Source organism: Nicotiana sylvestris, chromosome 6 (genome assembly GCF_000393655.2).
Source record: "Nicotiana sylvestris chromosome 6, ASM39365v2, whole genome shotgun sequence".
NCBI lineage: Eukaryota > Viridiplantae > Streptophyta > Magnoliopsida > Solanales > Solanaceae > Nicotiana > Nicotiana sylvestris.
In genome coordinates, this window is record NC_091062.1 from 172,132,158 (window position 1) to 172,276,336 (window position 144,179).

Sequence of the window (144,179 nt, forward strand, 5' to 3'; positions counted from 1 at the left end):
TCAGCAGGAGGTACAAGAACAAGTAACCAACTAAAGCTAGAATGTGAGAAAGAAGTTCAAAGCATTTAGCGAAGCAACAACAACTTAGGAGCTCAACAACGAAATTACTACATATGAAAATACCTATTATGAATGTCCTTGAAAGTCCCCTTATACAAATAGACCAATTCAAACCCCCTGAAATCCAAGTAACTAAGCCATAACTTGTTCTATGTTTCAAACCAAAGCTAATTCTAAAATAAAGAACTTAGCAGATGCACCCAACAATAAGATGATTGCAAACCTAGTCATACTCTATTCAAGCATAAATATACCTCGCCCAAGCTATCTCCGAACTAAATAATACACATTATGCATGAAATGGAAAGAGACAGAAGTGAGAATTCAATAGCAACCATCATCCAATTTGTTCACATTTCAGAATCAAGCTTCAAACTACCCTTAAGTGGTGTCCATGGAATTGATAAATACCTGGAAGTAAAGATGAAACAAAAGGGTGAGGATTTCAGCAGTAACAGTAGCAGAATTGAGTTCAGATCCAAGGAAATAGTGCCACAGATCAGTTCAAAATCGTTAAATGCAACCAAGGATCCAATTTCGGGTTCACAGTAAAACCAACAAACTCGACATCCAAGATAAATGACTGAAACTCAAACTATTTCTAAGTCCAAACAGTTAAGAAATTGATTCAAGGAGAGAAAAATTTCAGATTAGCAAATTCAAACTCAATGGAACAGTGCTAAAATTTTCAACTGTTTTTAGATTTTTTCTTCTTTTTTTTTTCCAGATTTTTCTCTTAGTCTCTCTCTTTTAGGTCTATGTGTTCTACCTATTTCTCTCTGTATTCAAAAAAATTACCCCCTTTTAAACTTCAAGCCTCTTTTCCTTTATCTATTAGTTAATCCTCCTTTCCAACCTGTGTATCCCTTTACACTTGTCTTCTTTTTCCTTTTCATCCTCCCCCTTGTTATCTGACTCCCAACTTTATAAAAAAAATATTAAATAGAGTGTCATTTCCACTACCAACCCCTTTTCAATTCTCAATTAAGCCCCACTAACTTAATGCTTTCTTAATTTAAACAACTATTGAAATTCTAACCCCACCACTACCAAAAGCTTCCTAAGTAGGTGAAATTTCTTTAATCTAAACAATTCCTAGACTACCCCCTAAAGGATTTCTCTTAGACACTAAACCTTTACTGGAATTCTTACTAGCAGCAACCGAGGAAGCAATAGCCGTGGCAGTAGCAATGTGACTCGCAGTTCCAAATTTGCGAACCAGGCGCAGAGCGAGCATGTTCTGATGCTCTCTCCCTCAGTTTCAAACATATACACCAACCAAGAACTAATCTTTCATTCAATATTAACAATATCTTGAGTACCCTATAATATTTAGTTCAATACACAAGCGATATCTCAAAATACCACTAATCTTCACTTCACTATATACAAGCAATATCTCAAATACCCGAGGAGTAAATGACAAACAATATCATGATATAATCTAATTGAAACTATGACCTCAATGGAAGCTCAAATTTTACAAAATGAAATCATATAATATCCTTCTAGTAATTCCAACATAGCTTAAACCAAGAAAAATTGAAAAGAAACAATAGATAGGTATCATGCTATTCGTATCGCATTCAAAATTGACATCAAAATTAGAAGTGAGCGTGGGGAAAATTGAACTTGAGATGGCTTCTTTTAAATGAGTAAAATCAGTGACTACAAAGATAGGTTCAGACTGAACTGTGCGCAAGACCCGGTGACGAAAACAAAACACGAGCAGCAACTGAATCGGACCTCGAACCGTACCTTGAATAAGCGGCTAGGACTTCGACTAGAAAACCAAATGCCTTGCCGGAAAACTCAGACGATTAACGAAGGTTTCAGCCACATCCATGGCCTTTCGTCACTGCTGATTGCCATTTCCGGCGAGACTTGGTGAACAAAGGAGCTGGTGAGGCTGGTCTCGTCGAAGAAGACGAACTTCAGGGGTCGTCGAGTTTGAGTGTAGAGGGAGCGGTTGGCGACGGGGTCTGGGTTAGTTTGGTCGCCGATCTGATGAGAGGCGGAATCAAAGAGCAGTCTGGTTCGTCAGTTGTTGAAGAGATCAGGCGTCGATGGTGGGACAGTCGTTTGGGGATGGGGTGGTTCGAAGAAGATGATCTGAGGGGGTGGGGTGATGGGTCTATTGCGGCTGATTACTGAAGGGTGTAGGTCTAGGTTATTTTTAAGAGGGATCCTGGTTAGGGACGGGTTTGGGTCGGGTCGTGGGCGGGTTTTGGGCCAGATTGGATTGGATCTGGGGTGGGTTTTTGTTTTGGGCCTGAGATTCTGACCAAATTGGCCGAAACCAGATTTTCCTCTTCTTAATTTCTTTTTCTTTTCAATTTTCTTTATAATTAAAATAAAATACAAGCCTAAATTTAACCTTGGCCAAATTATCCTAAAAATATTAATTAACTCTAAGTAGTTATTATCACAAATAACTAAATACCAAATTAAAAGAAAATCACACAATTTTGACATTAAACACTAAAATGCAAAGTACGTTATTTTGTGATTTTTTTTCATTTTTTGTAAAACAACTACTTACTTAACTAATCCTAATTGTAAAATTAAATCCTAGATGCAAATGCAACATATTTTTGTATTTTCATTAATTTAACAAATAAACATGCACAGACAAAAATGCAAATAATAACAGAAAATATTACAAAAATCCACAAAATTGCAAACAACGGAAAAATTATTTTATTTTGAATTTTTTTGGGAGTAATTCTCATAGGGCAAAAATCACGTGCTCATAGGATCCATCTTCTTGTACTGAATGGCTTTAATGGCATGGGGGCATGGAATTCCAGTGAGATCCCATCCCCTACATGTGCATCTCTTCATAGCCATATTGATAGTGTGCGTATCTCCCTCTTCTCTAACTTCATATCCAAATTTACCATTGGAGTTAACAAAACATCTATTAGCTATCTTCATGTACTCATTCTATAACTTCATGCTATGTGGACTAAAAGATATAGCCCATAATCTAGCAGATTCTTCTCTCTCCCTCAAATGGTTCATAAGCTTAATCCTTATATCCTCAAGCATGTTAATGATTGGCTTTTGCCTAGCTTCTAAAATTCACGCATTTACGGATTCTGTGAAGTTATTGTCAACTCTTTGGTTCTTACACACTGTGTCAAAATAGGCTCTACACCATGCTTGAGGAGGATATTTGAGTAAAGCTTCAGCAGCTTCCTTATCCATTTTGCCAATGCTCTTCAACTGGTCCTTGAAGTCTTCCTTATATGAGCACCATGAACACCACCATAACAACTTCTTGAACTCATCTGTTTTCCATTTTTTGCACCAGTTTGCTTCAATGTGTACAATATCTATGATTTAACTCTGGAAGCACAGTATGGACTGCCTTAATCAATCCCTACATAAAATATATACAAATAAAAATAGTTAAAGGACACAAATAAGATACACTTAACAGTAAGATAAATAACTAGAATGGAAAGACTACCTTCTGCATGTCTGACATGAAGGTAATTCCTTCACCCTCTTTGAGATCCAATGACCTTTGAAGCAATTCCAAGAGCCAATTCCATGTTCTCTTAGTTTCCTTGTCAACAATTGCCCAAGCTAGAGGATAGGTTTGGTTATTACAGTCCAAACCAACAACAATTAACAATTGATCTTTGGCTTTCCCTTTAAGAAAGGTCTCATCCAAACCAATGAAAGGTCTCAAACCTTCCTTAAAACGCATCTTAAGAGCATGGAAGCAAATATACATTTTCAAGAATCTTCTAACACCTTGAGCAAGTGCATCATTTGACAAGTTAATGATCACATCACTCCCTGGATTACTTTCTCTAAGTTCATTGGCATATGCCTCAAGTTTATTGTAGCCATCTATAAAACTACCTTATAGTTTCTCTAAAATATCTCTTTTAGCCCTCTTACACTTTCCATAACTGACATTTGTATTAAACATATTTTTGATATCTGCTCTCATCTCTTTAATCTTATACATAGGATTATCTTGCAGTTTTTTCTTGAAATAAAGTGCAATTGTATGATAATCAACCCTACTATTATCAAATGCTTCATCACAAGCATGCTCTGGGTTTAGTGTCTTTATCCTAACACCTGGAAGGTTTCCATCCCCATAAATGAGAACAACAAAAGGGCAACCAGGAACACATTTGTACCTTAATCTTTCTTTATCACTTTTTTCTTGTTTTAAATCCTTTTTGTTTGCTAGGGAGTATAAGTTAATACATTTTCTTACTTCAGGTATGTCCTTGAAGCTCATACCCTTATACAATTCCATGTAATTTTGTAGTCCAACATCAATTTCTCTATTTTTTTGACATGCTATTGTTTGTAATTCCTCAGAATCATACCCTACCTCATCACCCTCACTGTCATTGTCACTTTCACTCTCACACTCAACCTCAATACAATCTGTACCAACTTCAGTTAGTGATGGATGTGAATCAAAATAATGGACAATATTAGGAACATTCACAGATAATTCACATTCATCTACTGCATAGAATTTAAGACGCTTAAACTCATCAGATATTAAAGACAATAACTTTCTTATCCCAGAATCATCAACTACTTCATAAAAGTCACCAGAAGGTCTATTTACAATTAGTTGTTGAACACCTAAATACATCAATTCCCCAGTGTACTCATTTACTAGATCAATAAAGGAAATAAGGTCAGAGTCATAACCTTCCCAAGAGTGAACAAGCTTCTTTGAATATAACACATGGGCTTTTCTGATCCAATCCCCACCATGATGGAAGATTATGTCCACCAAAGTCATATTTAATATACTGAAAAGTTAAGAAAATAAATGACTGTTATGATTGAACAATAATGTGCAATGAATCTGACAACAAAATTGAAATACAAGTTAAACAATAAATATGACTGTTAAACAAAAAAAATTAAGACTTTTAAACAGAAGGTTAAACTAAAATTAAGACAAAAAAACTGAAGGTTAAACTGAAACTAAAGACTATTAAACTGTTAACAAATGAGGACTATTACATTGTTATCAAATGAAGACTATTACACTGTTAAACAATTAATGGACCACAAGGAAAGACTTTTAAACTGAATGATAAACAGAATTAAGGCAAAAAAACTGAAGAAACTAAAAATCTATTAAACTGTTAACAAATGAAGACTATTACACTATTAAACAATAAAGAAAATCTATAAACTGAAAAATCAATGACTATTAAACAATATAGAAAATATTATCAAACAATAAATTAACGGACCACAAAGAAAGACAAACATGGGGACCAGAAATAGAAAAAATATGCAACAACAGGACGACATAAAATAAGAAAGTGAAAACCCACTATCTTTAAAATATTCAGTTGGGGTCAACAACCATACACCGACAAAAAAATACCTTAAACTCCAAACTTAAGACCCCACAATCTCAGTTCTGCCATCATTTTTTTCATTAAACAAACAAAAGGCTTCAGCAGACCACAAACTACACAAAAATCCAAAAACAAATCTATCTCGAATAAACACAAACGGAAAACCCACCTAGGCAATCCTTATAAACAAAATCCACTCATAAAAAACACAACCAACGGTCAATTATAAATATTTAAGCTCATACTCAAAATCATAACACGAAATCCCTGCAGGTGACTAATTCGCGGAAAATTTAAGCAAGAAAATACATATAACAACTTAAACAAATATTTACTTGAAGAAAGCACTTACCTTTAACCCCAATTGTAGGAGAAAGCATGTGGAACGAATCGATTTTAATGGGGTGTGATGAACCCTAGGTTTCTTTCTGAGGGAGATGAAAAGAATGATTGGGAAATGAAAATGGAAAATGGGGCGGGTTTTAAGAAAACGGATTAAAAATAACGATGGGTCTAAGATAAGTTATTGGGTCGGGCGGGTTTTAATTAAAGGAATGGGGCGGATCGTCTGGTCCAATCAAAGGATGCCACGTGCTCCTTAAAAATCTGGGAGGGTGTTTTTAACGGGTAAGGGACAAACGTGTAACTAATGTATAATGGTGGGGATGTTTTTAATAAGAAACTCAAACGATGATAAATAAGGCCTATTTATGATAGTAGAAGGGCAAATCAGACCCTTAACCGATCCAAATATTGAAATGTGAAACTATATTTCTTCTCTCATAACCCAATGCAGTTCATCGATATTCCACTAATCTAATATTGATAAAAAATTTACTGGTATCCGATATTTACATCAAATCATTTTTGCCTCTTATATTTCCTATGCAATAAGCACTAGGTGTTCAACCTGCATGTTTGCAATTTGTTAAATTTTTCTTCCCGCTAAATTTTACCTATTTACTTTTTATTTTTGCACACACCTCAAAAAATATAAATTAAAAAGAGAATTTGAATAATTAACCTTATTTTCTTTCATTTCAAAGTAATACTACAAAGTGATTTTACCACATTGATCTCTCTCCACATTTAATTCTCTTGTTTTTCTAAAATGGAAAATACTTTCTTATTTACTTGTTACTTTCGTTAAAATTAGTTATTCCAAGCTTCTTGTCATTTTAAAATATCAAAAATAATTAACTATTTCATTCAATTTACCCTTATTACTCTAATAAACGTTCTAGAAAGAAGTAAAATGATTGGAATGTCAACGAATAAATAAGGTCAATTTAGTCGAAACAACTCATATTATTAACATTTTTATTAAAGGGTGTGCAGAAAGGCTAAATTGGCAAGTAAATAGGATTAAAGTGAGTAGTAAAAATTTATTCTATCCGCGTATTTTATAGGACGTTCTTTTTTTGTCCGTCCTAAAGAGGTTGATGCATTGTCGAAAACTTTTTATGTTAGCATTTTCGTTAATCTTCAATAAAACATGCTTTTATAGGTTTATCTTAGCATTTTTACGTCTTACACCATTTAACGAGTTAAGCGAAAGAGTTACTTCTATTGACACCCGACTTTCTCTCTCTAGCGATTAAGTTTACTCTGAAGGCGCAGGTTAAGGAGAGGTTTGCTAACGTGCTCTATCAGCAAGGCCGCGCCGGAAAAGGCAGACAGGCAAAGCTCCGACCACTATGATGAAGGTAGATGGTGATATGAGGGTTATTACTCCACAGTCATGGGTCCCTCAAGCTGTGGAACCACTGCAATTGAGTATTGGGTAGCGACGGGAGAAGGATCAAGTTGCATGCAACAGGAAACAACGATGCCGGTAATGTTACAGAAGGAGGAATCAACTAATTCTGCTGTTCAAAGACTGAATTTCCCTAAGGAACAAGCTATACCAAGTTCGATCAAAGTAAACTCTGAAGCTGAAGGTCCTACTATGGCAGATGTGGTGAAAAACAATCGAGCTCAACATCTAGGTATGCAATTGAAGTTTTTCCCTCCAGTCATAAAAAATGGAGTTAAAGTAGTGCAATTAAATGAGATCGAGACAGAGAAACAGGGTAGGCAATGGAGAAATGCTTTTATTGGCTATGTATTAAGAGGTATGCCTAGTTTCAAAGAGATTATAAAATTTGTGTATGAAGTTTGGCAATTTGTATCAACTCCCAGAGTATTCCTTCATGATGATGGATACTTCCTATTCAAATTTGAATCGGAGGATGATAAGAACTTATTGCTTCAGAATGGACCATATACTTTCAATAGTAGGCGATGATCTTAAAGGAATGGATACCAGATTTCAAAATGAACAAAGAGCCTCTGCGACTTGTTCCACTATGGGTATCATTCCCTAAGCTACCTCTTCAATGCTGGACTGAGGAGAATTTGGGCAGGTTGGCTAGCTATCTAGCTTAGCTAATATGTACTGATAAATTGACAGCAACAGGAGATAGGATATCATATGCTAGAGTCCTCATTGAGATGGTCATAACTCAATAACTTCCAGAGGTGATAACTATTGAAAAATCTGATGGAACCATATGGGAGCAAGACATAGACTATAAGTGGAAGCCTAGATTCTGTCAAAGCTGTGCACATTTTGGTCATTTCACTGAAAGTTGTCGAAAAGAGGATCAGTAGGAACAAAATATCCAGTAGAAAGGTCAGAAAAAGGGAAGCAGAAGCCATCACAGGAGAAGAAAGAATGGAAGGTTAAGCAGGACAAACCAAATATCAAGCCACAAGATCCTATTGCAGTTGAGGAAGATCATAGTGCTCCTACCAAAGTGCAAGTTCAAAGAAGTGGGAAGCAGGTAGTAGTGTTTCAAGGACAAAGGCAGGGAAATCAGCATGAGGTACATAGTCACTAGGAGGAAGATTTGGATAGTGATTCAGAGGAAACTCTGGGGATAAACCAATACTCAGCCTTGAGATGTTATGAAGAAGCAGTTGAAAAGAGAGTAAGCAGAGACTTGCTAAGAAACAACCTCCATAATCTTTTGTTCCTGGAATATTAGAGGGCTTAATAAAGCCCACAAGCAAAAAGAATTCAAGGATTTTTTGCTTAGAAAAAAGATAGATATGATTGGTTGCCTTGAGACTAGAGTTAAACAACATAAAGCTGTAAAAGTTATCAAAAAGTTTGGAAATGATTAGGAGTTCTATACAGACTATACTCATGCCCCTAATAGAAGAATATGGGTTGGATGGAGGAGAGCTTCAGTTGCTGTGAATATTAGATATAGTACTGCACAATTGATTTACTGTTTTATTGAGGATAAATGTAACAACCCGACCGGTCGTTTTGAGCTCTAGCACATTATTCAGCAGTCTGAGGCTATGAGTAGCTTCCTTTCAGGTATTATGACTCGTACGCGTGGTCGGAATTGAATTTCGGGAAGTTCAGAGTTGATTTGGAAATAGAATCCTCATTTTGGAAGCCTTAAGTTGGAAGAATTAACTAAGATTGGATTTCAGATTAAACGACCTCGGAATCGGGATATGAAGGTTCCAGCAAGTTCGTATGATGATTTCGGACTTGGGCGTATGCTCGGATCAGGTTTTGGATGACCCGGGAATATTTCGGCGCCTATTGTGGAAATTAGCATTTTGGAAGAAATTTCATAAGTTTGGCTTGAAGAGCATTTCAGTGTTATCGATGTCTGTTTGGGATTTTGAGCCTGGGAGTAGCTCTGTATGGTGATTCTGGTGTTGGGAGCGCGATCGGAAGTGAATTCGGAGGTCCGTGGGTTTTTTGGGGTCATTTGGCTAAAGATAGACATTTGAAGGTTTTTGAGCCGTTTGACCGGAAGTTGACTTTTTGATATCAGGGTCAGAATCTGATTCTGAAAGTTGGAGTATGTCCGTAATGTCGAATATGACTTGTGTGCAAAATTTGAGGTCAATCGGAGGTGATTTGATAGGTTTAGACATCGAAAGTAGAAGTTTGAAATTCTAAAGTTCATAAAGCTTGGATTGGAGGTCGATTCATGATTTTGGTGTTGTTTGATATGATTTGAGGCCTCGATCAAGTCCGCAATGTATTTTGGGACTAGTTGGTATGATTGGTTGGGGTCCCGAGGGCCTCGAGTGGATTCCGGGTGGTTATCGGATCTAAAATGGAATTGTGGAAAGGCTGAAGTTGCTGGTATCTGGTGTAACCGCACCTGCAAGGGTTTGGCCGCAGGTGTGGAGCCGCAGAAGCAGCTAGGAGGGCGCAGATGGGGGTTTAGGTCAGGAGCGAAGAGACCGCAGATGCGGTTAGGGTGCCGCAAAAGCGGGACCTCACCTGCGGTAGACGAGGCACAGAAGCGGAAATAAGGGGGCATGAGAAGGACTGCAGATGCGGTAATGTGGCCGCACCTGTGGTACCGCAGAAGCGGTCGAATGACCGCAGGTGTGGAAAGTGCTGGGGCAGTGTTTTGTTTTAAAGTCGGGATTTGGCCATTTCCCTCTCATTTTTCTCTTGGTATGTACGATTTTGGAGAGCTTCAAGTGGGGTTTTTCATCATCAACGACAAGGTAAGCTAATCCCACCTATCTTGAGTTAAAGAATCGATTATGTATGGATTTTAGCATGTAAATGGGTAGAAACTTGGGGTTTGAGGGAAAACCTAGAATTTCGTGTTCTTGGATTTTGACCATGATTTTGGGTATGAAATTAAGAGAAAATCATATATTTGAGTTTGTGAGTTCATGGGTAAACTTTATCTTCAAAAAATTTAGGAATTCGGGCATGTGAACCTAAGGGCAATTTTGTCAATTTTTCGTTCGGGGTTAGGAGTTGCTATAAATTGGATTGTAGTGAGTAATTGAGAATATATTAATGGATTTGCATAATTATTGGCTAATAATGGAGCGTTGTGCATCAATTTGAGTCTTCGGAAGGGCGTGGAATGCCGGTTATGGATTTTTGGAGCGAGGTGAGTCTCCTTTCTAACTTTGTAAGAGGGAATTGTCCCCATAGGTGAGTTAATTGTTTATGTGCTCCTATTTGTGGGGGCTGCGTACGCACGAAGTGATGAGAGTCCGTGAATAGCTACTATTATGTTTATGTTCGGGTAGTTTAGGACCCAAAAGCATGCTATATTTGGAATATCTGTAATTTTATTGACAGATTGATTTGCTTAAATCACATCGAATTTGTAAATGAATTTCTAAAAAGATTAAACTTCATTTTCTTGAATTGTTAAAAGAGAATTGGCTTTTCCTTGGATAATTGTTCCTTGATGAATTCTTGATTGACTGATTGTTGTGTTTAACTATATTTTACCGCGTCACATGTATGATTCGTGAGCGGGGTAATAGATGCATTTATGGTTCGTGTCGTTCGACCCTCGGCAGTGCACAATTTAAATATTATTGGATCGGGCCGTACGACCTCGGCATGATTTGCGCATGTTTGTATTGCTTGACTTGAGATTTATTGATATTGATATTTGCTCTCCCCGACTTTAGATAATTGAAAACTAATGGATTATGAATCCGGAGACTTTTAATATAAAAAGAAACTTTTACCTGTTCGTGACTTATTTGAAATTACTGTCATTCTTAATAAATTCATGATTATTCGCATTAATAATATATCATTATTCGACCACTAGTAAGTGTCAAAGTCGACCTTTCATCTCTACTTCTTCGAGATTAGACGGGATACTCATTGGGTATAGGTTGTTTTCGTACTCATACGACACTTTTGTGCATTTTTTTTGCACAAGCACATGCATCTCTAGTGGCCTAGTGAGCGTAGCAGCATGGTTGATACAGAGACTTAGGTAAGATGCATTTCCGAGACGACCCGCAGCCAGCAAGTCTCTTTCAGATTACTGTATTTATATTCTGTCCAATATTGTATTCCGGATGGTTGTTGTACTACATTATTTCTTAGAAATTGCTCATACACTTGTGACACTGGGTTCTGGGATGTGTTTAGATTTATTCAGGAATTTTAAAAGTTGTTAAATGTTTCATTATTTATCCAGAGGAAATTTGCTATGTATTGTTTTAAACGTATAAAAGAAGTGTTTTCAAAAATATTTAAACGAGAATTTTGGTTGGCTTTCCTGATAGCGGTGTACGGCGCCATCACGACCCTTAGTGAATTTTAGGTCGTGACAACAGACATTCTCAATTCAATTGTGAATTGACTATGTGTATGGTTACAATACTATTGCAGGGAGAAAACCATTGTGGGATAAACTAAGGAACATTAAAGGTTCTATAAATGGACCTTGTATCCTATTGAGAGACTTTAATACCATGCTGTTTAGTGATGATAGAGTTAATGGAGTACCAATTCATCCTGCTGAGATTGTGGATTACCAGAATTGTATCACAAATTTGGGAGTGGGATAGGTGACTAGAAAAGGGTGCCAGTTTTCCTAGTGCAACAAAAGAGATGAGAATGAAAGGATATATAGTCATATTGATTGGGTGTTTGGTAATGTTAAATGGTTACAAACTTATGGTAGTATTGAAGCCAATTATCTGAATCCTGAGTGTTCAGATCACTCTCCCATTGTAATTAATACTGTGATAGCTAAACAATACCTTAAGAAGCCATTCAGACTGCTCAATGTCCTATTACAACATCATGCTTTCAAAGTAATTGTTTAGAATATGTGGCAACAGACTATTGAGGGGCATTGAATGTATGGAGTGTGGAAGAAGTTAAAGCTGGTGGAAGCAGAGACTAAACAGTTGAATAAAGAATACTGTGACGACCCGAAGGATTATCACCGTAGTTCTTCCTTGTTCCGCGCTTTCGAGGCCTTGAAAACCTCGCTTTTAGTTACCTCGATTGGCGTGCGCAGTTCGGGCGCATAGAAGGAAAGTTTTTATGTTAGAATATGTGAATTATGTGAAAAATTTGATGAATTTCGATAATAATATGCATAATATTGACTTCGGTCAACATTTTGGGTAAACGGACCCGGACCTGTGATTCGACGGTCCTGGAGGGTGTGTAGAAAAATATGGGACTTGGGCGTGTGCCCGGAATCAAATTCTGAGGTCCCAAGCCCGAGAAATGAATTTTTGAAAGAAATTGTTTTTCTGAAATTTGATATGAAAATTTGAAATGAAAAGGAGTTAGAAAATATAGGTATCGGGCTCGTATTTTGGTTCCGACGCCCGGTACAAGTCTTAAATATGTGTTAAGCACTATCTGTAAAGTTTGGCTAAAAACGGACGTCATATGACGTGTTTCGGACTAAAAATGGAGAATTTGAGTTATGAAAGTTGAAGAAAGAAAATCATGTGTTTGAGGCTTGATCCTATGTATATGATGTTATTTTGGCGATTTGATCGCACGAGTAAGTCCGTAAGATGTTTTTAAGGTTGTGTGCATGTTTGGTTTGGAGCCCCGAGGCTCGGGTGAGTTTTGAATGGGGCCCGGGAGGTCTTGGACTTAAGAAAATGCAGGTTCAGGTGTTGCAGACACCAGCGCGGCCGCGGTCATTTCCGCGCGGTCCGAGCTGGAGCCACGCGGGCGCGATGCATTTTTGTGCGGTCCGCGTGGCTGAGTCTGAGGGCTAGGGTTTCAGGTTAACCAGCGCGGCCGCGCACCAAAACAGTACGGTCCGCGCTGGAAGGGTTTAGAGAAGCCCCAATTTTTCTCCCACTCGGCGCGGCCGCAACACATTTTTGTGCGGTCCGCGCCAGGTCCTCAGAAAGGTATACAAGTGATTTTCCAAACAACTTTTCTTCTCCAAAACGATTGGTAAGTGATTTCTAACTTAATTTCTTTATTCCTTAACATCTTTTAACATAATTTCAACTTCAAATCTAAGAATTTCAGGGGTGAAATTGGGTGTTTTGGGTAGAACCTAGGTTTTCTACAAATTGAGAAGTTGGACCTCAATTTGGGGTCCGATTTAAAAACAAATCATATATTTGGATTCATGGGGGAATGGGTAACCGGGTTTTGGTCCGAACCTCGAGTTTCGACCACGTGGGTCCGGGGGTATTTTTGACCTTTTTGGGAAAAACCTTGAAAAATCTATTTTCATGCATTGGGGATGATTCATTTAGTAATTATTAATGTGATTAAGTAACTTATGACTAGATTCGAGCGGATTGGTGGTGGAATCAAGAGGTAAAGCTATACTAGAAGCGTGAGTTGAGTTTGGAGCATTCGAGGTAAGTGTTTGTTCTAACTTTGGCTTGAGGGAATAGGATTAGGATGATATTTGCTACTTGCTAATGTGGAGTACGGTGTATAGGCATGGTGACGGTTATCTATGCACCGGAGTCTAGCATGACCGTGAGTCTTGATTGCTTTTAATTCGAATAATGTGACACAAGCTCCTTGTTTATTTGATAAGTTTCATATAATGTGAACGGTTGAGGAAGAATGATTTAAAAGGAGAATGTGTTGTGAATACTCCCTTGCCGGGATGTGTAGACTGATATATATATTCTCCCTCATCGGGATATTTTGGGCTGTTAGCTGTACCCTTGCCGGGTTAAAGGTATTGAGTTATTATTCTCCCCTGAAGGGGTCTACTATATGAAGTCAGATATTATGAACTATATTATGGGATCGTGTGGCACGCCGTCCACTTATATATGATATATGGGATCGTGTGGCACACCGTCCACTTATATATGATATGAATTGGGATCATGGGCATGCCGTCCACTTGGTTATTGGCCTCTGTTGCCGGTGACATATTGTGCACTGTGATAAAGATGAAATGGGAACGGGTGGTACGCCTACCACGTGGTATATGGAAATAGGTATCATGTGGCACGCCGTCCACTTATATACTGTATTATGGGATCGTGTGGCACGCCGTCCACTTATATACTATATTATGGGATCGTGTGGCACGCCGTCCACTTATATACTATATTATGGGATCGTGTGGCACGCCGTCCACTTATATACTATATTATGGGATCGTGTGGCACGCCGTCCACTTATATATGATATTATGGGATCGTGTGGCACGCCGTCTACTTACATATGATATTATGGGATCGTGTGGCACACTGTCCACTTATATATGATATTATGGGATCGTGTGGCACGCCGTCCACTATATATATATATATATATCATAGAAACCGGAGTTTCTTCTGTTTATTTCCGATATTTCATTTTTATCTGTTACTCCCCGATAACATGTCCCCTCCCAGTTTTATTTTTGTATTATCTTGTTATTGTTTTCTTGCACTTGTTGTATATATATCTATACAGGTTAATTGTGGTAGATACTGTCTAGCCTCGTCACTACTTCGCCGGGGTTAGGCCAGACACTTACCAGCACATGGGGTCGGTTGTGCTGATGCTACACTCTGTGCATTTTTGTGCATAGATCAGGGAGCAGCTTACGGACCGCAACAGTAGGACTTCTGGGAGCTATCTTCAGTCCAGGGACTCTCGAGGTAGCCTAGCTGGCGTTCGCAGGCCGAAGTCCCTTTCCATGTTTTTCGTTTGTTTATCTTGTATAAGACAAACATGATGTATTTTTCCTTTCATACATTGATTGTAGTATTCTGTAGTAGTCCGTGAGCTAGTGACACCAGACTCTGGGTAGCATTTTGGTTCAAACTTCCGCACTTTTGGTTCTTAGTTGCTTTAGATTTAAAGTCTTCCGCTTAAATTTTGTCTCGTTTATTATATTGTTTGGAAGGAAGCAGGAAAAATGTTTTATATATTTGGCTTGCCTAGCTCCGATAGTAGGCGCCATCACGACACCCGATGGTGGGAAATCCGGGTCGTGACAAGTTGGTATCAGAGCACTAGGTTACTTAGGTCTCACAACTCACGGACAACTCGGTAGAGTATGAGGGATCGGTACGGAGAATTTTGTATTTATCCCGCGAGGCTATTGAGTTAGGAAAACTTCACTTTGTTCATTCGTGTCGTGCGATTATGATTCTCAAGTATTGATCGTCCTCCTACTCTGTTCTTTCGCAGATGGTGAGAACACATGCTTCCTCTTCTACCGCGCAGCAGCCCGAGCCCCCAACTCCTATCAGGGGCAGAAGGCGAGGCCGTGCCAGAGGCCGAGGCCGAGGCAGAGCTCAGCCCCGAGTAGCAGTCCCAGAGGTGGAGCCTCGTACTGACTATGACGAGGAGGTTCCAGCTCCAGCAGCTCCAGTGGGCCCAGCTCAGGTCCCAGAGGGTTTCATAGCCACTCTAGTGCTTCAGGACGCTTTGGTCCGACTGGTAGGCTTTATGGAGGGCATTTTTAGAACGGGTTTGCTTCCCATAGCTCCAGCCACATCTCAGGTTGGGGAAGGAGTTCAGACTCCCGATACTCGTACTCCAGAGCTGGTAGCTCCTCAGGCTCAGGTTCCAGCAGTTCAGCCAGCTGTGGCAGCCCAGCCAGGTATTGCGGCTCAGTCCAGCGATGGTGCGGCTATGTCCGCGGATACTTTGTGGAGGCTTTATCGTTTCACCAAGCTCTTCACAACCACATATAGTGGCACCCCCTCAGAGGATGCTCAGGATTTCATATTCAGCTGTCATGAGGTTCTACAGACTATGGGCATTGTAGAGACCAATGGGGTCGACTTCGCCACTTTTCGCCTGGCAGGATCCGCCAAGACTTGGTGGAGGGATTTCTGTTTATCCAAGCCAGCAGGGTCGCCATCATTGACCTGGGATCAGTTTTCAGAGTTATTTCTGGGGAAGTTTCTTCCAGTTACTCAGCGAGATGCTCTTCGCAGGCAGTTTGAGCGTCTCCAGCAGGGTCCTATGACGGTCACCCAGTATGAGACCCGGTTCATTGATCTTGCTCGTCATGCCATTGTGATACTCCCCACCGAAAGAGAGAGGGTGCAGAGGTTTATTGATGGGTTGGCCCAGTCGATCCGTGTTCAGATGGCCATGAGTGCCGGTAGCGAGATTTCATTTCAGGAGGCGGCAGATGGTGCCCGCCAGATAGAGATGGCACTTGCTCAGGGAGGTGGTCCTAGGTCTGATAAGAGGCCCCGTCATTCTGGTAGATTCAGTGGTACCTCTTCTAGAGCTAGGGATTCTTATGGTAGAGGCCATCCTTCGAGGCCCTTTCAGTCAGCTCTCCAGGCTTCTCATGGTACACCAGGTGGTCGTGGTTCTCAGCTGCAATATTCTGACCAGCAGCTCTTTAGTTCACCATCAGTACGTATCAGTGCACCACCACTTCGTTATTCTCAGCAGCTGAGGGCTTGTTATACTTGCGACGATGTGAGTCACATTGCTAGATATTGCCCTCGAGCTTCCAGCAGCTTGTATCAGCAGGGTCCTCTCCCGATGGTCTAGGCACCAGTTGCCCCACAGCCTGCCCAGCCAGCTAGAGGCGGGGGTAGAGGACATAGAGGTGGAGGTAGAGGTCTTAGAGGTGGAGCTCAGACCGCTAGAGGTAGGGGTCGGCCAGCAGCAGATCGTCCCAGGGATATGATTCAGGGAGGTGGGGCCTAGCCCTGTTGTTATGCTTTGCCAGCCAGGCCAGAGGCTGAGTCATCAGATGCTGTGATTACAGGTACTATTCTGGTCTTTGATAGGGATGCTTCTGTGCTATTAGATCCTGGATCTACATATTCATATGTGTCATCCTATTTTGCACCCTATTTGGTTATGCCTAGTGACTCATTGAGTATTCCTGTTTATGTGTCAACACCGGTGGGTGATTCTATTGTGGTCGACCAAGTTCATCGTTCTTGTATCGTAGTGTTTGGGGGTCTTGAGACCTGTGTTGATTTGTTGCTTTTGGACATGGTTAACTTCGATGTTATATTGGGGATGGATTGGTTATCCCCGTACCATGCTATCTTGGATTGCCATGCCAAAACCGTGACCTTAGCCTTACCGAATTTACCCCGTTTAGAGTGGAGAGGGACTTCTGGTCATTGTACCCGTAGTGTTATCTCGTATGTGAAAGCTCGACGTATGGTCGAGAAGGGATGTTTGGCCTACTTGGCGTATGTTTGCGATTCTAGCGCGGAGGCCCCTTCTATTGATTCTGTGCCCATTGTTCGGGAGTTTTCTGAGGTTTTCCCTTCAGACTTGCTGGGTATGCCACCCGACAGGGATATCGACTTTTGTATTAATTTGGCCCCGGGCACTCAACCCATTTCTATCCCGCCATATCGTATGGCCCCGCCGGAGTTAAAAGAGTTAAAGGAACAACTGCATGATTTGCTTGAGAAAGGTTTCATTAGACCCAGTGTTTCGCCTTGGGGCACACCAGTGTTATTTGTGAAGAAAAAGGATGGTTCGATGAGAATGTGCATTGATTACCGACAATTGAACAAGGTTACAATTAAGAATAAGTATCCACTGCCGAGGATTGATGATTTATTCGACCAGCTTCAGGGTGCGAGGGTGTTCTCGAAGATAGATTTGAGATATGGTTATCATCAGCTGAGGATTAGGGCATCGGATGTCCCTAAGACATTATTTCGTACTCGGTATGGGCATTATGAGTTTTTGGTCATGTCATTTGGGTTGACCAATGCCCCATCAACATTTATGGAATTGATGAACCGAGTGTTCAGGCCCTATCTGGATTGGTTTGTGATTGTTTTCATTGACGATATTCTGATATACTCCCGCAGTCAGGAGGAGCATGCAGCACCTCAGAGTGGTTCTTCTGACCCTGAAGGGTAGTCAGTTGTATACTAAGTTCTCAAAGTGTGAGTTTTGGTTGAGTTCGGTCGCATTCCTGGGTCATGTCGTATCAGCAGCAGGTATTCAGGTAGACCCGAAGAAGATAGAGGCAGTCAAGAACTGGCCTCGACCAGCTTCAGCTGCGGAGATTCAGAGTTTCCTGGGGTTAACAGGTTACTATCGTCGGTTCATGGAGGGGTTTTCATCCATTGTAGCCCCTATGACCAGATTGACCCAGAAGGGTGTCCAGTTCAGGTGGTCGGACGAGTGTGAGGCGAGCTTTCAGAAGCTCAAGACGGCTCTGACTACGGCACCAGTATTGGTTTTGCCCACAGGTTCAGGGCCATATACGGTCTATTGTGATGCGTCTCGTATTGGGCTTGGTGCAGTGTTGATGCTGGAAGGAAAAGTCATTGCTTATGCTTCGAGGCAGTTGAAGATCCATGAGAAGAATTATCCGGTTCATGATCTCGAGTTGGCAGCCATTGTTCATGCCTTGAAGATCTGGAGGCATTACTTATATGGCGTGACGTGTGAGGTTTACACTGATCACAAGAGTCTTCAGTATCTGTTCAAGCAGAAAGAGTTGAATTTGAGGCAGAGGAGGTGGTTAGAGTTGCTAAAGGATTATGATGTTACTATCTTATACCACCCGGGGAAGGCCAATGTGGTGGCCGATGCATTGAGCAGGAAGTCCGCCAGCATGGGTAGTCTTGCTTATATTCCAGTCAGCCAGAGATCGCTTGCTTTGGATGTTCAGGCCTTGGCCAATCGTCTTGTGAGGTTGGATATTTCTGAGCCTAGCAGAGTCTTAGCTTGCACGGTTGCTCGTTCCTCACTATTAGAGCGTATCCACGAGCGGCAGTTTGAGGATCCCCATTTATGTGTCTTGAAAGACACGGTGCAGCGTGGAGGTGCAAAGAAAGTAATCTTAGATGATGATGTTGTATTGAGATTGCAGGGACGAGTTTGTGTGCCCAATGTTGATGGGATTCGAGAGTTGATCTTAGCGGAGGCCCACAGTTCTCGGTATTCTATTCACCCGGGAGCCACGAAGATGTATCAGGATCTGAGGCAGCACTATTTGTGGCGTAAGATGAAGAAAGACATCGTTGTGCATGTGGCTCGGTGTTTGAATTGTCAGCAGGTTATGTACGAGCATCAAAGACCTGGTGGTCTATTTCAGAGGATTGCACTTCCCGAGTGGAAGTGGGAGAGGATTACGATGGATTTCGTTACTGGACTTCCGATGACTCGGAAAAAGTTTGATGCAGTTTGGGTCATTGTTGATAGGCTGACCAAGTCAGCGCATTTTGTTCCTGTTGCAGCCACCTATTCGTCCGAAAGGTTAGCCGAGATTTATATCAGGGAGATTGTTCGCCTTCATGGGGTGCCGCTATCTATCATTTCGGATCGGGGTACGTAGTTTACCTCGCATTTTTTGAGAGCGGTTCAGCGAGAGTTGGGCACCCAGGTTGAGTTGAGTACAACATTTCATCCCCAGACGGACGGTCAGTCCGAGAGGACTATTCAGATTCTTGAGGACATGCTCCGAGCCTGTGTCATTGATTTTGGAGGCTCGTGGGACCAGTTTTTGCCTTTAGCAGAGTTCGCCTACAACAACAGCTACCAGTCCAGCATTCAGATGGCTCCGTATGAGGCGTTGTATGGTAGGCGATGTCGGTCTCCAGTTGGATGGTTTGAGCCGGGAGAGGCTCGATTATTGGGTACGGATCTGGTTCAGGAGGCCTTGGACAAGGTCAGGATTATTCAGGATAGACTTCGTACAGCTCAGTCCAGACAAAAGAGTTATGCAGACCGCAAGGTCAGAGATGTTGCTTTCATGGTTGGGGAGCGGGTATTGCTCCGTGTATCGCCTATGAAGGGCGTGATGAGATTTGGGAAGAAGGGCAAGCTCAGCCCTAGGTTCATCGGTCCATTTGAGATTCTTGATCGTGTGGGAGAGGTGGCTTATAGACTTGCCTTGCCACCTAGCTTGTCAGCTGTGCATCCCGTGTTTCATGTATCTATGCTCCGGAAGTATCGCGGAGATCCTTCGCACGTGTTAGATTTCAGCACTGTCCAATTGGAAAAGGATCTGTCATATGAGGAGGAGCCGGTGGCTATTCTAGACCGGCAGGTTCGACAATTGAGGTCGAAGAGTTTTCCTTCGGTGTGTGTTCAGTGGAGAGGTCAGCCTCCTGCGGCATCAACCTGGGAGTCCGAGTCTGATATGCGGAGTCGTTATCCTCATTTATTTCCCGACTCAGGTACTTCTTTCTTTTGTCCGTTCGAGGACGAACAGTTGTTTTAGAGGAGGAAAATGTGACGACCCGAAGGGTCATCACCGTAGTTCTTCCTTGTTCCACGCTTTCGAGGCCTTGAAAACCTCGCTTTTAGTTGCCTCGATTGGCGTGCGCAGTTCGGGCGCGTAGCCGGAAAGTTTTTATGTTAGAATATGTGAATTATGTGAAAAATTTGATGAATTTCGATATTAATATGCATAATATTGACTTCGGTCAACATTTTGGGTAAACAGACCCGGACCTGTGATTCGACGGTCCCGGAGGGTCCGTAGAAAAATATGGGACTTGGGCATGTGCCCGGAATCAAATTATGAGGTCCCAAGCCCGAGAAATGAATTTTTGAAAGAAATTGTTTTTCTGAAATTTGATATGAAAAATTTGAAATGAATAGGAGTTAGAAAATATAGGTATCGGGCTCGTATTTTAGTTCCGATGCCCGGTACAAGTCTTAAATATGTGTTAAGCACTATCTGTAAAGTTTTGCTAAAAATGGACGTCATATGACATGTTTCGGACTAAAAATGGAGAATTTGAGTTATGAAAGTTAAAGAAAGAAAATCATGTGTTTGAGGCTTGATCCTATGTATATGATGTTATTTTGGCGATTTGATCGCACGAGTAAGTCCGTAAGATATTTTTAAGGTTGTGTGCATGTTTGGTTTGGAGCCCCGAGGGCTCGGGTGAGTTTTGAATGGGGCCCGGGAGGTCTTGGACTTAAGAAAATGCAGGTTCAGGTGTTGCAGACACCAGCGCGGTCGCAGTCATTTCCGCGCGGTCCACGCTAGAATCGCGCGGCCGCGATGGAACCGCGCGGCCGCGATGTAGTTTTGTGCGGTCCGCGTGGCTGAGTCTGAGGGCTAGGGTTTCAGGTTAACCAGCGGGGCCGCGCACCAAAACAGTACGGTCCGCGCTGGAAGGGTTCAGAGAAGCCCCAATTTTTCTCCCACTCGGCGTGGCCGCAACACATTTTTGTGTGGTCCGCGCCAGGTCCTCAGAAAGGTATACAAGTTCGGAAATCTCAGTCATTTTTCACTTTTCAAAAACACAAAACCTAAGAGCCGATTTTCCAAACAACTTTTCTTCTCTAAAATGATTGGTAAGTGATTTCTAACTTAATTTCATTATTCCTTAACATCTTTTAACATAATTTCAACTTCAAATCAAAGATTTTCAGGGGTGAAATTGAGTGTTTTGGGTAGAACCTAGGTTTTCTACAAATTGAGAAGTTGGACGTCAATTTGGGGTCCGATTTAAAAACAAATCATATATTTGGATTCATGGGGGAATGGGTAACCGGGTTTTGGTCCGAACCTCGAGTTTCGACCACGTGGGTCCGGGGGTGTTTTGACCATTTTGGGAAAAACCTTGTAAAATTTATTTTTCATGCATGGAGAGTGATTCATTTAGTAATTATTAATGTGATTAAGTAACTTATGACTAGATTCGAGCGGATTGGTGCTGGAATCAAGAGGTAAAGCTATACTAGAAGCGTGAGTTGAGTTTGGAGAATTCGAGGTAAGTGTTTGTTCTAACTTTGGCTTGAGGGAATAGGATTAGGATGATATTTGCTACTTGCTAATGTGGAGTACGATGTATAGGCATGGTGACGGTTATCTATGCACCGGAGTCTAGCATGACCGTGAGTCTTGATTGCTTTTAATTCGAATAATGTGACACAAGCTCCTTGTTTATTTGATAAGTTTTATATAATGTGAACGGTTGAGGAAGAATGATTTAAAAGGAGAATGTGTTGTGAATACTCCCTTGCCGGGATGTGTAGACTGATATATATATTCTCCCTTGTCGGGATATTTTGGGCTGTTAGCTGTACCCTTGCCGGGTTAAAGGTATTGAGTTGTTATTCTCCCCTGAAGGGGTCTACTATATGAAGTCAGATATTATGAACTATATTATGGGATCGTGTGGCACGCCGTCCACTTATATATGATATTATGGGATCGTGTGGCACGCCGTCCACTTATATATGATATGAATTGGGATCGTGTGGCACGCCGTCCACTTGGTTATTGGCCTCCGTTGCTGGTGACATATTGTGCACTGTGATAAAGATGAAATGGGAACGGGTGGTACGCCTACCACGTGGTATATGGAAATAGGGATCGTGTGGCACGCCGTCCACCTATATATTGTTAAAAGGGATCGTGTGGAACGCCGTTCACTTATATACTATATTATGGGATCGTGCGGCACGCCGTCCACTTATATTCTATATTATGGGATCGTGTGGCACGCCGTCCACTTATATACTATATTATGGCATCGTGTGGTACGCCGTCCACTTATATACTATATTATGGGATCGTGTGGCACGCCGTCCACTTATATACTATATTATGGGATCGTGTGGCACGCCGTCCACTTATATACTATATTATGGGATCGTGTGGCACGCCGTCCACTTATATACTATATTATGGGATCGTGTGGCACGCCGTCCACTTATATATGATATTATGGGATCGTGTGGCACGCCGTCCACTTATATATGATATTATGGGATCGTGTGGCATGCCGTCCACTATATATATATATATATATATATATATATATATATATATATATATATCATGGAAACCGGAGTTTCTTCTGTTTATTTCCGATATTTCATTTTTATCTGTTACTCCCCGATAGCATGTCCCCTCCCAGTTTTACTTTGTATTATCTTGTTATTGTTTTCTTGCACTTGTTGTATATATATCTGTACAGGTTAATTGTGGTAGGTACTGTCTAGCCTCGTCACTACTTCGCCGGGGTTAGGCCAGGCACTTACCAGCACATGGGGTCGGTTGTGCTGATGCTACACTCTGTGCATTTTTGGTGCACAGATCAGGGAGCAGCTTACGGACCGCAGCAGTAGGACTTCTGGGAGCTATCTTCAGTCCAGGGACTCTCGAGGTAGCCTAGCTGGCGTTCGCAGGCCGAAGTCCCTTTCCATGTTTTTCGTTTATTTATCTTGTATCAGACAAACATGATGTATTTTTCCTTTCAGACATTGATTGTAGTATTCTGTAGTAGTCCGTGATCTAGTGACACCAGACTCTGGGTAGCATTTTGGTTCAAACTTCCGCACTTTTGGTTCTCAGTTGCTTTAGATTTAAAGTCTTCCGCTTAAATTTTGTCTCGTTTATTATATTGTTTGGAAGGAAGCAGGAAAAATGTTTTATATATTTGGCTTGCTTAGCTCCGATAGTAGGCGCCATCATGACACCCGATGGTGGAAAATCCGGGTCGTGACAAATACTCATCATTAGAAGGCAGGATAATGAATTTGAAGCACAAATTGGGGGAAATTCAAGACAAGTTAGCAGGAGACTTGTTTAACAGTAGCCTGATCAATGAAGAGAAAGAGATACTGATAGAGATGAAAAAATGGGGCACTATTCATGAAAGAGTCCTTCGACAGAAATCCAGAGCTATATGGATTTCCTCAGGGGACTCTAATACTAGATTCTTTCATGCTCATATGAAAGCTAGACAAGCAAGGAACAGGATCTCTTATATACAGAATGAACAAGGAGTACTAATCACTAATCCAAAACTAATTCAGCAAGAATTTCTTCAGTTCTTCAAGAAGCTATTGGGTACTGCTGCTGAGTAGTTGCCTTGTATTTATACAACTGTTGCAAGGAATGGTCCATGCCTAACTATTGACCAACAGAAATATTTGATTAAGCCTATTACTAGAGAGTAGGTAAGTTAAATTATTCAAAACCTTCCCAATGATAAAGCTCCAGGAATTGATGGCTTCCTAGATGAGTTCTTTAAAGCAAACTGGAATATTATTGGGGAAGACATAATAACAACAGTTATGCAATTCTTTGAGAATGGCTAGCTTCTGAAAGAAATTAACTGTACTACTATAACCCTGGTTCCTAAAGTTTCAACTCCCACTTTGGTTAAAAATTTTAGACCAATAGCTTGTTGTTCAACTATATACAAGACTATTCCTAAAATATTAACTGAAAGGTTGAATACAGTAGTGGATATGATAGTAGGTCTATCTTAGTCAGCTTTTATTAAAGGGAGGAGCATACTAGACAATGTCATAGTAGCTCATGAATTGGTGAAAGGATACTCTAGAAAAGGGGTGTCACCTAGATGTATGGTAAAGATTGACATTAGGAAAGCCTATGATTCAGTGGAGTAGAATTTTTTTACAGATGGTGTTGCTTGAATTTGGTTTTTTGTGAAGATGGTAAATTGGATAATGACTTGTGTTTCAACTGTCAGTTATGCCTTATTGATCAATGGAGGATTGACTACCAGATTCCAAGCAAAAAAAGGACTTAGGCAGGGGGACCCAATGTCACCCTACCTGTTTGTATTGGCAATGGGGTACTTGAACAGAACCTTGAAGCAGTTGAATGCTAATCATGACTTTAGCTGTCACCCCAGATGTTCAAAACTCAATCTAATTCATATATGTTTTGTAGATGATCTGCTATTATATTGCAGGGTAGAAAAAAATTCAATCCAGTTGATGCTGCAGGCTTTTAATTATTTTTCTGAAGTGTTTGGACCTAAAGACAATATGGAAAAGAGTTCATTGTATATAGCAGGGGTGTCTAATGAATTCAAATACCAAATTATACAAGAGATGTGATTTGCTACTGGAGAAATTCCATTAAGATACCTAGGTGTCCCTCTATCTTCAAGGAAGCGTACAGTTCATCACTGTTTACCCCTAGTAGAGAAGATGATTATAAGAGTTAGATGCTGGTCAACCAAACTATTATCATACAGTGGAAGGTTGCAACTAATAAAAAGTATCTTGTTCGAGATGCAGACTTACTGGGCTCAGATCTTCTTGCTGCCTAAGAAGATCATTGATATAGTGACTAGTATATGTAGAACATTTCTATGGACAGGTACAAATGAGGTGTCTAGAAAAGCTCTAGTTGCTTGGGAGAAACTGTGCATGCCTAGAACAGCTGGAGGCCTGAACATACTAGACTTCTACAGATGGAATAAGTCAGCAATTTGCAAACTGTTGTGGGTTGTCAACCAGAAGTAAGACAGTCTGTGGGTAAAATGGATTCACTATTTTTACATAAAGTAGAAGACTATATCAGATTGTCCTATTCCTAAACAAGCTTGCTGGCTAGTTAGGAAAATTGGAGGCAAGAAACTGGTTAGAGAATTATGGGAATCCTGCAACAATCCTAAGAAGCTTTGAATCACAAGGAAAGTTCAGCATCAAGAAAGCATACAAATTCTTTACACCATAGTTTTAGAAAGCAGAATGGAAGCAAGCTATATTGATCCAAAACATTATTCCCAAGTATCAATTTATTCTATGTCTAGCAATATAGAACAGATTGGCTAATGTGGACAGACTAGAGAGATGGGAAATCCAAGTTGACAAAGGGTGTGTACTGTGCTCAGCTGGAAGAGATAAAACATTGGAGCATATGTTATTTGAATGTTCTTACTCACAACATATGTGGAGCTCTATATTGGGCTAGCTAGGCATACAGAGAAGGATAGGGAACTGGCAGGAAGAAGTGAAATGGGTGGCAAGTAGAGTTAGCACCAGACCATGGACACATATATTGTGATTCCTCTTTGTAGCTACAGTCTATCATATATGGGGTGAAAGAAATGCTAGAAGGTTTCAATTGAAGAAGTAAGAAGTCAGACAGAGAATAAGAGATATAGCTATACAGTTACATATTAAATGTCAAAATAAATGTAAATGGAAAAGTGTTTAGATAGGTTGAATTGGTACTCAGTCTAGGCAAGTATAGAAATGTTTGTAAATATCTGAGAAATTGAATCAATAGTCCAAATGAGTTAGATGCATGTAAAGTCATTACTTGGAGAAATAAAATTTTTATTTTAAACAAAAAAATGAGTTAAGCGCTATCATGTAAAATGAAATGAAAATCATATAAAATTACAAAAGAATGGCTGGAATTTAATTATCCACAAAGGTCAACAGAATTAATATATAGAGATATTAAAAAAGTGAGCTTGCGATAAAGTGATATTCTTTCTAATATTCCTAAAGCATAATTGAACATATGAGAATACCCGGAAAAGTTACCATCTTATCTACGCGAATATCCTCGAGCTCAAGTAATTCACATGAACCTTGGCAAGCTGTTTTGTCCACATATTTCACAAAGAAAAATTTATTTCTTGAAACAATACCAGGGGTAATAATGCCAGATTGATCAGCAAGCTCTTTTGGGATTGGACCTGTTAGTGAACTGCAACTCAGATCCAGCCAAATCAGGATCCTACATTTCCCATGTTGACTAGAGTTAATTAACTAAGCTGATAAGTTAATTGTATAACTATAGCTAGGAGTTAGTTAGTACAGTAAGTAGCAGGTAGTTATACTGTAGCAGTATAAATACACTGTAGACCCTGTAAAAACACATGCTTGTATCATTTCCATTCTTCTTCTTCTAATACAGAGATCCGTTTCTCTTGAGTGTGGCCTTCATCTGTGTGTCTTCTTCCTCAAGCTCGATCTCCAGCTCTATGGCTGCTAACATGGTATCAGAGCCACAGGAGCGAATCGAAGACATCTCTCAAGCTAGTTCTTCCTCTCGCTACCTCAATTTCATAATTCTGTGGGAAATTGTCTAATTGTAGCGTGTAGCTGAAAGCCTAGGGTTTACTCTTGGAAGAAGCAGCTGAAAATGACGATTGGAGAAGAAACAACTACTAATAGTGTCAATAATGCAGCTGGCACAACTGTGTTTCCGTCAATTAACCACAATCATCCACTCTTCCTTCAACCAACAGACACTCCAGGTAGTAAACTAATCTCTCTTCAACTTACTGGTTCAGATAATTATGCGATATGGAGTAGGTCTATGAGGATTGGCCTGTTAGGGAAGAGTAAGTTAGGCTTTGTAGATGGTCGATTTCCTAAGTCTAAATTTGAACCTGAACTTCATGATCAGTGGGAGAAAGTGAATGTTGTAGTTCTCTCATGAATAATGAATGCAGTAAAGCCAGGTTTACTTAGTAGTGTAGTAAAATGCCTCTAATTCTCATAAGGTTTAGGAAGACTTAAAGGAGAATTTTTTGACAAGGTAAATGGATATAGGGTTTTGTATCTCAATAGAGAAATTCATAACCTCACTCAAAGTACTATATCTGTTACTGACTACTTCTCCAAGCTGAGAGACCTTTCGGATAAGTTTAATGCAGTAATGCCTTGTCCTGGTTGTCCATGTCTTGAATCAAAGAAATATGCCCAACATTTTGAGTATAACAGGCTACTCCAATTTCTGATGGGATCGAATGAGTCTTACTCACAGTCAAGGAGTTAGATTATGATGATGTATCCAATTCCTAGCATTAAGAAAGCTTACTCACTATTGATTGATCAAGAAAGCCAAAAGAGTCTGGCTAATTTCACTCAGAATAATCACACTACTGAAGGCATAGAAGGAGCTGTGTTCTATAGTAATAAAAACTCAACAAGTGCAGGCGGAAATTTCAAGTTCAGAAAAAATCAAGTGTAGTGTGACTACTGTCATTACAAGGGGCACACAAAGGAGAATTGCTACAAACTTCATGGCTATCCATCAGACTTCAAGGGAAAGAAGAAATGGCAAAACTCTGGAGTGTATGCAAATAATATGAGTGTTTTAGTGTTTCCAAATGCTACTGAAAATGGCAATCCACAAGGTACTTATGGAACTCAATCAGGAATACAGCAGGTTCAGCATGCCTACATGCCTCAGTTTGCCCAGACCACTCCTAACAATGGTCCTACTACTCCTTTCATCACCAAAGAGTAGTATCAAAAAATACTTCAAATGCTAGCCAAATGGAATGAAGAGGGTCCAGAATCATTTAGCAAGTTAGCTGCTACAAGTACTCTAATTACTCTAATGTCCAATTTTCTCAAGAAAAATTGGATTATAGACACAGGAGCCTCAAATCATATGACTTCTCAACTTGATGCTCTTACATCTTGTCAGTCCATTCCCAGCTCAGAGAAGTGCAAAGTTCAATTACCTACTGGAAATGTAGTTTCTGTATCACATAAAGGAACCTCCTCAGTACATAGAAATAACACCATTTCCAATGTGTTGTACATTCCTGATTTTAAATGCAACCTGCTCTCAGTATCTCAACTCACCAAAGAACTTCAATGCATGATTGCACTCTTCCCTGACTTTTGTATTTTTCAGGATCTCTACAGTGGTCAGGTGAAGGGGATTGGTAAGGAGGAGCATGGCTTGTACATACTTCAAGGAGGACTATCACAGGATTCTACAACAACATCAATCAATAAGTATGCTCACACAACTAGCTTAACTGATTCTGAAGAAGTATGGCATAAGAGACTAGGACATGATCCTATTGATGTAATAAGGAAGTTAGATGCTCTTAGTACCCTAAAGAAAGGACTCAATACTGTCCTGTATCTCTAGTTTCTAAACAATCCAAACTACCTTTTCCTTTAAGTATCTCAGTGTCTAATACTACATTTGACTTAGTGCATTGTGATATCTAGGGGCCATATAGAGTTCCCTCACATAGTGGTAAGAGGTACTCTATTACAGTAGTTGATGACTATACCAGATTGGTGATGTCCAAATCCACTACTAAAAGGTAAATGGACACAGTCGCATGCACTATGATTTACCCAACTATGAGTCGGGGTCAAATCGCACAGAGAACAATATGTAGGCGATTAGGAATGTAAGAGAATTATCACTTATCGCGCAATACCAAACACTAAGAATTTGGTTTTGGAAATGTTTTATACCTAAATGTAAACTAACCTAGAAAGCAAGTAAAATGATCGATGGCTACAAGTATGGATACATCAGGAATTACACTCAAGTAACGGTCCAATGTATTTCACGATTTTACAAATATGAGCGAGTTTATGTTAATTAGCCACAGATAATAATTCTATATTAGCTTCTTCCAAAGACTAACAAGACTTCCTAATTGAATTATTCCTAACCCAATTAAGCGATTAAGCACACCTGAAATGGCTACAAGTAGTTCAATCCTATTCCTAGGTAGAATCTATAAAATGAGGGTTAAAGTCTCAAGTTCTTGTTAATTAATCTTTACCAACCCCAAATTATCTTTTCCAAATTAATTCGGAGTTAATGGGCGAGTCCTAGGGTTAGCTAATCCCTTTGGAAACATTAAAGAACAAGAATAATTAAAGAAACAATAACTCACCTCATAAAAGGATAAAAATCAATCAATACATAAGCACAACAAGGTATTTGATCCACACTTTAAACATGAATATTTCCATAAATAAGATTCAAGTGTTGGAAATAAATACTACACACTTAGATATACAATACAAAGGAAGGAAATGAAGAAATAAACATAAATGGGTAAGAAAATCTTAACCAAAAGCTTTAAATCTTCAAGACCAAAGTGTGTGTGCAAAGCCCTAGCTTCCAAAAATTGTTCTCTCTAGCCCTAAGAACTGAAAATAAGCCAAAGATGTCCAAAATATCTGCTTGGACGAGTATAAAAATGGTTTGGGGTTGAGAAAATTTGAAATCCCTAATTTGCCTAGATCTGATGCTCGTTTTCTGTACCTGCGGAAGAATCATCGCAAGTGCGGCTCCGCAGATGCGGAGATCCCATCGCAAAAGCGATTTGCCAGCTGAAACTCTATTACCGTAGATGCGGTTCACCAGGCGCAGATACGCCACCGCAGAAACGGTAATCCAACCGCAGATGCGGTTCCTTGCAATCTAAGACAGCTTCGCAGATGCGAAACTATTCACGTAGAAGCAGGGTATTGAGATATGCTTGACACCACAGATGCGGACTCCAAAAGCATAGATGCGCTACCGCAGAAGTGGAAAACCACTCGCACATGCAATTCCTGAAAAAATGCCCAGATCCACAGATGCGTGTTTACTTCCGCAGATGCGAGGTCGCTTCTGCGACCACTCTTCCGCAGATGCGGAATCATTGGAGAATTTTGCATTGTTTTCACCCTCTTTTGCTCAATTCTACTTCAATTCAATTCAAATCACTTTGTAGCGTCATTTACCTAAAAATATAACAATACACACCATAAACGACCTCATATTATAGTTAAAGGACATAAAAGATAAGGAAAAGAGACTAGATTGAGTGGCAAAATCACCACTCATCACAGATACACTTGGATCTTTTTGCTCAACTTCAAGTCAGAATTTATAATTGTACTAAGAGACTTTCTAACTCAAATAACAATATGTTTTCAGCTTCCATAAAAGTCTTAAGGACTGATAATGGCAGTGAGTTCTTTAGTAATGAGTTTAAACAATTGCTTTCCAATCTTGGTATATTTCATCAGAATTCATGTGTCTACACACCTCAACAAAATAGAATTGTTGAGAGAAAACATAGAACAATTCTAGACATGGTCAGGTCTCTTAGATTTCAAGCAGCTATACCTCTCAAATTTTGGGGTGAGTGTGTTACCACAACAGTCTACCTCATCAACAGACTACCCTCTAGAACACTTGGGTACAAATCACCATTTGAGTTTCTCTACTTACATCCTCCTTCTCTGCAACACTTAAAGGGTTTTTGGTTGTCTATGCTATGCAGCATGCCCCGACATTGTTGACAAGTTCTCACCAAGAGTTATTTCTGATGTATTCCTTGGTTACTCCTCCTCTCAAAAGGGCTATGTCTTGTATGACATGAATGTTAAGTCTTTCTTTGTTAACCGAAACGTTATTTTTCAAGAAGGCATTTTTCCTTTCAAGCACGTATCATCTTGAGGTACCACTACTTTTTCTATCGTGGATCTACCGTCTTCAACTAGTACAGATCCTAGGCTCTATGCTGCAGATTCCTCACTTGAAGTTAGTCCTCCTTCACCTGAATCTAGTACTACATCTGAGGTTGAGTCTTCTCCTATGGCCACTACTCTCCAAATCCTGAAGGTAATATCACAGATATTGCAGCATCAAATGATCCTCCACCTGATACTCCTCTTGAGGCTGATCCTGATACTGCAGTACCTAGTACAGTGACTACCTCACCTGTTGTTGTTCCTATTCAGGTCATAAAATCCTCCAGGACCAGCAAACCTGCCATTTAGATGCAAGACTATGTGGTGCAATCACATGCTGCTTAGTGTCCCTATCCTATCTCTGCTTATGTCAACTATTCTTACATCACTCCCTCATATAGTAGAGTATTGGCAGCCTATTCAGATGGCTCTAAACCTCAATCCTTTACTGAGGCAGTCACAGATCCTCAATGGGTAGAGGCTTTGAGGTTAGAGATTGCGGCATTAGAGGAAAACAAAACCTGGAGCATAGTTGATTTACCTCTTGGCAAAACTCCTATTGGTTGAAGATGGATATTCAAAATCAAGTATAAGGCCTCAGGAGAGATTGAAAGATACAAGGCTAGACTGATTGCCAAGGCTACAGTCAAAAAGAAGGTTTAGACTATAGTGAAACCTTCTCTCCTATGGCTAAAATGGTCACAATTAGATCAATTCTAGCTCTTGCTGCATCTCAGTATTGGATGATTTATCATATGGATGTTCATAATGCATTTCTAAATGGTGTGTTGGTTGAAGAAGTGTATATGCACATTCCACAAGGGTTTGCAAGCCAAGGGGAGACTAAGAAGCTTTGCAAACTTCACAAGTCATTATATGGGCTTAAAAAAGCACCAAGACAGTGGAATATGAAGGTGACAGAGGTGCTTCTGCAGATAAGGTTCAAGCATAGTCATTATGACTATTCATTGTTCATCAAAGAAGCCAATAGTGACACAATTATTATTCTTGTGTATGTGGATGACTTGCTGATCACAGGGAACAATGATAAGTCATTGTGTGACACCAGAACAGAGTTGCAAAAGAAGTTCAAGATGAAGGACTTAGGGGAGTTAAAATTTTTCCTTGGAATTGAGTTTGCCAGATCAAAAGAAGGATTTCTTATGTGTCAAAGAAAGTATGCACTTGAGTTAATTTCTGAAACAGGTTTAGGTGTAGCAAAGACTTCTGGTACACCATTGGAGTTTAATCAAAAGCTCACATCTATATAGTATGACAAGTGCATTCATAGTACAAATCAAGAAGGTAGTTAGGAGCTAGATCCTAGCTATTATCAGAGACTTGTTGGAAGTTTGTTATATCTCACCATGACCAGGCCAGACATTGCTTTTGCAGTGCAGGTTCTAAGTCAGTATATATATTATTCCAAGGTGTCACACATTGAAGCTGCTCTCAGAGTAGTCAGATACATCAAACAAGCACCAGGCCTGGGGCTATTTATGCCTGCAAAAAGTGCAGAAAAGCTGATTGCCTATTATGACTCTGATTGGGGATCTTGTATAAAGTCGAGGAGACCAGTAACTGGATACTTGGTTAAATATGGAAATGCACTGGTGTCCTGGAAATAAAAGAAGCAAATGACCGTGTCCAAAGATTCAACTGAAGTAGAGTTCAGGAGTATGACTTTTTGTGCAGCAGAGGTCACCTGGGTGATAGGGCTATTCAAGGAACTTGGAGTGAAGATTCAATAGCTTATAAGTTTGATATGTGACAGCAAGGTTGTTATACAAATAGCAGCCAACCCTATCTTCTATGAAAGAACTAAACATATTGACATTGATTGTTATTTTGTTAGACAAAAAATATGTGAAGGATTGCTGAAGATACAGTATGTTGGTAGTAGCCTATATTATATGATGTAGATGCTATTTATGCTCGAAGTGAACCATACTTTATTGATGTTGTAAGTGCTAAATGATAATAAAATGCTCTAATTAAGATTTTTATGCTTTGCAGGAACTACTCCGAGCTAAAAGGAGGATATGAGTGTTTTGGAGTCAATTATGTAGATACAAGGCCAATTGAGAAGAGCCCGGATGAAAACGAGCAAGAAAAGGCGAAGAAAAACTGGGCAACAGCCCACTACGACTGCGGTTGGGCCGCGGTGAAAGAAGGCAAATAACAGAATACTTGTAAATCACCGCGGTCATGCCGCGATCGTGCCACGACCGCGGCCTATCTGGAGGAAGCCAAGAAATTTAAGGGCTAAAGTGTAAATCATGGGATACTTATCCTAACCCTATATAAACTCAATAAACTCTCCCAAGTTAAGGTTAAGCTTGTTTTTAGACTCAACTGGAGGCAAGAACAAGTGTGAGAAGATCAAGATACTATTAGAGTTTTTCAATCTTCTTCTTGTTATCATTATTTGTGAATTATGAATGATTTTATGGTTTTATCTTGTTTTACTATGAGTAGCTAAACATTTAATCTAAGGTTGATGGAACCAATTGTTAGATGAAGTTTTGACTCAGTTTTGTTATAATAGAGCTGGGTTTATTATACAATTGTTCAACTATATTTTGTATGGTGATTAATTGAATGGGCCCTTGATTAATCGTGTCTAATGGCCTTGTGTTGCTTGAGAAAGAATACTAGGTTAGATTGTTGTTGAGCAACACCACTTTTGGGTAATTGAAGAGATTCATTACATGAATTTAAAAGTGGGGTTAGAGATAACGAAACTTCGGTGGGATAATTCAGAGCTGCATAAATTATCATCTAGAGTAGTTTGAGAGAATGCTCTAGTAAATTATCGTAGTTAATCGAGAGATAATTGCGATAACCCATAGCTCATAATCCTCATAGAGTATTACACGCGAGATTATAGCAAAAGAGTTAAGAATTAAACTAGCAACTGGAGAAATTAATACCTTAGATCTTTTTACCATTGAATTATCTTGAATTTAGATTGTTAGTTTTAATATCATTTTACTTTAGTTAAACAAATCCCAATATTTATTGATAAGAATCTTGCATCCAGAAATTGTTTGAGATTGTACTAGCATCACTAAGAGTTGTAATAGATAGTTTAGTTCCTTGAGAATTCGACTCCGGACTTGAAAACCGGATTATATTTGCAACGATCGCTTTGTCTTTTATAAGGCATAGTTGGGCGTGATCATATGTGCATACTAAAGGCCAGCTAGCAGATATACTTGCAAAGAGTTTAGGGAAGTTTCAACATGATCAGTTGCTGAATCAATTAGGAGTGAAGAATGTGTATAAACCATCAACTTGAGGGAGAGTGTTGACTAGAGTTAATTAACCAAGATGATAAGTTAATTGTATAACTATAGCTAGGAGTTAGTTAGTACAGTAAGTAGCAGGTAGTTATACTATAGCAGTATAAATACTGTCGCGCCCCCTTTTTCCTCGCGGAATCGGGTTTAATGACATTTTGGTTGGGACAACTCGTTCCTTTTGGAAAAGGGGTTTTGCATTTTTTTGTAGAGTCACCACCTAACAATTTTAAGGTGCGTTAGGGCACCTATGAGGTTCATTTATAACTACGTTTGGTAACCAGAGATAGGGTAACAACTTGAAATTATCCTAAGGGGAAGGTGTTAGGCACCCCTCAGGATCCACTAGTGTGGTTCCCGACCAAACAGTTTTTGTGAATTTATACAAGTAGCAAATAAACAAGTATGGCTCAAATAGTAGGGGATTTAAGTTTAAATACACGAGTGTTCGAAAAATAATCAGTGAAAAGTGAGATATTGAAAAGAGTTACAATCTAAGCATATTCGTGAATGAAAGAGGGGTGTCCTAGGTTTGTTTATAATATGGATCACATCAATGCAATACCTGGTATGACACTCCTCAAAGATGGGCTACACATGGTATTAATGCACCGGTCATCATATCCATATCTACCCTTTCCTGCCCCGTGAAGGTAGTTAAAACGAAGGTTGGTCTCGACCCCTATTGTATGTTGTTACCCATCCCTTCCTATCAGTCCTGAAGGAATTTAGGAATCCTATCATATAAAGGGGGTTCTAGGCAGGCCCTCAAGTTTAAAGGTAAAATACTAAGCAACATACAATAAACAAGTAAGACTTCAATAAAGGGGAGCATGGAAGACAAATGAAAGGCTTAGATATACATCCACACATAGTACATATAAACAACATGACTCATACACAATTAAGGTCTAAATTCATATCCTAACAAGATATCTAAGTGATAATAGCAGAACAAGATTTATTACATGACTTAGAAAAAAAGTCTGAATCAGGCTTGCCTACTGGTTTTAACACGTTGATAGTTAAACACTAATCACAAAGACGGTTCTGGTTTTATTTAATTTATTACATAAGGCTTGCCTAGGCGTAAAATAACATGTAGTAGTTATTCATATTTGTTAATAATTTCAGGTTGTTATAACTAATAGCATGCAATTCTAAATGTTGCAAACATCCAGAGACTAATTACCAGTTTGTTTAGAATAGGAGGCCGTTTATACCTCTGTATTTAGACTAGGTGTGATTGAATAAGTGCGATCCTATAACATGATTTCTAATGCAGCATGATGCATAATAACTCAAACAGGATTTCTAAATGCATATCAAGTGCAGGAGTGACAATATTTTTTTATGTTGTTTACCTAAAGCAGGATTTCTAAGTGCGAAGCATGGTTGAAATATGGTGAGTGCATGAATAACAAATTGTGTTAACACGTTTACCCTAAGGCAAGATTTCTAAATGAAATTTCAGAACATGTTTATGTGGGCAGAATCACATAATAGCAGCTTATTTTATTATTATTATCTACCATATAGACAGGATTTCTAAGTATGGATGAGATGTTGAAAATAGTACATATAAGTCCTAAATAGCATGATATCTAATGCATGGCATGCTTGGAATGTTGTACCTAAACATGGCTGCTATTGTGCATAGAGAAAGTAAACCTAGGAACATGATTTCTACCCTGGATTATACTACAGCATGCATATTACCCACCCCTTTTCACTGTCCAACCCCAGAGTTGTTTACAAATTATTACAGACCACTACTAAAATGTGTTACATAAGAAAAGTAAAAATTACACTATAGAGAGCCTGAAACAGGCCCAGACTTTTAGCACCTGATTAGGACTTCCACCCTGAGTTATGTAATAAATCACCTCAAGTGCCATGATTGTTCCATAGTCTCTCATATCTGGGTGTGTCAAAGTTCCCTAAAGAACTCAAGGGATCCCGGGCAGTGCTCACACCCAGATTTCATAGCCAAGATAGAGTAAGTGCAATGTGGAGAGGCCAGCTTTTATGTGTCCAAGTTCAGAGGGAGCTCAAGGGTCCCAAGGCAAGGCTCACACAAAAGGGGCATAACCTAGTCATCTAAGAGTATATGTGAGAGTGGTTGACATAGATTTAAAAGAGTTGAGTTGGAAACAGTTTTGACAATGATTAGTTTGAAATAAGTTTCGGTAAGCAATAGAAGAGTTTGCCTTGGTGAAAACCAGTTTGAAGAAGAAAAGAAACAGGACAATCAGCAACTCAAAACTAAATCAACATACATAGTTCAAACATAGATAGGGAAATGAGAAATTGGGGACAAGTAGTTCATATGTGAAAGCATATTTGCACACAGGTTAACACCATAGAAGTACTACAGAACTTAAATAGTTAGAGCAATAGTCTATCACAAAAGGTTCATGCCAGGAGCTTAACAATATTAGATTAAGAGGTGCTAAATAGAGTTACTCATTAGGTTTAGGGGGAAGGGTTCAAGATCACATGGTGACTAGGTGTCACAAACACATGCTTATAATGTATTGGGGGTTCGGGGGTAGGGCAGAATAGTAGTAGAAAATGTAAGAAAGCAATAGACATGCTGAATTACAGGGAAGGGGGTAATCATATGGCAAAATTGGCATGCTAATTGCAAGGGAGAAAATAGAACCACAAGTAGAAGCATAAGAGAAACAAAAGGAAGTGCAATACAAATAGAGACATATTGTTTTGGGTTCTATAACTTAAACTGAAAACATAGTAGTAAAAATGAGAGAATAAGTGCAGATTGAGGAGTGAAAAAGCAGTATAATGAAAGGAAGTAGAGTAGTAGTGTATAGAGCATTAGAGCGGTAGAACAATATCACTCAGTTTTGGCTTGCAACCGACTGAGTATCAAGTCAACTGCAAGAGAAACAATAGAGTATGTATGCGTGTAAGAGAGAGTTCAGAACAGTGTAATTGTTTGTCTTATGCTAAAGAGAGGGAGAACATTTATAGTCTGAGAACAGGCAGGCAAAAAAGGTAATAAGTACTCACTTAGCACAATTATAGAAATAATACAAATCAGAATCAATTAAAGACATGGACTCCCTTCAATTAGGTAGTCATAGTTCAAACGGGTACAAGTTGTATCAAATAGGGAAAATAATTGTTTATAAGACTGATTTTACCAAAGTAGGAGTAGTAAAAACATGTAGCATGTAATAAGGACTAAGTACAGAATATTTTCAAGTAAGGAAAGTACACGTTAAATAACTAACAGCATATTTGTGCACTTAAATAAGGTAGAGTACAATTTTAATTCTGAAAGTTAGTTCAAAGAATCATGAATGAGATTGAAAATCACAGGGAATCAACACTAACTAAGGAATGTATCACAAAAGTAAGGAATCAATTCGAAAAATCAGTACAAAATTACAAGGAAAATACACAAAATCACAGATTCAGGGAAGATATCGCAGGCCTAAAGAGATTACACAAAATCAATATAAATTATGTGAACAATCAATAAAACAAATAATCGGACCTATTAAACGATAAATAACACGTGTTGAACAAAATCAGAGAAACCCTGAGAACAAATTAGAGCAGGAAGCACAAGATCTTATAGAACATACATGAAACCTAGAATGTTCATGAGAGACACGCAAACACATCGCAAACAGAGTCAAACTTCAAATCGAGCCCAGAAGTATTAGGGTTTCTTAACAAAATGAATCAAGAAAAAGGAAAGACTCAAGTGATGTTTAAACATGCTAAAAATCACAAAGTAATTTCTAAAAATCAGAAAGAAATCGTTTTTTGCAAAAGGGTTTTGAAACCCTAGTCTGAAAAATGAGAAAATCATTTGAAATCAGAGAACTCTTTTGAGGAAAACATGTGAGAACCTTAGAAGACACATATATCCATCACAGATCTAAAAAGATAGTTGGATTTAAAGCTAGGGTTTCCAGAAAAGTAGTAGAGATGATAGAATAGGTCAAGAACCCATAGATCCGTAATAAAACAAGAAGAAGTTCTTACTCACAAATGTAAAATGGCCTGAGACAGGCTGATAAACAAAGTTCCAAACCGGAACCAGTTGGAGTTCCCTTGAGAAAATATCAAGGATTCATGAAATCGAAGAGCCATGACGTGAGGAAGACCAGGTCCGGTCAGAGAAGACATAGAAACATCGTAGGAGGGGTTCACGCCGGTGACAACATTTAGGGTTAGGGTTAGGTCTCAGAGAGAATTAGGAGAGGAAGTGATTCAAGGGCGGTGCAAATGAGAGAATGGGGTAGGGTTTGGGGGGTCGTTGGATTAAAGAAAGGTAGGTGGGTTTCGGGTTTGGGTATGGGTTAATAGGGTGTGAGTCGGGTTTTTTTAATTGTAAAATTGGGCTAGAAATTGGGGTCCGATTTGGTTATAATTGAAAACTAATTTGGCTATAATTTAAATAGCCAGTTGTTTCTCTATTTAATTTATAAAAAATAGTAGATAATTTCTGAAAAATAATTTAAAATGTTAAAATTATTTATAATACATAATTAGCAGTTTAAAAATACAGGATCCAATTCTATGTATATAAAACATAATTAAATCTTAAAAAGGCTAATATTGCAATTATGTGCAATTTAGCTTTAAAAATACTAAATATAATTATAAAAATATATAAAAATTACCTTAGCCATCTTTGGCATAAACATAGAAATCCAATAGATGAATTATCACAACAATAATTTTGGAAATAATTATTGGGGATTTTATGGATAAAAAGAGAAAAAATAAATCAATTTTAAACCTTAAAATTATGAAAAAAATAATAAAAACCTTGGGCATGCTTATATATATATACACACACACACACACACACACACACATATATATATATATATATATATATATATATATATATGCTATTTTGAAGGTATTTTGCATATTGAAAATATATAACAAAAAATGGGGTATCAAATACACTGTACACTCTGTAAAAACACACGCTTGTATCATTTCCATTCTTTTTCTAATACAAAGATCTGTTTCTCTTGAGTGTGGCCTTCATCTGCATGTTTTCTTCCTCAAGCTTGATCTCCAGATTTATGGCAGCTAACATCCCTAACTTTTGTGGCGGTGATCCAGTAATTGAATTGTTAGCCAATTGAAGGACAACCAGGTTAACCATATTATCAATATCAGGGGGAATTTTCCCAATAAGCAGATTGTTGGATAGGGAGACCCAAGCCAGACTAGTGCAATAATTTTTGAGAATTATTGCTTGAAGACTTCCTCCATTCATGCAAAACTTCCTGTGAGACTATTACTCCAAGCAACTAAGTCCGAAATCTCCTGAGGGATTAAACCACTTATGTTATTAAAACTGAGAATAATTACCTTCAGTTTTGTGCAGAGTCCTAGCTGAGATGGTATATATGATGTCGGTGAGATGATTATTAGGCAATAATTGTTTTCAAGAGTAGAAGCTGATTTCCTCATGCAGAACTCAAAAGGTACATCCCCGGTAAAGGCATCTGAGCTGAGGTCCAGTACTTCAAGTTGATCAAAATTTGCCACTAGTTATCGAGGATAGGACCAATAACTCTATTAAATGGTACATGTAAATATGTGATTGTTTGTATGTGCCTAACTATAGAAGCAAGAAAATCACCAAAAAGTTCAATTTCACCAAGGTTCAGACTGAAGAGTGAAGAGCATGAAACAAAGGCTGAAGGAAGCCCACCTGTTAATCGATTAGTTTAATGATCTAGCTCCTCAAGAGTCCAGATGGTTTTGTCTCTTTTTCTTAGTTATGAGCCTCCCAGTTTGGTTCGCAATTCAGGTCACTTTCTTGGCTTCTATTTTGTTTCTAAAAAAAAAAACTTGTGTTACTTCTTATTAGCTTATTTTGCTGCAGCATCTTGTTACTGTTTGGTTAACTATGGTATAAAAAGTTCTTGTCTTGTATTTAGTCAAATCTTTACCTGTTTTAACAATAGGAAGGAACTCTACTCTACTATTACAATAGGAAGGATCTCTAGTCTATTACCTTAGGAGGTTATTAATTAAAATTTGTATTGGTAACGGTCTTTCAATTGATTGTTTCCATTGCTGCTTATCTTAGACCTGGTGAAGCTGGTTCATAGGATATCATAGTTTGATGTAAGGTTGGGGATGTGTGTGCTGTGAGGGTCACTAGCAAATGGTTTGAATAAAGGGCGATCTGTGGATGCTAACTATTTCACCTTCTTTAACTGATTTATGGACTATATTTAAGGTCACAAACACGTTATAGATATACTGCCTAAGAGCAGCTACCCGGAAACCTGATGTGATCTAATTAAGTTTGTAGCAGTAGCTTGGAAAATTTAATAAATTGCACCATTCATGTTCACCAAGTAACACTGCAGTTTACATTGAGCGAAGAAACTTCTTAGAAATTGTTTAAGGTTTTTTCTTGGGTCTTTCGATATGGTAAGTAGTTGAATGCTTACCTTTTATGTCATTCTATGAGCATCGTCTAAAACTTATTTCCATGCCTTTTGGTTGCAAAGTAGCTACAAAAGCAGGCAATCTGAAAAATACGATAGAAAACCTACTACATCAAGTTAAACAACATTCATAATGTAAAAATTATTTACACTACCAACGTATATAAGTTAAATCCTATAAAAGATGTTAAGGTACATACAAATTTAGTAAGGGATCCAACACAAGGTAGTGAATTATATCTGAAAAAAATGTAATTCTCCAGCATGGCGCCAACCATTGTCATCTTTCTATGGCTTCGTTGCATCTAGACCACCTACCTGTATGTTTAGTGCATAAAATTCATCAACTTTGATAGCAGCAATAAAGGACAGAGTTACGGTACAAATCAGGGCTTGTTTCTTCCAACTATATGTAACATATTCATTATTATCTAAAGTATAAGTTCCTGTATAATAACTTTTCTTTTCTAATTCTACCGTTTCCCTGATGTTTTCAGATTCTTCTTTATCACAAAACTTAAATCTACTAGGAAGCCAGTTGTTTCTAGATTGGTGGACAAAACTGAGCGGGCGCTAGCATGGAAACTAAAAGCAGCAGATCAATTATATTAATGAAACCAAAGAATTCTAATACCAAGCAGATCAATCATATCAATAAACTCAACTACTGAGTAGTGTTTATGCACATCAGGCTTTATCAAATATGGAACCTAGGATGCTCAACTTTTTCATTCAATTGAAAAAGCACTTTACATTAATCAAAGAAATAGAGTACATCCCTACAATCATTTTACAGAAACATGTATTGTAAAACTGATGCCACTCATCGATGTCCCAAAAACACACACAACAAGTCACCTTTCTCTGTAAGGAGTTTTAATAAACTATAAGCATATACAATATATTTTTTAAACCAAAAAGGGACTGCACCTGAGATTATTCTGGTCCTAGGCTGCCTACGTACCCCACCAACAACAAATCGTAAAAAGGAGATCAAACGAATGATTCAAGAGCATGTACGCCGTCCAACGCAAGCTCGGATTCTTGACCAGACAACTTCTCACAAAATCTTTTGCCTCAGCTGACAGTTTTCCATTCTCAAAACTTGGTTCCTCATACCCAATTCGGTGTAACACATCATCAACCTTTTCATCACAATTGGATGATTCCCACAGCGATGTCCTAGTGATCAGCTCATATATGGTGCACCCAAGAGCCCAGATATCCGCTTATGGATCGTACTCCTGCTTAAGCACGGATTCAGGTGCCATGTACTTTTAGTTCCCTACTTTTGTGTCCAATTCTCTTCCAAAGTCATAGCAAGCCCAAAATCTGCGATCTTTGCAATCTTTGTTATATCATCATCAGTAGGAGTAACAAGTAGAGTATTGTGAGGCTTTGTATCACAGTGAATGATTCCTGCGGCTGAGTCCTAAAATGATGTTTTTGGTGTGTTTTTTTGAAAGTACAAGAGGGGGGCGGGGTGAATTGAAGCCAATTAAAAATCTTGGTTGACTAAGTGTAAGTTTAGTCAACTAGATTTTTCATAGTGAACAATTTCAGTAGAAATTAACCAAACAAACGGAAAGGTAAAGAAGGCACGACAATTTTTATACTAGTTCAGTACCGGTATATGTAATGCCCCGTGAATTTCCTACTCAGGACCCCGAATCCCATGGTGCCAAGTTAGAATCATGCGTTAGAGATGCATAAAACTCTTCACGGTGAGCAAGCTCGCCGCGGTTCGGACCTTTTTGGGCTGATCTATGATATAAAAATTCAAGAAATAATGTTTTCCAGAAAATACAATTCTGCGGTCGAGAATGCGGTCACATATCAGGTATGCATACCGCATAATTTCCGCAAAGTGAGTCAGTGTGTTGGTCAAACTTGAGGTCAAGTATGCGATCGCATAACCGATATGCGGACCGCATAGTTGTCGCACATTTCCCTTGGGATTTTGTGAGGGGCAGTTCTGCGGTGCATTATGTAACCGCAGAACGGGTATGCGGACCACATTTCTTCCGCATACCCAGGTAGTATGTTCAGATTTTGGGAGCACTTTTGCGGTCCATTCTGCGGGCCGCATTTCCACTTTGCGATTGCAAATGCGATTGCAGACCTGACTCGGGGCTCCAATTTTATAATTTTTAAACCCGACCCCTTATCGATATATTCGGTATTATAGCTCATTTTGAGCATATTTCCTGATGCTTTTAGAGAGAGAGAGAGAGAAGGTCTTAGAGAGGGAAGTGTTTCCCATCAAATTACTCCATGAAACCTTGCCAAATCTTTGAAGATAATCAAGTAAGGGCACCTAAATCTTCATCCCAAGAGGTAAGACTTCATTACCTCAGCTCTTATTCCTATGCTTAGCAATAAGGGATCACAAGTGAAGTAATTCATGAGTATAAAAATGAATTTCTTGCATGCATATCACACCATAGAATATTGGGAGGTAGTGAACTAAAAAGGAAAGCAATTGGGGTATAAAATAATAGAATTTCTCTCAAAAGGGCCTAAGATTACAATGCACCTTTAGTGTTTGATAGTATGCTCAAAACAAGCCAGAATCGCAATATCGTCTCTAATTCTCGATTTAATTTGTAATTCTTACACAATAGATTGAAGTGCTAAAAGTTCCAGAATTTTGTAAGGAATAAGGAAAGCTTTATTGAGGTATGTATGGCTAAAACCCCGTATTTTAGAAATTGAGCTTCATCGGTGTTTGTGTGGGCATGACAAGGTTAAAGTTGAATTGTTGCATTGCTTATTGTTTTACATGAGTTGGTATTGTAACCCTATGCGTGTGAAAAATGTGTCCCAACATAATCAACGTGCTATCTTGACAGCTTGAAAGGGGCAAAGGTATGGATTATGTATTGGAAATGTTTAGACCTTAAATTGAGATTGCAGCTGAATATATTGTGCTATCTACGTGAAATCTTATCTATGTTTACAATTTAAATTGCTCTTGTGTGCACCTACTGTCCTAACTGGCAAAGCTAATATTGAAAATTGAGAACAATGTAAAATGCGGCCTAATGCCAAGAATGATTTGATAAGTCATGGCCCGAAGTGCCTATGAAATGATATATGAGAAATGAATTGATTTATGAGAAGGGAACAATGCCTTGATGAGGCGACCTAGCCGATCGGGTCGAGATCGGACTCCGCTCAAGATAGCGGTGGTATTTGGAAAGGTATTTTGAATGAATTCCGGGAAAGAAGGAAAATGAGATTGTGATTGAAGCATATGTCTCAAATGAGGCAACCTAGCCGATTGGGTCGAGATCGGACTCCGCTCAAGATAGAGGTGGTATTGTGAACAATAATGAATTGTGTGAAATGCCCCAAAGTAAAAGCTATGGGAAAATAATGTGAAATTTATATGATTCTTTTATTTGATAATGTGGTGATCGTTTAAAGTTTTGAGTTATACTTGTGATTTCTTATTCTTGTATGAAAGTTCTTTCTAATTTGATGGTGTTTAGTTATACATACTAGTGCTATTCGATGGCACTAACGTCCCTTTTGCCGGGGGCGCTACATTCTTTTAAATGAATGTAGGTGGCTCCATAGAGGATAGTGCCGATCGTGTGTAGCAAGGCATCCTCTTCTCAAACTCTTGGTGAGCCTCTTACTCATTCAAGGGGTTTTGTGACATACCTTTTGTTATAGACGTCTCTTTTGAGGTATAGCCGGGGCCTTGTCGCCGGCGTTGTTATTGCTGTCTTGGGTATCCTTAGAGGCTCGGTAGACATATGTGTGGGTTATGTACGGTCGTTGGATGGGTCTACGAACTATGATGTAATTCAATTTCTCGTTTTGCTAAAGTGTAATTGTATTTAATCTTGGGAACTTAATTACAGATTAATGTTGTGATTTAAAATTGTAGAATGCACTATCTTTCCTCGTCTAAGCAAATGAATGAAAGCATGTTTTCCTTATTCGTATCGAGTTGGGTAGGAAGTGTTTGATAAGGCTTGCTCAGTTGGGTTTACTCGATTGAGCGCCGGTCGCGCCTCCCGAGGTTGTGGCGTGACAGTATGGTACCTACATCCAGTTCCCTTGGGTCACAAGGGTTCTCTTAGATCTTTGATAAAGGATTACAATAGTGATGGTTTTAGAATGTTCACCATCAACGATATTCAGCAACAATGGTTTTTGTAATGTTGACACAACTCTTTTTTGGTGTTATAACTCTTCCTATCTTTTGTGTCACTTGTAGACTTAAAATATAGTGTTTGTACTAAGAAGTAGAAAGGCTTAGAAACAGTTTGTATAGTTGCTTGAGTCATCTTCTTGAGATTGCCAGTCTTCTTATAGGAGAGTTTGAATAGCCGTTGTTGATTGATCTTTAATTGAGGCATAGAATCCTCTAAGAGATTTGACCTAAGGGATGCCTCCGAATCTTGCACATGGGATAAGCTGGATTTATTTACATCTTTACCCTTTCATATCCATATTTTAAGGAGTGATTTGTTGCTTCGATTCAGTTGATCAATCTTCTGATTCTAAGTTATTCCTTGAAGTATGGCCTAATATCTTTTAGCGGTTGCACTAGATATGTTTCCTTATTGAGAGAGCCTCGATGTCCTTTGATTGAAGCTGTAGTGTTTGGACTTGATTTTTTTTTCCTTTTTGATGGCTTTGACTTCCTTTGATTTAGCATTGTTCATGTTGTTGATTGATCTCGTTTCCTTTCTGATGTCCTTACTAGAAAGACTTTCCTTTAAGTAGTGCTACTTCTTAATTTCCTTCAATCAAGTAGATACAATTAGATTGCACTATTGTCACCATTGAAACTTATATGTAACAATCTCCTCTTTTTTGATGATGACAATCATGAGAGAGTAAACAAAGTATACTTTTCATTGCTTGAGATGCCTGCTCTCCTTAAGTTGTTACTTAGATTTGCTCATCACTGCTCCGCTTGAGTCGGTTCTCTGGTTTACTATTCAAATATTTCTCCCCCTTTGACATCAATCAAAAAGGAAAAAAATACAGACAAGATATACAAAATAAAGTGGATAACAGACATATAATAGACAGACTAGTTAGAGTATCAGAGGTTATATTTTCAACATAGGCACAGAGTGATGGTTCTTATAGCCCAGCACAAAGATAAATCACAAAATAAAAGCAAGCAAAAAATTATTTTTAACACACACACTACCTCAATTTCTCCCCAGAAAGTAATTCAAGGTTATTGATCACTTTGGTGCAGAAAGGGTCATAGGAGGTTTCAACTTCTTTGGTGATTTCGTCCATCTTTTCTGTCACTGAGTTGAATACCATGATCCCTTGCCTCTTCGTGGCTACCATCTCCATCCTGAGCTTGGCCACATCTGTACCTATTTCCTCGGTGACTTCCCTAATTTTGTCCACTTGTTCTTTCATTGCAATGAGCGGAATTTGTACCCCATTTAGATTTTGTTGAATTTGTTGTAGGTTGGTAGTGGTAGTCGACTGAGTCTTTGTTGGTGCAGAAGGTGCTTCAACCTGTACTGGAGCACTTTCAACTTTGGCACGTCTGACCCATCCACCGTCACTTAAGGTGTATCCCATTATTGTAAAGGCTGTCTTATCATAGGTACTGGTAATGTGCTTGGGTGAAAAAGGTGCCAAATAAACCTTCATGATAAAATATAAGCATATACATAACTCTATAGAGAACCAGGTTCTCTATCAGATTCAAGAATACACGCACGACAGTAAATAAATGACAAGAAGAATTTTATGTGGAAAATTTTCAGCTCAACGAGATTAAAAACCACGACCTACCCTTGTAGAATTTCAACTTCACTACTGAGCAACTTTTAGATTACAACCTATGCAACCTAGGAATTAAACTCTTAATCCCTCACTAAATTGTAATACTCTATTACAAGCCACTTTGCAATAACTCTATTACAAAGACTTTGCAACTTGACTAACTCTAGCCAAGACATAAACACACAGGTTTAAGGTTTACAAGGGTTTCTTAGGGAATGCTTGTTAAACAAGCGAGATAGGAATTTTCAATTTAAAAACTGTTACAAAGTTACAACTCATCTAAGGACATACAATAACTCCATGTGGGAACTGGTCTGTAGTTGTTTTGTTCTTTGTTCTTTGTTCTTGAAGCACTTGACACTTGCTTGCTGAATGGTCACGTGAGTGAGCTTGAGTAAAATCTCTAAGTGTTCAAGTGCATGTATTTTACCTCCCTTGATTGAATATATACATGTGTGACATTACTTACAATGATGTAAGCAAGGTAAGTAAAAAGACATCCCTAGAAAGTTGACTGCAACACTATTCCTGCATTGTAGCGTGTGCAGGCAACAACTTTCTAGGTGGAGAGTTGACTTTGTATAGTGTCCTCGGGAACTGGTAGGGACCTGTTCCCTCAACTGTTCCTTCCACTCTGAAGAGTTGAATCATATCCCATGCTGAATCCCAACTTGGAACCTTGTGATATTAAGGTCTTGTAAATGTGTAACAGGTTCCTTATCTGGTTCTTGGATAGTAAGTATGTTAGATCATCAAAACATAAAGCGAAGTACTTATGACCAAAGTACTTGTAACCTATCAATTTTCCACTTTTTGATGATGACAAACTCATAATTGAGAAACCCAGAAAAAGCCACATAGAACCAGGAAATCAAATCCTAAGTTTCCCTCTGAAACTCTGCATTCCCCTAAATCAATACCTGAAAATGTGTGAACCACAAAGACCTTAAGTTTCCCCCTGAAACTCTGAATTCCCCTTAATCAGTACCTGAAAATGAGTTCCCCCTGAATCTGTATTTCTCCCCCTTCAGATTATTATTCATTTATGCTCTTTATCATTCAATTAAATCTTTCCCCTTTTGGCATCATAAAAAGCACAGAACAAGTTAGTAGCATAATGAATTCTAGCATAGCTAACTCATGCCACTTATGTGCTCACAACATGATAGAAAACAGAAATAAAAGAGTAGCATCATAGATAGCAAAAAGGAAATCACTTTCATTAACCAGATTTGGACTTTTACAGGTCGGAGCAGAATCATTGTTTTAATCCATAGTCTAAAACAAACAAAAAAATAATTTCCAAAAACAACAAAACATCACCAAAAACAACTTAAGAACATAGACACTGAAAATTGGACACTGTGGGAATATTCTTTACGGAACATTGGAGGAAGGGGGCTTGGAAGAGGCAGCAAGGGTTTGGAGAACAAGATCCGTGCGAGCATTAGCGGACATTTTCTCATTGAGTAGTCTTTCTTTCAGGTCCTCCACCTGTTTCCTGAGTTCATCATTCTTCTTTGTTAGACGTGCAACTTCTGAGCTATGAGAACTACTAGAACCAGGTGCCTCTTGTAACTGGCTGAGCTGACTCTCAAGAATTGCTTTCCTAGCCTTCAACTTTCTAATCTCCTCTGTGGCACTATTCTGAGAATTTATCAGTTGAGAGATAGTGCAAGTGCTTCCAACTCCTCCAACCTTCTCAATGCACTCACACTCCTCAAGAGTAGTTTTTGAAAAGGATTATTTATTAGTGCCCACTTTGGCCTGTCCCAGAGGTACCTTTAAGAACTCAAAGACCTTTGTAAGAAGAAAACCATAGGGTAGTCCAGGATTCTCATCCTTAAGGTTTTCTACCTTCTACATATGCTTAATCATTATGGCAGGCAAATTGATGGTGGTAAAATTATCAAATATTTCCATAAGGAATAGGTTAGCTTTGGATGCAATAGATCTTCTTTCAGCACGGGGAAGCAACACCTTGTTAACCATCTCAAAGAGCAACTGATATACTGGAAAGAGTGCCTTTTTATGCACATGTTCTCCATGATGTATTGCCTTGTCCTTGACAATGGAATTTCTGAAGTTTGATGTATAGGCACCCTGAGCAGAAAATAGTATACCTAGAATTAACCCCAACAAGGCAGAGTCCATCACTATGTCCACCTCATTTATCAACACACAGATTTGATCACTATCTACTGTGAAGAGGTTGGTATAGAAACTCCGTACCTCATCTTCATACACTTTGGAAGTCATTTGTACACAGATTGGTCCATTGTTGAGAATCACATATGTCCACGAATTGTCTCATCCCAGCAAGTTCTAGAATATTGGAGGCAAATGTGCGGCCCTACAGTACTTTCTGATTTCTCAACTTCTTTTGTCAGAACTCAGAGTCTCACTAAAGTTTGCTTTCTTGATAGAACCAGGTTCCTCATCATCATCCATTTTTCTTTTTACTAACTTGTGAACAGACTTTCCCTTCTCCACTGACCTTTTCTGCATATATTCACCAGATTTTTCCACTTCTTCATCATACATGTCACCACTTTCTTTCACTATTTTATTACCAGAATTTTCAGCAACTTTTCACTGGAAGCAACATTAGCACTCTTGGAAGGACCTTCAACATTTGTAGAAGTGTGCCTTATAGATTGAGAGTGAGAGTGATTCTGCTTCGAGAACCTGTGGGTTAAGGAACTAGGTTCCTCTTCAGCTTCCTCATCCACATTTACCACTGGGATGACCTTCTCATGCACAACCTTTCCATCCTTTACTAGCCTTATCTTTCTTTTGCTCCTTTTACTTTTCTTAAAAGCAGACTCTAGAGCCTTCTTTTGCTACAACCGAGTAATGGGTCACTTAGGGGTTGACTCTGGAGCTGCAACTAGCTTACTTTTAGCCCTGATAAAGCTAGCATATGCCAAATAATCTGCATCTTCTTCACCGTCAAAATTCATCTCAGGCACCGCCATATTCAGAGGCTCAACATAGAAGTGGGGAGAAGGAACAGGATCAACACTGGCTTGGGGAGATGACCCCTGATCTGGATCCTCTGAGGAGGGATCAGGTTCATCACTTGGGACTCCAGTAGTGTCATCTTGAGTAGACTGTTCAAAAAGAACAAGTGCCCCTAGTCTTCTGTGGACTGAGGCTCTTCCCTTGAAACTCAAACACTCATCCACCTTCCTCTACAACAATCCCTTCTAAAGCAATGGAAAGAATATTTTCCATCCCCTCTTTCTTGTGGTTTCATGGAAATTTCAGTAGAAGAAGGAGAGATACCTGTAGAATCGTGGCCTGTCATGGTTGTCTCAGTCTCTTCATGACTAATCACTGAATTTTCACTCGAGTGCCCAACCATGGAGAGGGTTGATGATTCCTGAACAAGGTTTCCCTATTTACCCTTCTCATCCTATTGACTCTATTTGATCAGTGAGACTGGAGGAGGACAAACATTCTCAAACTTGCTCATATAAGGAGCAGACTCGGAGTGGGTAAGAGAGGAAGTGAAGTGTGGAGGAGACTCTGCTTTAGGGTTTGGACTAGTGATTATGTTGGGGGAGGAATTTATCGCTGGAATGCTGACTAATGAGGACTCAATCACGGTGTTGTCGGGCATACTAGAGGTTGCTTGATTTTCAGACATGGTGAGACTGTACTCACAGGATTGTGAATTGAGAAGAAAGAAGACAAGGAGAAGTTTTTAAGTTTGTAAGAGAAGGGTTGTGATGTTGATTTATTTATAATGAAGGACCGGTTCTAAAATGGCAGCAATCTTTTTGCTTGGGAAGTTGTATCGATCAGAAAAAGGTGTGACGCTTTTGATGAAAAGACACATCTTAAATATACTATCACGCTGATGATTATGTGGCATTGTTTTTGGTCCATTTTAAATTGTGTATGAAATAACAAAGAAGCTACTAACCTGTATCAGGAAAACCAGGTTCCTAATAGGTCTGGCAAGTGAGTTTAACCCCTTATTCAGCATGCACTGCAGCATCTGCTTCTATAGTCATCATGCATGTCTACCTGTAACGGTATAGAGGTGAGTTAGACTTAACCATAAAAACACTTTATCTAGCTTTTACCTGACTATGACTTTCATAACCAATCATAAGCAATTAGGTTCTCAATTGGGTTTTATCACCTCCTCTAGTGCAAGGCGATTTTTCTCAGAATGCTTTCTTCTCAGGGTTTTTGGTGAAGATGTCTGCAACTTGATCTTCAACAATCAATGTATTTGGCCCTCTTGAGTTGGACTCAAGTTCTTCCAATTTTCTGCTTGGTCCACAACATTTGAGCTCAACAAGAGGCTGATAACACATATTCTACTTCAGCTATTGAGAGGGCCATTGAATTTTGCTTCCTTGAGCCTCATGAGACAATACAGGAACCAGAGAATGTCCCATTTCAGGCGAGATTTTCCTATCCATTACTTGAAAGATAGTAGAGAACCAGCTTCTGCGTTCCTCTAAGATATCTCAAAATGCTTACACTAGCCTTCAGATGAGAATCCTTTGGATTTGACTGAAATCTTGCACAGAACCCAACTTTTAGCACGATGTCTGGTCTACATGTAGTGAGATACAGGAGTGATTCAGTGATGTTTCTATGCATGGTTTGATTTAGAGGAGAACCAGGTTCATCCATATCTGGGCGTGTAGCTGTGGCAATGGGAGTACCGATGACCTGTGATGCTTCTATGCCAAAACCTTTTTCAACAACTCGTTTTTCAGCTTCTGTTATTATAGATACGGGACCGGGTTCCTTGCTTGAATCAATGAGCATTCTCTACCTTGATCAGTATTTCTATTCTCTCTTGAGACGAGTACATCAGGAAGATTCCTCCATCTCTTTTACCATCAAATTTTCAAAGCTGATCCTTCCCATTGTTGAGAGCATAACAATTGTACCCAGATATCCTCAATTGAGTCAGCAACTTTGGTCAAGATGTTTGGAATCCCTCTATCAAATAATATTGACCATGACCAATCTTCAAGAGTCACTTTCTTCTTTTACACAACTCTGTTTGTCTTTTGTTCCTTGATACTCAACTTGGTCAGATCACGAACTAGGTCCTTCAGGACCATTTTATTTAGTGATGAAACACCTACATATCCCGACCTTCTATCCCATAGTTCATCATTGTTTTCAACAACTCTCAACCAACTTATATCACCGTTTTACAAAGGCTCAAACCCAGTAACATAAGTATTATTTTATCTTTTGGTTACAGCATCACCTCACCAGTCACATGTTTTGAGATTGCGTATATCCTGGACAATAATTTCACTTTATTTCCCTTGACACATAGCTTCCAACTCCTAAAGTGTACCCCTTTTAGCTATTTTCAAAAGGGTACACTTTTTTCCTTGCAAGGCTTTAAGTGAAGGAAATTGATCGTATTTTCATTCATGTGCTTTGAGTAGCTGTTGTCCATATGCCATTGTTGGCTGCTCACCTTCATTGCTCTCTGCACAAGGAAATCAAGGGTTAGATTTAGGAACCCAAACGAGTTTGGATCCCTTGTTAAGAGAGAAGGGATGAATGAGTGCTCTCTTAGTCCAATCAGGCAAAATATGTTTCCTATTTTACTGACCAGGTTCTCTAGCAGTAGTTACTCTCTCAGCAAAGACTTTATTTTTCTTATGAGACTAAACCCTGGCCATGCAGTTTTCCTTGAGGTGCCCATTTTACCACAGTGGGTACATAGCTAGTTGTCAGTTACAATAACGTACTTGCTATGAGGGTTGTGAGGAATTTTTTCCCTGTGAAACCCAATCCCTACGTGTTTCCCCCGTTGTTGGTGTACATGGTAGTGATGGCATCAGAGGACCAGGTCCACTTAAGCGATTTTTTAAGGTCACTCTTTAACTTCCCTAGTTCTTCCTAAAGCTAATGCATCTTATTATTAATGAGAATATGGTTTGCATCAATTAGCACATTTGCTAATGACATGAGCTTTTTAGGAGAGTAAGATTTCAGATTTCTCTGAACATCCAAAAAGTTTACCTCATTGCCGTCATCATCTTCATCGTTATCAGATTGAGCCATTAGAGAAAAGATAGAATCATACTCAGTTTTTTCATTTTCCACTGCCATCATTGAACTACCACCATGGTTGTATTTTTCTTCAGATTCACTAGAGGAGTCTCCCCATGTAGCAAGAGCTTGCTTTACAACATTGTCAGCATCATTCTTCCTCTTGAAGAATTTGTCAGGAACTTGGTTCCTCTTGGTTGTTTTGTCAAAGTTGTTATTGTACTGATCTTGCTTTAGGAGAGGGCAATCCTTAATGAAGTATCATGGCTTGCTACATTCATGACAGAGGTCATAATTTCTTGGCTTGCTAGAACTTCCCCTTTTTGGAATGCCTCCATTCCTGCGAACCATCTTCTGGAATCCTCTTGTCAAGTAGGTTGTGTCCCCGTCTTCACCGTTTAAGTCATTACTGTCCGTCTTGAGGAACATGTTCTTTTCCCTCTTGGGCTCTCTTCTTTCATTTTCCTTCTTCTTATTCATTTCATAAGTTTTTAAGTTTCCAACAAGTTCATCCATGGTCAGTATCTGCAAGTCCTTAGCCTCTATAAATGTGTTAACTTTGCTTTCCCAAGAACTGGGTAGTACACTAAGGATTTTTCTGAAAAGCTTGTTTCTCGGAATACTTTCACGAAGAGTGTGAAGCTCATTGATAATTGAGGTGAATTGAGTATGAATATCTTGGATGGATTCATTATCTTTCATTCTGAAAAGCTCATATTCAATTGTGAGCATATCAATCTTGGATTGCTTCACCTGTTATTCCCTCGTGGGCTATCTGAAGAGCCTCCTAGATCTCCTTTTCTGATTGACATGCTGATATCCTATTATATGCATTAGGACCAATGCCACAAACAAGGATTTTCTTGGCATAAAAGTTCTTTTGTATGGCTTTTCTATCAGCGTCATAGAATTCTTTCCTGGTGTTAGGGATGACTATACCTGATTCACCAAGATTCTTGGTAGGGACAAAGGGTCTATCACATATAACATCGCATAGCTTAGAATTTTCAGCCATGATGAAGTTGTGCATCCTCATTTTCCACCATCCATAATGTTGTCCATTGAACCTAGGTGGTCTGTAAGTAGACTGGCCTTCTTCGAAGTTTGGAGGAGAAGTCGTGAGGATCCTTTCTAGGTGTTAATCTGATAGAAAGAACCTGCTCTGATACCAATTGATAGAATATAAGGGTCTTCCAAACTCTATAGTGAACTAGGTTCTCTATCAGATTCAACAGTACACGCACAAACAAGCACGATAGTAAATAAATGACAAGAGGAATTTTATGTGGAAAATTCCTAGCTTAACGGGATTAAAAACAATGACCTACTCTTGTAGGATTTCAACTTCACTACTGAGCAACTTTTAGATTACAACCTATACAACCTAGGAATTAAACTCTTAATCCCTCACTAACCTGTAATACTCTATTACAAGCCACTTTGCAATAACTCTATTACAAAGACTTTGCAACTTGACTAGCTCTAGCCACGACTTAAACACACAGGTTTAAGGTTTACAAGGGTTTCCTAAGGAATGCTTCTTAAACAAGCGAGATAGAAACTTCAATTTAAGAACTATTACAAAGTTACAACTCAATTAAGGACATACAATAACTCTATGTGGGAACTGGTCCGTAGTTGTTTGTTCTTGAAGCACTGGGCACTTGCTTGTTGAATGGTCACGTGAGTGAGCTTGAGTGAAATCTCTAAGTGTTCAAGTGAATGTATTTTACCTCCTTTGATTGTATATTTACATGTGTAACATCACTTACAATGATGTAAGCAAGTAGGTAAAATGTCTTCCCTAGAAAGTTGGCTACAACACTTTTCCTGCACTGTAGCGTATGCACGAAGCAACTTTCCAGCAGGAGAGTTGACTTTGTACAGTGTCCTCGGGAACTGGTAGGGACCAGTTCCCTCAGTTGCTCTTTCCACTATGAAGAGTTGAATCATATCCCATGCTAAATCCTTACGGAACCTTGTGATCTTAAGGTCATGTAAATGTGTAACAGATTCCTTATCTGGTTCTTGGATAGTAAGTTTGTTAGATCATCAAAACATAAAGTGAAGTACTTATGACCAAAGTACTTGTAACCTATCACTTCATAACTTCAAGAATATGTGAGATTAGCAAACCATATGGTAGACAAGCAACATAAGAGGATATGTCCCTAATAATTTCAAGCATATACTGACGAATCCACACAAACCAATCAAGTCTTTTATTGTTCACAAAATAGTGAAGAACAAAAATATCTCTAGTAGTCAAAGTACTGAGGGACCCAGTTCTAGGAAGTAAATTGGTGGCTATCATGTGGGCTAAAACTCGGTGTTCAAACTTGAGATTTTTAGGACCAATGTCAGGAGGGTTATCAGACAGAAAGGCTTTTTCCTCTTCTAAGAAAACATCAAAATCTTTTGGCCAGGGATTTTGCACAAAAATATCTTACCCGTGAAAGTTAGCAGAAATTATCTTCTCAAATTAATAAGAGTCAAGAACAATTCGAGTACCTAAAACCATGGACTCTAAGTCATCTTTGTCATTAACAAATAGATTGGCATAGAACATTCTCACAGGCTCTTCATACAAAGAATTTCCAATAGTATCAAATAGAGAAGAAAGTCGCTAAAAGTCAAAAATAGCAATCACATCATAGTGCAGATTTTTCATAAGAGAGAGACTTACAGAATGTCCATAAGCCATAGATTTTGACTTATAGGACTTGTTTACCGTGAAAATGGTTACAACAATTAAATTTGTAAATGGGATTCTAAAAATACGTTATCTGTTCTCGAGCTAGTTGTTGGAATGGTTGATGCTAAGAATGTGAAGTTTAATGATGAAATGCAAGCTAAAACGAGGCAGTAAACAAACCGAGAAGCCTGTTACCCAGATGCAGGACTGGTCAATGGGGGACCTCAGGGTCGAAGTTCGGGTCGAGCTCGAGCTATCGGGGACGATCGGGAATGGGATAACAGTTAAGATATGATTAAATAAATCTCTTTATGGCCAATATCGAGCGATAAGATGAATAACAAGTAAGAGAACGGTGAATATTAAAGTAGCCTCGGGCTAGTGAGAACAAGAAAATTAGAAAGAAAAGAGAGAGAGATAGAGAGAGATAGAGAGAGAGATATTATTGATCTTATGGAGAGATGGAGCAACATCAGCCTGCTATAAGGTAGTGCGAGTTCCCTTTATATAGAAGAGGAACCCGACTACTAGTAAATGGGCTTTAACTATAAGTATAGAGATGGGACGGCTTGACGCGATGCCTCAGCATAGGCTTTGGATAGGCCGGCCCTATCAGACTTAGCTGTGTGCCTTGGAAGCTTCCCCTCTATCATGGCTTCGATCTCCATCTTCCCTGAGTCGGGCCTCGACGAGCCTCGAGGGAGGGGATTCGGTCGTGGCTCCACACCCTCGGGGTCTTGAGGCATTCTTCCGGAATGTCTTGATAGCGAGACATTATGTCCTCTGATTTTCACCGCACACAGATAGTCTCCGCATTTCCCAAAATGAAGTGAATGGAAATGATTCTGACACTTAACTTCTCGAGCTTCTTACAAAGACGTCACACTAGTGATGCAACCTGTGGCACGAGCTTTGTGGAAACCAGGGCATACCATGGATCGGTGTATTTCTACTTCATTCGATATGCTGTCGATTCCTGTTCTCCAAGGTAGCTGTACCACTATTGATTCAGTTTTTCAAGAATGCAATAACTACATCCATTGGTCAATCTTCTAAAGCCTCGGTGACCATGTCATAACCCCCTATAAATGAGGGTGCCTTGGCGTTGCTTTTCCTATCCCAACGCCTTCGCTGGCTTATTTGCCCATTCCTTCTTATCATTTTCTTCTATCCTTGAACATCATGCTTGGGGATCATGGCCTCAAGGCCATTTGGTGGAGCTCCCTTAGATTGTGTTGTGGTCTTTTGCTGGGGCTTCTTTTTGTCGAGCATAATCATGTTGTCTTGTTGCTACTGTGGTTGTTGACATGTTTTCTGTGGCTGTTGCTGTGGGCCCGAGGTGGTGACGGATGGGGCCAACTTTCCTTCTTCGCAGAAAGCTCTTCGGATTACATACCGCTGCTCAAAAGAGGGCTCGGATTATACACCGCTGATTACCTTCATACCCCGGCTCGATGTGGTGTTTTGCCTCGAGCTGGGGGCTTGCACGGCTAGACGTTCCAAGAAGGATTCTAAGTAGTCATGAGCGGGACCGAGGCTTTTTCGGTCCGTTATCTCTCTGAGGTTCTCTTGGCTAGCGAGGGTCCTTGAGCTTCGGAGAGATATGGTGTTTTTTTCATCCCTCCCTGCTACTCACCTTGTCCCTTGGGGATATCAATGTGGAAGGCTGGGATGGAGCTGCCGAGGATGTGCATCCGAAGGCACCTGTTGTAGGAGGCAGACCTTCGAAGGTGGACCTGTCTTCAGGCTTTTACTTCGCGTGTGCTGTCACACCTACTTTTTCTACCTACACCCCGCAAAGGGTATAAAGGAGTTTTTCCAATTAAAGGACAATCGGGACGGGATTTAATTATTAAGATTTTAGAGTCTCCACTTGGGAGATTAATGGTGTCCCAAGTCACCGGTTGAATCCCAAACCCGGGAAATATATGACTCTGTTAACAGTCCGCGAACCAGAAATCCGAGTAAGGAATTCTGTTAACCCGGGAGAAGGTGTTAGGCATTCCCGGGTTCCGTGGTTCTAGCACGGTCGCTTAATTGTCGTATTTGATTTTATCTAATTTCAATACATGCTAGCTTATGTGCCTTTTATTTAATTTTGAACCGCTTTTATTATAATAATTTTTTTTTGAAAAAAAAAATTGCGACGTCGTGAAAACGCATTTCGAACCACGTCGCAATCAATGCACCCGTGGTTATCAACACATTTCGACTTCGTCGAGATTTGGATTTGAGTCGCATTGATGCGCACCCCAGTTTAAGATGGTTATTTAATTAAAATCGCGCCTAAACATTCTAACGTAATATTATTTTGCAGAAAAGCCGTGAAGTTCGCTAAATGGCCCTCCCAAATTCTAATCATTTTTAATAACCATTTATTGAGGGCCCCACATTTATTTATTTGTGCGGTGAGGCTCGTCTCAATTTGTGAACCTTTTTTCTATCATTATTTATTTTTAGGAATTACGACGTCATGAAAACACGTTTCAAACCACGTCACAATCAATGCAACCGTGATTGTCCACGCATTTTGACTTCGTCGAGATTTGGATTTGGGTCGCATCAATGCGCACCCGAGTTTAAGAAGGTACTTTAAGTAAGTCGTGCTTAAAGGTTCTAACGTATTGTTATTTTGGGGGAGGTGGTGAAATTCACTAAACAACCTTTCCAAATCTAAATTGTTATTGATTAAAGCCAGCACTTTGTCGAATTGGAATTTGAACACCCAGGAAGAAATGCTAAACGAGTGGGCTCTAAGCCCCTAAGGCCCAAAATCTTGCCATTGCACATGCTGCAGGCACATGCCTTTAGAACGCTAGGCATTAGGTATAAGGCAGGCCCAAAATTTTAATTAACAGTCGTACAGCCCAGGGATCGAATCCTTGGGCACCCTTTGATTAAACTAATTTCTCAAGACTTGATGCAACTAGGCCCTAGTTCGATTTATCATCTAACCCAAATCTGGGCTGCCTGCTAGTACGCCTGGCCCAAAAATGGCCCAGTATGAAGCTGTTGGTTGTACAATTCATATTAGTCCAAAATTAAAAGCAGTCATGTGTACTGAACTCAAAATCAATTACCACTTTGCAATTTTAACTTCAGCAGACTGTGGAACTTAAACAAACTGAAAACCAATTTCATAAACATGAAGTGCACAGTCTAAACAGTCCACATCCCTGACTACATACATGAATTTAAATACCAAGTGCTCACTTACTAATTAAAATGATCAAACTCATGCTTGACAGTTTATCAGTCTCGATTATACAAATCAGTTATTGGCTCGAATCAACACCAACTAAATCAATTATTAACAGTCAGACAATTTAAACAAACTCAACTATGAAAAGGCAATCAACAGACAATGTTTCCAAAGGCAACAGAATTCCAGTAGCATTCTCATTTTCTCCACTTCAACTTGGAGTTACATAGATGCCAGTCAAGGAAATGTACCTGGAAAGTGAAATGGAAATAGGGAAAAGGAGAGGAATCAACTACTTTCAACAGCAGCAGCAACAAACCCAGCAATGTTATACCACAGAAATACAGGCAGATTGCTTTGAAAAACCAGAAATATAAGCAGACTCCCACAGATCAGTTTAACATACTTCAAAACATAACCCTGACCCTCACAGCTGCACCTAAGCACCTTTGGAGTAAGGCTAAACCCAAAACCCAAAAATTGAAATCCAAGACTAGTGATGAAACTGTGAAGTTATATCGGATTTCTCCATTGTTGATGTTTTTGTTTTTCTGAATAATCTTAGAATTAAAATGCTAACTGAAATCAAAAAAAAAAAGCAAGGAAGAACTGAAATTGAAAACTCAGTGCTCAAAGCAGAAAATGGAGAGCAGACCCCTTTTCCCAAGGCATTTCATACCCTTTTATAAGCAACCCCAAAGAGAATAGATTAGGTTCTGATTTGCCAATCAGTCCCTCCCTATTTTCAGTTTGGTCCATCTAGTTTTATCTTGCTAAACAAGTAACTGCACTACAATTATTAAAATCTACACTTGTACCCCATTCTAGAAGGACCTAAGGTATTCCTCTACCCATACAATGCCTATACTGCCCTTCCCTATACCTTGATATTACTATTCCTATCAGAACTACCATTTTCCATACCCAGATTACCCCTGAAAGCCTTTCAAAATCACTGAACCTACCCTCATCCTTAACAGCTATACCCAATACCCTAGCCCAATCTGAAACTAACTGAAATTAATTAACTAGCATTCAGAAACTAACTAATTAGACTAACCAAAACCAATTCTGTTCAATTATACCAACTCAAACAGGCTAAACGAAATTAAACTGAGCTTAAGCTACCATGATTAATATTAAGTGAACTTTAAACTAATTCTTAAACCATGAACTTACAATCATTCAACCAAATATCAAACTCAGAATCAACAGTAATTAACAGAACTTAAGCTAATACACTTAAACCATAAAATTAACAAAACAATTAACGAAACAAAACCGTAAAGAATACTTCAAACATGCGAGTAAAAAGAAGCAGTAAAAAAACTCACAGAGGCAATAGGGACTCCACCCAGTCAGAAATATCTGAATCCGTTCAGATTTTTGATGCGTAACATCCCTAACCATGTGTTCTTACAAGAGAACACATGGTTAAGGATACTACGGTTCGAAATCAAAAGGATTTGGTTTTAGGGTTTGGCCAGAAATTCTTAGATCTAAGATTCGGGTCGTTTCATGGTGATTTGAAAGAAAACAACCACGGATTAGTGTTGAGGAAGGGTTGGGGGTTGTGGGGTGTGATTTTGGACTGACTTGGAGGAACTTGTCACTTGGCCGGAAAACTTCAAACCAAGATTCGAAGAGTTCTGGCCTTATTCGAGGTAAACCAGTTGGTGCAATGAAAAGAGGAGGGTGGGGGGGATCTGTGGTGTTAAACTCAGGGTGAACGGTGTAGTTTGTGTTCACCGCCGGCGAGGGATTTAGGGGCGGCGCGGATTAGGGTTTGAGGAGAAGGGGTGGGGTGAGGAAGATGAGGAAAATGGGGGTAGGGGGGAAAGGTTCGGACACTTAAATACTAAGAACCTCGTTAGTTCCGGACCGTTGGATTAATGAGATCCAACGGTCCTGATCCAGGGACCCCGAAACGACGCCGTTTTGTCTAGAAGGGGGGGGGGGGCAGACTGGGTAGGGACTTGGCCTGGACTGAATTGAGATGTTTGGGCCTGAAATGTTTTAATGCATTTGGCCCAAATTTTGGGTCTTAAATAAGACCACTTTTATACTCTTATTTTCTTTTTTTATTTTATTTTCTTGCTTTTACAATTTTTATAATAATTTTTATAATTTTTATAAAGATGTAAAACTTAACATGAAATCCTGATTGTTTTAAAACAAAGACTAATTAATTCCTAAAATTGTTCAAAAACTATTTTGTGACAAATTCTCAATAAAATCATTAAGAATGCAAAAGTGAACTATTTTTTGTGATTTTTCATGTTTTGTTCTAAACAAATTAATCCTTAATTGATACTAAAAATATAAAACTAAAACCTAAATGCAAAAATGCATATTTTTGTATTTTATAAAAAATTAACACGCACAAATAAAATGCAACAATTATCAGAAAATGACGCCAAAATGCACAAAAATTGTAAAAATAAAGAAAAATTATTTTGTTTGGTATTTTGGGAATTATTCATACATAGGGCAAAAATCACGTGCTCACAGCTGCCCCTCTTTGCTCGGAAACGCGAAAGGTTTTCGGGCAAAGACAAGTGAGCAAATACGAGCGATTTTTGCCCGTTTGAAAATTCCGCGCGAAGCATTTTTGAAAAGTTTGACCGCATCTTGCTTCGGAGGTTTCCTACATATCCTGGGCTAAACAGGAATCAGGTCAGTGTAGTTCGAGAGTGTCTGGTAGCTGGGACTACCAGGAACTGTGATTGCACTGCGCTTGCTGCTATTACTGCTGCTGTTGCTGCTTGCTGACCTCCCTCATTACATCATGTCAAAGATAAAAGAAACTAAACCAACTATGCTCTATGAATTACCAAAAATCCTATCTAAATTCTTCAAACTTGCTCTTGTACTTCCTTGTTGCCTTGTTGTCTTGTGTTTCTTTGTCGCCTCATTGTCTTGTTCTTTCTCGATAAAAATCCATATTGCCATTCCCTTAGGCGGGCTCCCAACTTCCGAACCTTGAACTGTGTGTATTCCTCTATTACACAGGCGGGCTCCTGACTTCTGAAACTTGAACTGTACGTATTCCTCTGTTATACAGGTGGGCTCCTGACTTCTGAAACCTGAACTGTACGTATTCCTCTGTTATACAGGCGGACTCCTGACTTCTGAAACTTGAATCGCATGCCTCTATTCTTCAGGCGGGCTCCTGTCTTCAAAATAAACAAAGAGATTGATTGAAAGCTAAAATTGAATTATATCACCTATGTTCTCCAGGCGGGCTCCTGATTTCGACTGCTAAAATATTTAACACCTCCATTTTCCAGGCGGGCTCCTGACTTTTGAACCTAAAATTAAAACTACTCCTTCATTATCCAGGCGGGCTCCTGATTGCTAAAATTAAATTGTATGTCTCTATTCTCCAGGCGGACTCCTGATTACCAAAATTAAATTGTATGTCTCTATTCTTCAGGCGGACTCCTGATTGCTAAAATTAAATTGTATGTCTCTATTCTTCAGGCGGACTCCTGATTACTAAAATTAAATTGTATGTCTCTATTCTTCAGGCGGACTCCTGATTACTATACGAACAAAGAGATTGAAGGGAAGCTAAAAACTTGAATTATATCACCTACGTTCTTCAGGCGGGCCCCTGACTGCTTAAAAATATGAATGATATGTCTCTATTTTCCAAGCGGACTCCTGACTTTCGGGTATATGAATTACGTCCTATTATCCAGGAAGGTCCTGACAACTTGTACTTATTCTAATCATGCCAGCTTTGCAATCAAATTCCATTCCCCTTATGCACTTCAAGACTATCTCGTATTTAATCAAACCGCACTTTGCGATCAAACCTGATTACTGCTTGTTTTCCTTCTTGGAGAATTCCTTTTCAACGGCTAACTTTCTGCCTTTGTTATAATTAAAGAAAATTTCGTCAGTTTAAAATGGTGGTTAGTTGATGGCCTTCTTGCTGAAAAATCCTTCCACTGGCTTGCTTTGTGTTGACTGCCTTCCACGCCCTGTCCCTGAACCGCTTGACTTTCTAACCAACTTTAAAATTTCCCAACATCCGGCGACCTAAATGTTTTACACCCATGCTGTTATTTCATTTTTGGACCTTTTGTTTAAGCTTTTGCCTTTCCCCCGACATTCCCCAATCATTTCACCGATGAAACTTCCGTTAATTCCCCGTGTTCCACTTGACATAAAGTTGTTTTTGACATAATTTGACCACGTTGTGTTTTGCAATTCTAGAAACCGGTAGTGAGCTTTGAAGTCCTTTATGCTTGCTTTGACCGAAACTAGCACTGGAATATCTCAGCTAGATAAAACCCTCAATAGAAAATGTAATGCGACGATTTTTGAGTTAAGGATAAGAAGAATCCAAAACCAGATGACTATTTCAAAAAGAGAAGGAAAAGAAACTTATCTGAGCGAGACAGCTGGTACCAATGGTTATGACATGCATTTCGAATTTATCGGCCCAATCTGTCCAAGTAACCGGCTTTAAATCGCCATACTTTGTTTCCCAAAACTTCCGAACTTGTTTGGATTACCCAGATCTTAACTTTGCTTCACTACGGTGCCTCGAAACATTTTCCACCCACATACCTTTTGCCATTCAAACGTTTTCCGACTCACTTTCGCCTCAAGGTGCCCGCGAGGGTTTCCACCAATAAGGCCCTCTCATTTATTTTCTCTCATCTCCCGTCGCCTTACGGTGCCCGTGAAGGTTTTCACCAATAAGACTCTCTCATTTTACTTTCGCTTTTTCTTGCTTGAACCAGAGTGTCGCCACTGATACGAATTACCGTCACCTGCTCGTCCTGGCATTTCTTAGAAATTGATCAAAAGGTCTTTCTTTCGACCGTAATGTAGGCTTTTGGATTGGGTTAGAAAGAAAGGTATAAAAGGCTCAAAACAATTCGAATGGGTTCAAATTACAACTTTTGGAATCCAACTTTCATAACAATCACAACTTCTGCCCCAGTTTCTTGCTTGGGGATTTTTGGATTTCTATTTGGTATGACTGAACCTCAGAGTAAGGCTGCCTACGTGCCCTTTCGGGATCAAGTCAAACGTAGTTCATTATATTTAGCCCTTGTTGTTGTGATTTTCTTTCTTTTCTTTTTCTTCTTCTCTCTTTCTTTTCTTTCTTTTCTTTTTCTTTTCTTCTTTTCTTTTTGTTTTCTTTTTCTTCTTCTCTTTTTTTTTTCTTTCCTTTATGTTCGGCACCTGTGTTCCCTGATAGTGCTGTTGATTCCGAAAGAGGGGTATGAAAAATAAGTAAGGCTCGAAGGGGATAACAAGGGATAAGGGTGTTTGGATAGCAGGATAAAATGCCTTCATCATTTCAATCTTTAAGATATACCAGATACAAATAGATACATTCAGAAAATAAAGAAATCATACATAGTATCTCTTAACCGCATCGGAATTGATGGCCATTTCTATACATTTTCCTTCCACATCTGTCAAATACAATGCTCCATTAGACAACACTCTGGTTATTACAAACGGTCCCTGCCAGTTAGGAGCAAACTTTCCTTTCGCTTCAGCCCAATGAGGCAAAATCCTCCTTAGGACTAATTACCCGACTTCGAATTTCCTTGGACGCACTTTCTTGTTGTATGCTCTTGCCATTCTTCGTTGGTATAATTGGCCATGACACACTGATGCCAATCTCTTCTCGTCGATCAAACCCAACTGCTCAAGATGGCTTTTCACCCATTCATCATCATCAATCTCAACCTCGGCAATGATTCGCAGGGATGGGATTTCCACTTCTGCGGGTATTACTGCCTCGGTACCATATACCAGTGAGTAAGGAGTCGCCCCTACTGAGGTACGAACGGTGGTGCGATATCCTAACAATGCAAAAGGCAATTTCTCGTGCCACTGTCTAGATCCTTCAACCATCTTCCGGAGTATTTTCTTTATATTCTTATTGGCTGCTTCGACCGCACCATTTGCCTTGGGACGGTACGGAGTAGAATGCCTGTGAGTAATCTTAAATTTCTCACATGTCTCCTTCATCAAATGACTATTAAGATTAGCCCCATTATCTGTGATGATTACCTTTGGAATCCCAAACCGACAGATGATATTTTAATGCACGAAATCGACTACAGCTTTCTTAGTCACAGACTTGAATGTCATAGCTTCCACCCACTTGGTAAAATAATCTATATCTACCAAAATAAACCTGTGCCCATTTGATGCTGCTGGATCAATTGGCCCAATAACATTCATACCCCACGCAACAAAAGTCCATGGTGAGGACATCGTATGTAATTCTGATGGTGGAGAATGAATCAAGTCTCCATGTACTTGGCATTGATGACACTTACGCACAAAATTGATACAGTCCCGCTCCATCGTGAGCCAATAATAACCCGCTCGGAGAATCTTTTTTGCTAGAACATACCCACTCATATGCGGTCCACAAACTCCGGAATGTACCTCAGTCATGATAGTTGTGGCCTATCTTGCATCTATACATCTCAACAACCCGAGATCTGGAGTTCTTTTGTACAGCACTCCTCCACTAAGGAAAAACCCACTTTCCAATCGCCGAATCATTCTTTTCTGATCACCAGTGGCCTGTATCGGATATACTCCTATTTTAATGTACTCTTTGATATCATGGAACCATGGCTCTCCATCAATTTCCTCTTCTATCATATTACAGTAAGCATGTTGATCACGGACTTGAATCTGCAATGGATCAACATAAGCCTTATCTGGATGGTGTAACATTGACGCCAAAGTCGCCAAAGCGTCAGCAATCTCATTATGAATCCTTGGAATGTGCCTGAATTCTATGGCCTGAAAACGCTGGCAAAGCTCATGCAGACACTGCCGATACGGTATAAGCTTTAAATCCCGCGTTTCCCATTCTCCTTGAATCTGGTGTACCAGTAAGTCCGAGTCACCCATGACCAAGATTTCCCGTACACCCATATCCACAACTAATCTCAATCCCAATATACATGCCTCATATTCTGCCATGTTGTTTGTACAGTAGAAACGAAGCCGAGCCGTAACAGGGTAATGCTGACCTGTTTCCGAAATTAGTACTGCTCCTATTCCCACGCCTTTCATATTTGCAGCCCCATCAAAGAAAAGTTTCCATCCCGACTTCTCTGCTTGTTCCAATTCATCAATGTGCATCACCTCTTCATCAGGGAAATAGGTTTTCAAAGGCTCATAATCTTCATCGACGGGGTTCTCAGCCAAATGATCGGCTAATGCCTGTGCTTTCATGGCAGTCCGTGTCACATATATAATGTCAAATTCTGTAAGCAAGATCTGCCACTTTGCAAGCCTTCCTGTGGGCATGGGTTTCTGAAAAATATACTTCAACGGGTCCAAGCGAGATATAAGGTAAGTAGTGTAAGATGACAAATAATGTTTCAACTTCTGTGCCACCCAAGTTAGGGCGCAACATGTCCTTTCCAGATGAGTATAATTAACCTCGTAAGATGTGAACTTCTTCCTGAGATAATAGATAGCCTGCTCCTTTCTGCCCGTAACATCGTGCTGCCCCAGTACACAGCCAAATGAACCGTCCACAACTGTCAGATATAAAATCAAAGGCCTCACTGGTTCTGGCGGAACCAACATGGGTGGGTTTGACAAATACCCCTTTATCTTATCAAAAGCCTCTTGACATTCATCAGTCCAATTGACCGCGACATCTTTCTTCAACAACTTGAAAATTGGTTCACATGTCGCCGTGAGCTGAGCAATAAACCTGCTGATATAGTTCAATCTTCCCAACAAACTCATCACCTCGGTTTTGTTTCTTGGAGGTGGCAACTCCTGAATAGCTTTGATCTTTGACGGGTCTAATTCAATACCCCGCCGGCTGACTATAAACCCCAACAACTTCCCGGATGGCACCCCGAAAGCACACTTTGCAGGATTGAGCTTCAGATTGTACCTGCGAAGCCTTTGAAAGAACTTTCTCAAATGTCTGACATGGTCGGATTGCTGTCTAGACTTCACGATCACATCATCCACGTATACCTCGATTTCCTTATGTATCATATCATGGAAGATGGTTGTCATGGCCCTCATATAAGTTGCCCCAGCATTTTTCAAACCAAACGGCATGACCCGATAACAATATGTTCCCCACGGCGTGATGAATGCCGTCTTTTCTGCATCCTTCTTGTCCATTAGAATCTGATGATAACCCGCATAACAATCCACAAAAGAACCAATATTATGTTTGGCACAATTGTCGATCAGTATATGGATGTTGGGCAATGGGAAATTATCTTTTGGGCTTGCCTTGTTAAGGTCTCGATAATCGACGCACACCCTGGTTTTACCATCTTTCTTCGGCACAGGCACGACATTAGCTAACCAAGTGGGGTACCGTGTAACCTGAATGACCTTTGCCTCAAACTGCTTGGTAATCTCTTCTTTGATCTTCACACTTATGTCCGTTTTGAACTTTCTCAACTTTTGCTTGATAGGAAGGAGTGTCAGATCAGTGGGTAATTTATGAACCACCAAATCGGTGCTTAGACCTGGCATATCATCATACGACCATGCAAAAATATCTTTGTACTCATGCAATACTTTAATTATCTCCTCCTTGAGTTATGGCTCCAGATGCACACTTACTTTAGTTTCTCGCACATTGTCTTGGTCCCCTAGATTAACCGCTTCTGTGTCATTTAGGTTAGGTTTGGGTTTTTCTTCAAAATGACTTAATTCTTTACTAATTTCCTCATAAGCTTCATCAACGTTACAATCCACCCCATCATCACACTCGATCTCTTGTATTACCTTTCTGAGCTAGATTGGCTTTTAAAACTGGGCCGAAGGTTCCTCATACATGTCATATCATTGATATCAGCATAAAAAGGACTGTATAAAGAAAGAAAAGAGAAGAAAATGGAAAGAAAATTAGGGACGGAGAAAATTGCATTTCATTAAATGTCAAGACAACAAAGTTTTAACTCATCTAAACGGACGGAACATGGCAATTGGATTACAAACCCTGGAATAATCCAGGTGACAAAAAGGAAAATAAAACCCACTACCACGACTCCCTCCGAACTGGAAGAGGAGTAGCTTCCCAATTGTTGATGTTAGCATGTGGTCCGATGTACTGTATGTCTGCTCTGCTTGACCCTTCCCCGGCCTCAACCATGTTTATTTCAGCAAATACTTTCTCAAACACATTATCCAAATTCCCCTCTGCCCCAATTAACGAACCTGCATATTTGCCAATGACTGTTTCTTGATACCCGGCCTGACGAAGGACCTGGACAATCGAGGAATTGGTTTAGGAAGAACCCAAGCTTTCTTCTTCAATTTACGGGCCCTTCTGACATCTGCCGCTGTTGGTTTGAACCCTAACCCGAAGGTGTCCAGATTTTTGGGCAAAGACACAGGTCGAGTAATGCCCTGAAGTTCAACCCCCAAACCTTTCCCGGGCACGAACCCGTTATTCAGCATTTCTGACACTACCATGACGGTCGCAGCTGGCACCCTGGGACATGGCATGCTTTTACCCTCGGGCACTCTGCTCACCGGAACCGTGTCGAGGATCTGATACACCCATGGCCCCTTATCATCTTCGGTCTCTATAAAGGGTACAATGGCATCATTCATGGCGCATGTGGGATCTTCCCCATGTAACACAATTTCTTGTCTGTCCCACTCGAATTTGATCATTTGGTGCAGTGTGGAGGGCACGGCTTTTGCCGCATGAATCCACGGTCGACCCAACAAAAGATTATAGGATACTGCAGCATCCAACACCTGAAATTCCATCGTGAACTCGACTGGGCCAATAGTCAATTCGAGTACAATATCCCCTACTGTGTTTGTTCCCCCTCCATCGAACCCTCGAACACAAATGCTATTTTTGCGGATTCTATCCTCATCAATCTTTAACTTGTTCAATGTGGATAACGTGCAAATATTAGCGCTCGACCCGTTATCGATTAGTGCCCGAGTAACCATTGAACCTTCACATTTGACCGTCAAATAGAGAGCCTTGTTGTGTTCTGTGCCTTCCATAGGCAATTCATCATCAGAAAATGCTACCCTGTTCACTTAAAAGATCTTGTTGGCAATTGTCTCTAGATGGTTCACTGAAATTTTTTCGGGCACATGAGCCTTATTCAATATCTTCATTAAAGCTCGACAATGCTCATCAGAGTGAATCAGTAACGACAACAACGAGATTTGAGCCGATGTTTTTCTCAGTTGTTCAACAATGGAATAATCTTGTACTTTCATCTTTTTCAAAAACTCTTCTGTCTCTTCTTCCGTCACAGCTTTCTTGACTGGAACTGGATTTCCTTTAGCGCCCTTAGCCTTTCTTAACTTTTCGGGAGCGAAACAACGTCCCGACTGGGTTAGTCCTTGTGCTTCACAACTCTCTTCCTCAATTTCCTTTCCTTTGTATGTCACCACTACCTTGTCATATCTCCACGGTACGGCTTTGCTGTCAACCATGGGTAATTGGACTACCGGTTTTATGATAACCGGTTCTATATAAGCTCCTTTCACCACCACCACGGGTGCAGATGATAACCCTGGTACCATTAACTTGACTGGTTCAGGATTTTTTGCAATCGCAAATGGTCCTTTTCCCATTACCACCACTGGCTTGTCTTTTATTGCTTTTAACTGAACCACTGGCCTTGCACTCACTGTCTCTTCGTTGGCCTCCGTAGAACGAATCACCATAACCACCTGCGACGGTTTCTTAAGCTCTGCCCCTTATGTATCAGTTCGATCATGTTGGCCTCGTAATGTGCTGGTAACGGATTTTGATTGATGTTCGGGGCTTCTAGAGCCTGTACTTCAATACGACGATTATCAATGAGCTCTTGTATCGTGTTTTTCAACTTCCAGCATTTTTCAGTATCATGCCCCGGCATCCCTGAGCAATACTCGCAGCTAACAGAGTGGTCCAGGTTTCTGGGAAGAGGATTTGGTTTTTTGGATTCAACTGGGGTTAGCATTCCCAACTGTTTCAATCTGTGGAAGAGAGTAGTGTAAGATTCTCCCAGCGGAGTAAATGTTTTTCTGTTTGGGGCCTTCTCACTTCTAAAAGCTTGGTTCGGGCGGAAGTTGGTTCCTGGTCTGTTAGCCTTGGGAGGTGGATAGGTGTTTTATGGGTGTGGCTGTGTATTTTGGGGACTTAGTGTACGCCATTGCAAGTGCACTGGGGGTTAAGTGTAGGTCTGGGCGTGGTGGATAGAAAAGTGTGGTTCTGGTGGTGGATAATAGTGTTGCGGCGGGCCATATGGGGTTTATTGATAGTTTGGGTGGTGGGGTCTGGGTTGGTTGTAGTAGAGTGGAGGGTTATTGGGCCTGGACCAAGCACTAGCTTCAACTGCAGCAACTTCTTCTTTCTTCTTCTTCCCAAGCACACCACCAGTACCGCTTTGGATGGCCTGGGTGGTTGCTTTCAACGCTGAGTAGCTCAATATCATGTTAGATTTCAATCCTTCTTCAATCATGGCTCCCATCTTTACCACTTCATTAAAAGACTTTCCGACAGATGTTACTAGATGACCAAAATAGGTAGGTTCCAATGTTTGCAAGAGGTAATCTACCATCTCGCTCTCCCTCATGGGAGGATCAACCCTTGCAGCTTGTTCCCTCCATCGGAAACCAAACTCTCTAAAACTTTCCCTAGGTTTCTTCTCCAGTTTCAACAATGACAGACGATCGGGGACTATCTCGAGGTTATATTGAAAATGGCCAATGAATGCTTGTGCCAAATCATCCCATGTATACCATCGGCTGGGGTCTTGCCTCGTGTACCATTCTAGCGCTGACCCGCTCAGGATTTGACCGAAATATGCTATCAACAATTCATCCTTTCCCCTGACACCTCTCATTTTGCTACAGAAACCACGCAAATGGGCTACTGGGTCACCGTGCCCCTCATATAAGTCAAACTTCGGCATCTTAAATCCCACAGGAAACTGGACATCAGGAAAAGGGCACAAATCTTTGTATGCGACGCTAACTTGGTTACCTAAACCATGCATGTTCCTGAAGGATTGCTCCAGGCTTTTGACTTTACGAATCACTTCCTCTTGTTCTACATTCTTGACCGGTTTCTCAACTTCTCCCGGGATTTCAAAATGAGGAGAATAGGTATATGGCTCAGGTGCTTTGAAAGTGGGTTTGGGAGGGTAATATTGGGTGTCGTAAGCTTGGAATAGCGGCTCACTGGATGATCTATGTAGTGGAGCTGGGGGAGGTGCCACAAAGACGGGAACCATGGGTGGTGGAGGGTTCTGTTTAGAGGGTGGAGATGGGGGAGCGTATGACGTGGTACCATAACCCTGGGCCTGATAAGGGAAAGCTGAAGATGTGTGGGGAGTGGTAGGCTCCTGAGCTTGAGCCAGGGGTGGGATGTAAGATGGGTTAGCAGGATATAGTGGTGCCAGATGTCCCTGCGACCATGCCTGATGCATTTCAGCCATTTGTGCTTTTAATTTCCTCATCTCTTCTTTCATAGCACCCACATAGGTTACCTCAACCTCATTCGAAGGGTCTACAATGCTGATTTCCGAATCCTGCCCTGTCATTTTTACTTGATCTTTCGACCGGGTGTTGTACGGGTGAGTTGCCAGAATTGCCAATCAACTAACCACCTGCCTGGACTCACACATTTAGACAACCACTTTGTTAGCGATTAAGTTTTATCAGATTTTAATAACCGCATGTTGGCATGAATGCACTTATACAGTTATTCATTATGCATTTGCTCTATTGCATGCGCCATCCCGGCATTTCGTTCCTTGTTTCTTTTTACCATTCTTTCATCTTATCCCTCTCTGTGCTTTTCTTTCTCTTTCTATTTTTCCGCTCTTTTCTTTCTTTCTCTCTTTCTCGATTTTCCTTCTATTTTCCTTTTCTTCCTTTTATTTTCTTACGATTATGGTCGAATCCTATGGAGATTGCCTACGTATCGTGACCCCGCACGAATCAGACCAAGCGTAGTTCGTGCAGATAAATGTAAAAATATGGGTGGAAATAAAATGCTCAACTTTCATTAATAAACAGACTCTTACAAACTCGACATCTTTTGTTTTGGAAAGAAACTAACAAACGCAATCTGAAAGCAAACAAAAACTCTAAGCTGCAAACATACTCAATCCGGACGTACAAAAGACTGACTCGACATGGTAGACACTCAAAGACACGGACTATGCATATTCTAGTGCTTCAAACTTAGGTATCCGCGGGGCGTCGTTCGGCCTCGCCGCGGGTCTAGGATCCAAATCCCTTTCAAGCTGCTCTAACTCATTCATGGTTCGCTTCACATAGATCATCACTGCTGAGATAAAAGTAGTACGGGTCATGTCTTCACAAACCCGGCATCTCCTGACAATAGCATGAGCAATGGCTCTAATCCTGTCTTTTGTTTGCTTCTTTTCTATGAGCAAGCGTCTTATCTGATCGCTGCACGTCTTTAAAGCTCGGGAGTCTTGCAAGTGCTGGTCTTGCAGCTGTTGCACTTCTGCCTCCATTTGGGCTAACAAGTTGTAACAATGTCCGCTCTCAGTTTCGAAGTCTCTAGCCTGCCTAACCGCTCTACCTTCAAGGGCAACTACTTTTCTCTTTAAATTGGCAACAATTTTCTCATGGTCCCTCTTCAACTGATTCAAGTATTGGCGACGCTCTTCGGTACTTGTCTCCCACTGTGCTTTGATTTCTGCCATGACATTTCAAATTTTTCTAACTCATCCCGCCCTTCTCTGACTTCGCTTCCCAATCTTTTTACCAATTGTTCATCGGATCGGCTTCTCGGTTGCTTATCGATGGTTATCTTCAACAGTCGGATTTGGGTCCTAAGTGCTTCATTTTCTCGAGCCAGTCTATTCTTTTCTCCTTGATCCGCGACAACTTGTATACTGTTCTCGAATTTCAGACTCTCAACTTGCTGCTTTAGTTTACCAATCTCGACTCGATAGCTTTCTTCCTTTGCTAACCAGTCCCACTGCTCTTGGGATGACTTGGCGAAATCTTAGAGGTGAGGCCTTTTAGCCGGCCTCCCACATGCCACGTCACCTTTGAACCACTCGTGATACCCTGGGGCAACTTCCCCTTTGACCCTATCTGACACGCAAGTGTTTGCCATCAAATGTTGACACTCGCTCCAAATTTGGCGAACTTCTTCCTCGGGGAATTGACCGTCAGGACTGATTTCGACCACTTGGGTACTCAAATCTTCATCTCTCGGTACTACTTGATATCTACCGAGTTGCCTCAGAACCCGATATGGCGCATAGGGCTGGATGCTTTTGAGTCCCATCAACAGAAAATGCGGGCGGGCTGCCGGCATATATATGACCTTTACGACTGGTAACCATCCAAACACCCACTGTATCTGGTCAGCGTTGAGGTTCCTAAATAGTAATGCCCAGGCCACGACTCCTTCAGGTAGACTATCCCCTTTGATTCTTGTGTAAAATTCACCTATATAAGTTTTCTCAACCGAACCGTAACTCAATAACTGAGAGCGAGGGCACAAATGCTCAGTCATCCACATCTGTAACAACAAATTACATCCTTCAAAGAATTTTCCCCCAGCTTTGCACGCAGTGAGAGCTCTGAAGATATCAGCCACAATCATAGGTGCTAAAGTACTTTTCCCCATGGTTTGCAAAGTACCGATGATGCCTGCTACTTTCAGATGAATATTACCATCTTTCCTTGGGAATATTACGAGGCCCAAAAAAGCTATCATAAACGCCACTCGCCTGTGTTCCTCCCATTTTTGTCGGCTATTTCTGTTGCAAAGCTTAAAGTCTGGATTATTGAACCCGCCCACATAGCCATATCTATCATACATGAAGCGAAAATTGCAGAAACCCTTTGCAAAATCTGGATGGTGAACTGTTCGGGGAATTTTCAAGGAATCCAAGAATCGGTGTATGGTAATGGCCCTAGGAGCAATCAAGTATTTGAATCGCAATGGAGCTTGATCACTTCCAATGTACCCGCTATTTCTTCCAATGTTGGGATGAGTTCAAAGTCTGAAAAGTGAAATACATTATGTGCCGAATCCCAATGGGCGACCAATGCCCTGATAATATCCCCCCGAGGCTGAATGTTTAATAAATCCGGAAGGTCTTTCAAATATTTTCTCACTTCGTCTTGCCCCTCTTTGCCTAAATCATTCCACCATAATTGCAGCTCAAAAGGGATTTTGGTCATTATTGAAAAGGGCTCATTCACCATCGTGCTCATCCTGCACATTTATTAAAGCGTTTTTTAAGCAAAAGAAAACTCTTGTTTGACTCAAAAACAACTGTCTATATTTGCAACTCAAAAATTACCTAGGTGTTTTCAAGCGGAGAACTTGCCTTTCAAACATGGCCCTACTTAGCTCCCTTTTTTTTTATTTCAACATAAAAATAAAAACACATGACCAAAGGTGGCTATTTACGTAAGGTCAGCCTTCCGGCGCCCCGTTTGAGAACATTTTGCTAATTTTGACAAAAACGGCATTATCTGGTTTATTCATGACAAACTTAAAATTTTGATACGTTCTGGTTATTTTTTTCAAAAAGGGAAAGTTGGACCCGACGAGGGTTGCCTACGTATCTCACGCCCTATAAGAATCAAACCAGACGTAGTTCGGGCAAATTAACCGAACTATTTTAAACGTGACTCTTTTCCATCTTTGTTTTTAGCATAAGCGAATAACAACTATTAAAAACAAAACATTTTTTTTTCAACAACTAAAACAATTTATTTCCTAGTTTAAAAAAACGGACTCTCATTTTTATTATTTCTCAACAAAATAATGAAACAACTGATGCTTTCCCAAAATAAAGACTCTTTTTCTATAAATAATTCCCTTTTTTTCGAAAATTTCGGCAGAGTTTCGCCAGTAATTGGTTATTGATTTCTTATTTCTAAAATAATCAATTAACTCTCCAACTGCTATTTATTTCATTCTCTCCCTTGTTTTTCCAATTTTCCAACACCCGAGATTCAGAAACCGACCAACATGCAGGTTCGGGGCAAATGAATGCACAGCACAAGAGAATGCATCAGGATGGTCTTTTCATTTCAGGTTGCTAGTCCTAGACGGACCCAACCCCTGTGTTGAGTCCCCTAAGTCAAATGCAACGTGATGCAAATAAGCGTTCCTACTAGGGATCCGGCATGAAGTCATGTTATTCTATGTTCAAAACCTGTGTCAGTATTCTAGACTGTGTACCCGAGCGAACAACTCGAGTCGAGGAGGGGGCAACTTACCAGGAACCAAAAGGCCATCCGGCTTCGTAACTTATCCGGCCTCTTTCTTATTTCAAGGTATGACACTAACAGAATAGGGAGTCTCAACCAGTAAGCACATCCCCGGAGGTGAAGAGAGAAGGGTGTCGGCACAGTTTATATACAGTTCAGATAATATCCAAGCGGTAACATTTAACACATTTAGCACAAAACATGTAGGAAAATCAGATACAATCAAATACAACAATTTATCTAAGCTCGAATTCTGAACCCTGAACCAGAGATTCTGGGTTCGTTCCCCAGCAGAGTCGCCAGAGCTATCACACCTCCTTTTTCTACCTACACCCCACAAAGGGTATAAAGGAGTTTTTCCAATTAAAGGACAATCGGGACGGGATTTAATTATTATGATTTTAGAGTCGCCACTTGGGAGATTAATGGTGTCCCAAGTCACCGGTTGAATCCCGAACCCGGGAAAAATATGACTCTGTTAACAGTCCGCGAACCAGAAATCCGAGTAAGGAATTCTGTTAACCCGGGAGAAGGTGTTAGGCATTCCCGGGTTCCGTGGTTCTAGCACGGTCGCTTAATTGTCATATTTGATTTTATCTAATTTCAATACATGCTAGCTTATGTGCCTTTTATTTAATTTTGAACCGCTTTTATTATAATAATTTATTTTTTTTGAAAAAAAAAATTGCGACGTCGTGAAAACGCATTTCGAACCACGTCGCAATCAATGCACCCGTGGTTATCAACACATTTCGACTTCGTCGAGATTTGGATTTGAGTCGCATTGATGCGCACCCCAGTTTAAGATGGTTATTTAATTAAAATCGCGCCTAAACATTCTAACGTAATATTATTTTGCGGAAAAGCCGTGAAGTTCGCTAAATGGCCCTCCCAAATTCTAATCATTTTTAATAACCATTTATTGAGGGCCCCACATTTATTTATTTGTGCGGTGAGGCTCGTCTCAATTTGTGAACCTTTTTTGTATCATTATTTATTTTTAGGAATTACGACGTCATGAAAACACGTTTCAAACCACGTCACAATCAATGCACCCGTGATTGTCCACGCATTTTGACTTCGTCGAGATTTGGATTTGGGTCGCATCAATACGCACCCGAGTTTAAGAAGGTACTTTAAGTAAGTCGTGCTTAAAGGTTCTAACGTATTGTTATTTTGGGGAAGGTGGTGAAATTCACTAAACAACCTTTCCAAATCTAAATTTTTATTGATTAAAGCCAACACTTTGTCGAATTGGAATTTGAACACCCAGGAAGAAATTCTAAACGAGTGGGCTCTGAGCCCCTAAGTCCCAAAGTCTTGCCATTGCACATGCTGCAGGCACAGGCCTTTAGAACGCTAGGCGTTAGGTATAAGACAGGCCCAAAATTTTAATTAACAGTCGTACAACCCAGGGATCGAATCCTTGGGCACCCTTTGATTAAACTAATTTCTCAAGCCTTGATGCAACTAGGCCCTAGTTCGATTTATCATCTAACCCAAATCTGGGCTGCCCGCTAGTACGCCTGGTCCAAAAATGGCCCAGTATGAAGCTGTTGGTTGTACAATTCATATTAGTCCAAAATTAAAAGCAGTCATGTGTACTGAACTCAAAATCAATTACCACTTTGCAATTTTAACTTCAGCAGACAGTGGAACTTAAACAAACTGAAAACTACAATTTCATAAACATGAAGTGCACAGTCTAAACAGTCCACAGCCATGACTACATACATGAATTTAAATACCAAGTGCTCACTTACTAATTAAAATGATCAAACTCATGCTTGACAGTTCATCAGTCTCGATTATACAAATCAGTTATTGGCTCTAATCAACACCAACTAAATCAATTATTAACAGTCAGACAATTTAAACAAACTAAACTATGAAAAGGCAATCAACAGACAATGTTTCCAAAGGCAACAAAATTCCAGTAGCATTCTCATTTTCTCCACTTCAACTAGGAGTTACGTAGATGCCAGTCAAGGAAATGTACCTGGGAAGTGAAATGGAAATAGGGAAAAGGAGAGGAATCAGCTACTTTCAACAGCAGCAGCAATAAACCCAGCAATGTTATACCACAGAAATACAGGCAGATTGCTTTGAAACACCAGAAATATAAGCAGACTCCCACAGATCAGTTTAACATACTTCAAAACATACCCCTGACCCTCACAGCTGCACCTAAGCACCTTTGGAGTAAGGCTAAACCCAAAACCCAAAAATTGAAATCCAAGACTAGTGATGAAACTAGGAAGTTATTTCGGATTTCTCCATTGTTGATGTTTTTGTTTTTCTGAATAATATTAGAATTAAAATGATAACTGAAATAAAAAAAAGCAAGGAAGAACTAAAATTGAAAACTCAGTGCTCAAAGAAGAAAATGGAGAGTAGACCCCTTTTCCCAAGGCATTTCATACCCTTTTATAAGCAACCCCAAAGAGAATAGATTAGGTTTTGATTTGCCAATCAGTCCCTCCCTATTTTCAGTTTGGTCCCTCTAGTTTTTTCTTGCTAAACAAGTAACTGCACTACAATTATTAAAATCTACACTTGTACCCCATTCTAGAAGGCCCTAAGGTATTCCTCTACCCATACAATGCCTATACTGCCCTTCCCTATACCTTGATATTACTATTCCTATCAGAACTACCCTTTTCCATACCCAGATTACCCCTGAAAGCCTTTCAAAATCACTGAACCTACCCTTATCCTTAACAGCTATACCCAATACCCTAGCCCAATCTGAAACTAACTGAAATTAATTAACTAGCATTCAGAAACTAACTAATTAGACTAACCAAAACCAATTCTGTTCAATTATACCAACTCAAACAGGCTAAACAAAATTAAACTGAGCTTAAGCTACCATGATTAATATTAAGTGAACTTTAAACTAATTCTTAAACCATGAACTTACAATCATTCAACCAAATATCAAGCTCAGAATCAACAGTAATTAACAGAACTTAAGCTAATACACTTAAACCATAAAATTAACAGAACAATTAACGAAACAAAACCGTAAAGAATACTTCAAACATGCGAGTAAAAAGAAGCAGTAAAAAAACTCACAGAGGCAATAGGGACTCCGGCCAGTCAGAAATATCTGAATCCGTTCAGATTTTTGACGCGTAACATCCCTAACCATGTGTTCTTACAAGAGAACACATGGTTAAGGATACTACGGTTCGAAATCAAAAGGATTTGGTTTTAGGGTTTGGCCAGAAATTCTTAGATCTAAGATTCGGGCCGTTTCATGGTGATTTGAAAGAAAACAACCACAGATTAGTATTGAGGAAGGGCTGGGGGTTGTGGGGTGTGATTTTGGACTGACTTGGAGGAACTTGTCACTTGGCCGGAAAACTTCAAACCAAGATTCGAAGAGTTCTGGCCTTATTCGAGGTAAACCAGTGGGTGCAATGGAAAGAGGAGGGTGAGGGGGATCTGTGGTGTTAATCTCAGGGTGAACGGTGTAGTTTGTGTTCACCGCCGGCGAGGGATTTAGGGGCGACGCGGATTAGGGTTTGAGGAGAAGGGGTGGGGTGAGGAAGATGAGGCAAATGGGGGTAGGGGGGAAAGGTTCGGACACTTAAATACTAAGAACCTCGTTAGTTCCGGACCGTTGGATTAATGAGATCCAACGGTCCTGATCCAGGGACCCCGAAACGACGCCGTTTCGTCTAGAAGGGGGGGGGGGGGGCAGACCGGGTAGGGACTTGGGCTGGACTGAATTGAGATGTTTGAGGCGTTTGGGCCTGAAATGTTTTAATGCATTTGGCCCAAATTTTGGGTCTTAAATAAGACCACTTTTATACTCTTATTTTCTTTTTTTATTTTCTTTTCTTACTTTTACAATTTTTATAATAATTTTTATAATTTTTATAATTTTTATAAAGATGTAAAACTTAACATGAAATCCTGATTGTTTTAAAACAAAGACTAATTAATTCCTAAAATTATTCAAAAACTATTTTGTGACAAATTCTCAATAAAATCATTAAGAATGCAAAAGTGAACTATTTTTTGTGATTTTTCATGTTTTGTTCTAAACAAATTAATCCTTAATTGATACTAAAAATATAAAACTAAAACCTAAATGCAAAAATGCATATTTTTGTATTTTATAAAAAATGAACACGCACAAATAAAATGCAACAATTGTTAGAAAATGACGCCAAAATGCACAAAAATTGTAAAAATAAAGAAAAATTATTTTGTTTGGGATTTTGGGAATTATTCATACATAGGGCAAAAATCACGTGCTCACATGTGCATCCTTTTATTTCTTCCTTTATGCGTAGAGATCCTCTGTAGGCTTTGCAATTGTATGTAAGGACCTTTCGATGGCTGTTGTACATGGATTTTTATGAATATGAATATACTTTGTTGACTTCTGCTTTCGATTCTTGCCTTATTTTTGTATGCTCTCGTTCCCTTTGAGGCCTTTTGGATGTCTTTCTTTATTATTGACCACTGATATCTGACTCTGGAGTGAGCAATCTTTCCGATCCTATGTTGATCGACATGGCTCTTTTCCGAGCCCATCGTCGTACCTCGGTCCAAGCCTGAATTGATCTGATAGGCTCTGGCTGTCGGTCCCTCCGAGTTATAAGGAGATAATATGATGAGTTTTGGAGCTTTTTGAGAATGTTATCCTAAATGGAGGTCAGCTTTGGGTACCTGGGGGTCCCTTTTGATCTTGATGCAGATAGCTTTTTGAAGCGTATAGGATAGACTTTTATTGAGGAGTTGCCTGTAGTCAGGCGCTGCCTCGAGCCTTCGGGGAGCTTTCATGGTCAGAGCTTCTCGTGCTCATTCCTCTTTTTAGAAAAGGGAACCATGAGACCAGGTACTGCCTTGAGTCGAGTTATGACATTGAAATTCCCGAAGTCCGACTTCTTTTTGGCGGGGGTCCCCGAGGTAGAATGCTGCCTCGAAATTGGAGATAATACGACCGACTCCTTGATTCTTGGCTTCTCGTCGAAGGATGCTTCCAGGATCGGGTATCACCCCATCGATCTGTATCGAGGCTGTTGGCTTCCCGGGGCTCACTCTGGGTAGGCGAGTCGTTGCTGCTTCTTGCATATATTTGGGGCGGCTTCATCTTCTTCAAAAGACCTCACTATTTTAGATTGTTGTCCTTCCACTTTGGCATAGGGTTCCTCATTTCTTCAGGCGCAAAAAGTGTTGGCGCACGTCCTTGCTTTGATCTGTTAGTTTTACCATAGTCATGGCAACCCCTTCGGGCCGGCCCGGCAGGGAGTGGGGAGTGTTGCTCCCGGTGCTTAGGAACCGCGGGAGTTTACTCTGAAGACTGTGTCTTTGTTAAGAGATGGACATCTGGAGATGGCAATGAGATACTATGGATGGAGCGAGGGGATAACGCTGCAGGTGCTTTCCCCGAATGAGAGTATTACGGACTCTGATGATGGATTCTTGAGCGTATACCTATATCCTTTTCGCATTTGGCCCCTTTGATAGTGTCGTGCTTGATTTTTGCTTGGAGTATCGGGTTACTTTGGCACAGATACACCCATTTATTTGGCGAGTGGTGTTGATGATGAGGTTCTTTGCGGAGAAGGCTAGGCATGAATTCATGCTTAACCACTTCATCAGGATATACCGGCCCTTTCATCACCAAGGCCTACTAACCCTGAGGTGCCGTTCGTCTATGCCCTTTGTTGTTGATGACGAAGAAGACAGGGATCGAGAGTGGGCCAGTTGGTTTGTCCGGGTTCGAACGACTGACATTATCCCTGTGGAGCTTTTGCCATTTCCCAAGGGATGGAATTATGCATGTGAGTGGAGCGTCTGGTGCTTTTTTAGATTTTGCCTATAGCGAAAATTAGTTGAGTAATCATGTTTTTTCCCTTTTCGCGAAAACTTTATGGATGTCGGGCGAAGTTCTTGACCTGCCCGGCTGGGTCTAGAGGCTGGTGACCCATTCGACCTACGATGAGCGTCGGTGGTGAGCTATATTCCATATTAGATGGGGAGCGAAATACCAAGGTATGCGTGCATGCTGCCTTTTCCTTGGCCTTCGTATATTTGAGGTAATATTTCCCTCCTTTCTTTTGTACTGGCTTTGCCGTTTGCAAGTATCTGGTGGTTCTTCGGGATAAGGCAATGCTCTTGCGAAGGGGAGAAGGAGGCGTTGGCCTCCGAGTTGAGGGACGACAGCGATGAATGGGGTTGGCACCCACTGTCTAACAGAGCTTTTAGTGGCGCTGAACGGGCCCGCGTCTTCGAGGAGAGGGCATCATCTAAGCCTGCTGTTCCCGGAGTATCTAATTCTCAGATGGCGGTTCCTCCGAGTGAATATGCTTCGCCCGAGGTTGGTTCTCCTGGAGCCGAAGAGGCAGGATCAACAGGAGTGTTCTCTGACTTCGAGGAAGTCCGCCAGCTTCACATCGTAGTGAGTTTAGGCATAGTTTTTCTGTATTGCGCGTCCTCCTATCTTCATCGAGTATTCATTTTGCAGGCTTGTGATGGGCTCAGGTCTGAGCTGCTTCATCATGGAGCCAAGCTTCGGAAGGTTCTGGACGAGGGCAAACCCCTTAGGCTCCTTAGCAAGGAGAATGAGGTTGAGTTGCTGCATTGGCGATATGAGGCATACCGGAGCTCGAATTACGAGAGCTATTTGATGGAGCAGGTAACCTTTTTTAGTAGCTTCTTGTTGACATTAAGGTTAACCCCTTTTTGTTATACTATCTGTAGAAAAAGATAGAGGCCTTGGAGTACCTTAAAGGCGACATCGACCGCGTCGGAAATGCTTGCGGTGAGCTAAGGGCTCAGGTGCAAGCTCAAGCTTTAGAGGAGATAGGCGCTTTGACCAAGGTCCATGCCTTCGAATCCCAACTCCACTTGGCTCGTGAAAATGTCAAAGTTCAAGCGGATATGGTCGGGAGACTTGAATCTGATCTCTCGAAGATCAGGGCTGAGATAATCGATGCCCGGGTTGAAGCGCCATTAAGCCGAACCAAGGTTGATTAGGAGATGGTGATTCGTATGAAGGACGCTGCTGATGCCCAAGCCAAGATGAAGCGAGCCCTCGACCGGGAGAAGAGGATCGAGGAATATGTTTGTTGCAGATTCGGAAGAGAGGTACTCGAGGAGATCGGTGCAAGGGGCTTCGTTCTCTCGGAGGAATTGTCTCGAGCAAGGGTGGACGAGCGTGATGCTCGGTCCCTTCTTGCTGACATCACGGAGAGCGAATTTAGCAAGATATAGCCATTTGGAGCGGAGTGTCGATTTCTCCGTTTTTCCGCTTTGTATTTGATACTTGTGGAGCATGTTTGTAGATGGAGAGTGCACCTTTTTTTGCGTATGTAAGATAAGAGGAAACTTTAAGCTTTATCTCTTTTGCATCTCTTTCTGTATTTCTTTTGACCAGGCGGGCTGGTTTCGGTGTTTGGCATGAACCTCGTAGGTCTGGAACTTATCAGGGAGGTCCTACGACTTTTAAGTACGATCCTTGACGTGAGCAGGCATTGGGGCCTCTGTGTTTTGCCCAATTTTTTGGGCTTAGTCTCCGAGTCAGTCCTTGACTCGAGCTTGCCTGACCTCCAATCTTTTGTGCTTATGCGGTCAGATAGTGATTGTTCTTATTTCTTGCCCTTAGGCATTTGCCGTTTCAACTATTTTGGGTCTAGTCTCCGAGTTGCATTGCGATTCAAGATTTAATTGAACCTCAAGTTCTTTCCTTCCTGCATGGGCGGACGATGATGGCCTTTTGTGCTTCGGGTCGAAGTGACCTTACAGGCGTGTGGCCCGGAGGCTCACTCGGCTGGCGATAGTTGTATTTATGCTGTGCACTTAGGCATATTGCAGTTTAACTATTTCGGGTCCAGTCTTCAAGTAGCATTGCGTCTCGAGCTTTAATTGACCCTTAAGTACTTTCGACTTTCAGACCGGCGATAGTGCCTCTTACGCTTGAGACCTTTTAATATGTGGCTCGAAGGCTTGCATGGTTAACTATTTTGGATCCGGTCTCCGAATCAAGTTACGATTCGAGCTCATTTTAATCTTCAAGTTGTCCATTTTCAAGTTGGAGACAATGGCTATTACGGTATTTGGTCGTAGAGACCTTTTAGTGTGCGGCCTAGAGGCTCGTTTGGCTGGTAACAATGGCTCTTATGCTGTTTTGCACGTGGGCTTTTTGTAGGCTTTGTTTTCCGCTCGCTAAGGTCTTTCGAAATAATTTTTCCTGACCCGTCATCTGTTCTGGAAGAACCTCGATTTCAAATCGTTATCGGCGATGTTTTAGCACCTCGGAAGGTTCATAGCTCGTAGGCTGAGTAGGTCGAAGCCTTGTGATTTGGAGCTGACATGGTCGAAACTCGTTTTTCCCTGTTGAGGGAAGCCTATTTTAACTGGTTCTTTCCGAAGTATATTCAAAGTAGTGGCCTACGATTTTTGTTTAGTGACAGTCGGACGTTCCCGAGTCGCGTTAATTTGGTTGTATCAGCCGTTTTGACCGTAGTCATGTATGTTTGGCCGGAGCCATTTTTGATCTCGAGTAATAGTTTAGGCATCTATACCTAGGGTATGCCCTTTCGAGATTCTTACAAATGCGACGTATAGCCTAAACTTCGAGATTTTCATGCCTGTTGAGGTCTTACAGTTTGTCATGCCTGTTGAGGTCTTACAGTTTTTGTTGTAGTGTAGAATAGATCTGGTGACGCCGAGTCTGCACGCTAGGGGTCTTACAGTTTTGGGTTTTCCAGTGCATGGCGATTGGCGACAGTCTCCGAGTTATTGAGTTTGCTTGGGCTTGAAAGCCGATGTTTGTGAGCTTGGAGCTACCTTGCTGGGGCTTCATGAGCTCGGAGTTCCGACCCTGGTATCGTGCGGGTATCAAATTATTGACGCTAAGTCCTCGAGCATTTGGGGATGCATTCGGTGGAAGGGTTCCTGCCGAGAATAGACTGCAATTTCCTTATTTGGAGAATAAGATGCTGAAAAGATATCCTTTTATTGCTTGGCGTAAACTCTCATTGTTTCATTTTCGTGAGCTCGGCTCGCGTGGGCGTGGCTCCTCGGACCATTCTATCTGGTACATAATTCACTATTGAAACTTAATATGGCATTTCCCGATCCTTTTGAGGGGATGGTGCCCTTAAAAGAACATCATTGCTCGTCATTTGTCTTCAGGAGAAAGCCTGTGATCTTGTTGGATCATCCTCTGGGAGTATGTTGCTCCGCTAATAATCTTGCTGGCGAGACCCTCTTTAGGGCGGAAGTCCGATTGAGGAAAAAATGCAGTAGGCCCTATTAAGGCTTTGGGATCTTTGGGTGGAGTTAGAACCTCCGAATGTCCCGAACGGTTGTCTGCATATAGGTTAGTGAACAAATAACATAGGAGTGAAGCAGTTCTTCCTCACCGCGGGATGTGTAGGCAACATTTCGGGATTTGGTACATTCCTGCCCTCTCGAGGTGTGAGCCCTAATGCAGCCCTCCGCTATGTTTAATCAGGCTTTGCCGAAGATGTGATTGGTTTAACCTTTGATCCTTCCTAGGGTGGAGGCATTGATGTCAGTGATGCGCCATATGGTGGGGAATTTCCCCTCGTCGTGTATTGCTCCCTGTCGACTTATTGTAATTCCACCCTTTATGTGGGATTTCATCCTTTTGGCAAAATGGGGCCGACGCTGTCTCCCAGCGGTGTGCCCATGGCCATCTGACTAAGATGTTTGTATCTTGCACCTTCTTTGATGGTACAAAGCCCGGCGTCCTAGCTCGAGCTTAGACGGGCTATATCGAGAGAACGGACTTCCTACTTGTTGTGGTGATCGTCGTTTGGAATCCATCAAAGATTCGGGGTACGGGAGCGATTTGGTTGATTGGTCCGAAAAGCCCCATTGACTTTGGTCCGACATCGTTGGTAGGCTTGATCAAACCACCTGTATTCATGAACACATGTTTTATTTGGAATAGATCAAACAAAGGAGAGGGTTACCAATGCGTCAGTGTGAGGCCGAGGTGAAGTCTCGGTGTCCTTTTTTCTTGATGTAAGGGTGTCCTCTGGAGTATATCCCTAGACCCGTTCTTTCCTAGCAATGAACATTTTTACTTTCCATTTTATGAGTCCTTGGAGGGAGTCGTCGTTCCTCTACTATCGTGGTAATATACCGTGACTTATTTGCTTCCTTCTTCCTGGTTGCCTTCCTCGCTTGGGGATAAATTCGAGCTTGATCACTCTGTAGTACTCGGTGGCAATTTTTATTGAGTAGGACGGTCGTTGTTCTCTTGATCTGATGGCCATTTTTGACCCTATGGCCGCGCGCGCCCTGCGGTTCCCGCGCCAGGCTATGGTTCCTTTGAAGGGGTCTTGGTCGAGTAGTCCTGAGTCGCTCGGTGTCACTGGTTTCTCTTATGGTGATCACGATGTTTGGTATAGCAATGCTGAAATCATATTCTGCTAGGCGGGGTGCCCCTACCGGCCATGCCTCATCGAACCTGATTCTATTGAAGATTCCTCGAGGATGTTGCCCTCAAGCTATTTCCCGATCGTTGCGAGGTAGGTTGCATCTTGTGGCGTTCCTCTCATCCGCGACGCATGGGTGGTATCTCCACCTGTTTGGCATTTATCTCTTTGTCGGGAGCCTACTTGGGTACACCGAGCCCGAGGAGGCTTTTGGATGGTCGTCCACGGCCCTGATTCGTGGCTGGTACCGGTTACGGGCACCCGACCAGATCTTGGTTGGGTATCTGATCAAGATTCGTTTGAAATGTCTTGAAGTCATCGAGCATGGTTCGATTAGGATTCGGGCGAAGGCCTGTGTCTCTGCGGAGGAATCTGCTAGTACGGTAAGCGAGTTTGTGAGGTCAGGCACTAGGCTATGGCGCCACATCATAGTTCCTTTTGAGAGTGTTTCCCTGAACTTCTTCAACGAGATGGGCTCGAACTCATCATCTTGAAGGTTGTTGCCTTTTCCCGCGCACATGTAAGCGGTGGTGCACTTGTTGGGATCCGAGGTCCTATCGTACTTAAGGAATTTCGGCGTTTCGGATTACCGTGAAACGGGTTCTGGGACCGCTTCCTCTGGGGACCACTGTTGTATGTAACTTCCACGAACCTGACTTGATCCTCTTGGAGAGATCCCCAAGCATCTTCGCTATGGTAGGGCCTGTTATCGATCCGTTGTTGCTTGATCTCTAGGGTACTCGTTCGACGAGGGGAGCTGTTTCTGGTGCCGCTGTGCTGGGAGTCTTCGAGTGGCTTTGCAACTGAGCAATGGCCCATTGTTGTGCCTGCAACATTTCAAAAATAATATGAAGGCTAACTTCCTGTTCTTCCCGGGCTGGGGTTTTTTAAGCCTCCTGTCGGTCGCTACGTCGTATGCTCCTGTCGATGTAAGACGTTTCGTCGACTTGTTGTGCATCCTTCGAATCTGCCTCCGCTAGAATCGGTACAGGCGCATTATCTGGATTCTGTAGTGGTGCTCCAGCGGCCGGGACAGCCACGCCATTTTCCCCGTGGTTTTCGAAGTTGTCGTTCTTGACTCTGTTTACCGAGCCAGACATTTTGACCTAAAATCAAAGGATCTTGGACAAGAAAAAGTGTGAAAGATAATGTGTGTTTGTGTAATGGAACTAGCAACAAAATAATCACTATTATTTTTAGCCCCCCAGTGGACGCCAAACTGTTTACCGTAAAAATGGTAACAACAATTAAATTTGTAAATGGGATTCTAAAAATACGTGATCTGTTCTCGAGCTAGTTGTTGGAGTGGTTGATGCTAAGAATGTGAAGTTTAACGATGAAATGCAAGTTAAAACGGGCAGTAAACAAATCGAGAGGCCTGTTACCCAGATGCATGACTAGTCGATGGGGGACCTCAGGGTCTAAGTTCGTGTCGAGCTCGAGCTATCGGGGACGATCGGGAATGGGATAACAAGCAAGATATGATTAAATAAAGCTCTTTATGGCCAATACCGAGCTATATGATGAAGAACAAGTAAGAGAACGATGAATATTAAAGCGGCCTCGGGCCAGTGAGAACAAGCAAATTAGAAAGAAAAGAAAGAGAGAGAGAGAGAGAGAGAGAGAGAGAGATATTATTGATCTTGTGGAGAAATGGAGCAACATCAGCCTGCTATAAGGTAGTGCGAGTTCCCTTTATATAGTAGCGGAGCCCGGCTACTAGTACATAGGCATTAACTATAAAGTATGGAGATGGGACGGCTTGACGCGATGCCTCACCATAGGCTATGGATAGGCCGGCCCTATCAGACTCGTGTGCCTTGGGAGCTTCCCCCTCTGTCCTGGCTTTGATCTCCGTCTTCCCTGAGTCGGGCCTCGATGAGCCCTGAAGGAGGGGATTCGGTCGTGGCTCCACGCCCTCAGGGTCTCGAGGCATTCTTCCGGAATGTCTTGATAGCGAGAAATTAAGTCTTCTGATTTTTGCCGCACATAGGACTGAAACATTGATTTCTCACTTGGTCCGTAGAAGTTTAGTTTGTCCTCTGGCCCAATATCTGTGCTTTCCACTTTCCCTTTCTTGCATGCAGGCTTTTCGGGGGTTTGCTCCATGGGCCTCTTTCTTGCCTTTTTCTGGCTAATAGGTAAATCCTACAATGAATCAATGTTTTCATTATTGGTTTTGAGGAAGTTAGAGTCGAGGGATGATTCTAAGTCTGCGGTTTCTTTGAGGTTGTAGATTTTTTGAAATCGTCTGCTTCATCTGGTTGCAGTGAAAGATGAGAAGTTTCTTTTTGCCATGGTAGGGTAATTTTGTGGGAAAAGATGAAGAATAAGAGGGAGAAGGGGCTACTTATCTAGGTGTTTGTAAGGTTGAAGGGTTGGATCAGTTAAGGGAAAAGCAAGGTTCAGAAGGAAGTGACACTTCTTAGGAGTTGCTTCGACGGTATTGATGGAAGTGTAATAATTAAACTCACATCAAAATTAATACGCTTCATCAATTTAGCAAACTTAAGTAAGGAAATAAAATATTTTATACAGATACGAAAGATTTTTTTTTACAAAATAGGCATAATACCAATCTTTTTATGCAGTAAATAAAGTCTTTCTTCTAAAAAAGGTTTTTTAAAAATATCAACAAGTTGAGACTCAGTACTAATGAATTCTAATACGATATCACCTTTTGCAACATGATCGCGGATAAAATGATGCTTGATTTCTATATGCTTTGCCCTAGAGAGATGCACAGAATATTTTGACAAACATATAGAACTAGTATTATCACAGAATATAGGATTAGAGGTAAGAGATAAATCATAATCGAGAAGCTGATGTATGATCTAAAGAACTTGTGTACAACAACTTCCAACGGCTAAATATTCTACTTAGTAGTTGACAAAGCAACACAATTTTGTTTCTCGCTATGCTAGGAAATTAGTGCATTTCCCAACAGTTGGCATGTGCCACTAGTACTTTTCCTGTAAATATTATCACCTGCAATATCTGCATCTGAAAAACCCTTTTAACACAACATTGTTAGAGTGAGCATACCATAACCCTAATTCAGATGTCCCAATAAGATATCTAATGATGCGTTTGTGCACGGTGAAATCAGAGGACCAATTTCTCATTGACAAATCACTTCAGTAGGTCGCCTCGGAGGCTCGGGACCTTGAGCCAGTTATTTCCCTCAAGATCTGTCGATACCCAACCGAGGATCCCGACGAATATAGGAAGCCTTCAAAGAGTGTATCGGGAGTCGATTAAGTCTACCTGGGCAGCCTAACATTAGTCTACGGATACGTCATGAAGCTAGTAATTTGTCCCATACTGTTTCCTTTATCACTCAACGTATCTTGTAGTAAGTTTGGAGTCCCCCTCTTATAAAAGGGGAGTCATTAATACTCTGTAAAAAAGAGCTCCAACTATTCTACAGAATATCAATAATATCTCTCTCTTTTCTCTCTAACTCATCTGCCTGAGGCTACTCTTAGCATCTACTGCTTTCATACTTGTTCTTCATTTATTGCTTGGTATTGGCCGTAAAGAGCATTCTTTAATTATATTTTAACTGTTATCCCTTCCCCGGTTACCCCCGATAGCTCGAACTAGAGCTGGATATTGACCCCGAGGCCCTTCATCGATTAGTCCGAAGACCGGGCAGCAAGCCCCTCGGTTTGATTACTGCCCCGTTTTAACTTGCATCTCATCGTTAAACTTCATACTCCCAACATCAACTACTCTAACAACTAGAATAAAAATAGATCACGTATTTTTAGAGTCCCATTTACAAATTTAATTATTGTTACCATTTTCATGGTAAACAGCATTTAACTGCAGTAAGATGTGATTCTTTTGGAGCCGACTGGAACCTTATACATTTACAAACACTAAACATTATATCTGGTCGACTAGCAGTGAGATATAATAAAGAGCCAATCATTCCTCTATACATCATTTCATCCACACTTTTTCCATTATTATCTTCTTCAATCGTAGTTGTAGGACTCATTGAAGTTCTAATGGACTTTGCATTATCCATGCCAAACTTCTTTATAAGTTCCTTGGTGTACTTGATTTGGCTGATAAAGATCTCTTTGGGAGACTATTTGATTTGCAGTCCAAGAAAGAAAGTTAGCTCTCCCATCATGCTCATTTTGAATTCTCCTTTCATAGCGTGAGCGAATTCTTCACATTTACAGAGTTGGGCTTCCAAAAATAATATCGTCAACAAAAATTTGAGTAATAAGATTACCTGAATTTGAGTGCTTAATAAACAGGGTTGTGTCGGTATTACCTTGTTTAAAACCTTGATTTAGAAGAAAGGAACTTAATCTTTCATACTAGGCTCGGGGAGCTTGCTTGAGTCCATATAGATCTTTAGACAGCTTGAATACATGATTTGGGAAGTTGTCACTTACAAAGCCAGGAGTTTTCTTCACGTATACTTCTTCAGAGATGTATCCACTTAGAAAGGCACTTTTTACATCCATTTGGAATAGTTTGAATCCTTTTTGAGCAGCAAAAGTAAGTAGTATTCGAATATATTCCAATCTTGCTACAAGTGCAAATGTTTCATCGTAGTCGATTCCCTTTTGTTGAGAGTAACCTTGAGCTACTAGCCATGCTTTATTATGAACCAGTTGACCGGATTCCTTTAACTTATTTCTGAAGACCCATTTAGTTCCTACAATAGAAGCGTTTGATGGTTTTAGAACCAATTTCCACACTTTATTTCTTTCAGATTGATCAAGTTCATCTTTCATTGCTTTGATCTAATAGTCGTCTTTAAGGGCTTCATCTACCTTCTTTGGCTCAACTTGTGATATTAAAGCCATGTGAGAGTTGAACTTCTGAGATCATCTGGTAGTGATAACCTCATGTGGATTTCCAATGATGAATTTGTGAGGATACATTGGTTTACTTTTCTATTCATTTGGAATGTTTGTGATTGGCTTCTTTTCCCCAATGGTTAACTGTTTTGCAGAAGAAGATACCTGAATTTCAATGTGCTCCTCAGTTGACTGATCCTGCTAACTGGTCGACTCATCTTGACTGTCTTTTCCTAAAATAACAGACTTTAGGACAATAGAAATTTCCTCATTTTCAGGAAATTTTTCGTTCCTTGAGCAAGGGTTAGTATCCATAAAAATAACATGAATTGATTCTTCAATGCATAAAGTTATTTTATTGTAAACTTTATATGCTCTACTTGAGGGAGAATATCCAAGAAATATACCTTCGTCGCATTTTAGGATCAAACTTACCCAAATTGTCCTTTCCATTATTGTGGATGAAGCATTTGCATCCAAATGGGTGGAAGTAACTGATGTTGGGTTTCTTACCATTCCATAGCTCATATGGAGTGTTTTAAAAAATGGGTCGACTCAAACATCTGTTAATAATACGACATGTTGTGCTCACAGCTTCTGCCCAGAAGTGGTGGGGTAGACAGTTTTTTGCAATCATGGTTCTTGCCATATCCTGCAAAGTTCTGTTTTTACGTTCTACCACTCTATTATGTTGAGGTGATGTTGGCTAAGAGAAGTTGTGAGAGATTCCTTGACCATTGTAGAAGTTTTCAAATATTCTGCTTTCAAACTTTCCTCCATGGTCACTTCTGATAGTGGAAATATAGTATCATTTTTCACGTTGAACCTTCTAACAGAAACTTCAAAATTCCTTGGAGCTTCATCTTTATGACTTAGAAAAATAACCAAGTGAAACGAGAAAAATCATTTACAATAACAAAAGCATATTTTCTACCACCACTACTAGCAGTTCTAGTTGGACCAAACAAATCCATATGCAAGAGTTGAAAAGGTTTAGTAGTAGAGACAATATTTTTGATTTTGAAAGTTGAACGAGTTTGTTTCCCTAATTGACATGCATCACAAATATGATCTTTTGAAAAATGTAGTTTTGGAAGACCAACAACAAGATTGTGTTTGGAAAGTTTTTGAATAGTATGCATGCTAGCATGGCCAAGCTTTCTATGCCATACCCAGGGATCATCAATTATAGATGCTTGACAAATTTTATTACCAAGACTGTCTACATTACTAATAGTATAGACATTCCTGTCTCTATTACCATAAAGAATAACTTTACCTGATTCATCTTCCATAAACCAACCATGTTTCTTAAAATGAACCTCATAGCCATTGTCACATAGTTGACTGATACTGAGAAGATTTTAACCGGGTTCATCAACCAGGTATACTTCGTCTACATCATATGTTGAGCTGAGAGGAACCTTTCCAACTCCAATTATGTTTTCTTTTGATTTATCTCCAAAGTTAATTGTTCCTCTATCTAGTTTGGTGACAATTTTGAATAATTGTTTGTCACCGGTCATATGTCTGGAACACGCGCTGTAAAGATACCATTTTTCTTTTCGATTCTTCTTGCGATGTTCCTGCAAAAAAATTGTTTTTAGGTCCCCAAGCCTGCTTGGGTCCTGAATGGTTAGATTTCTTAGTATTAGCTTAACTAAAATAGTTAGGTCACCAGACCCATCTCCTGTTATTCTCAAACCTACAATGGTTAGAAGTGTGCCCAAGTTTTCCGCAATAAAAGCAAGAAGGATTATTGGGATTTTCAAAGCTTCTTTCTGCTCTGATTCTATTCCTGCATTGGTTAGTGTTGTGATAATTTTTACCATAATAAGAGCATGTAGTAGGATTTCTAGTTACAATCAAAGATCTATGAGGAGCAATCTAATTTGATTTGACAGAACTATGACTGTTGGATTTTTGCAATCCATTCAGTTGAAGTTGAAGTTCATTAACTTCATCTTGAAGTATATCACGCTCAATTTCACAGACTTCTTACTCCAAAGCCCAGTCTTCTTTTATCTTTTAATTTTTCTGAGTTCATTTAGAACTCTCTTATTATCTGCAAGAGCAATATCAATAAATTCTTGGAGTTCATAATAATTAGGACATGTACGAAGACGTACCTCGCTAGTTCCTTCGTCTTCCATAAGACCAAGTTCACCTGAGTACTCTTCCCCATCTGTTCCATCATTTGCAATGAGCCCAAGTTCGCCTGAGTCCTTGTTGATGTCTTCTTTTATGGACATGAACACATATTTGCAATTTCTTCATGGTCAGATTCTTCTTCATCACTCCAGGCCCCAAAGAACTTTTTCTTTTAAAAGTTCCTGCTGAGTTTCTTTAATTCGAGGCATTCGGCTTGAATGTGTCCATGTTTTCCACATTCATAGCATCTTCCATCATTTTTATCATTATCATTATTCATCCTTCATTTTCTGAAGTTTGCTTTACCTCTCTTGCTATTTCTGTTTTTCCTCATCATCCTTGTTACAACTTTAGAGAGCATGGCTATGTTGCATCATTTTCTCCTCCTTCCTCTTCCTCTTCCTCTTTTGGTTCAACCATAGTCTCTTTGAATGCAACTATTTTCTTCTTTTCTTATTGAATCTGCATGTGCAAGTGAGTTTTCTCAAAGGCAACTAGATCACCTTTAAGTTCATCATAGGACAACTTGTCAAGAACTTGATATTCCAAAGCAATAACTTTGGGTTGCCAAATCGTGGGAAGACTTCTTAAAAATTTTCTGGCATGTTCTCCATTTTTTATTGTTCTACCAAATGACTTTAAATATCCAAGGATTTTGCTAAATCTGGAGAACATTTCCTCCACTGATTCTCCATCCTTCATTTGAAATAATTCATAGTCCCGAACAAGAAGATTGATCCTTTTTTCTTTCACTTTGTTGGTTCCTTCATACGTGACCTCTAATTTATCCCACATTTCCTTAGTAGTTTTACAACTTGATATCTTTTCATATTCTTCTCCACTGATAGCATTATAAAACAGATTTTTTGCTTTGGCATTTACTATTATGACGGTTGATTGTTCATCAATGTAGTCATCTAAGTCAAGTGGATCAGTTGATACTATGACTTGGCCGTTGTCATCTTTCTTTGATGAAATTGGAAGATTTCCCTTTTTAATCATGCACCAAACTTTAATGTCATATGACATAGTGTATGTTTCCATACGTACTTTCTAGTGAGAAAAGTGTTGCCCGTTGAAATATGGAGGTCGTACCTGAGAGGTTCCTTCTTGAAATAGCGTTCCAAAGACTGTGTTTGATCCCATGATATTTTCCTCACTAGATGTTAAGTAAAATTTTTGAGCCTTGCTCAGATACCAATTGAAAGTACAAGAGGGGGGGGGGTGAACTGTAGCCAATTAAAAATCTTGATTGACTAAGTGTAAGTAGTCGACTAGGTTTTACATAGTGAAAAATTTCAGTAGGAATGAACTAAACAAATGGAAAGGTGAAGAAGGCACATCAATTTTTATACGGGTGTAGTACTGGTATGGTACCCACATCCAGTTTCCTTGGGTTACAAGTGTTCTCTTAGATCTTTGATAAGGGATTACAATAGTGATGGTTTTAGTACGTTCACCATCAACAACATTCAGCAACAATGGTTTTTGTAATGTTGACACAACTCTCTTTTTGTGTTCTGACTCTTCTTATCTTTTGTGACACTTGTAGACTCAAGAATACAGTATTTGTACAAAGAACTAGAAAGTCTTAGAAATAGTTTGTGTAGTTGTGTGAGCCATTTTGTTGAGATTGCCAGTCTTCTTATAGGAGAGTTTGAATAGCCATTGCTAATTGATTTTTTTAGTTGAGGCACAAAATCCTCTAAGATATTTGACGCAAGAGGTGCCTACGAATCATGCACTTTATATGGGTTGGATTCGTCTACGTCCTTCCCCTTTTATATCCATATTTCAGGGAGTGATTTGTGGATTTGATTCGGTTGATCAATATTCTAATTCTAAGTTAGTCCTTGAAGTATGGCTTGATATTTTTTAGCAACTGCACTTGATATTTTTCCTTATTGAGAGAGCCTCGATGTCCTTTGAGAAGTTGTAGTATCTGGACTTGATTTTTTTCCTTTTTGATGGTTTTGACTTTCTTTGATTTAGCATTATTCATGTTACTGATTGATCTCATTTCTTTTCTGATGTCCTTACTAGAATGACTTTCCTTGAAGTAGTGCTACTTCCTAATTTCCTGCAACCAAGTAGATACAATTAGATTTGCACTATTGTCATTATTAAAACTTAGATGTAACATTTTTAACTTCACCTTTGGCATCCATTTCCCTGGACAATTCAAGCGATCAGCCAGACTTACACCGGAAGCATATTCTAACAATAAGTTGTAGAGGAGTACACCATCTTCTACCGTAACTTTAACACTGAAAGAGCGAACAATGTGAGGAGAGTCTTCAAAAATGTGGAGAAATTCCATCTCTACTTGAAGCGATTCAGAATGGCTCAACATACAAGACTTTACTACAATCAGTGATGGAATTACACGATGATCAACAATACCAGTACTGGCATTACTGGTATCATCAGTGGAAGCTAATGAAATAATGCCAAACCCTCCTTTCCCCAAAGTCCTGCCTCTCTTCCATATAACTTCTACTTCTTCGTTGGCAATTACTGAACTAGAAGTAGAACTAATACTAGGTCGTTGTTCTACAATTTCTTTCTCAGAATAATTTGTGAATGTCTCTTGTGCTGCTACGCAATGTAGATGTTGATGCATTATAGTTTGGTCATATAATAAAGACTTTGTTTCCTAATTTCCGTTTACCCTATTCAGTATTCATTCCCCTCCGCTTAACTTCCATTTCAAATTCATTTCGTCTCCTTTCTTATTCCAAATTGGATTATTTAAATTATTCTACAAGTAACATTTAATTAATATGCAGTAAGTTTTCTAAAAAAGATGAATTTTCACATCCCAAAAAAGAAAAGAAATTTAAAAAAGATGAAACCCTTTCGACTATTTTTTTTAGTATGATAGAATTGTTTCCTTTTTAGATACGTCTACATAATTGATCCGTTCTCAATGTTATAAAATCTTTAGTAAATGTGGATGTCCACTACTCCGACTACTTTCATCCATGATGTAAATAACCTCCCACTACTCATCACCATTATGATTGTAACTCCCACACCTTCATAACCCCTCCCCATGATCTTCCCCATGATCTCAATTGTTAATGTCATGTTTAAGACAATCATTTTGTAACCTTCATATGTAATAGTATAAATAGAGGTATGAAATATGAGATGGAACACACTTGAACACTTGATGAAATAATAAAGTTATCTCTTCTTCTCTTATTCTACTTATCTTCTTATTTTATATTGTTACTTTGAGCTATTTTTCTTAATACATTATCAGCACGAAGTTGAACTCTTTTCATTGTTCGGGTATATTTGTTCATTTTGTTTTCTTTGTTGTATATTTTGATTTCATGATTAGTGTCTTGAATATGCAATTTTATAATTTCTCAAATCTCTAGATATGTGTATAAATAAAAAAATTTATGTTTTTTTATTTTAAGTTATTTGTATGATTGTCATGTGAAAGTTGCTAATTTTCATGTTAATAGAATTAATTGAGAGAAGAATATTTATTTTACATTGTTCGACATTTGAAATTGTGTTAAAGTTAGAAGACATTTTTGTTCTAGTTAACATTAAAGATATACGAATAATTTGAAGAAACAAATAGTATTCTTTTCTATAGAATTATCACTTTAGTGTATATAGATCACAAATTTGATATTATGTCAATTTTTAAGATTCTTTACGCTATTATCCTAATGATTTCTAATTATTTATCATCTTTGATAATTTTCACTATGTCGAATTTGTCAAAGCTTGAGTTTGTGACACTTGACATTTCTGGAAAGAATTACCTATCATGGGTTCTCGATGCTGGGATTCACTTAGTCGCTAAAGGCCTTGGTAACACCATTACTCAGGGTAATGAGGCATCAAGTGTCACGACCCATTTTCATAATAGGTCGTGATGGCGCCCAACATCATTGTCAGGCAAGTCAACGCGGAAATATAAATAAGTTCTCATTTTTTTTACTTTTACCAAAATAAGTGCAGCAATTCATTAAGTTAAAGTTAAACCAAGAATGAACAGTAATGTGCCAAAATAGTTATACAACCCCCAAATAATAGTCTACTACGTGTGTGACAAGACCTGGTATCACAAGTAATGGGCAACTAGTAGAAGGTACAAAAGAATAAAACTATCCTACTGTCCGAGATAGAATAGACAGCAAAAGTAAATAAAGACTCCATCAAGCTGCTGAACGGCATAGGAGGGGAGCAGCTCACCGTGGAAGTCTCGAACTAAGAGTCAGGGGAAAGCACCAGACTGATAGCCAGATGTACCTGCCTCAGATCCTGTACAATTAAGTATAGAAGTGTAGTATGAGTACATAAACAATATGTACCCAGTAAGTATCCTGTCTAATCTCAAAGAAGTAGAGTCGAGAGGTCGACTAGATACTTACTAGGGTCGAATAATATAATAAGGTGTTATGCTAAGCATGGGAGTCACAAATAATCAACAGTTTGTAGCAAGAGATAATAAGTCATGTTCTGAACAATTTTGCAGTTAACTAATTACATTTAAAGTATTTATCAGGACAAGTCATGGAAACGCTTTCACATTTATCTCATGCGCACATTATGCCAGAGGGTCGAATGGCGCGAACCATAGATGTATCTATCTCTACCGAGGCGATCGGCCAGATCTACAAATATCAATTAATATCAAGAAAACACATGAATGCACATTTATTTCCAAGTAAATTCATACAAGTGTCCAACAAGTGTATACATTCGCTTATATTCCTTTCCAAGTCTCTAGCATATCCTAAGTGATCATATTAGCAAGAAAATATAGAGACATTCACAAATATAGCATGATATGGGTCCTAGACTACCCGTACAATTAACATAATAGTAGCTACAGACGGACTCTCGTCACATAGTGCATACATAGCCCCAGCATTTAGTAGCAAATTACTCAATTATTATACCTATGGGGACAATTCCCTCTTACAAGGTTAGAAAGGAGACTCACCTCGCTCCAAAGTGGACTTCCAATACCAAGAACGAGCCCAAACCCTCAATTCGGAGGAGAACGATCCCAGACTAGTTAAATAAGGTATGAACTAGTCAATATAAGCTCACAAGATCGAATTCTAGCTATTTAAGAAATTTCCCAACCATTAACACAAGTTTCCCTAAAATTCGACCCCAGGCGTGCCCGGATTCCGAAATTTTTCGAAGGAAGTTGTTCTCCATAACCTAAGGATCAATAATATATGATTTCTAATTCATTTTATAACAAATTTCGTGGTTAAATCTAACTTTTATCAAAACCCTAGGTTTTGCTCTAACCACATGATTATTACCTTAATCCTAGTGTTTAATCTGCCCAAGACACAAGTATTAAACTAAGAATAGGTGGGATAAGCTTACTTCAAGATGCTAGGTGGAAGTCTCTTCTCAAAAGCTCCCAAAATGGCCAATGGAGGAGTGAAAAGTGGCAAAAAGGGACTTAGAACCTGTATTAAATGAAGCTTACTGCTTCGGTGATTTCCGCATCTGCGGTTAGGGGACCGCACCTACAGTCCCGCTTCTGCGAGAAATCGGACACATCTGCGGAACTGGCCAAGTAGGCTGCGACCGCTTCTGCAGTCTCGAGGCTACTTTTGCGGCTTGGGAGCTGCTTCTGCGATTTGGGCATGGCCTGCCTTGGCTGCATCTGCAATTGATGGACTGCTTCTGCGGTCTCGCACCTACGGTCGACCAATTGCAGGTGCGGTTATGACAGAAGCAGATGTTTCAGCACTTCTCAAAAATTCCAACTTCACTCAAGCCTCATCTGATTGACGCTCAGGGCTCCCGGGCCCCGTCCGAACATACCGACAAGTCTAAAATCATGAAACGGACCTACTCGAAGCTTCAGAACGCCTGAAACAATGCTAAATCTAAGAATCACCCCCTAAAACCAATTGGATCCAACTTATGAACTTCAAGTTCTTAATTTTCCTCTAACGAGCTGAAACAACCTTAAACTACTTGGATTGACACCAAATTTTGCGGGCAAGTCTTAAATGTTATATTGTACCTGTACTGAGCTTCAGAACCAACATACGAGCCCAATACCAACGTGATCAATAATTAATTAATTTCTTTAAATCCTTAGAATTTTAGTTTAACAATTTCTAATAAAAATTCATTACTCAGGCTAGGGACCTCAGAATTCAATTCCAGGCATACGCCCAGGTCCCATATTTTCCTGCGGACCCTCCGGGACCGTCAAAACACAAATCCGGGTCCATTTACTACAAATGTTGACCAAAGTCAAACTTAGCCTTTTTAAGAAAATCCTAAGGAGTCAAATGAACTTATTTCAACACGAACATCTTCCAAATGCCGAACCAACCATCCCCGCAGGTCGTAAATTAGATAAAGCAAGCACAGGAAGTTTTATTTAAGGGAATGGGGTTCTAGAAAGCAAAAAGACCAGTCGGGTCGTTACATCAAGCCAAGACAAAGCGAAGACCATGATTTTCCATCGTCATCATTTGGATAAAGGTTTGAAGGTTGAATATTTGAAAGTGAAAGATCCACTTGAATTATGGATTGGCCTGAAGGAAATGTATGATCACCTTAAGGCTATGGTATTGCCAAGGGCTTGATATGAGTGGATGCACTTACGGTTGCAAGATTTTAAGAACGTAAGTGAGTATAACTCAACTGCATTTCGAATAACTTCCCAATTGAAATTATGTGGGGATGTTATGAATGATGTGGATTTGTTGGAAAAGACTTTTACGACTTTTCATGCCTCAAATATGGTATTACAGCAGCAATACCATGAAAGGGGTTTTAAAAATTATTCTTAATTGATCTCATGCCTTCTGGTGGCTGAGCAACATAATGCCTTTTTGCTGAAAAATTATGAAGTCTGTCCCACAGGGTCAGCTCCTCTTCCTGAAGCGAATATGGCAGCTAGGCGTGATAAGTCTGGAAAAAGACAGAGTAATAATCATGGCCATATGAATGTACGTGGGCATTACAATGGTAAGAGACTATATAATAGTCATCATCGTGGTGGTCATGGCAAACGAGAGAACAATATGTGTTCTCAAAACAATCCTTAAAGAGCCAAAAGCAGTAATTGCCAATGTTGTGGCATGAAAGGTCCTTGGAAAATTGAATGTCGTGCACCTGAGCATTTTGTTAGGCTTTATCAGAACTCTATCAAAAGAAAGACAAATAATGTTGGAGCATCTTCTGCTTATGCCCCAGTGGAGTCTCACTTGACCTTTAAAAATAATTTTGAGGCAGGGCCTTCAAAGAAAAATGATGATAATGTTGCGGCAAATCTTGCTTTGAATGATGATAATTTTCAATGCCTCGATGATCTTACTCATTTGGAAGTTGAAGATTTTTTTGGAGATCAAAACTAAAGTTTGATCATTTTACTGGGGATGAGCATTTGGTTACTTACCAAAGTTCGGTGGCGAAGACTCAGATTGACAATATCCTCCTCAGGAGATGCGATAGAAGGTTGTGCGAGGACTGCAAGGTTATCCCAGGTGAGACCCTCTCAACGAAGCATAGGCTTTTGGTGATGGACATTTGTATTAGGATAAGGAGGAAGAAGAGGTCAGTACAAGGATGCCCCAGGATTAGGTGGGGCGCCTTAACTAAGGATAAAGCTAAGGAGTTGGAAGGAAGGTTATCAGCAATGGGAGCTTGGAGAAGTAGTGGGGACGAAAACACAATGTGGTCGACGATGGTGGACTGTATAAGAAAGGCGGCGAGAGAGGTGTTAGGGATATCTACGGGCCACAATGGTGGCCACAAAGGAGATTGGTGGTGGAATGCAGTTGTCCAAGGTAAAGTGGAAGCAAAGAAGGCGGCTTACCTGTGGTTAGTAGGGAGCACTGATGAGGAGGAGAAGAGAGCGAACAGTGAAAGGTATAAGGTAGCTAGGAAGGAGGCGAAGATGGCAGTGACGGAGGCTAAGACGATAGCTTTTGCTCATCTGTATGAGGAACTAAGGAACAAAGGTGGGGAGAAGAAGTTATTCCGACTCGCTAAGGCGAGAGAGAGGACAACTCGTGATCTAGACCAAGTGAGGTGAATAAAAGATGATGACGGCAAAGTTTTGATGAGAGATGACAAGATTAAAAGGAAGTGGCAGACCTACTTTCATAAACTTCTAAGCGAAGAAGGGGATCAAGATATTATACTTGGGGAATTGAGGAATGCCGACAGTCACCATGAATTAAGTAATTGTAGGGACATTGAGATCGATGAAGTCATGGAGGCAATGCGTAAGATGAGAAGGGGCAGAGCTACCGGGCCAGACGAAATTCCGGTTGAACTGTGGAGGTGTGTGGGTAGAGCAGGCTTGGAATGGCTTACTGCATTGTTTAGTGTTATATTCAAGACTAATAGGATGCCTGAAGAGTGGAGGTGGAGTACAATGGTCCCGTTGTATAAGAACAAAGGTGATGTCCAGAGCTGTAACAACTATAGGGGCATCAAATTACTAAGTCATACCATGAAAGTTTGGGAGAGAGTGGTAGAAATGAGAGTGCGAAGGACGGTGTCTATTTCAGACAACCAGTTCGGGTTCATGCCGGGGCGATCTACCACAGAAGCTATCCACCTTATTAGGAGGATGGTGGAACAGTACAGGGATAGGAAGAAGGATCTCCACATGGTGTTTATTGATCTGGAGAAAGCGTACGATAGGGTTCCTAGGGAGGTCTTATGGAGCTGCTTAGAGGATAAAGGGGTCCCGGTTGACTATATTAGGGTGATTAAAGACATGTATGCTGGAGCTAAGACTCGGGTTAGGACAGTAGGAGGCGACTCTGAACACTTTCCAGTTATTACGGGGTTGCACCAAGGGTCTGCGCTCAGCCCATTCCTATTTGCCCTGGTGATGGATGCACTGACTCATCATATTCAAGGGGAGGTGCCATGGTGCATGCTATTTGCTGATGACATTATTCTAATTGACGAGACACGAGGCGGCGTCAACGAGAGACTAGAGGTTTGGAGACATGCTCTTGAGTCTAAAGGTTTCAAGTTGAGCAGGACGAAGACGGAATACCTCGAGTGCAAATTTGGGGTTGAGCCGACGGAAGCGGGAGTTGAAGTGAGGCTTGACTCTCAAGTCATTCCCAAGAGGGGTAGTTTCAAGTACCTTGGATCGGTTATTCAGGGGATCAGGGAGATTGACGAGGATGTCACACACCGTATAGGGGTAGGGTGGATGAAGTGGAGGTTAGCATCGGGAGTCTTGTGTGACAAGAAAGTGCCACCGTTACTAAAAGGTAAGTTTTATAGAGCAGTGGTTAGGCCTGCCATGTTATATGGAACTGAATGTTGGCCGGTAAAGAACTCACACATCCAGAAGATGAAAGTAGCAGAGATGAGGATGTTGAGGTGGATGTGCGGGCATACAAGGATGGATAAGATTAGGAATGAAGATATTCGAGAGAAGGTGGGCGTGGCCCCCATGGAGGACAAGATGCGGGAAGTAAGACTCAGATGGTTCGGGCACATTCAGAGGAGGAGCACTGATGCACCGGTGAGGAGGTGTGAGCGACTGGCTGTAGTGGGCACGCGGAGAGGTAGAGGGCGACCTAAGAAGTATTGGGGAGAGGTGATCAGACAGGACATGGCGCGACTTAGGATTACTGAGGACATGGCCCTTGACAGGGAATTATGGAGGTCGAGCATTAAGGTTGTAGGTTAGGGGAAAGTTGTGAATATTTCTACAGCACAATAGAGTGAGACTAGCCAGTTAGGAGTTAGACTAAGAATGTCATTGGTCGTCTATTGATGCAGGGCTTTACCTGCTAGTTTTTACTATACCAGCCATCTATTTCGTATTTCGTATTCTGTATTTTATATCTCTTATATTGCTGTTATTTTATTATGCATTTTTATGGTACTAATATATCGTCTCCTATTGCTTTTTTGAGCCGAGGGTCTCCTGGAAACAGCCTCTCTACCCTTCGGGGTAGGGGTAAGGTCTGCGTACATATTACCCTCCTCAGACCCCACTTGTGGGATTATACTGGGTCGTTGTTGTTGTTGTTGTTGATCATTTTACTGTGGAATACAAGTAGTACATAAGTTGTCTTGTGTTGTTTTTAGTGTTATTAGTTTTTTTGTATTTCTCATTATGTACTTTTATTATTTTTATGAAGAAATTAAAATTCCCCAGTCTTCAATCGGATTCAAGATGAGTAATGAAGATTTATGTCTTTTGGATAGTGCTACAACTCATACAATGTTAAGAGAAAAGAAATTTTCTCTTATTTGGTTATGAAAAAGGCCTATGTTAATACAATATTCGATAGTACAAAATTGATTGAGGGCTCTGGAAGAGCGGCGTTATTACTACCTGGAGGAACGATATTAACTATTGATAATACATTGTATTGCAGTAAGTCTCAAAGAAACTTGTTGAGTTTCAAAGCTATTCACCAAAATGGCTACCATGTTGAGACATCTAACGAAGGAAAGGTTGAATACCTTTATATTATACAATAAAAGTGGGTAAAAAATATGTGCACGAAAAATTACCCGTATTTTCTTCTGGGTTGTACCACACAAACATTGGTGTGGTTGAATCGCATGTCATAGTAAACAAAAGGTTTACTACTTCTAATAATTTTATCATTTGGCATGACCGGTTGGGCTATTCCGAATCTAACGTGATGCGCAAAATAATAGAGAATTCAAATGGGCACACATTGAAGATTCTTCAATTTAAGAATTCTCTTGTGTTGCTTGTTCTCAAGAAAAATTGGTTATTAAACCATCAGCAGCTAAAGTTGGGATTGAATCCGCTGCATTTTTGGAACATATACAGGGTGATATATGTGGGCCTATACACCCTCCATGTGGACCATTCAAGTATTTTATGGTCTTGATAGACGCATCTACAAGATGGTCACATGTGTGCTTATTGTCAACTTGTAATATTACATTTGTGAGATTGTTGGCCCAAATAATAAGGTTAAGAGCACAAATTCTAAATTATGCAATTAAGACAATTCGTCTTGATAATGCTGGTAAATTTACATCTCAGGCCTTTATAGATTATTGTATGGCCACTGGAATAAAAGTTGAGCATCCAGTTGTTATGTTCATACTAAAAATGGTCTAGCAGAATCATTGATTAAAATGCCTCCAACAAATAGCTAGGCCATTGCTAATGAGGACAAAACTTCCCCTTTCAATGTGGGGACATGCTATTTTGCATGCAGCAACACTTGTGTAACAACCTGATTTGTCGTTTTGAGCTCTAGCGCATCGTCCAACAGTTTGAGGTCATGAACAGCTTCAATTCAGGTATTATGACTTGTACTCATGGTCGGAATTGAATTTCGGGGAATTCGGAGTTGATTTAGAAAGGGAATTCTTATTTCTGAATCTTTAAGTTGAAAGAATTGACTAAGATTGGATTTCATAGTAAACAACCTCAGAATTAGGATCTGAAGGTTCCAGAAGGTTCGTATGATGATTTCGGACTTCGGCGTATGCCCGGATCGGGTTTTGGATGACCTAGGAGCAATTTGGCGCCTATTGTGGAAGTTAGCATTTTGGATGAAATTTCATAAGTTTGGGTTGAAGTCCATTTCAGTGTTATCGATGTCCGTTTGGGATTCCGAGTCTAGGAATAGCTCCATATGGTGAATCTGGTATTGCGAGCGTGATCGGAAGTGAATTCAGAGGTCCGTGTGTCACTTTGGAGTCATTTGGCTAAAGATAGAAATTTGAAGGTTTTTGGAGAAGTTTGATCGGAAGTTGACTTTTTGATATCGGGGTCGGATTTTGATTCTGGAAGTTGGAGTAGGTCCGTAATGTCGAATACGACTTGTGTGCAAAATTTGAGGTCAATCGGATGTGATTTGACGGGTTTCGGCATCGAATGTAGAAGTTCAAAATTTCAAAGTTCATAAAGTTTGGATTGGAGTACGATTCATGATTTTTGTCGAATACGATTTGTGTGCAAAATTTGAGGTCAATCGGATGTGATTTGATGGGTTTCGACATCGAATGTAGAAGTTCAAAATTTCAAAGTTCATAAAGTTTGCATTGGAGTACGATTCATGATTTTGACGTTGTTTGATGTGATTTGAGGCCTCGATCAGGTCCGTTTTAAGTTATACAACTAGTATGTATGATTGGACGGTGTCCTGAGGACCTCGGGTGGATTTCGGATGGTTAACGGATCGAATTAGAATTTGGAGGAAGAGCTGAAGCTCCTGCCTTCTGGTGTAACTGCACCTGCGAGAATTGGGTCGCAGGTGCGAAGCCGAAGAAGTAGCTAAGAGAGGCACAAATGCGGTCTTAACCAGAAGTGAAGAGACCGCAGATGCGGTAATATAGCCGCAGAAGCGGGACCACACCTGCGTTGGTTGAGGCACAGAAGCGGAAAAAGGGGCCTAGTGAGAAACCACAGGAGCGGTAGAAAGGCCGCATCTACGGAACCGCAGAAGCAGTCAAGGGACCGCAGGTGCGGAAATGCTGGAGGCAGTGAGGTTCTTTTAAATTTGGGGTTGAGTTCATTTCAACATCCTTTCTTCCATTGGAGCCAATTTTCGAGCAACTTTGAGGTGCCATTTTCACCACCATGCATGAGGTAAGTAATTTATGCTAATTTTTAGTTAAATACATGATTATATAAGGGATTGGACACGAAAATTGGTAGAAACTTGGGTTTTGAGCGGAAACCTAGAAAATTGATATTCTTGGATTTTGACCACTAATTTGGTTATGAAACTAAGAGAAATCATATATTTGAGTTCGAGAGTTCATTGGTAAACTTTATCTTCAAACAAATTCAGAATCCGGGCACGTGGGCCTGAGGGCAATTTTGTCAACTTTTTGATCGGGATTAGGAATTGTTATAAATTGGATTGTAATGAGTAATTGAACATATATTAATGGATTTGCATAATTATAGGATAGTTTTGGATCATTGTGCATCGATTCGAGTCTTCGGAAGGGCGTGGAATGCCGGTTATGAATCTTCGGAGCGAGGTGAGTCTTCTTTCTAACCTTGTATGAGGGGATTGTCCCCATAAGTTAGTTAATTAGTTATGTACTCTTATTTGTGGGGGCTACATACGCACGAGGTGACGAGATCCCGTGCGTAGGTACTATTATGTTATTGTTCGGGTAGTCTATGACCCAAAAGTATGATGTATGTGGAAATATTTGTAATCCTATTGACGGTTTGAATTGCTTAAATCACATCGGATTAGTAAGTGAATTTCTAAAAGATTGAGCTTCATTTTCTTGAAAGGTAAAAAGAGAATCAGATTTTTCCTTGGATAGTTGTTCCCTGATGAAGTCTTGATTAACTTTTTGAATATGTGATTCTATGTGTACATGCGTCGCATGTATAATTTGCGAGCAGGGTGTTTCTTTATTTTATGTTGACCGCGTTGCATGGATGATTCCCGAGCGGGGTAATATATGCATCTATGGTTCGCGTCATTCGACCATCGGTAATGCATATTTTACATTTATCTTGGATCGGGTCGTACGACCTCGGCATGATTTGCGCATGCTTGTATTGCTTGTCTTGAGAGTTATTGATATTGATATTTGCTCTCCCCGATTTGAGATAATTGTTAATTAATGGATTATGAATCCGAAAACTTTTAATAAAAAGGAACTATTACCTGTTTCGTGACTTATTTGAATTTACTGTTGTTCTTAATAAATCTGTGATTCATCACATTAATAATATTACTATTGGACTACTAGCAAGTTTCGAAGTCGACCTCTCGTCTCTACTTCTTCAAGATTAGACGGGATACTCATTGGGTACACGTTGTTTTCGTACTCATACTACACTTGCTGTGCATTTTTGTTGCACACGTTCATATGTGGCAAGTGGCTTAGTGGCATGGTTGATATGGAGACTTAGGTGAGCTGCAATTATCGAGACACCCCGCAGCCAGCAGAGCCTCCTTCAGAGTATTGTACTGCATTTTCATTTTTTTCCACTTGTATTCCGGGCAGTTACTGTATTTTACGTCATTCCATAGTAAATGCTCATGCGCTTGTGATACTGGGTTCTGGGATGATTATGGGGTATCTTGTATTAACTGCTTAACATTCATATTCAATTTGAAACGATTATCTTTTACTGTTAAAATTGAATGAAAATCATAGTTTTCAAAATTATTAAAACAAGAATTTAATTAAGTATTTTGGTTGGCTTGCGTGACAGCGATGTCCAACGCCATCACGACCCTTAGTGGATTTTGGGTCGTGACAACATGGTATCAAAGCACTAGGTTCCCTTATGTCTCACGAGTCATGAGCGAGTCTAGTAGAGTCTTGCGGATCGATACAGAGACGTCTTAGAGAGGCTACAAGACTGTTAGGAGCACTTTCCTTCTTGATTCCTCATTGTGCTATTTGGTTCCTTGAGGCTTATGCCCCTGTTTCCTTCCTACTCAATTTTACGTGACACGAACCGCTTGTTATAAATCGAGAATTGAAGAATTGTAATGGTACTACCGATGTGATGCGGGAAGTTTCTCCCTACATAGTTAATTGGACTATTATCGTGGCCTTACGGAAAGATATCTTGTTATTTCAGCTCAGTAACAGTATTCCTGAGAGCTTTGAGGCTATGCATAGATTGCTATGATGCTCACGATTGGTCATCGCATAGTATTGACTTGATGGTAGGATACATGCCTATATGTTGGGGCAGTGAATGATTTGAAAGGAAGTCTACTCAGTGCACGATTTTGAGATCTGATATTTCATGTCCGACGGAGGAAAATAATTAGCCTAGGGATGTCCAGATTTGGAGTGATGGAGTGACAAGACTTAGTGATTTCAAGTGTGATAGGATTTTCATCTGCGATGTGGTGTCGTCGTCCGTGATTGAATATGTTAACTTTGTCAGTGTTATGGTTTTCTTCAATCCACCTTTGGGGTAGGGTATTGTGGAATAATATTGGAGAAATGACTGTCAGAGATCGCGGGGTGCGGTGGTTCAGGATTGAATCGGTATTTCTAATGTTGACGGCTCGAGAAAGATGATCTTCTGAAAGGTTTAAAGTTAGTAGCGATTGTGGGTTCAAGTGCTACGAAGTTAGATTTTATTTAAGGCAACAACTGAGCAACAAAGGATGAGGAAAGACATGTGGGGAGTGTCAGGAGTGGCTAAAATTTCTAGAAGGCCAGGTATAAGAAGCAAAGGTCTAGTAGTTGATTAAACGGGTGAGTTCCAAAAAAGTGGGAGAGTTGTGGAGTTGCGTATGGGCTTGGTGGTAGGATGACTACGCACCTTAAGGAGAGTTAATGGTTTGGAAAATTTTGTGATGGGTGATTGGGGTCTATGGATTTAAGCTGAAGTATGGGCTATTATGCGGCAGAAGATTTGGTACAATGGAAAGGAGCTGCTTGAAATGAAGAAGGATACATCATAACCTTGAATTGGAAGGATGTTGATGCTCCTTTAATTGATGTCCACGATGGGTGAATAGACCTGTGCAGCTAGAGAGTGAGCTCGGACTCGGGATGGGTTACTGATGTCGTAGTGATTGTACCCCGTGCAGCAGCGTTAGAAGATTTCGGCACGTAAATTCCCCAGGTGGGTTATCTCCAGTGAGCAGACCGGCGGTCGTATGGTTGGGGAAGCTTCTACAAAGAAGTTTATAGGTTATACAGCAAAGAGACCGATCATGCAGATGTGGTTGATGATTTAGAGTATAAAAAGGGATTTTACAGAAAGATTACAAGAATTTTGGCGGTTGATTGCGCAAGGTTATGTCAATAAGACATAAAGAATCCTGGTGAATGCCAGAGTTGTATGATAGTGGCTTCAAGCTAAGTGAGAGAGTCCCACCGCCTATATTTGGGTTGCATGGTTAACTACTTGTGAGGTTTCTGGATGTTAGCATATTGATGGGTTATTACAGCTGCGGGAAAAGAACATAAGTGGTAATTTGAGCAAAGAATTGTTAAAGGTGTGCTATGGTTGGCCTTATTGGCTTATGTTCAAACTTAGGAAAGGATTCAGGATTTATGCCTTGTATAGATGCGGGTTCCAAGGGAAGTGATTTTGTCGGGTGCTTCGTCGTGAGGGTATTCATGTGCTAGATGATTCATGGAGTTGATTACATTCGGGGCCAAGTCAGAGCGGGTGGCTCTCAACAACGGTCCTAGTGGATTCCATGGGGTAAAGTTTGGTGCCTAATGATTTTGAGCCTATAGGTACGGTTAAGAATCAAGCTTTGTAGCAACTTATGAGAAGAGGACCAGAATATTCTATGATGTTTTGACTTGCAGTGTAGCATTTAGGAGGTATGAAACGGTTCGTGGGATCTGAGACAGCATGGTCTCGTGATTCAAGGTCACTTAGGATGAGTGCGAATGAAGCGTGTTATGTGTTGGATGGAGTTATTATTATTACTAAGGCAATCAAGGATAAATTGGAAGAAGATAGATTGATTAGACATAGTTGAATTGGCATATTGGTGGTAGTGATTAGTTCATGCAGCGGGACCAAGTTATGCAAGTGATTTGTGACGGTACGTGTGAGGCCGGTCGGCCGCCGTAATTGATGTTATTCAGAAGTATTCTACTGTTATGGCCTGTTATGTATAGGCGGATCTCGGAAGGGCTATGGTGGCTTAGACCACTACTTAGAGATTTGCATATTCTATGGTTATGAGAATTCACCTGTGTGTTGCTATGGTTCTCTTAAAGTGAGTTAAGTGAAAAGTTTTTATATGATGAAGTGTTAATCTATTAGTGGTTCCGAAGTTATGATGAAAAACGTGTTCTATCGTATATTGGCATGTTGGGTGCAGTGAGTGGTATGGAATTTGAAGTGAGGATCAAGGTTGCACTTCGGTGTTGACAAGGATGTCATGAGCTCGGATGAGCAGGAAAGGCGTTTCGATGTTTAAGGTAAGTTGGTATTGTCTTCAGCGTCACCTGAGATCAATGTTTTGTGAAAAAGGCTTTGCATCCTTGTTAAGGATTCTTGATCGCTCTTCAGCGTTAGTGCGGCCGGTGGTTTAGATATATAGACTTGTTATCTATTACGGAAGGTTGTGGGAGCGTGCCCCACGGGAAGGTTGTATTAGTGTGGCATATAGCCACTTGATTGATTGAAGAGTTAAATCAAATATGAAGATTGTAGTGATGTCGTTAAATTGAGAATTGATGCATGGAGGGCACACAGTTTATTGAGTTGCGGACTGTGGAGGATTACTCCGGTTATGATGGTTGTTTGTGTTATGAGAAAAATGGGGTGATTATTGACCTTTGAAAGGTTATTAACCCGGTTCAGTGCGATCAGAATCATCTTGAGGTCTGTGGATGGATTTAAATGTGAATGAGCTCTATATTAGGCCAGATGTGTTCATTTCAGCCACGCGCTCCTTATGGAAGAGTAGATGGGGTGTTATTTTGTCGTTAGCTATTTCATGTAATGATGTATTGTGTCATGTGAGTCGTGAGATGGCTTGGTGAATTTCTTATGTAGTGAGGTTCTACGTAGAGATGATGTTATATGAGCAGAATGGCTCTTAAGATTCAGATTGTATATCGCACCTTAGTTGTGCTTGAGTTTGTAGCTTATAGCACTATATGTCTCCCCAGGGATGGTATTATGCACTTGACGTGCTGGTGACCAACATTCGGTATTTTGATGTAATGAGAAATCTAGCTTGGTGTGTATTTCCTTATGTGAATTTTATGTGTGGATCGGGTGGCACGCCGCAATGGGTATGTTGTTTGGATTGGGTTGTGCGCCGCAATAGTGTGATATTGAGTACAGTTCCCTGTATCTATTTTATGTGTTTTGTTTCCCATTTTCCCGAGGATAACTCCTATTTTTTGTGTATCAGCGTTGCATGTGTGATTCGCGAGCGGGGTGTTTGTTTAATTATGTTGATCGCATCGCATGTATGATTCATGAGCGGGGAAATTGGATTTCCTTTCCAGAGTTCGTTTTCCTTTGTATCGCGTTCGAATTGGTAGCCTATTGCCACATTGTGGCATCATATGAGACTTTTGATCATGTCCGGGATGGCTTATTACCTGAGCAGTTCGTACTGGGTGAGACAAGATCATTGGATTTAGGATCAGTGCAATCTGATTATATGAAGTATATTAAGGAGCTAAGACCATTATTTGGCTCAGAATGAGGTGATGGTTCTTGTCAGGAGTATAGACCCAATGATTTATTGATTCAGTAGTTGGTTATGAATTTCTACCCATCTCTTTCATCGTGGCGGTATTGTAAGAGTTAGAGCAAGACCTATGTATGTCATGGGGTGCAATGGGAGCATTAGAGTCATGGAATTTCGACTAAATTGATCAGAGAATGTTATTGCGGTCCTATGAGTAAAATAGTGCAAGGTGTGAATTAAGCTAAGGTATGCAGTCATGTTTTGGTGTTTGCGTGTAGTTATTGATTCGGTGAGCGCATGTTGGAACAGGTCTAGCAGAGAATTCCGGATGTTGGAATTGGGCTCTAAGGCTTATTTGCTTGAATAAAAGGGAATATCTTCAGAATTGATCGAGCTAATGTGCTCAACTGAGTGGTGGTAGCACGGGTAGGTGCACGAGGTGTTAAACAATGATTTCGGACAACTCCAGCGCAGTTCTCAGCACGTTCGAGGATGAACATATGTTTAAGTGGGAGAGAATGTAAGGACCCTACCGGTCATTTTGAGCTCTAGTGCATCGTTCAGTAGTTTGAGGCCATGAGCAGCTTCACTTCAGGTATTATGACTTATACACATGGTCGGAATTAAGTTCCGGGGAATTCAGAGTTGATTTGGAAAGGGAATTCTCATTTCGGAAGCTTTAAGTTGAAAGAATTGAATAAGATTGGATTTCAGAGTAAACTACCTCGGAATCGGGATCTGAAGGTTCCAGTAGGTTCGTATGATGATTTCGGACTTGGGCGTATGTCCGCATCGTGTTTTGGATGACCGGGGAGCGTTTTGGAGCCTATTGTGGAAGTTAGCATTTTGGAAGAAATTTCATAAGTTTGGGTTGAAGTGCATTTCAGTGTCATCGATGTCCGTTTGGGATTCTAAGTCTGGGAATAGCTCCGTATGGTGATTTTGGTATTGAGAGCGCGATCGGAAGTGAATTTGAAGGTCCGTGGGTCACTTTGGAGTCATTTGGCTAAAGATAGAAATTTGAAGGCTTTTGGAGAAGTTTGACCGGAAGTTGACTTTTTGATATCGGGGTCGGATTTCAATTCCGGAAGTTGGAGTAGGTCCGTAATGTCGAATACGACCTGTGAGCAAAATTTAAGGTCAATCGGACGTGATTTTACGGGTTTCCGCATCGAATGTAGAAGTTTGAAATTTCAAAGTTCATAAAGTTTGGATTGGAGTACAATTCATGATTTCGACATTGTTTAATGTGATTTGAGACCTCGAGCAGGTCCGTGTTAAGTTATGGGACTGGTTTGTGTGATTGGACGGGGTCCCGGGGGCTTCGAGTGGATTCCGAATGGTTAACAGATCGAATTAGAATTTGGAGGAAGAGTGCTCCTGCCTTCTGGTGTAACCGCACCTGCAAGAATTGGACCGCAGGTGCGGAGCCACAGAAGCTGCTAAGAGGGGCGCAGATGCGATTTTGACCAGAAGTGAAGAGACCGCAGATGCGGTCATGTAGCCGTAGAAGCAGGACCGCACCTACGGTGGTTGAGGCGCATAAGCAGAAAATGGAGCCTGGTGAGAAACCGCAGGAGCGGTAGAAAGGCCGCACCTGCGGAACCGCAGAAGCGGTCAAGGGACCGCAGGTGTGGAAATGCTGGAGGCAGTGAGGTTCTTTTAAATCGGGGGTTGAGTTCATTTTAAACCCATTTCTTCCATTGGAGCCAATTTTGGAGCAACTTTGAGGTTCCATTTACACCACCAAGCATGGGGTAAGTAATTTATGCTAATTTTTAGTTAAATACATGATTATATACGGAATTGGACACGGAAATTAGTAGAAACTTGAGGTTTGAGCGGAAACCTAGAAAATTTATATTTTTGGATTTTGACCACGAATTTGGGTATGAAACTAAGAGAAAATCATATATTTGAGTTTGAGAGTTCATGGGTAAACTTTATCTTCAAAAATAATCGGAATTCGGGCACGTGGGCCCGAGGGCAATTTTGTCAACTTTTCGATCGGGGTTAGGAATTTTTATAAATTGGATTGTAATGAGTAATTGAACATATATTAATGGGTTTGCATAATTATAGTCTAGTTTTGGAGCATTGTGCATCGATTCGAGTCTTTGAAAGGGCGTGGAATGCCGGTTATGGATCTTCGGAGCGAGGTGAGTCTCCTTTCTAACCTTGTAAGAGGGATTTGTCCCCATAGGTGAGTTAATTGGTTATGTGCTCCTATTTGTGGGGGCTACATATGCATGAGGTGACGAGAGTCAGTGCGTAGCTACTATTATGCTATTGTCCGGGTAGTCTAGGACCCAAAAGCATATTGTACGTGGAAATATTTGTAATCCTATTGACAGTTTGAATTGCTTAAATCACATCGGAGCAGTAAGTGAATTTCTAAAAGATTGAGCTTCATTTTCTTGAATGGTAAAAAGAGAATCGAATTTCTTCTTGGATAGTTGTTCCCTGATGAAGTCTTGATTAACTGTTTGAATATGTGATTCTATATGTACATACGTCGCATGTATGATTCGCGAGAAGGGTGTTTGTTTATTTTATGTTGACCGCGTCGCATGGATGATTCACGAGTGGAGTAATAGATGCATCTATGGTTCGCGCCGTTCGACCCTCGGCAGTGCACATTTTACATTTATGTTGGATTGGGTCGTATGACCTCGACATGATTTGTGCATGCTTGTATTGCTTGCCTCGAGAGTTATTGATATTGATATTTGCTCTCCCCGACTTGAGATAATTGTTAATTAATGGATTATGAATCCGGAGACTTTTAATAAAAAGGAACTCTTACCTGTTTCGTGACTTATTTGAATTTACTGTTGTTCTTAATAAATCCATGATTCATCGCATTAATAATATTACTATTGTACTACTAGCAAATGTCAAATTCTACCTCTCGTCTCTACTTCTTCGAGATTAGACGGGATACTCATTGGGTACACGTTGTTTTCGTACTCATACTACACTTGTTGTGCATTTTTATTGCACACGTTCATATGTGGCTAGTGGCTTAGTGGCATAGCGGCATGGTTGATATGGAGACTTAGGTGAGCTGCAATTATCGAGACGACCTGTAGCCATCAGAGTCTCCTTCAGAGTATTGTACTGTGTTTTCATTTCTGTCCACTTGTATTCCGGACAGTTACTGTATTTTACGTCATTCCCTAGTAAATGCTCGTGCACTTGTGACACCGGGTTCTGGGATGATTATGAGGTATCTTGTATTAATTGCTTAACATTCATATTTGATTTGAAACGATTATCTTTTACTGTTAAAATTGAAGGAAAATCATAGTTTTCAAAATTATTAAAATAAGAATTTAATTAAGTATTTTGGTTGGCTTGCCTGACAGCGGTGTCCGGCGCCATCACGATCCTTAGTGAATTTTGGGTCATGACAACTTGTGCGCATAAGGCCAACCATTTATCATAAAGTCTCCCTATTACAGTTGCCTTTTAGTCAGAAGCCAAATATTTCCCATCTAAGAATTTTTGGATGTGCGGTATATGTTCCAATTGCTCCACCAAAATGCACAAAGATGGGTCCCCAAAGAAGGTTGGGAGTATATGTTGGTTATGAATCTCCTTCTATTATTAAATATTTGGAGCCTATGACAGGAGATTTGTTTACAACCAGATTTGTTGATTGTCATTTTGATGAATCAGTTTTTCCAACATTAGGGGGAGAAAATAAACAGCTGAAAAAAGAGATAGATTGGAACGTATTATCTCTATCTCATTTGGATCCTCGTACAAATCAATGTGAACAAGAAGTTCAAAAGATAATTTATATGCAAAATGTTGCAAATCAATTTCTAGATGCATTTACTAACCTTCCACGAGTTACTAAATTGCATATTCCAGCTGTAAATGCTCCAATTCGAGTTGATGTCCCAGCTGGATAGTATGATGATGCAAATGAGTCTAGTCCATGCCTTAAACGTGGTAGACCAATTGGTTCCAAGGATAAGAATCCCCGAAAAAAGAAAAGAGCAAATGATCAAGTTAATCATAACATGGAGGCATTTGCTCAAGAGGAGCATAAAGTCATAGCAATTGATAAGACCTCACAGGAGGCTCTAGTACCTAAAAATGATGAAAATGAAGAGATCTCAACAAGTTATGTCTCTACGGGAAAAAGGTGGAACCGAAATAACGTTGTTGTTAACAATAATTTTGCATATAATGTTGCAGTTGAAATAATGCAACAAGATGAGGATCTTGAGCCAAAATCTGTTGATGAATGTAGACAGAGAAATGATTGTCCAAAATGGAAAAATATAATTCAAATAGAATTGGCTTCACTTGAAAAACGTGAAGTTTTCGGACCAATAGTCAGAATGCCTGAAGGTGTCAAGCCAGTAGGGTACAAATGGGTTTTTGTGCGAAAATGAAATGAGAAAGGTGAAGTCGTAAGATATAAAGCACGACTTGTGGCACAAAGGTTTTCGCAAATGTCTGGCATTGATTATATGGTGACATATTCTCCTGTGGTAGATGCAATTACCTTCAGGTATTTAATAAATCTGGCAGTCCATGAAAAGCTTGATATGCGGTTGATGGATGTTGTCACAACCTACTTATATGGCTTACTGGATAATGAATTTTTATGAAAATCCTTGAAGGATTTAAAGTTCATGAAGCACATAAAAGTTTAAGAGAAACTTGTTCAATAAAGCTTTAGAAATCCTTTTACGGATTGAAGCAATCAGGGAGGATGTGGTACAATCGCCTTAGCGAGTATTTGCTAAAGGAAGGGTACAAAAATGACCCTATTTGCCATTGTGTCTTTATTAAGAGGTGTGGATCTGAATTTGTCATCATAGTTGTGTATGTTGATGACTTGAATATCATTGGCACCTCTAAAGAGCTTCCAAAAGTTGTAGAATGTTTTATGAAAGAATTTGAAATGAAAGATCTTGGTAAGAGAAAATTTTGTCTTGGCCTACAAATTGAGCATGTACCAAATGAAATTTTTGCCCATCAATCAACATACACTAAAAAGGTTTTAAAGCGATTTTACGTGGATAATGCACATCCATCAAGTACCCCAATGGTTGTGAGATCGCTTGATGTAAATAAAGATCCATTTCGGCCTCAAGAAAATAATGAAGAGCTCATTGGTGATGAAACTCCATATCTTAGTGCAATTAGGGCACTGATGTATCTTGCCAATAATACTCGGCCAGATATTGCTTTTGCAGTAAGCTTATTAGCAAGATTCAGCTTCTTCCCAACAAGAAGATATTAGAATGGTGTTAAGCATATATTTGGATATCTTCGGGGAACCATAGATATGAGATTGTTTTTTTCTAATGAATTCAGGTCAAAAATGATTGGCTATGTTGATGCAAGTTATTTGTTTGATCCACATAAAGCCCGATCTCAAACAGGCTATTTGTTTACATATGGAGGTACAACTATATCATGGCGTTCAATGAAACAAACAATAGTTGCCATATCTTCAAATCATGCTTAGATAATAGCCATTCATGAAGCTAGTCGGGACTGTGTTTGGTTGAGATCAATGACTCAGCATATTCGGGAAATGTGTGGTTTTCTTATGAAAAAAGATAATCCAACAACATTATATGAAGACAATGCTTCTTGTATTGCTCAATTAAAAGGAGGATACATCAAAGGAGACAGAACAAAACATATTTTACCAAAGTTCTTTTTAACGCATGATCTTCAACAAAATGGTAAAATGATGTTCAACAGATTCGTTCATGTGAAAATTTGGCTGATCTGTTCACTAAGGCTTTACCAACATCAACATTTGAGAAGTTGAGACAGAAGATTGGAATGCGGCGTCTTCGAGAAGTAAAGTGATATTTTCATGAGGGGGAGTAAGATACGCGTTGTACTCTTTTTCCCTTAACCTACTTTTGTCCCACTAGGTTTTTCCTGTAAGGTTTTTAACAAGGCAGCAAATAAAGCGTATTACGTATATGTGTACACTTTTTTCTTCACTAAGATTTTTTCCCACTGGGTTTTTTCTTAGTAAGGTTTTAACGTGGCATATTATCTATTTTTTGGACATTCAAGGGGGAGTGTTATAAAATCTTTAGTAAATGTGGATGTCCACTACTCCCACTACTTTCACTCATGATGTAAATAACCTCCCACTACTCATCACCATTATGATTGTACTCCCACATCTCCATAACCCCCACCCATGATTTTCTCCCATGATCTCAATTGTTAATGTCATGTTTAAGACAATCATTTTGTAACCTTCATATGTAATAGTATAAATAGAGGCATGAAATGTGAGATGGAACACACTTGAACACTTGATAAAATAAGAAAGTTATCTCTTCTTCTCTTATTCTACTTATCTTCTTCTTTTATATTGTTACTTTGAGCTATTTTTCTTAATAACCACTTATATACACCATAATTTTTTCCTTATTTAAACAATAAAAATACACATAGTATTTTATTTCAAAAAAGACTAAGGTCATTTAACAAAACTAGTTTTAGAGTATCATACTAATAAATATAAACTTTTTAGAAATCACATAAATAAATATTGTAAAAAAAAATTGTGCTGTAAAATAAAAGCTAAAGGAAAAAAGTCATTACTATAATATTGGCTTCATATGTGAATTTGATATTATGAGATAAATACATTCCAAACCTTTTTTATTATATTAAATATTTTTTATTCGTATCAAATATTTACATCAAACCAATATGGTTAAGTGAAATATTAAGGTGAGAATATGTATTAAATAACTATGACTTAATGATAATAATATTCATGAAGATATTCCTGATCTATTGATTGATTTTAATGTATTATACATAGGAATTGTTTAATTATTCAAATAAATAAATTTAAAGTCCTAAAAACATGGAAGGACTATGGATTCATATTGGATACCTACATTTTTTTGGTGTGTGGTTCGATACAAGGATTCTTGTTAATGAAGATAGACAAAAAATCTCCTAAGTTAAGGAAATATTATGTACATCAGAACCCTAAGATCAAGGAAGGCATGTGGATTCATAGCTAGCATATGTATCATTTAATAATCACACATAACGTTTCTCACACATAATTGTACAATATAATACTAAATACTGGATTTCAAAATTTCTCAATCAAAGTCTCTTCCCTCTCCGCTTATTACATATGAGAAATTACGTTGTGGTAACTAAAAAAAATTATATTTAATTTAACTTTATGTGTGAAATAGGCAATATTGTTAATTATTTTTAGAACTAATCTCAGAAATTGAAAAATTAATAAAAAAATATTGAATTTGAGAATACGAAAAAGTAGAGAAAAGAAAAACAAAATATTATGTAAAGTCCTCTACACTAATGAAATATTGAAGACTAATTAAATTTTAGCATCAAAGTAATAAAAACTATAAGATGGCAAGTGGTAAAAAAAAGCCAAAAGCAAAAGATAAAGAGAAAGAAGGAGGTACTTTTTTTTTGGTTTCTCATCCGGTGTTCGGTACCTGCACTGGAGCCCAACTATATCCGGATTCGCGCCGCGAACCCCATTCGGGGGGAACCGCTCCCTACCAAACAAATTTCCATACCCAGGGCTCGAACTCGAAACCTCTAATTAAGTGAGGAGCAGTCCTATTCACTACACCACAACCTTTGATAGCAAAAAGAAGGAGATACCTATGTGTTGTAATGAATATGAATGTATGAGAAAAGTAATTAGTTTCGATACATTTTTTTTTTTTTGCCTCTCGTGTACCAGAGAAAAATTGGAATTGGATGTCCAAAAAAATTGTCTTTGGGCAGTGTTATTGCGCCCGTGGGATTAATAATACAAAATATTAGGAATTTCTAATAAGGAAATATTTAATAGTTAATATTTTAGTTGATTTCAAAGTCTAAAATATTAGAAAAATAACTTAAATTACTATTTTATCCAGTGTAAGAATATACTTTTAAGGGTAAAAAAAAGCGAATGATATTTCGCAAATGGCCTTCATGCTTTTAATATAGTATAGATAAATAGATATATAGATGAATATAGATTTAGTTATATCTATTTTATGGAAGAATAAAGAGAGAAAAATTAAAGCAAAATATAGCAACTCTCTTTGTTTATAGTAGTATTCTGAATAATTTTATCAATTCCTATATTTATATATTTATTACTAGAGGTAAATATTCTTGAACTCAAAGTTCAAAAGTCATTCTTACTCTTGAGATAATTAACTCTTTTCATTACTTAAATAGATAATTAACTTACTCTTGCTAGTGCTGTACTTACTCTTTTATTACAAATTTGTGATGTATACACAAGAGTATGTCTAAGCTCGCTTTCACTTGAAATATTTAAAACAATTACGCATGAAGCATCAAGAAGAAAGTGATTTTAATGCACAAGTGTGAAGCATACTTTATGAGAATTGAGGTAATTTAGTAATTGATAGTATGTCTTAAATTTTTATTTGTAGCGATCCGACCGGTCGTTTTAAGAATCAACGCCCCGATCTCATATTTAACTACTTTCCCCGTGTTTATTTCTGCAATTGTGAGTTACCGGGAAGATTCGTTTTGAGTTTCAGAGTGTTTTGGGACATTTAGTCCCTAAATGAGAGTTTAAGCTTTAGAATTGGACCGTAGTTGGAACAGTGTGAAGACGACCTCGAAATGGAATTCCGTTGATTACGTTAGCTCCGTTGAGTGATTCTGGGCTTAGGGGCGCATTCAGATTGTGTTTTGGAGGTCCATAGCTTATTTAGGCTTGAAATGCTGAAACTTGAATTTTTGAAGTTTCCGGATCGGTAGTGAAATTTTGATATCGGGGTTGGAATCTGATTCTGAAAGTTGGAATAGTTATATAATGTTGAATGAGATTTGTGTGCAAAATTTGGGGTCAATCAGACATGGTTTAGTTGGTTTCGGCATCGGTTGCAGAATTCCTGACATTTCAAGTTCATTAGGCTTGGATTGGAGGGTGATTCATAATTTTAGCGTAGTTTGATGTGATTTGAGGGTTCGACTGAGTCCGTATGATGTTTTAGGATTGGTTGGTATGTTAAGTTGAGGTCCTGGGGGCCTCGGGTGAGTTTCGGATTCTTAACGGATTTGAATTTGGCCTAGGCAAATTCTAAAGTTGCTGAACCTATTGTTTTTCGCACCTGCAGGTCTTGGACAGCAGGTGCGGTACCTCAGAAGTGGCTGAGTGTACCGCAGAAGCGGGATTTGGTCTTGTGCTTCAGGGACCGCAGATGCTGCTGGTTAACTGCAGATGCGTAACTACAAATGCGGCCTAGTGACCGCAGATGCAGCCCTATCCCGGATAAGTTATTTTCGCACCTGCGATGCTTTTTACTCAAGTGGGGGACCGCAAGTGTGTCCCTATGACCGCAGGTGCAGTAATGTAATGACCCGGTCGGTCGTTTCATGAGTTACCGCTTTGTTTTCCCCATTTCTACTTTTTATTGCTTTGTTTATCGGTTCTATATATGATCAGGTTGGTTGGCTCGGGTTCAGAAAGGTTTTGAGAAGGTTTGAGATACTTAGTCTCTATTGAGGAAGCTTAAGTTGGAAAAGTCAATCGGATATTGACTTATGCGTTAGAGGGTTTGGATGTGAGTTCCGAGGGTTCGGATAGCTTCGGAAGGTGATTTGAGACTTGAAGCGTGATCAGAATGAGTTTTGGAGGTCCAGAGTAGATTTAGGCTTGAATTGGCGAAATTGGAATTTTGGCGTTTTCCGGTTGATAGGTGAGATTTTGATATAGGGGTCAGAATGAAATTTCGAGAGTTGCAGTAGTTTCGTTGGGTCATTTGGGATGTGTGTGCAAAATTTCAGGTCATTCGGACGTGGTTTGTTACACTTTGATCAAAAGCATAATTCGGAAGATTTGGGAACTTAGGCGTGAATCCGATGTATTTGGTTGATTCGATGTTGTTTGAGGTGTTTTGAAGATTGGTACAAGTTTTTATGGTGATCTTGTTTGTGCTTTTGGTTGAGGTCCCGGGGGCCTCGGGGTGATTTCGGATGGTTGGCAGAAACTTTAGGAGTTGGTTTTGGCAGCTGAAGATGCGCTATTTGCTGTCATAACCGCACCTATGTCTAGGGGACCGCAGATGTGGTATCGCAGAAGCGTGTATGGAGCCGCAAATGCGGACAAAGGCTGTGTAGAGTGGAACCGCAGATGCGGTATGTGGACCGCACCTGCGTGACCGCAGATGCGGAGATGAGGTCGCTTAAGTGAGAACCGCAGAAGCGGTTCGTGGACCGCAGAAACGGTTAAAGGGCTGCAGGTGCGGAATCCCTGGGCCAGAAGGTATAAAATGTTTCCTTCGCGAATTTTTGGCTAAGTTCTCCATTTTTGAAGACAGGAAGCAAGATAGGGCAAAGAATTCAAGGGTAAATTGAAGAGAATCAGTTGGGTAAGTTCCCTAAACTTCATTACTTGAGTTTATGATCATTTTTTCATTGGTTAATCATGGTATTAGTGGAGATTAAGGGTTAAAATTGGGGAAACTAGGGCTTGGTATTGGAGACATAGACTTGAGGATTTGAGGTTGTTTGTGGTTGGATTTTGATACTTTTGGTATGAATGAACCAAGGGAGTAATAAGGAGTTTACTGATGTAAATTTTATTGGAATCCGAGACGTGGGCCCGGGGGTCGGGTTTGGCCAATTTCGGGATTTGTGTTGTGATTTGATTTCTTTCGAGTGGGCTTTATTCCCTTAGCATATTTTGATGGTTTTGCACTGATTTTGGTTAGATTTGGGATATCCGGAGGCCGATTCGATGGGCAAAGACATCGCGAGCTAGAGATTTGGTACGGGTAGAGGTGAGTAATAATTGTAAATGTTGTTATGAGGGTATGAAACCACGGATTGCACATCGTTATGCTATATTGAGGTGACACACACGCTACATAACGAGCGTGGGGTCGTGCACCATTGGGGATTTAGTCCATCCTGAATGACTGTGCTACCGGGTATTTGATTAAAAACTATTTGCTATCATCATGGTTTAGGCTGAATACCATATTTGGGCCTCGTGCCAACTATTTGGATCCTTGGGGGATTTTTACTGATATTTCCTCATTGTTTTACTTTATAGTTGTACTTAGTCATGCTACATTCTACTGCTTTCATAACTCAGCCATGTTTACTCTATTTTAAACATTAAATGTTATTTTCAATGATAAATTTGGATGAGCATCATATTTTACTGTTGCCCAAGTGGCTTATGAGATTCTGACTGAGTAAGGGTGAGGGCCTGTATTGTGAGGATACACTGATTATGATTATGAGGCCAAGGGCCTGAGTTGTACGCCACGAGGTGGCTTGATATGAGGCCGAGAGCCTATTAATTATTCCACGAGATGGCTTGATATTGTGCTTGGGACGTAAGGGGCCCCTCTAGGAGTCTCTATACCCCTAGTGAGCGCGGGTACCCATTTTGATGTGAAATCTAGCCCGAGGGGCTGATTCTGTTGGTATTGTGCCCGAAGGGCTGATTCTATTGGTATTGTGCCCGAGGGGCGGTTCTTTATGTGTTTACCTTTCCTAGTTGCCTGTCATTTACTTGCTTAACTATTAAAAAGGCATTCCAAAGAAGTTTTAACTGAACTAAAGTGACTTTACCTATTTCCTACTGTTTCATTGCTTTTACTAGCTTTTACTACTTCTTTATAGTCTGTTGATGTGCCTTTACATGGTTTCTTATTACTCAGTCTGCATTTATTATTATTACTCACTGAGTTGGAGTACTTACTTTACTCCCTGCACCCCGTGTGCAGATTCAGGTGCTTCAGGTCCTGCTTACGAGGGTTGAGAGCTTCCAGTAGACTTCGGAGATTCACTAGGTAGCTGCTGGGCGTTCGCAGCCCAGTGCTTCTCCCTCTATCTTATTTTCTTCTGTTTTGGTCATGTAATAGTTGTGTAGACTCTTTCAGACTTGTAGTTTTTATGATATATGCTCATGACTGGTGACACCCCGATGTCGGGCTATGTCTATTCCGCAACTGTATTATTCACTATATTTTGGGATTATTATTTTTATGATTAAGACTTAATTTATATTAGTTAATTGCTTAAAAATGAATTGGGAGCATGTTGGCTGGCCTTGTCTTCACGAGAGGCACCATCACGACCGGGTCTAGGTTTAGGGTCGTGACAAGTTCGTATCAGAGCCTAGGTTACATAGGTCTCACGAGTCATGAGCAGGTTTAGTAGAGTCTTGTGGATCAGTACAGAGACGTCTATATTTATCCTCGAGAGGCTGTAGAACCTTTAGGAAAAACTTCATATTCTTGAAATTCTTGTCGTGCGAATCTGTTGATTCGAGTACTAAACTTTTGTTTTTCTATTCTTTCACAGATAGTGAGCACATGCGCTACCGGTCAGGATGGACAACCACCAGTACCACTAGCTACGACCAATAGTGGCTAAAGATGAGATCGTGGTCGCGGTAGGGGCAGGGGTGTGGCCCGCACAGCAGCTAGGGCAGCACCTACAGATCCACCAGCCACCCTAGTTCAGGATCAGGTCCTAATTGTGGATGCTCCAACAGCACCAGCTCAGGCACCACCTCAGCCCATTGTGATTCCGGGTCTTTAGGAGGCCTTTGCTTAAATTCTATCAGTATGAACTGGCCTAGTTCAGGCGGTCTCAGTTACTATAGTCGCATCTACTTCTCAGGCCTAGAGAGGCACTCAGACTCCTGCCGCTTGCACACCTGAGCAGATCGTGCAGGGACTTCAGAGACCGGGGGTGCATCAATCCCAGCCGGTTGCAGCTGCTCAGGACTATGTAGCTCCTACCATGCCAGAGGACGAGCAGCGTAGGTTGGAGAGGTTTGGTAGACTTCAGCCTCCGACTTTCAGTGGTGTAGAGGGCGAGGATGCCCAGGGTTTCTGGGACAAGTGTTAGTGGATTCTTCGCACAACGGGTATTCTGGAGACCAGCGGGGTCGCTTTCACTACTTTTCAGTTTTCTGGAGCTGCCTTCACTTGGTAGGAGGCTTATGAGAGGCGTAGGACTGTTGGTGCAGTACCCTTACCCGGCAACAGTTCTCCGTTCTCTTTCTAAAGAAGTATGTGTCGTAGTCTCGCTGAGAGGATTGAGTGGTTGCGTCAGGGAGAGATGACTGTAATGCAGTATGAGATGAGGTTCTCTGAGTTAGCTCGTCATGCTATTTGGTTGGTTCCAACAGATAAAGAGAGGATTGGGAGGTTTGTGGATGGCCTCACTTATTAGCTTCGTATCCTCATGACCAGGGAGAGGGTGCCTGGTGCTACTTTTGAGAAGGTTGTTGATATTGCTCGTGAGATTGAGTCAGTTCGTCGCCAGGAGCGAGATGAGAGGGAGGCCAAGAGGCCTCGAGGATCTGGTAGTTATGGTGGTGCTCCTTGGAGAGGTCAGTTTCAGCACGGTAGAGGTTGTCCGTTCAGTCATGCTCAGCCAGCTTGCCCAGGTTATTGTGGGGAATCATCGGGTCATGGTTCTCATAGTTCTCATCAGGGCCAGTCATCACTTAGTGCCCTTCCTGCTCAGAGTTCGTCTCGTGCTCCATCAGTTCAGGGCTCTTCTATGCTAGGTGCATCTGCTAGTCATTCTGGTGCTAGGGGTTCCCTTCAGTCCCCGTCTCCAGCACCCGGGAGTTGCTATAAGTGTGGAGAGATGGGTCATATGTGGAGGTAGTGCCCTCATCGTCTTACGGGTTCATCTCAGCAGAGGAGTCAACCATCGGCTTCAGCACCAGTTATTTCACCACCACCCGCCCAGCCAGCTAGGAGTGGAGGTCAGCCAACTAGGGGTTGCCTTAGAGGGGGAGGTCGATCACGTGGTGGTTAGGCCCGTTTTTATGCACTTCCAGCTAGACCTGATGTTATTGCTTTTGATGCTATTATTACAGGTATTGTCTCAGTCTGCCACAGAGATGCTTCTGTATTATTTTATCCCGGTTCCACCTTTTTGTATATGTCATCATACTTTGCTCGTTATTTTTGGATACGCCCCGTGAGTCTTTTGTTTCAATTGTTCATGTATCTACTCTGGTGGGCGATACTGTTATTATGGACCATATGTACCTGTCGTGTATGGTAACTATTGGGGTCCTGGAGACCCAAATGGATCTGTTGTTATTATGTATGTTAGACTTCGATGTCATTTTGGGCATAGATTGGCTATCTCCGTGTTGTGCTATTCTGGACTGTCATGCTAAAACAGTGATATTGGCTATACCGAGTGTGCTACAGATTGAGTGGCGAGGTTTAAGTGATTATGTTCCCAGTAGGGTAATCTCGTCCTTGAAGGCCCAGCGTATGGTTGGGAAGGGTTGTCTTTCTTATCTAGTCTTTGTGAGGGATGTCGATGTAGAGACTCCCAGTCTTGATTCTATTCCAGTTGTGAGGGATTTTCCTGATATGTTTCCTACAGACTTGTCGGGCATGCCACCGGACAAGGATATTGATTTTGGTATTGACCTGGTGCCGGGCACTCAGCCCATTTCTATTCTACCGTATCGTATGGAACCAACGGAGTTGAAGGAGTTAAAGGAACAGCTTTAGGAACTCCTCGATAAGGGTTTCATTTGTCCTAGTGTGTCACCTTGGGGTGCGCCGGTTCTATTTGTGAAGAAGAAATGGCACTATGAGGATGTGCATTGATTATAGGCAGTTGAACAAAGTAACAATTAAGAACAAGTATCCTTTGCCTCGCATTGATGATTTATTCAACCAGCTTCAGGGAGCGAGAGTGTTCTCCAAGATTGATCTCTGTTCAGGTTATCACCGCTTGAAGATCAGGGACTCGAATGTTCTTAAGATAGCTTTCAGGACCCGATATGGTCATTATGAGTTCTTGGTGATGTCTTTTGGGCTGACCAATGCCCCAGCATCGTTCATACATTTGATAAACAGCGTGTTCTAACCTTATATTGACTCGTTTATCATAGTCTTCATTGATGATATTCTGGTGTATTCACGTAGTCAGGAGGAGCACACGGAGCATTTGAGAGTTGTGTTGTAGAGATTGAGGGAGGAGAAACATTATGCAAAATTCTCCAAGTGTGAGTTTTGGCTCAGTTTGTGGCTTTCTTGGGGCACGTGGTGTCCAGCGAGGGTATTCAGGTTGATCCGAAGAAGATAGAGGCGGTTTAGAGTTGGGCCAGGCCGTCCTCAGCCACAAAGATTCGCAGCTTTCTTGGTTTGGCAAGCGATTATCGCCAGTTTGTTTAGGGATTCTCTTCTATCGCATCTCCCTTGACCAAGTTGACTCAGAAGGGTGCTTTATTTGTGTGGTCAGAGGAGTGTGAGGAGAGCTTTCAGAAGCTCAAGACAGCCTTGACCACAACTCCAGTGTTAGTTTTCCCATCAGCTTCAGGTTCATATACCGTGTATTGTGATGCTTCGAGAGTTGGTATTGGGTGTGCATTGATGCAAGAGGGTAGATTTATTGCTTATGCTTCTCGTCAGCTGAAGCTCCATGAGAAGAACTACCCCGTCATGACTTGGAGTTGGCTGTCATTGTGCACGCGTTGAAGATTTGGAGGCATTATTTGTATGGTGTGTCTTGTGAGGTATTTATTGATCATCGTAGCCTCCAGCACTTGTTCAAGCATAAGGATCTTAATTTGAGGCAGCGAAGGTGGTTGGAGTTGCTAAAGGATTATGATATTACTATATTGTACCATCTGGGAAAGGCCAATGTGGTGGCCGATGCTTTGAGCCGAAAGGCAGTGAGTATGTGGAGTTTGGCATATATTCCATTTAGGGAGAGACTTCTTGCAATTGATGTTCAGGGCTTGGCCAATCGGTTCGTGAGGTTAGATATTTCGGAGCCCAGTTGGGTATTGGCTTGTGTGATTTCTCGGTCTTTCTTATTTGATCGCATCAGAGAGCGCTAGTATGATGATCCTCATTTACTTGTCCTTAAGGACAAATTTCAGCACGATGATGCTAGACATGTGACTATTGGTTATGACGGGGTGTTGAGGATGCATGGCCGGATTTGTGTGCCCAATGTGGATGAGCTTCGGGAGTTGATTCTGGAGGAGGCCCATAGCTCACGGTATTCCATTCATCTGGGTGGCGCGAAGATGTATCAAGATCTGAGACAACATTACTGGTGGAGGAGAATGAAGAAAGACATTGTGGGATTTGTAGCTCGGTGTCTCAATTGTCAGCATGTGAAATATGAGCATCAGAGACCGGGTGGCTTGCGTCAGCAGATGGATATTCCAGAGTGGAAGTGGGAGCAAATCACTATAGACTTTGTGGTTGGAATCCCATGGACTTTGAAGAAGTTCGATGCTATTTGGGTGATTGTGGATCAACTGACCAAGTCCGCACACTTTATTCCTGTGTGTACTACCTCTTCTTCAGAGCGGTTGGTAGAGATATATATCCGGGATATTGTTCGTTTCCATGGTGTCCCAGTTTCCATTATTTCAGATAGGGGCACTCAGTTTACTTCGCAGTTTTGGAGGTTTGTACAGTGAGAGTTGGGTACTCAGGTTGAGTTGAGCATAGCTTTTCACCCTTAGACGGAGGGGTAGTCCAAGCGCACTATTCAGATATTAGGGGACATGTTGCGTGCTTGTGTCATTGATTTCGGAGGGTCATGGGATCAGTTTCTACCACTTGCAGATTTTGCTTATAACAATAGCTACCAGTCGAGTATTCAGCTGGCTCCATATGAGGCTTTTTATGGGAGGCGGTGTAGATCTCCAGTTGGTTGGTTTGAGTCAGGTGAGGCTAGGCTATTGGGGACAGACTTGGTGCCGGATGCTTTAGAAAAGGTAAAGGTAATTCATGAGAGGCTTCGTACAGTGCAATCGATACAAAAGAGTTATGCTGACTGGAAGGTTCGAGATGTGTCCTACATGATTGGTGAGAAGGTTCTATTGAAGGTTTCGCCCATGAAAGGTGTTATGAGATTTCGGAAGAAGGGTAAATTGAGTCCTCGGTTCATTGGGCCTTTAGAGGTGCTTCGAAGGATTGGGGAGGTGGCTTATGAGCTTGCTTTGCCACCCAGTTTGTCGAGTGTGCATCCGGTATTTCATGTTTCTATGCTCCGGAAGTATATTGGGGATCTGTCTCATGTTTTGGATTTCAGCACGGTGCAGTTAGATGGAATTTGACTTATGATGTGAAGCCAGTAGCTATTTTGTAGCGTTAGATTTGAAAGTTGAGATCAAAGGATATAGCTTCAGTGAAAGTGCAGTAGAGAGATCAGCTCGTGGAGGAGGCTACCTGGGAGACCGAGCAGGAGATGCAGAGTAGATATCCTCACCTGTTTGAGGCTTCAGGTATGTTTCTTGATTCGTTCGAGGACGAATGTTTGTTTAAGAGGGAGAGAATGTACGACCCAGTCAGTTGTTTCATGAGTTATTGCCCCGTTTACCCCATTTCCGCTTCTTATTGCTTTGTTTATCGGTTCTATATGTGATCGGGTTGGTTGTCTCGGGTTCGTAAAGGTTTTGAGAAGGTTTGAGACACTTAGTCTCTTTTGAGGAAACTTAAGTTGAAAAAGTCAACTAGATGTTGACTTATGTGTTAGAGGGCTCGGATGTGAGTTTCGAGGGTTCGGATAGCTTCGGGAGGTGATTTGAGACTTAGAAGCGTGATCGGAATGAGTTTTGGAGGTCCGGAGTAGATTTAGGTTTGAATTGGCAAAATTGGAATTTTGGCGTTTTCCGATTGATAGGTGAGATTTTAATATAAGGGTCGAAATGGAATTCTGAGAGTTGCAGTAGTTTCATTTGGTCATTTGGGATATGTGTGCAAAATTTCAGGTCATTCGGACGTGGTTTGGTATACTTTTTGATCAAAAGCATAATTCAGAAGATTTTGGGAACTTAGGCTTGAATCTGATGTGTTTTGGTTGATTCGATGTTGTTTGAGGTGTTTTGAAGATTGGCACAAGTTTGAATGGTGGTATGTGACTTGTTCGTGCTTTTGGTTGAGGTCCCCGGGGCCTCCGGATGATTTCAGACTGTTGGAGGAAAATTTGGGAGTTGGTTTTAGCAGCTGAAAATGTGCCATTTGCTGTCATAACCGCACCTGCGGTCCCCTAGCCGCAGGTGCGGTATCGCAGAAGCGTGTTTGGAGCCGCAGATGCAGCCAAAGGTTGTGTATAGTGGAACCGCAAATGCGATAACTGGACCGCACCTGCGTGACCGCAGATGCTTAGATGAGGTCGCAAGTGTGGGATATAGCTTGAGTGAGAACCGAAGAAGCGGTTCATGTACCGCAAAAATGGAACCGCATAAGCGGTTAAAGGGACACAGGTGCGGAATCCCTGGGCCAGAAGGTATAAAATGTTTCCTTCGCGAATTTTGGCTAAGTTCACCATTTTTTAGGACGGGAAGAGAGCTAGGGCAGTGAATTCAAGGGTAAATCGAAGAGAATCAGTTGGGTAAGTTCCCTAAGCTTCATTACTTGAGTTTATGATCATTTTTCCATTGGTTAACCATGGTATTAATGGAGATTAAGGGTTAAAATTGGGAAAACTAGGGCTTGGTATTGGAGACCTAGACTTGAGGATTTGAGGGGTCGTTTGTGGTTGGATTTTGATGCTTTTGGTATGAATGAACTCAGGGAGTGATAAGGAGTCTATTGATGTAAATTTTATCGGAATTCGAGACGTGGGCCCGGGGGTTGGGTTTGGCCAATTTCAGGATTTGTGTTGTAATTTGATTTCTTTCGAGTGGGCTTTGTTCCTTTAGCATATTTTGATGGTTTTGCACTGATTTTGGTTAGATTTGGAGTATTCGGAGGATGATTCGAGGGGTAAAGGCATCGCAAGCTAGAGATTTGGACCGGGTAGAGGTGAGTAATGATTGTAAATGTTGTCCTGAGGGTATGAAACCCCGGATTGTACATCGTTGTGCTATATTAAGGTGACACACACACTAAATGATGAGCATGAGGTCATGCACCGTTGGGGATTTAGTCCATCCCGAATGACTGTGTTACCACGTATTTGATTGAAAACTATTTGCTATAATCATGTTTTAGGCTGAATGCCATATTTGGGACTCGTGCCAACTATTTGGATCTTTGGGGGACTTTTACTGATATTTCCTCACTGTTTTACTTTATACTTGTACTTAGTCATGCTACATTGTACTATTTTCATAACTCATCCATGTTTACTCTGTTTTAAACATTAAATGATATTTTCAATGATAAGTTGGGTTGAGCATCATGTTTTACTGTTGCCCAAGTGGCTTATGAGATTCTGACTGAGTAAGGTTGAGGGCTTGTGGTTTGAGGATACACTGATGTGAGGCCGAGAGCCTATTGATTATTCCACGAGATGGCTTGATATTGCATTTGGGCCGTAAGGGACCCCTCTAGGAGTCTGCATACCCCCAGTGAGCGCGGGTACCCATTGTGATGTGAGATATAGCCCGAGGGGCTAATTCTGTTGGTATTGTGCCCGAGGGGCGGTTCTTTATGTGTTTACCTTTCCTAGTTACCTGTCATTTACTTGCTTAACTGTTAAAAAGGTATTTCGAAGAAGTTTTAACTGAACTAAAGTGACTTTACCTATTTCCCACTGTTTCATTGCTTTTACTGGGTTTTATTGCTTCTTTATAGTCTGTTGATGTGCCTTTACATGGTTTTTTATTACTCAGTCTGCATTTATTATTATTACTCACTGAGTTGGAGTACTCACTTTACTCTCTGCACCTCGTGTGCAGATTCAGGCGCTTAAGGTCCTACTTGTGAGGGTTGAGAGCTTCCAACAGACTTTGGAGATTCACTAGGTAGTTGCTCGGCGTTCGCACCCAGTGCTTCTCCCTCTATCTTATTTTCTTCTGTTTTGGTCATGCAATAGTTGTGTAAACTCTTCAGACTTGTAGTTTTTATAATAGATGCTCATGACTAGTGACCCCCCGATATCGGGCTATGTCTATTCCACAACTGTATTATTTACAGGATTTTGGGATTATTATTATGATTAAGACTTAATTTGTATTAGTTAATTGCTTAAAATGAATTTGGAGCATGTTGGTTGGACTTGTCTTCACGAGAGGCGCCATCACAATCGGGTCTGGGTTTAGGGTTGTGACAGGTAATTGCTGGGCAGAAATATCAAACATCGAGGGTTTGAGTTCATAACTTAAAAAAATCAAATTGGATCTCGGTGGAAGGGGATTTTGTGGGGTTTTTGAAGAGAAGATCAGTGAGTATTGATTCCTAACTCCTTTTTGATTATATCCTATTAATCTAAGCTTAGTTTTATCATTAAATTTCGGATTTGAGGTAAAAAATTGGGAAGAATTGAGAAAAATTCTTAGGCCAAATTTTTAGATTTTGATCAAGATTTTGGTATCATATTTGAGTGATTTTGGTATGGTTAGACTTGTGAGTGAATAAGTAACGACCCGACCAGTCGTTTTGAGCTCTAGCGCATCGTTCGACAGTTTGAGGCCATGAGTAGCTTCACTTCAGGTATTATGTGGAGTACGCATGGTCGGAATTGAATTTCGGGAAGTTCGGAGTTGATTTGGAAAGAGAATTCTCATTTCGGAAGATTTAAGTTAAAAGAATTGACTAAGATTTGATTTTTGAGTAAACAACCTCGAAATCAGGATTCAAAGGTTCCAGCAGGTTCGTATGATGAATTTGGACTTGGTCGTATGTTCGGATCGGGTGTTGGAAGACCCGGGAACGTTTCAGCACCTATTGTGGAAGTTAGCATTTTTGAAAGAATTTCATAAGTTTGGAGTGAAGTGCATTTCAGTGTTATCGAAGTCCATTTGGGATTTCGAGTCTGGGAAAAGTTCCGTATGGTTATTTTGGTATTGAGAACGCGATCGGAAGTCAATTCGGAGGTCCGTGGGTCATTTTGGAGTCATTTGGTTAAAGATAGGAATTTGAAGTTCTTGAGAAGTTTGATCGGAAGTGGAATTTTTGATATCGGGGTGGGATTCCGATTCTGGAAGTTGGAGTAGGTCTGTAACGTCAAATATGACTTATGTGCAAAATTTGTGGTCAATCGGACGTGATTTGATGGTTTTCGGCATCGAATGTTGAAGATTGAAATTCTAAAGTTCATTAAGCTTGGATTGGAGGGCGAATCATGCTTTAAGCGTTATTTGATGTGATTTGAGGCCTCGAGCAGGTCCGCGTTATATTATAGGACTGGTTGGTGTGATTGGATAGGGTCCCGAGGGCCTCGGGTGAATTCTGGGTGGTTAACGGATTGAAAATAGAAGTTGGAGAAGGTCTGAAGCAGCTGACTTCTGGTATAACCGCACCTGCGAGGCTTGGGCTGCAGGTGCGGAGCCGCAGAAGCGGCCCTTGCATAGCAGAAGTGGAACTAGATTTGTTAGGCTGGGACCGCAGATGCGGTCATCTTGTGGCTGGAGGAGCGCAGAACTGGAGTGAGGAGTTTTATGATAGACCGCAGAAACAGTGTAGAGGATGCACTTGCGGTACCGTAGAAGCGGTCAAGTGACCGCAGGTGCGAAAATGCTGGAGGCAGTGAGTTCTTTTAAATCGGGGATTGGGTTCATTTCAACCCCATTTCTTCCATTGGTGCCGATTTTGGAGCAACTTTGAGGTGCCATTTTCACCACCAAGCATGAGGTAAGTGGATTCTACTAGTTTTGAGTTAATACTTATATATGGATTAGAGCATGAAATTTTGGTAGAAATTGTGGGTTTTTGGTAGGAGACCTAGAAATTTATATTTTGGATTTTTTTTACCATGATTTTGGGCATGGAATTAAGAGAAAATTATATATTTGGGTTCATGAGTTCATAGGTACACTATATCTTCGAAAAATTTTAGAATCCGGGCACGTGGGCCCGAGGGCGTTTTTATCAAGTTTTCGATCGGGGTTAGGAATTGATATAAATTGGATTATAATGAGTAATTGAACATATATTAATAGGTTTACATAATTATTGGCTAGTTTTGGAGCGTTGTGCGTCAATTTGAGTCTTCGGAAGGGCGTGGAATGCTGGTGATGGATCTTCTGAGCGAGGCGAGTCTTCTTTCTAACCTTGTAAGAGGAAATTGTCCCCATAGGTGAATTAATTGAATGTGTGCTCCTAATTGTGGGGGCTACGTACGCACGAGGTGACGAGAGTCCGTGCGTAGCTACTATTATGCTTATGTCCGGGTAGTATAGGACCCAAAAACATGCTTACTTGTAATAGGTGCAACCTTATTGATAGTTTAAATTGCTTAAATCATATCGAAGTGGCAAATGATTTTCTAAAAGAGTTAAACTTCATTTTCATGACTTGTAAAAAAGGGGAAATTTACACCTCCTGGAATAATTGTCTCCTTGATGAACGTTTTGATTGGTTATTTGAGCATGTGTTTCTATGTGTACCTATGTATGATTAGCAAGCAGGGTGATTGTTTATTTATATTTGTCGCGTCGCATGTATGATTCGCGAGCAGGGTAATAGATGCATCTATGGTTCGCGTCGTTCGACCCTCGGCAGTGCACATTTTACATTTATATTGGATCGGGTCGTACGACCTCGGTATGATATGCGCATACTTGTATTGTTTGCCTGAGATTTATAAATGTTGATATTTGCCCTTTCTGGCCGGAGATAAATTGATAAAAGATGATGAAAAGTAAATCTTCGGAATCCATTATTGTTTGAGAAGTTGTTTACCTGTTATCTAGCTTTATGAGTTTATAATTACTTTATAAAATCCATGATCTCCTCCCATTTTTACAAATATTATTATTGGACCACTAGTAAGTATGAAGTCGACCTTTCATCTCTACTTCTTCGAGATTAGATGGGATACTCACTGGGTACACATTGTTTTCGTACTCATACTACATTTGATAGGCACATGCATCTATAGTGGCCTAGTGGTTGTAGCAGCATGGTTGATACGGAGACTTAGGTGAGCTGCACTTCTCAAGATGACCCACAGCTAGCAGAGTCCTTTTCATATCACTGTATTTAATTTCTGTCCACTTTGTATTCCGGACAATTACTGTATTTTATTTCATTCCTAGTAAATGCTCATGCACTTGTGACACCGGGTTCTGGGTTGATTATTGGGTATCTTGTATTTGCTTCTATATAATGAAGTATTAAGCTATTAGTGGTTCCGAAGTTATGATGAAAATCGTATTCTGTCGCATATTGGCATGTTGGGTGCAGTGAGTGGTATTGAATTTGAAGTGAGGGTCAAAGTTGCGGTTCGGTATTGACAAGGATGTCACGAGCTTGGATGAGCAAGAAAGGGGAGTTAAATGCTTAGAGTAAGTTGGCATTGTCTGCAGCCTCACCTGAGATCGGTGTTTTGTGAAAAGGGGCTCTGCATCCTGGTTATGGATTCTTTTTCGCTTTTCAACATTAGTGCGGCCGGTTGTATGAAGGTGCAGACCTATTATCTGTCATGGAAGGTTGTTGGAGCGTGCCCCACAGGGAGGTTGTATAAGTGTGGCAGGTAGTCACTTGATTGATTGAAGAATTAAACCAAGTATGAAGAATGTGGAAATATCGTCAATTTGAGAATTTATACCTGGAGGACACTCAGTTTATTGGGTTGTGGACTGTGGAGGATTACTCTGGTTGTGACGGTTGTTCTTGTGTGTTATGGGAAAAAGGAGGTCATTATGGACCTAGGAAAGATTTGGCATAGTTTGGTACGATCAGAATCGACTTAACATTTGTGGATGGATTTAAAAATGAATGTGGGCTCTATATCAGGCCAGATGTGTTCATTTCAGCATAGCTCTCCTTATGGAGGAGTATTCGGACGTTGGATGTTATTTCGTCGATGGCTATTTCGTGTAATGCTTTATTGTGTTGTGTGGGTTAAGAAACGGCTTGGTAAATTTCTTATGTGTTGAGATTCCACGTAGCAATGGTGTTATGTGAGCAGGATGGCTCTTTAGTTTCAGAACATATATCGCACCTCAGTTGTGCTTGAGTTTGTGGCTTATGGCGCTATATGTCTCCCCAGTGATAGTATTATGCACTTAGCATGCTTGGGACCAAGATTTGGTATTTTTGTTGTAATGAGCAATTTAGCTCGGTGTGTATCTCCTTATGTGAATTTTATGAGTGGATCGGGTGGCACTCCGCCATGGGTATGTTGTTTGGATCGGGTTACGCGCCATAATAGTGTGATGTTGAGTACCGTTCCCTATATCTGTTTTATGTGTTTTGTTTCCCAATTTCTGAGAAAGACTCATATTAGTTGAGTAGTCCCTTCCAGAATTCGTTTTCCTTAGGTATCACATTTAAGTCTATTGTGGCATCATGTGTGACTTTCGATCATATCCGAAGTGGCTTATTGCCTGACATTTCGTACTGGGTGAGATGGGATTATTGGATCTAGGATAGGTGCGATCGGATTATATGAAGTATATTAAAGAGCAAAGACCATTAATTGGTTCAAAATGAGGTGATGGTTCTTGTCAGGAGTATAAACCCATTGATTTGTTGATTCAGCAGTTTGTTACGAGTTACTCCTCATCTTTTGCGGTCGTGACGATATTGTAAGATTTAGAGCAAGATATATGTATGTCATAAAGTACAATGGGAGCATCAGAATCGTGGAAATTCCGGCTATTGTTATCGGAAGATGTTATTGTGGTTCTGTGAATAAAGCGGTGCAAAGGTATGCAGTCATGTTCTGGTACATCATGTGGTGATTGATACGGTGTTCGTATGTTGGAAACAAGCCTGGTAGAGAATTTCGATTGTTGGAATTGGGCTCCAAGGCTTATTCGCTTAAGTGAAAAAGGATATCTTCAGATTTATCAAGCTAAGGTGCCCAGCTGAGTTGTGGTAGCACGGGTGGGTGTTCGGGGTGTTAAACAGTGATTTCGGACAACTCCAGCGCAATTCTCAGCACGTTCGAGGACAAACGTATGTTTTAGTGGGAGAGAATGTAACGACCCGACCGGTCGTTTTGAGCTCTAGCTCATCATTTGGCAGTTTGAGTCCATGAGTAGCCTCACTTCAACTATTATGACGTAAGCATGGTTGGAATTGAATTTCGGGAAGTTCGGAGGTGATTTGGAAAGAGAATTCTCATTTCGGAAGCATTAAGTTGAAGAATTGACTAAGATTGGATTTTTGAGTAAATGACCTTGGAATCGGGATTCGAAGGTTCCAGCAGGTTCATATGATGAATTCGAACTTGGGCGTATGTCCGGATCTGGTTTTGGAGGACCCGGGAACGTTTCAACACCTATTGCGGAAGTTAGCATTTTTGGAAGAATTTCATAAGTTCGGATTGAAGTGCATTTCATTGTTATCGAAGTCCGTTTGGGATTCTGACACTAGGAATAGTTCTGTATGGTGATTTTGGTATTGGGAACGCGATCGAAAGTGAATTCGGATGTTCGAGGGTCATTTTGGAGTCATTTGGTTAAAAATAGGAATTTGAAGGTTTTGAGAAGTTTGACTGGAAGTGGACTTTTTGATTTTGGGGTCGGATTATGATTTCGAAAGTTGGCGTAGGTCCATAATGTCAAATATGACTTGTGTGCAAAATCTGAGGTCAATCGGATGTGATTTGATGGGTTTCGGAATTGAATGTTGAAGATTGAAATTCTAAAGTTCATTAAGCTTGGATTGGAGGGAGAATCATGGTTTAAGCATTATTTGATGTGATTTGAGGCCTCGAGCAGGTTCGCGTTATGTTATAAGACTGGTTGGCGTGATGGGATGGGGTCCCGGGGGGCTCGGGTGAATTCCGGGTGGTTAACGGATTGAAAATGGAAGTTGGAGAAGGTCTGAAGCAGCTGCCTTCTATTGTAACCGCACCTGCGTGGCTTGGGCCGTAGGTGCGGAGCCGCAGAAGCGGCCCTTGCGTCGTAGAAGCGGAATTGGATTGGTTAGGCTAGGACCGCAGATGCGGTCATCTTGCCATAGAAGCGGAGTGAGGAATTTGGTGATAGACTGCAGAAGCGGTGTGGAGGACGCACCTGCGGTACCGCAAAAGCGGTCAAATGACCGTAGGTGCAGAAATGCTGGAGGCAGTGAGTTCTTTTAAATCGAGGGTTGGGTTCATTTCAACCCCATTTCTTCCATTGGAGCCAATTTTTGAGCAACTTTGAGGTGTCCTTTTCACCACCAAACATGAGGTAAGTCGATTCTACTAGTTTTGAGTTAATACTTGGATTATATACGTATTTGAGCATGAAAATTTGGTAGAAATTGTTGGTTTTTGGTAGGAGACCTAGAAATTTATATTTTGGATTTTTTACCATGATTTTGGGCATGGAATTAAGAGAAAATCAAATATTTGGGTTCGTGAGTTCATGGGCAAACTTTATCTTCGAAAAATTTTGGAATCCGGGCACGTGGGCCCGAGGGCATTTTTTCAACTTTTCGATTGGGGTTAGGAATTGTTATAAATTGGATTATAATGAGTAATTGAACATATATTAATGGGTTTACATAATTATTGGCTAGTTTTGGAGCGTTGTGCGTCAATTTGAGTCTTCGGAAGGGCGTGGAATGCTGGTGATGGATCTTCTGAGCGAGGCGAGTCTCCTTTCTAACCTTGTAAGAGGAAATTGTCCCCATAGGTGAATTAATTGAATATGTGGTCCTAATTGTGGGGGCTACGTATGCACGAGGTGACAAGAGTCCGTGTGTAGCTACTATTATGCTTATGTCCGGGTAGTCTACGACCCAACAGCATGCTTACTTGTAATAGGTGCAACTTTATTGATTGTTTAAATTGCTTAAATCATATCGAAGTGGCAAATGATTTTCTAAAAGAGTTAAACTTCATTTTCATGACTTGTAAAAAAGGGGAAATTTACACCTCCTGGAATAATTGTCTCCTTGATGAACGTCTTGATTGACTGTTTGAGCATGTGTTTCTATGTGTACCTGTGTCACATGTATGATTCGCGAGTAGGGTGATTGTTTATTTATATTTGACCGCGTCGCATGTAAGATTCGCGAGAGGGTAATAGATGCCTATATGGTTCGCGTCGTTCGACCCTCGGCAGTGCACATTTTACATTTATGTTGGATCGGGTCGTACGATCTTGGCATGATATGCGCATGCTTGTATTGTTTGCCTGAGATTTATAAATGTTGATATTTGCCCTTCCTGGCCGGAGATAAATTGATAAAAGATGATGAAAAGTAAATCTTTGGAATCCATTATTGTTTGAGAAGTTTTTTACCTTCTATCCGGCTTTATGAGTTTATAATTGCTTTATAAAATCCATGATCTCCTCCCAGTTTTACAAATATTATTATTGGACCACTAGTAAGTGTCGAAGTCAACCTCTCGTCTCTACTTCTTCGAGATTAGATGGGATACTCATTGGGTACAAGTTGTTTTCGTACTCATACTACACTTGCTGTGCATTTTTGTTGCACAGGCACATGCATCTCTAGTGGCCTAGTGGGTGTAGCAGCATGGTTGATACGGAGACTTAGGTGAGCTGTACTACTCGAGATAACCCGCAGCCAGCAGAGTCTCTTTCAGATCACTGTATTTAATTTCTGTCCACTTTGTATTTCGGACGATAACTGTATTTTATTTCATTCCTAGTAAATGCTCATGCACTTGTGACACCAGGTTCTGGGATAATTATTGGGTATCTAGTATTTGCTTCTAAACATTCTTTTATTTATTTTGTAAAGATCATCTTTTATTAGTAGAATTGAAGGAAGATCATAGTTTTCAAAATTATTAAAATGAGAATTTAATTAAGTATTTTGGTTAGCTTGCCTGACAGCGGTGTACGGGGTCATCACAACCCTAGTGGAATTTAGGTCGTGACAAAATAGTATCAGAGCATTAGGTTCCCTTAGGTCTCATGAGTCATGAGGGAGTCTAGTAGAGTCTTGCGGATCGGTACAGAGACGTTTGTGCTTATCTTCGAGAGGCTACAGGGCTGTTAGGAGCACTTCCTTTCTTGATTCCTCATCGTGTGTTTTGATTCCTTGAGGCTTATGCCCTTATTTTTATCATACTCAATCTTACGCGACGTGAAGCGCTTGTTATCAATTGAGAATTGAAGAATTGTAATGATACTATAGATGTGGTGCGGGATGTTTCTCCCTGTATAGTTAATTGGGCTATTGTCATCGCCTTGCGGAAGGATATCTTGTCATTTCAGCTTAGAAGATGTATTCCTGAGAGCTTTGAGGTTATGCGCATATTGCTATGATTACTCATGATTGGTTATCGCATAGTATTGACTTGATGGTAGGATACTTGCCTATATGTTGGGGCAGTGAATGATTTGAAAGAAAGTCTACTCAGTGCACGATTCAGAGATCTGATATTTCATTTTCGGTGGAGGAAAATCAATTGGCCTATAAATGTCCAGATTTGGAGTGATAGAGTAACAAGACTTGGTGTTTTCAAACGGTATGGGATTTCCATCTGCGACATGGTATCGTCGTCCTCAATTGAATATGTTAAGATCGTCGGTGTTATGGTTCTCTTCAATTCACCTTTGGGGCAGGGTATTGTGAAATGATAATGGATAGGCAACTGTCAGAGATCGCGGTGTGTGGTGGTTCAAGATTGAATTGGTGTTTCTAATGTTGTCGGCTCGAGAAAGAGGATCTTTGAGAAGTTAAAGTTAGTGACAACCTGTAGTTCAAATGTTTCAGAGATAGAGACTGAATTAGAGCCATAACTGAGCAGCAAAGGATGAGGAAGGACATGTCGGGAGTGTCAAGCGGTGATTAAATTTCTAGAAGGCCAGGTATGAGAAGCGGGGGTCGAGTAGCTGATTAAGTATGGTTAAGAATCGAACTTTTGCAGCAGATTATGAAAGGAGGCTTGGAATGTTCTATCATATTTTTGACTTGCAGTGTAGCATTGGGCGAAGAATGAGAAAAGGACTTAGGATTCGTAGAGAAGTTATCAAAATGGGTGTATCAGTTGAAGATGAAAATGTGCGTGCAAGGAGGGTATAAAACAGTTCATGGGTTTGGAGACGATGTGATCTCGTGGAATGGAGTCGCTCAAGATGAGCGGATTTTGGTTGGTGATGTAAGGAATGGAGCTATTATTACCTCTAAGGCATATTAAGTATGAATTAGAAGAAGTTGGATTGGTTGACCATGGTTGAATTGGCATACTGGTGGAAGATTTCCTTCGGCGTGATTGAGTTATGCAAGTGATTTATGATGGTACGTGTGGGGCATGTCGGTCGCCGTAATGATTTTATTCGGGAGTATTCTAGTATTTTCGCATGTTATGTGTAGGCAGATCCCGGAAGGGCTATGGTGGCTTAGACCACTACTTGACGATTTGCACATTCTACGGTTGTGAGGATTCACTTGTGTATTGCTATGGTTCTCCTGAATGAGTTAAGTGAAAAGCATTTATATGATGAAGTATAAATCTATTAGTAGTTCCAGAGTGATGATGAAAATCATATTCTGTCGCATATTGGCATGTTGAGTGCAGTGAGTGGTATGGAATTTGAAGTGAGGGTCAAGGTTGCGGTTTGGTATTGACAAGGATGTCACGAGCTCAGATGAGCAGGAAAGGGGAGTTGAATGTTTAGAGTAAGCTGTCATTGTCTTCAGCCTCACCTAAGATCGGTGTTTTGTGAAAAGGGGCCCTGCATCCTGGTTATGGATTCTTGTTCGCTTTTCAGCGTTAGTGCGGCCGGTTGTATGAAGGTTAAGACCGGTTATCCGTCATGGAAGGTTGTGGGAGCGTGCCCCACGGGGAGGTTGTATAAGTGTGGTAGGTAGTCACTTGATTAATTGAAGAATTAAACCAAATATGAAAATTATGGTGATATTGTCAATTTGAGAATTTATGCCTGGAGGGCACTCAATTTATTGGGTTGTGGACTGTGGAGGATTACTCTAGTTTTGATGGTTGTTCTTGGGTTTTATGGGAAAAGGGAGATCATTATGGACCCAGGAAAGATTATTGGCCTAGCTTGTTACGATCAGAATCGACTTGAGATCTATGGATGGATTTAAAAATGAATGTGGGCTCTATATCAGGCCAGATATGTTCATTTCAGCATAGCTCTCCTTATGGAGGAGTATTCGAACGCTAGATGTTATTTCGTTGATGGCTATTTTGTGTAATGCTATACTGTGCCATGTGGGTTGAGAAACGGCTTGGTAAATTTCTTATGTGTTGAGATTTCGCGTAGCAATGGTGTTATGTAAGCAGGATGGCTCTTTAGTTTCAGAACATATATCGCACCTTAGTTGTGCTTGAGTTTGTGCCTTATGGCTCTATATGTCTCCCCAGGGGTGGTATTATGCACTTAGCGTGCTTGGGACCGATATTCGGTATTTTTGTTGTAATGAGCAATTTATCTCGGTGCATATCTCCTTATGTGAATTTTATGTGTGGATCGGGTGGCACGCCGCCATGGGTATGTTGCTTGGATCGGGTTGTGCGCCGCAATAGTGTGATGTTGAGTACAGTTCCCTATATCTGTTTTATGTGTTTTGTTCCCAATTTCTGAGAAAGACTCATATTAGTTGAGTAGTCCCTTCCAGAATTCGTGTTCCTTAGGTATCACGTTTAAGTCTGTAGCCTATTGGCACATTGTGGCATCATGTGAGACTTTCGATCATGTCCAGAGTGTCTTATTGCCTGAGCATTTCGTACTAGGTGGGATGGGATTATTTGATCTAGGATCGGTGTGATCGGATTATATGAAGTGTATTAAAGAGCAAAGACCATTAATTTGTTCAGAATGAGGTGATGGTTCTTGTCAAGAGTATAAACCCAATGATTTGTTAATTCAGCAGTTGGTTACGAGTTTCTCCACATCTTTTAACGTCATAGCGGTATTGTAAGATTTAGAGCAAGACCTATGTATATCATGAAGTGCAATGGGAGCATCGAAATCGTAGAAATTCCGGCTATTGTTATCAGAAGATGTTATTGTGGTCCTATGAATAAAGCAGTGCAAGGTGTGAATTTAGCAAAGGTATGTAGTCATGTTTTGATACATCGTGTGGTGATTGATACGGTGTTCGTATGTTGGAAACAAGACTGCACAGAACTCTAGATGTTGGAATTGGGCTCCAAGGCTTATTCGCATAAGTGAAAAAGGATATCATCAAATTGATCAAGCTAAGGTGCCCATCTGAGTTGTGGTAGCATGGGTAGGTGCTCAAGGTTTTAAACAGTGATTTCGGACAACTCCAGCGCAGCTCTCAGCACGTTCGAGGATGAACGTATGTTTAAGTAGGAGAGAATGTAACGACCCGACCGGTCATTTTGAGCTCTTGCGCATCATTCGGCAGTTTGAGGCCATGAGTAGCTTCATTTCAAGTATTATGACGTGTACGCATTGTCGGAATTGAATTTTGGGAAGTTCGGAGTTGATTTGGAAAGAGAATTCTCATTTCGGAAGCTTTAAGTTGAAAGAATTGACTAAGATTGGATTTTTGAGTAAACAACCTCGGAATCGGGATTCGAAAGTTCCAGCAGGTTCGTATAATGAATTCAGACTTGGGCGTATGTTCGGATCGGGTTTTGGAAGACCCGGGAACGTTTCAGCATCTATTGCGGAAGTTAGCATTATTAGAAAATTTTCATAAGTTTGGATTAAAGTGCATTTCAGTATTATCAAAGTCTGTTTGGGATTCCGAGTCTAGGAATAGTTCTGTATGGTGATTTTAGTATCGGGAACGTGATCGGAAGTGAATTCGGATGTCCGTGGGACATTTTGGAGTCATTTGGTTAAAGATAGGAATTTGAAGGTTTTGAGAAGCTTGATCAGAAGTGAACTTTTTGATATCGGGGTCGGATTCCGATTCCGGAAGTTGGAGTAGGTCTATAATGTCAAATATGACTTGTGTGCAATTCTAAAGTTTATTAAGCTTGGATTGGAGGGAGAATCAAGGTTTAAGCGTTATTTGATGTGATTTGATACCTCGAGCAGGTCTGCATTATGTTATAGGACTGGTTGGCGTGATTGGATGGGGTCCCGTGGGCCTTAAGAGAATTTCGGGTGGTTAACGGATTGAAAATAGAAAGTTGGATAAGGCCTGAAGCAGCTGCCATATGGTGTAACAGCACCTGTGAGGCTTGGCCCGCAGGTGCACAGCCGGAGAAGTAGCCCTAGCGTCGCAGAAGTGGAACTGGATAGGTTAGGTTGGGCCCGCAGATGCGGCCATCATGCCGCAGAAGCGGGACCGCACCTGTGGCTGGAGGAGCGCAGAAGTGGAGTGAGGAGTTTGGTGATAGACGGCAGAAGCGGTGTGGAGGACGCACATGCGGTACCGTAGAAGCGGTCAAATGACCGTAGGTGCAGAAATGCTGGAGGCAGTGAGTTCTTTTAAATCGAGGGTTGGGTTCATTTCAACCCCATTTCTTCCATTGGAGCCAATTTTTGAGCAACTTTGAGGTGTCCTTTTCACCACCAAACATGAGGTAAGTCGATTCTACTAGTTTTGAGTTAATACTTGGATTATATACGTATTTGAGCATGAAAATTAGGTAGAAATTGTGGATTTTTAGTAGGAGACCTAGAAATTTATATTTTGGATTTTTTACCATGATTTTGGGCATGGAATTAAGAGAAAATCATATATTTGGGTTCGTGAGTTCATGGGTAAACTTTATCTTCGAAAAATTTCGAAATCCGGGCACGTGGGGCTGAGGGCATTTTTGTCAACTTTTCGATCGGGGTTAGGAATTATTATAAATTGGATTATAATGAGTAATTGAACATATATTAATGAGTTTACATAATTATTGGCTAGTTTTGGAGCGGTGTGCGTCAATTTGAGTCTTCGGAAGGGCGTGAAATGTCGGTGATGGATCTTCTGAGCGAGGTGAGTCTCCTTTCTAACCTTGTAAGAGGAAATTGTTCCCATATGTGAATTATTTTAATATTTGCTCCTAATTGTGGGGGCTACGTACGCACGAGGTGACGAGAGTCCATGCGTAGCTACTATTATGCTTATGTCCGGGTAGTCTAGGAACCAAAAACATGCTTACTTGTAATAGGTGCAACCTTATTGATAGTTTAAATTGCTTAAATCATATCTAAGTGGGAAATGATTTTCTAAAAGAGTTAAACTTCATTTTCATGACTTGTAAAAAAGGGGAAATTTATACCTCCTAGAATAATTGTCTCCTTGATGAACGTCTTGATTGACTGTTTGAGCATGTGTTTCTATGTGTACCTGCGTCGCATGTATGATTCGTGAGCAAGGTGATTGTTTATTTATATTTGACCGCGTCGCATGTATGATTCGCGAGCAGGGTAATAGATGCATCTATGGTTCGCGTCGTTCGACCCTCGGCAGCGCACATTTTACATTTATGTTGGATCGGGCCGTACGACCTCGGCATGATATGCGCATGCTTGTATTGTTTGCCTGAGATTTATAAATGTTGATATTTGTCCTTCTTGGCCGGAGATAAATTGATAAAAGATGATGAAAAGTAAATCTTTGGAATCCATTATTGTTTGAGAAGTTGTTTACCTCCTATCCGGCTTTATGAGTGGCTGGTAGCATGGTGATTACTAGGTTTTCGAGGCTTTCAAGGTTCATGATTTGTTACGCGAACAGGAACTCTATATGAGTGCTTCAGCAGAATGATAGGGTGCAAGTGATATATTATCCATTTGATTTGCGTAGTTGTTTTTGAGTTTGGAAATTTTGGTATTCCAGAGGTTTGGGGCGAGATGCCCTCATATGTGGACCATTTCCTGTTTGCAGATTTTGAAGCAACACTGAGGATGAGGTAGTTAATAGCATGCATGATTGATAGGTCGATGTGGACTTTTGGAAAGGATATTTACCTATTTGGAAATAATCATGATTTGGGTTGGGGGCTATTTGAAAGCTCAATGAGAATATGTATCTTATATCAGGTCAAGTTTGTGTGCTCCTGCGAGATTGTCATTATGG

The 144,179-nt window shown here is 40.4% G+C and overlaps 1 protein-coding gene and 1 pseudogene across 1 annotated transcript; one reads left to right on the forward strand and one right to left on the reverse strand.

Moving 5' to 3' along the window:
- Positions 1 to 27,013: 27,013 nt before the first annotated feature.
- LOC138871689 (uncharacterized) lies at positions 27,014 to 27,652 on the forward strand. Its single transcript, XM_070149586.1, has 2 exons — positions 27,014 to 27,215; positions 27,378 to 27,652. The coding sequence occupies exons 1-2, from the start codon at positions 27,014 to 27,016 to the stop codon at positions 27,650 to 27,652; spliced, it is 477 nt and encodes a 158-aa protein (XP_070005687.1).
- A 13,514-nt stretch (positions 27,653 to 41,166) lies between these two features.
- LOC138871690 (mitogen-activated protein kinase kinase kinase 20-like) lies at positions 41,167 to 94,859 on the reverse strand (annotated as a pseudogene).
- Positions 94,860 to 144,179: the final 49,320 nt, after the last annotated feature.

What these genes read in the sequence shown, in the direction of transcription:
- LOC138871689 (XM_070149586.1), top strand. Translation starts at nt 27,014, where the DNA reads ATGACGATTGGAGAAGAAACAACTACTAATAGTGTCAATAATGCAGCT. An exon ending in GATTGGCCTGTTAGGGAAGA is followed by an intron (nt 27,216 to 27,377) that starts GTAAGTTAGGCT and finishes AATTCTCATAAG; the next exon opens with GTTTAGGAAGACTTAAAGGA.